The 116,975-nt window shown below is 38.5% G+C and overlaps 1 protein-coding gene across 1 annotated transcript; it reads right to left on the bottom strand.

The window, feature by feature from the left end:
* Nucleotides 1-29,255: 29,255 nt before the first annotated feature.
* On the bottom strand, nt 29,256-113,330 carry EXOC2 (exocyst complex component 2; the record flags this gene model as incomplete). Its single annotated transcript, XM_008054025.1, has 16 exons — nt 29,256-30,863; nt 32,979-33,038; nt 35,065-35,126; nt 41,230-41,352; nt 43,487-43,542; nt 79,157-79,298; nt 86,613-86,729; nt 92,482-92,548; nt 94,724-94,785; nt 95,434-95,493; nt 95,961-96,041; nt 101,246-101,307; nt 102,865-102,986; nt 103,403-103,560; nt 103,733-103,798; nt 113,206-113,330. Coding segments are annotated over 16 exons (1,457 nt in total), but the record flags the coding sequence as incomplete, so codon positions are not given.
* Between the last annotated feature and the right edge of the window lie 3,645 nt (nt 113,331-116,975).

The raw sequence follows: 116,975 nt of genomic DNA on the forward strand, positions 1-116,975 counted from the left end.
GGCCTGACTCAGTGGAAGGAAGTGGTGTGTTTCCACTGCAGAGCTCAAAAACAAGGCGTATGAGGAGTGGCTTGCGTGTCACTGGCATTTCCCTGTCATGTTTATGAGGCGAGGTGGGAATCAAGCCTCAGGGTTACTCTAATCGCATCTTTTACAAGAAGCCCCCATGGAACACAGGCGCAGGACTGAGGTGGCCGGGAGGTGCTGGGGAAACCCAAAGGTGCTGGGCCAGGGAGGGGGCCTGGCCGCCCTGTCCGGCTCTTCAGCACCCCGACGATAGGGATGGAAACCTGGGGTTCTCTGCCCACCTGGTTATTCCCAGCACGTGCCCTGAGCTGCTTCTTTCCCTAGTCTGGTGTGGGTGCAAACAGCAGGCACTTGTGGATGGCACTGAGTGTTCAGGCCAAGGAGGGCATTAGGGCCACGAGAAGGTGTCTCCCAGGTGGACCTACACAACAGGTGTGCTAGCTGCCAGAGCTCCTTGAAGCCACTGACCGCCGTACACCGCGCTGTTCTCCTGAGCTGGTGCCCAAGGGGCTCTCACACTGCCCACTAGAGGTCAGGCTGCAAGTCCCAGCAGGTGGGACCAGCTCTGCAGATTGGCAGCCTGACACAGCACAGGAGGATAATGGTCTGGAGCCAGCTGGGTGGGTCTGCGTGATGGGAAAGTAGGTGGTGTTCCTAGAGGAAGTGACAGTCAGACAGGGACACCAAAGGCCCAGGCCACAGGGTTAGGCTGGCTTTTCTCTCCTTCTCTGGAATCTCCAACCCAAGTGGCCCCAAAGAGGAAGCTGCCCTGAAGTGATATTCCAGAGGCTTGTTTCCAGACTTAAACCACATGAGGGAAAACGCACCAGGGGAAGGTACACCAGGAGCAGAGCATGGAGGAGGCCACAAAGCTCATGAGACCCCTACCCACTCGCCTATTGGGTACCCTGGCAGCAAAGCACCGGGAGGAAAATCCCCACGTGTTCAACAAGAAGGTCACTGGAAAACCTTCTGACAAGGGTTGCAGGTGTGAACACAGAACTTTTGAAACCACCTTCCCACCATCCAAATGTGGTTGTCAGAACTTCCTCTCCCTTGGCTACTGCTGTGGAGGCCTAGGCACCACAACCTCAGGCTCACAAGGTTCCACTCCAGGCTGTGATGTTATTATCTTTTATGGGCTGTGTCCTCCAAATCCCCTTGCTGTGGTTTGAATGTTTGCTCCCTCCAAAACTCATGTTGAAACTCAAGTCCTAGCAGGCAGTATTGAGGGGTGGGCCTTGGAGAGGTTATGGGTTAGGAGGGCTCTGTCCTGACAAATGGATTAACCACTCATGGATTGGTGAATTAGTGGATGAATGGGTTATCATGGGAATGGGACTGGCAGCACTGTGAGAAGAGGAAGAAAGCCCTGAGCTAGCGTAATGGCACACTCAGCCCCCTCCCCATGTGAAGCCTGGCACCCTCTCAAGACTTTCAGAGTCCCCATCAGCAAGAGGACCCTCACCAGATGCAACCCCTTGACCTTGGCCTTCTTAGCCTCCCTAACTGTAAGAAATCAATTCTTTTTCTTTATAAAGTATCTAGTTTCAGGTATTCTGTTATAAGCAACAGAAAATGGACTAAGATACCCCAGTACCTAAGAATGTGTCTGTATTTAGAGACAGGACTTTTAGAGAGGGAATTCAGTTAAAATTAGGTGATTAGAGTGGGCCCTAACCCAAGATGCCTGGTGTCCTTTATCACAAGAGGAGATGAGAACACAGACCCACAACAAAGGGACAGCCACATGAGAACACAGAGAGAAGACACTGTTGCCAAGCCCAGGAGAGAGGCCTCAGGAGAAACCAACCCTGCCGATGCTTTAATCTTAGGCTTCAGCCTCCAGGGCTGTGAGATGAATGTGTGTTGTTTAAACTCCCAGTTTGTGGTACTTATTATGGCAGCCTGAGAGGATTAATATTGCATCTTCTGAGAGATTGCTTAAAGAGCAGAAGCTCAGAAATCATGAAGCCCCTGATCCCATGGCTGAGATAGGAAGGACCCTCTAGATTAGGCCACGCAACTCCACAGCTGTTGACCAAGATCCACTGAGCACCCACAGGCACAGATAGGGCCCCACTGCTAGGGACATGATGCATGCGAGGGGAGAGCTTGGCCACACGGACTTCAGTCTGCTGCAGGGTCAGACAGGTGACCAGCATGGCTATGTGTATTGTCAGTAGGTGGCATGTGGGGGGGTTCTGGTGAGTTCCAGGAGAGGGGGGTAGCCAGGATGCAGGGCGAGGGCAGGAGTTGGCAGAAAGGGAGCCTGGCCAGGCTGTCCATGGGGAGCCATGAGGGTTTTGACCCTGTCACAGTCAGTGGGCCAGGCCAGCAAGTGAGAACTGGGGTGCAAGTGTGAGCGACCCTGGACCCGCAGCAAGGCAGCGTTCATGACAACTGTTAGTGGATGAGTGTGCAGTGAGAGGGAAAGGTTGGGAAGGATCCCAGGAGCTTGGGCCAAGCAATTGCTAGAAGAGGTGGGCCCTAGGACCCCCTGTTGGGTACATGGGCTGCCCAGACCTGCTGTAGACCCTGCCTCTCCCCAAGTTGGTGACAGGAAACATGGGCAGGGTGGGCACAGAGATGGCATCTGTGGCCACAATGGCATGAGACTCCTTGTGTGTGAGAGCTCTGAGGCCCAGGACTGGCCCCGGGCACCAAGGGATGGGGTCAGGGAGAGCAAGAGCCAGCAGGGACCGTGATTCAAGGAGCGAGCACCCAGCAACTCACAGCCAAGATACTGAATGGCACAGGCTGAGCACTGGCCACTGGCACCAGCCCTGTTGCCTTGGCAGGAGCTGTCTGGTGGAGACAGGGTGGAAGCCTGAGTCTAACAGTGTGGGTGGCCAAGACAGGCAGGGTGGGCCACTCAAGGGTTCCGCCATATATAAGAGCAGCAACCAGTGAGGAGGGGGCGCTCAAAGCGAGGCCTGCCTGCATGCCCATGAGAGTGGTGAGCAGGGAAAGTCACCCATGCAGGAGAGAACTGGACATAGGCCAAGATGGAGGAAAAGAGCATGGGGGCTCATCCACACAACGGGCAGCTTCCAAGCCACGGCCACTTCACTGCTCAGAGGACCAGATTCTGTTCACAGTTCAAGAGATCACTCCATGAAGGGGAGTCCCAGGAAGCTGGTGTTCGGTCTGAGCTCAGTCCTCTCACCAGGACACGGCCGTGGCGTGGAGACTGCAGTGGGCTTCTGGAAGAGACTCCTCTCACTCACAGGAAGGGAGGAAAGATGAGAATGTTGCCTTCTTCCTGCCCTTGGGCTACTCCCCTGCTTGCAGCAGCTGTCTTGGGACTTTGCAGGGAAAGAACAAGCCCACCCTGAGTGCAGTGTGCCCCCTGATGTTGCTGGGTCTCAGGTGATGAGTGAAGTAATAATAAATGTCACTTCCCAACATGTCAACAGCTGGGTTCTGACTGACACTTAGAAACAGGCATAGAAATTTTAGGCCCAGCCTACAAAAATCTATGCTGGTCCCATAGTCAGTTTCCAGGCAGCTGTGGGGTAAGCAGGCATGAAAGAGTATGTGTGAGGCCAAGAACTCTGATGTGCACTTGGCGATGGCCAAGTTGTGGCATGTGACAGCCCTGAACCCTGAGAACACAGTGTGCCCACAGCGTGGGGCTGTGTGAGCATCTCCTGGGTCCCTTCAGAACCTGGGGAAAGCTACTTAGATCCTCTGTGCTTTCATTTCCTGAAATGAAAAATGGAGATTACAACAGTACCTTCCTCAAAGGATTAAATGAGCTATGGTCCTCGCTCCCTGAGTGCACCAGGCGTGTGGCCTCCTTGTCCTGCCACGTGGCTGGTCCAGGGAGAATGATCCAGAGCTGCTTTCTCTGCAAAGCTCTGGGGGAGTCCCTTCCCTGGGATGGGCCAACAGGCTGGAGCAAGGAAGTGGAGCAGGATGCCTTGACCTGTCACAGTGAAAGGTCACGCAGGGTCCTGGCCAGATCATGGGACATAGGGCGTAAGGCAAGGGTCGCTGGCGTTCCCAGGCAGCACTTCCTGTGAGTTCAGTGTCCTCATCACCAGGCTGTCAGTTACAACAGACACGTTTACAGTCCAGGTTTCCAGCAACAACTCCCCACACTGGGCACCATTTCTCTGCTCAGAAATCTCCAGGGTTCCCCAGTGCAGCCTTCCATGGGGTTTTGAAACCAGCGAGGCAGCTGCCTCTGCAAGGGCCAGACACACAGCATGCTGCCCTTTGCACAGAGACCTGGGCAGCTGCCCAGGTGTGCTTACCTAGTTTCTGGCTCAGACTTGCTCTGTGAAGCTCCGGGGCCAGCTGGGACACCACTGTGGCTTCCACCCAGGATCCCAGCCCAGCGTGGCCTCAGTGAACCAGTGGGGCAGGGCCACCAATGATGAGCGCCCACCTGCTAGTCTCTCAAGACGTCAATAACTTGTCCTCCCTCCAGTAGCAGGAGGACGGGATGACTACCCAGTCGTCAGATGTAGGAGGGTTACCCAGGGATGGCCACTGTGGCCAAGGCCATACTGGGGGAGCTGGGATCCAATTCCAGAGCCTGTGTGCTCTGCATCTATTAAGATGATCCTATAGCTTTTCTTTTCTGTCTTTTCAGAAGATGAATTACATTGATTAATTTTCAAATGGTAAACCAGCCTTTCAGTTGAGGTAAACTCTGCTTGGTCATGATCTTTTACCCTTTCTGTATCTTGCTGGGTTCCATTCGCCAGCATTGCACGAAGGATTTCATCATCCCTGCCCCCTTACAATGTTGTTGGTACTGGTATTAGGGTAATGCAGAGATGAATTGGGAAGTGTTTGCTCCCATATTCTGAAAGAGTTCAATCTTCTAAAATAATTTAATTATTCTTTAAAAGTGAACCCAGTGAAGACATCTTAGGCCTGAAAGTTTCTGTGTGAGAGAACTTTTAACTATAAATTCAATTTCTTTAATATAGAACTATTTAGGTTGTCTAATTCTTCTTCAGTGAGCATTCACAGTTTATATTCTAAGTTTGTCCATTTCATCCATGATATCAAATTTGTTGGCATAAAGTTGTTCGTAACACTGTCTTATCTTTTTAATGTCTGGTAGGATCAGGAGTAGCATCCCCCTTTCATCCCTGATATTTGTTAATTTGTGCCTTCTCCCTTTTTTCTACATTACTCTGGCTAAAGATTTATCAATTTTGTTGATCTTTATTAAATAACTAGATTTTGGTTTTAATAGATTCTTTTCCTATTGCTTTTCTTGTTTCCAATTTAACTCATTTATGCCCTCATATTATTTCCTCCCTGTGCTTGTTCTGGATTAAATTTGCTGTTCTTCTCCAATTTTCTTAACATGGAAGCTCAGTGTATTGATTGGAGACCTTTCCTGTTTTGATAAAAGCATTTAGTGCCATTCATTTTCCTTTCAGCACTGTTTTAGATGTGTCCCATAAATTTTGGTATATTGTATTTCATTCACTTCAAAATATTAGAAGTGTGCTGTTTAATTTCCAAATATTTGGGGATTTTCCAGAGATCTTTGTTTGTGATCTCTAGTTTAATTCTACTGCGGCCAGAAAACATACTTTAGATGAGTTCACTTCTTTTATATTTGGTAAGGTTTGTTTGCTGGACCAGCACATGTTTTATGGTGTATGTTGGTGAATGTCCATGTGCGTTTGAAAATAATGTGTATTATGCTGTGTGGCAAAGCACCCTGGAGATGTCAATGGCTGGCTAATTTTTTAAAATTTTTTTAGAGGTGGGGTCTCACTATATTACCCAGGCTGGTCTCGAAATCCTGGGCTCAAGTGATCCTCCTACCTCAGCTTTCCCAGTAGGTAGGACTACAGGTACACACCACCACACCTGGCTAATTTTTAAATTTTTTGTAGAGAAGAGGTCTTGCTATATTGCCCAGACCAGTCTTGAATTTTTGAGTTCAAGCGATCTTTCCACCTCGACCTACCAGTGCAGGGATTATAGGTGTGAGACACCACACTCAGCCAGCTAAGGCCAGGTAAGGTGAATAAACTGCATTAACCCAGTTTCTGGTGAACCAGTAAGTGGCGTTGTTTACCGGGGCAGAAGCTCAGTTCTCATCACTGGGGATGGGTGAAGGGGTGTCTTCTGAGGTCTTTACCTGGCCTGTCTCTCATCAAATTTCTTTAAAACTTCTGGATTTGTTTCTAATGTTATGCTTCTTCTCTGACTTTTGTGGCCACAGTGCACCTGAAGCACTTGCTGGAACACAGTTAAATCAATTTTGGACCTAAACAACACTATTCCAGGGTCTGCTGTATCTTTATTGCCCTTCTGTCTATTCTGTCAGTTATTGAGAAGGACGCACTGAAGTGGCCAGCTACAACTGTGGATTTACTTACTTCTCCTTTCGGTTTTACCACTGCTATTTTATATGAGGTATGCCCTTCTGTTGGGTGCAGACACACGGGCTGGCGACACATGAGTTGAACGATATGACTTGTCATGATGAACATTCCCTTTCATCCTAGTAACAGTCCTCATCCTGGGGTTTACTCTGATATTAATATAGCCACTCTCTTTTGATTAGTGTTTGCAAGAGTGTTTTTCATCTGTTTACTTTTAATATATGTCTGTAAAATTAATTTCTTATGCAAAGGATTCAGTGGGATCTTACTTTTATTTTTTTTTAATTTTAAAGATGTGGGGTACAATTCAGGGTTAGGTACACAAACATTGATTATGCAGGTACCCTTGTTGATGAGGTGTGCTCCTCCCTCCCCTAGCAGTTTCCCTCAACTGCCAATCTCATCCCCCTCCCCTGGCAGTTTCCCACTACTGCCAATCCCTTTCTTATAGTACTATGATAATTGTTCAAGGTCCACTTATGAGTGAGAACATATGGTATTCTGTTCTTTGTTTCTGTGATAGATCACTGAGTATGAACGACTTTAAATCTATCCAAGTTGCTGTGAAGTCCATATGCTTGTCCTTCTTTATGGCTGTATAATATTCCATTGTGTATATGTACCACATTTTAAAAAATCCAGTTCAGCACTTTTCTTTCTTTTTTTAAATCCAATCTGCTAATCTCTCCTTTTTAATTGGGGCTTTTACACTTTTTGTAGTCCTGATGAGGCTGGACTTAATCCATCATCTTGCCAGTTGTTTTCTATTTGTTGCTTCTGTTCCTTGTTCATCTTTCCTCTTTTCTCTGCCTTCTTTAGGATTATTTTTTATTATGTCACTAAAGAAAACTTTGTTCTTTTATTTCCATTACTGGCATATTAGTCATGTATCTTTAAAGAGTTCTTTCTCAGTGTGCCTGGGGCTGCCCTGAATACTGCATCATGTCCACATGCACAGAGTCCTGGTGCCAGTCTCCTCTCCATCCCTCATGCTCCTGGCCTACATTTTACTTCTTCATAAGTTATAGACTCTGTAATATTTACTCTTACTTTTGCTTTAGTCTTTTCATGCAACTAAAAAGTGAAGACAAGTCTTTGATATGTATTTTCATTTTTACAATTTTCAGTGCTCTTCAGTGTATGAATGGGTAGATACTAATTTCACTTAGCATCCTATTCCGAGGTAGGGCTGCTGTAAATGGATTCTCTCAGCATCTGTTTGCTGAAAATAAATTGTCACAGGCTTAGTTAATCTAAAGAGATCTATATTTCCCCCTCATTTTTGAAAGAGGGAAAAGGTAGGAGTTCTAGGTAGGAAATTTCTTCTCTCAGTACAGTGGTCCCCTCACCTGCAGAGGATGTTCCAAGACCCCTGGTGAATGCCTGAAGTGGCAAATGAGCCCTACATATACTATTTCCACCATACATAAATACCTGTGATAAAGTTTACTTTATACATTAGGTAGAGTAAGAGATTAATAGCACAGGCTAATATGATGATAAAATAGGACAACTGTGACAATATACTGTAATAAGGTTATGTGAATGTGGCCTCTCAAAATATCTTATGGTGTGATACCCTTCTTTTTCTTGTGATGAAAAAGGGATGGAGTTGAATAGTGTGAGATCTCATTGCACTATTCAAAATGGTGTGTAATTTAAAATTTTATTTCTGGAATTCTCCATTTCATACTTTTGGACCCTGGTTGAGCATGGGTAACTAAAACCACAGAAAATGAAGACACTACTGTACTTAAAGATGTCATTCTATTGTTTCTGGCTTGCATGGCTTTGGATAAAAAATCATCTGTAATTCTATATGAGGTCTGACAAGTTTCTGAACTTGTTACTGTATGCTTATATTGGCAGCACTGTACAAACAACTTGGTAAGGTTTCATAACTTTCATTCATTCATTCATTCATATAACTTTGGTATATTAGTGTCTTATAACAGCTGTGTTCACGTCAACATGTGGCAGTGTCTTGCTGAGTGGTATTCATTGTTGTTTCATATTTTTGTGTGCCATCATGAGAATGTCAGAGCTTGAATTAGAGCAATGAATAAATATTAATTTTTTTTGTTAAACTTGGCAAGAGTGGAAGTGGAATCAGGGACATGTTAGTTCAAGTTTATGGGAATAATGCTATGAAGAAAAAGGCAGCATACAAATGGATTAAATGTTTCTCTGAGGGGAGAGAAAGCATCACTTGATGAAGAGAGATCAGGATGGTCAGTCATGAGCAGAACTAAAGAAAACATTGCAAAAATTTGTCAAATTGTGCATCAAAATCATTGGTTGACTGTGAGAAGCATAGCAGGCCAAATAAACATTGAGAGGGAAAGTTAAGAAAATCTTAACTGAAAATCTTGGCATGAGAAAGGTGTCTGCAAAAATGGTCCCAAAGGAGTTCTTGCACTGACAATCACAGCTCACATAGCACTTTCTGTGAGGCAGTTTTTAGCTCGTAAACAAATAGCTATATTGGAACACCCTCCCTACTCACCTGATCTGGTTCCAATGACTTTTTCTTTACCCAGAGATTAAGAAAATATTGAAAAGAAGAGATTTTTGATGCCATTCAGGACAAGGGTAACACAACCATAGCTCTGATGGCCATTCTAGAAAAAAGTTCCAAAACTGTTTTGGCAGGTAGACTAGGTGCTGGCATCAGTGCATAGCTTCCCAAGGGGAGTACTTTGAAGATGACCACGATGATATTCAGCAATGAGGTATGCAGCACTTTTTCTGGGATGAGTTCATGAACTTAACTGTCAGATCTCGTACATAATGTCTCCTTTTTCTCTAGTTGCCTTAAAGATTTTCTCTATACTTCAGAATTTACTAGTTGGGTCATGTCTAGGGTTGTGTGTGTGTGCATACCTGTGAACGTTTGTGTTTATTCTGCTTGAGGTTCTCAAAGCATCTTGAATCTGTGGTTTGTTGTCTTTCATTAATTTTAGAAATTTTTCAGCTACTATCTCTTCAAATATTTTCACTTCATTTTGCCTTATTCTGGAGGTCCAAGTAAGGATATGTTGGACCATCTGATATTGTCCCATATCTTCTAGATGCTCTGTTCAGTTCCTGCCACCCTCCACACTCCTTTTCTCTTTATTTTCTTTTGAATAATTTCCACTGGCCTCTTTACTGAGTTATGCCCATTCTGCTAAATGCCCATTGAAGGAATTCTTATATCTCCTGTTTTTTTCTGATGTTTCCATTTGATTGTTTCCATCTTTGTGCTGAGTTCCCATCTGTTCATACATGTTGACCATTTTCCCCACTCAAATCTTTCATGATTAGTCATAGTTATTTCAAAGTTCTCTCTGACATTTCCAACACCAGGTCATCTCCATGTTATAGTCTGTTGATTGATTGACTTCTTGAGAATGTTTTCTTCTTCTTAAATCTTTATAGTGTCTCAATTTTGATCGAATGGCAGATATCTTGTGTAGAAGCATATACGGAGGTAAACAGCAAGCACATTTGGAAATAAGCAGCACTTCATCATTGTGGAGGGTAGGGTCAACCTAGTCAACAGTAGAGCTGGGTTAGGGTCTATTTTTGCTCATCACCTTTATTTAGTGCCTGTAAAATCCTCTAATGGGGGATTCTAAACTCCTGGTGCTAGAGTTCCACTCTCAGCTCTCCATAGTCCCTGCAGGCCTATGAGGTAGAGGGGTCTAACTTGTCTTTGTGCCCCTCCCCTGAGGTGGACTCATGTTATTACTTGATGTTAGGCTCAAGTGCCATGACATGACCTTCTGGGCTCAGGCGTTCCTTCTTTCTCAGCCTCCTCAGTAGCTGGGACTACAGATGAGTGCCACCATGCCCAGCTTTTAAAAATTGTTTTGTAATGATGAGGTCTTGCCATGCTGTTCAGGCTGGTCTTGAACTCCTGGGCTCAAGCAATCCTCTGCCCTCAGCCTCCCAAAGTGCTTGGGATTACAGGTGTGAGCCACCACGCCCTGCCAAGACTAGTATCATTGATGTTAGGGGGATTCTCAGTTCTTCAGGTCCAGCCTCAGTCTCAGGCAGGACTGTGCACCTTGAGAGTGGGGTCTTCTGGTATACTTTTGTCTTTCACTGCTGCCCCATTAGCATTCCAGAACTCCTTTTCATTAAGGATTTAGTTACTCCTTAGAATAACATGCTCTCGGAGCCATTTGAATATTTTTTTTTTCAGTTTTAATAAGGTATCATTTAAAATTAAAAATTGTATTCAAAGTGTAAAATGTGATTTTTGATATACATATACATTGTGAAATTTCCACAAAGTAAATAACACATTCATCACCTCACATACTTTTTTGTGTGGCAAGAATACATAAGATATATCCTAATAGTGAATTTTAAGTATACAATATATTATTCTTAACTATAATCACTATACAATGCTGTTCATTAGGTCTCCAGAACTAATTCTTATAACTGCAAATTTGTATTCTTCAACCAACACCTTCCCCCTCCCTCCACCCCACCCATAACCTATGGTAACCTCCCTTCTGCCCTGTTTCTGTGAATGACTTTTTAAGATTCCACATGTGAGATCACAGTATTTGTGTTTCTCTGCTTGTCTTATTTCACTTAGCACAATGCCCCCCAGTTCATCCATGTTGCCACAAATGGCAGGATTTCTTTATTTATGCTGAATCATATTCCATTGTGCAGTTGTACCATAATTTCTTTATTCACTCACCTGTTGATGGACAGTTAAGTTTTTTTCACATCTTGGCTATTGTGAATAATGCTGCAATAAATGTTGGGAGTCCAGATATCTCCTGGAGACAGTGATCTTTTTTCCTTTGGTTAGATACCCATCTGGGGGTTTACTGGAGTACATGGTAGCTCTGTTTTTTGAGGAGCCACCATACTGTATTCAATAATGGCTACTGCAATCTGCATTCCCTCTAACAATCTATAAAGGTTGCTGAAAGGGAACTTTAAGGGCAACTAGTACAACAATTTATCCAAATTATTTAAGCATCTAATTGCCCAGCCCTGTATTCATATCACGCAGAGATACGAAACTCCAGCATTCAGGGCAGGCTGTTCTGTCTCTGGAGAGCTGACTGCCCAGACAATCACATGGACATCCGTCACTTTGTGGGGCAGGCCAAAAGCTGCAACCACATCACATCTCTCTCTCCTTTCTTTCCTGCATTTCCAAAAATTGTGCAAATCCTATAACATAACTGGGAAGCAAGGGTATGTGTGAGGGCTGGCAGCTGGCAGTGGGACTGTGACTTATAACAATTTATTCATAGAAAACAACTAGGATTAATAAAAATATGAAGAAGTTCACTCATCACAAGGTGGTTCTTTAATAAGAAAAAATTGGCAACAACCAACATTTCCAAATGTAGACAAGTCCATACACTGGCATCCAATAAAGCCATTAAAATTAACTTGTCTTTAAGTTTTTGATAAGGAAAGATGATCATATTTTTAAAGTGGTTACTAAATGTTATATATTATTAATTCCTTAACATAGACAATTTAATATATATGCACAGAAGAGTCTTGAAGGCTATACAGTAAAATGTTAATAGTAGTTTTCTGTAAGTAGTAGTACTATGAGTATTTTGGGGAACTTATCTTTATTTTAGCATTATTTTCAACATTTAACAAAACTACTCGGGTAATGAAAAATTATTTGAAGGAGTGATTAGAATATCTTAAAGTCCCATTAGGCAAAATTTGAAAATGTGACTATAACCTGGCAATTTGAAAGCAACTGGCAACCTTAGTTTCATGAGTGCATGGGGTGGAATGCAGATCACAGGGTATTAAGAAGTCAACTATGAGTGATGTAGGAGTGCTGGAGGTGATAATCCTTCTTTTTTTTTTTTGAGTTGGAGTCTCACTCTGTCATCCAGCTTTGACCTGCTGGGCTCCGGCGATCCTTCCACCTCAGTCTTCCGAGTAGCTGGAACTATAGGTGTGCACTATCACGCCCGGCTAATTTTTTGATTTATTGTAGAGATGAGGTCTCGCCAAGTTCCCCAGGCAGATTTCGAACCCGCGGGCTCAGGCATTCCACTCACCTCAGCCTCCTAAAGGCGCGGGATTACAGGCTGAGCCACCAAGCCCAGCTGATAATCCTTCTTAATACAAGTTTAATGGAGGAGAGAAATTCACCAGGCTGGAGCGGTGACCTGCCCTAGTGTCCATGCACACCTACAGGGGCACAGGCTGAGGAAATCACACCCGAGGGCCTGCATTTCTCATATAAAGTGAAGACAAGGTGGCCTGAAAATAAAGATGGGGGTTGAACATGTGGCCTGAAGACAGGTGAAAGCTGCCTTGGTCACCGTGGGGTGGGACAGGAAGCAGGAGGGACAGGGCTGGATGAGACTGGGCATCCAGCTGGGAAAGGACAGGATGCAGGGAGTCCTAGACAGCATCACCCCAGGACCTGGACAGTGTCCACACACTCAGAGAACTCAGTGATGGGTATTAAAGGGGCTATTTACAGAGGCATCAGAGGTGGGTGGAGACACAGAGGTTGTTGCAATGTGCTGGGGCTGCAGCCTGTGGATCCCCTATGCCCAGGAGCCTGAGTGGAGGAGGGCCCGGAGCACAAAGATGCAGAGTAGATGACACTGACAGGACAGGCAGGCTTTGATCAGGGTGCATGGCCACTCTGCCACCTGCCCCTCTCCTATTCTCCTGTTTCTTGCCTGAACTTTCCATTGTCTGAACCCACCCGGAAGCTAGAGTGCAGGGTGCCTGTCGATGGCACCCACTGTGGGTCTCCTAAGGCAGAGAGTGGGGCAGGGAAGCCTTAAGGGACAAACAGAACATGGCCAGCTTCCAGAGCTTAGGACTGGGGACTGAAAAGGGAGTAGGTGATTTGGTGTTGATGAGCCCCAGGAATTCAGAGATTGTGCTGTTTGGTGGGTCTCCAAAGACATTCGAACAGTAGGAACTGGGGTAGAAATGGTGACAGTGACCTGTAGAAATCTACTTCTGATGTCCTCTCAAGTAAGCCAAGTGAGCTGGCATTTATGGAGAAGAGAGAGGTGAGTTTCTGCATGTTTTTGAAAAAGTCACAAGTCAGCTTGCTTCACAGCATATCATGTGTGTTGCAGGCATGGAGCGTGTTCTCTCCAGGGCATACGGCCTGAATCCATGTGCAGCCTTGGGGACGTAGTGGGAGAGCATGGGGCTGAGCCAGCCTGAAGGAGTGTGCAGGATGGCACGTATCCTGGCCTGGCCCAGAGAAGTCCCCTGTGTGAGCTGCACTCTCACCTTCCCTCTGAGGTCAGAATGGAAGGCACCAAGAGCAACCCTGGCACAGCCATAGCAGAAGAAGGGCCTCCCGGGCTGACCCGCTGTGAGCACCGCACTGGGCTCTCATTTGGACATGAAACAACCTTTTGCTGTGTCAAGGCAGCACAAGTTCATGTTCACAGAGCAGTGAGACTATCCTTTAGAATGGTCTTCTTCCTGGGTCAGGTTGAGGAGATGGTAATGGCCAGGTTGACCACAGAAAACCCAGTGCAGAAAGGACGGGAGGACAGGCAACTGGCCAGGGACGAGGAGGGGAGGGCAAGTGACAGAAGGACTGGACAATACCTCAAGCTGAAAGTGGGAATCTCAGAAAGATGCAAGCAACAGGAGGAGAGGAGAGGAAGAAACCCAGGGCTGAAAAGCTTGGCTCTGTGGTTTGAGTACCCACATCTGGCTACCGTGGAGACATCACAAAGCACTTGTAGTCAAAGCGGGAAGAGGCTCATTCAAGGCGCATTTGCTTGCTTCTTGTGGATGATGAGCTCATTGAGGGACAAACGGTTCTCTGAGTCACAGGGAAGTGCCTGTGGTCAGAGGATGGTGGAAAGGAATCAGAGTGACACTTAAGCCCAGGACAACAGTGAGAAACTCACCAGTACTGGAGTGGCCACTTTGCCTGGTTCTGGACAGGAACTTCATTTCTGACTAGCATGAATTTCACACATAGGAGGTACTGAGCAATAGCTATTGAAAAAAATGGATGGAAAAGGAATAGAAGGGCATCCTTCCCCTCAATGGCCTTGAAGGTATCCCTCTGGTGAAACTCGACTTGGCACCACGCTGCTTGTAAGCAGGAAACACATCACCTACTCCATCTGAGGATCTGTCCTGAGTCCACACTCATCTGGAGAGCAAACCAGTGACACAAAGGACAGCGAGGGCCCAGAGTGCAGCCGCAGAGCTGACTGCTGTTGAACCTACAGGGGCCCTTTACAGTGAAGCTCCCAGAGCTGACTGGGGAAAGCACACGCAAGCGCTCAGCTCCATGCCTTATCCAGACGCTTCCAGACTCAAACTGCTCCCTCCCACGGCTCATGAGGTGCCAAGGACAAGCGCTGTCCAGTGCCACTTGAACTTCCAACAGGTTCAGAAAATGGCCCTTAGTTTTTTCCCCTCTACTTATTTTGAAGTAATTCTAGATTTGCAGAAGAGATGCAAAGACGGTGCAGTGTTCACACACCCTTCACTTGGCTTCCCTAAGGCCAACACTCTACATAAACACGGCACAGCTAGAAAAATTATGAAATCAGTATGAAACAGCTATACAGATTTTTACTTGGATCTGAGCGAAACTTTAATGAAAGCAATGATGGTGCCATGTGCAGCCGCTGGCAGGGGTCTGTCCACATACTGCATCTGAGTGCTGCAGCAGTGTTCAGCTTCTCAATTCCAGCTGCAGTCAAGGGGGATGAAAAGAGGGAATGAAGGCCCTGGGTCAACCATGAGAAGCGACCTTTAGGAGCTGGGGAGGAGCAGCTGGGCAGAGTGCCCCCCAGGCTGAGCATGAAGGCACTAGCACCTCAGTTCTACTGCGGGACCTCTGATGGAGAGAATAAATGTGGGGTACTTTACAGTTTACAAACGTTTTCACTGAATGACCAACAGGTGTCCAGGATCTGAGCCTGACGACTACAGTTACTGTCAGAGCTGTGGGGAGCCCTGGGACACCCAGGCCCAGGTCCCCCTGCAGAAGGCGAAACCTGGGCTGGGACTCAGGACAGTAGCTTCTGCCTGTTCTTCTTAGGGGACGCTCTAACTCCAGTGCCCAGAGTGCCCAGTTCAGTAGTATACCAACCCACAAGAGAACAGAAATCAGATGCTCTGCCCTCATCTTTTCTGTGAAGAGCAGAGGGTAGTTCACGTGGGAATCAGAGGCTTTGTTTACAGGTGGCCCAGAGCAGACCGGTACAAAGAAAGGAGGAAACCCTGTTTGGAGCCAAGATGGAAGGGCTAGGATATCCCTGTTTTGGAATGTGGATTTTAACTCCCCCACATTCATCTAAAGTCACATGTTCGAGGTGCTGACTTGGAGAAGTATATAACTCTGGACTTGCTTGGGAAGTTTTCATGCCTAACAATCTTTAGGTCACTCACTGATTTTTTTTTCTGTTCTTTAATGAGTACTCTATCTTCCTGTTTTAAAAATATTATCAGAGCTTCATTTGTGAGGTGAGTTATCAAAGGTATTGCTATTATTATTCCATTACTTAAAGCATTTATGGGATATCCTTATACACAGTGAGAGAACAGTGAGAAAAGAAAAGCCAGTACCTTGTATTAGTAAATCTCTTCCTCCCCTTTAAAAGCTCGCTGCTGGAGGGGTGAGGAGAGGGACAATTCTCTCCCTACACCATGCTTCAGAGTTGGTTAAGTGATTCTGGAGTTTTGAGATGCCTTGGGGGCTCTTTGATCCCAGGAGACACTTCTTGATATGGATGGCAGAAGCTCCCAAGGTCACACACTGCTGGCTGTGTCCCACGACTGGAGGGCTGCACCAAGACTCTGCAGGTCTTGGTTTCCTTTCATCCCTTTCACAAGCTAGTTGGTGATCCTAGGAAGGCACTGCATTACTCTTGGCCTCAATTTTCTCCAGTGTAAAAATATTAATTCTGCTCACTTCACAGGAAGTCAATAATCTGTACATAAAGGTTCTTGGAAAAGCACCATGTGCTATACCCAGGAAAGGTGCTGTTAGGGTTAGAAGCGATGGTTAAATACAGGCACACCTTGCACTTGGCACGTGGGGCAGCACCTAGTCTCCAAGGACATCAGTGTACCTGATCCTATCTCCATTTAGTTTTCTGTACAGATGAATAATGAGCTTGTTGCATAACAGCAAACTGGCATCACATCAGTGGTGTCTCCTGAATGCAACAGTTTTTCTCCCATGAAGTCTAGAAGGTACACTAAAGGGGCCTCAGGTGAAGAAGTGGCTGGTAGGATTTCCTCCTTGCAGTTTCAGTCCTCCACTCAGTTAAATGTTGCATTTGGACACATGTGCGAACAGTCAACTGTGTGAGCCTTTCCTTCTGCACCTGCTCCAGTCTTTGGCCCCAGCTCCCTCCTTGTCTCTGGTCCCCTGACAACCCTGTCTTCTGTGACCTGTCCCTCACACCTGGGCCATGGAACTCTGACCTGGCCTCCTGTCTTCTCAGCCCATGTGACCTCACCCATCCCCCCTATGGCTTCAGTTAACATTCATGTGCCAACTGTGGTTTCCCACTATACTCATAGCTGGGGGTCTCTGAGTGGTGTATCCACCTTCCTCACACCCAGATAGAATCTCAGGGAGCTGGGAAAGTGACCACATACACTGAACCTTCTGATGGCCTGGCTTTTTTTGGCGAAATCGCTTCTTTCCTTTTTTGTGATGACAGAGGTGCCAAGCATGGACCTTTTGGCTCCTTGGTGCTTGTGCCTCTGCTTGGTGGAGTAGCTGGTGCCGTCGTCTCTGTGTTTCTCCGAGGAGCCCCAGCACTCACAGGAGCGGAGCTGAGTACGAGTCAAGGCGAGGGCTGTGTCCTTCTGTTCTGACCCTGTATCCCTTGCCCTGTGACTACTCCTTGAATAGTGGCTCTCCTTTAGGAATTGTCTGCTGTCACAAGACCTGCGCCACCTCCAGACAGTACAGAGGGGTGGTGAACAGGCACTGGAGCCAAGACTGTGCTCAAACCCCAGCTATCTGACCTCTGTGTATGATGGGGACAGCTGTGCAGGACTGAAAAGGCTGTTGTGAAAATAAATGCTCATTCATGTAAATGCAGCACAGTGTCTGACAAGATGTGAGTACTCAGAGTCATTCCAGAGGACACATGATAGAGCCCGGGAAGCACAGATGCTGAAGCCCTCAGCCTTGGAGTACAAACCCTGGGGCATTTCAGAACATCCAGAGAGTCAGCGAGAAATGCGGATGCCTGCTGGCTATTAGTTGACCGTGAGATCAGTGGTCTAACGCCATCTCCTTAGGCAACACACACATTCTTCTCTCTCACACACACAACTGTGAAAAACAAAGCAAGTCACAAGTATCCCTTTCCTCCTCCATCCTCTACATCAACTTAAATCCATGGAGGAGTCGGCCTGAGGGCTGGCAGCACGGGGTGCAGGTAAGGTGTGGACACAGGGCTCTGGTTGATGTGGCCTCATCCACCCTTTTTCAAGGCTTCGGTTAACAGCCCTTTAATATGCGCTCTGCTGGGGACACCATCCTTGTGTCAGTAACCATGGGAAGGCAGTCATGTTATTCTTAAACACAGTGGTATTTTTCAAAGGTTCTGATTAGGAACCTGCATTTTAAAACCTATTTGTCATTCAAAATGTCAGCCTATACATAATGAGATTTCATGTTGTGACTTGGTACTGTCAAACCCAGGATAATAAACCTTTAAAAAGTCCTATACGCTAGTTTTCTCATTCTCAAAAGAATGTCTTTTCTGATGGGGAATCTGTTTCAAGTGCTGTGTGAAGTGACTGACAAGACTGAGATAAGTGGTGGAGGTTGGGCTTTCCGCGTGGTAGCATCAAAGGAGTGCAGAGTGCTAGCGAAGGCTCCAGGGTGTCTTACTAGACACCTCACTTCTGCCCAGCCTCGACTGAGGTCCCGGGCCTCAGACTGTGGGGTTCAGGGACTCTTTGATCATAGAAATACTTGAAAAAGTGAGTGTATGTTTCCCTATCATGCCTAATTTTTGTGCTGTATCCCTTCTGTTTTTCACTTTGGTCAGCCGGGTCAGTTTTCTCCTTTGACATGTTCTCAAAGAACCAGCTATTGCCTTGTGGATTTGGTCACCTCCATTGCATCTTTGGTTTCTATTTATTTCATTCCTGGCTTTCATTTCTTTCTCTCCACTTTCTTTGACTCATTCTTTTTATTAAAAAGCAAACAGACTTTTTATGCATAGCTCACGTTCAATCGCTTTTCCTCTTTAACACGCACTGAAAGCTCTACATTTACCTTATTCTTTTAAAAAAAAAACTTTTTTTATTTTAAAGATGTGGAGCACAATTCAGGGTTAGGTATACAAATGCTCATTATGCAGGTGCCCTCGTTGATGAGGTGTGTCCCTCCTCCACTCCTCTGGCAGTTTCCCATAACTGCCAATTCTGTTCCACCTCTCCCCTGGCAGTTTCCCGCTACTGCCAATCCCTTTCTTATAGTATGATAATTGTTCAAGGTCCACTTATGAGTGAGAACATGTGGTGCTCAGCTCTTTGTTTCTGTGAAAGATCACAGCATTACAGACTCTAAGTTCATCCAAGTTGCTGTGAAGTTCATAAATGTGTCCTTCTTTATGGCTGTGTAATATTCCATCATGTACATGTACCATTTTTAAAAATCCAGTCCTCTTTTGATGGGCAGCACAATTGGTTCCATGTTTTTGCTATTGTGAATAATGCTGCAATAAACATGCGTGTGCAGGTATATTTTTCATAGAATGATTTGAGTTCCTCCAGGTATATTCCCGGGGTCATATGGAAGGTTGACTTTTAGGTCTTTTAGGAATTGCCAAACTGTTTTCCACAGAGGTTGTACTAGTTTACACTCCCACCAACAATGTAGAAGTGTTCCCTTTTCCCCATATCCTTTCCAGCATCTGTCATTTTTTGAGTTATTGATGATAGCTATCCTGACTGGAGTTAGGTGGTATCTCAATATGATTTAAATTTGAATTTCTTTATGACTAGTGAGGAAATATTGCATGCTCATGGACTGGAAGAATCAACATTGTTAAAATGTTCATCCTACCCTAGGCAATCTACAGATTTAATACAATACTCATTAAATTACCAGCATCATTCTTCTCAGACCTGGAAACATTACAGAAATTCATATGGAAACATAAATGACCACAAATAGCCAGGACAATCCTCAGCAAACAAACAAAAAACCCAACAAAACAACAACAAAAAACAAAGTGGGAGGCATCACACTCTCAGACTTTAAACTTTAGTACAAGGCTACAATAATCAAAACAGCCTGGTATTGGTACAAGAACAGGCAAATATACCAATGAACAGGATAGAGATTCCAAAAGCAAAACCTCAATTTCTTAACCAACTCATCTTCAACAAAGCCTCCACCATCAATCACTGGGGAGAGGAGAACCTATTTAGTAAATGGTGCTGGGAAAACTAGCTGACCACATGCACATTAAAAAAAGACCCCCTACATATCACCATACACAAAAACCAACTCTAAATGGATTAAAGACCTAAACATAAAACCTCAAACTATAAGAACCTTATAAAATGCAGGAGACATGTAAATCCGGAAACTATAAGAACCTTATAAAGTGCAGGATGGAGATTGGAACTGGCAACCAATTCCTGATCAAAATCCCAAGTGTCCATGTCATAAGAGATAAGATAGATAAGTGGGACCTCAAACTGACAAGCTTCTGCAAAGCCAAAGAAACCATCAAGAGAGCAGGGAGACAGCCCACAGACTGGGAAAAAAGTATTTGCCAACTGTATAACTGACAAAGGCCTAACATCTAGGATTTACAAGGAACTCAGATGTGCCAAAAAGAAAAAAAACAAGCAGCCTCATTACAAACTGGGCAAAAGATATGAATAGACACTTTTCAAAGAAGACATATGAGCAGCCAACAGACACATGAAAAAACGCTCAGCCTCACTAAGGCATTTCTTCATATAATTATCTTGAAGTATTTCTCTGGCTGCATCCCACATTTTGAGTGAAATTTTTCACTACTGGACAACTCTCCATTTTTCTAATTTTTTGTGATGGTTTCTTTTTTGACCAATGTGTTATTCAGAAGTATGTTTTAAAATTTCCAAATGTATGCAAGGTTATCTTTAAAAGTTATCTTCTTGTTACTAATTTCTAATGCTTTTTTTTTGTAACCAGAGAACTCAAAACTGATTCACTGTCATTTCTTGAGATTTGCTTTGTGGAAAGAATGTGGGCGCTTCTCTAAGGTTGTAGACTACAAATTTCTGCCAGAGTAAGCTTGTTAATTGTGCTTTCAAATTTTCTTTAAATTTGATAAATATTTTGCCAGCTATACTCAGAAAAGTGTATTAAAAATCTACCAATATGATCATGGGTTATAAATTCCAGTAATTTTTACATTATAGATCTTGAAGCTATATTATAAATTATACCTAAATTTAGAATCATTTTATCTTCTTAGAAAATTATCATTTTATTACACAGTACCCTTTATTCCTAAATATATTTTGCTTTCAAATGTATTATGTAAGATATCTACTTGACACTTTTAGCTTTCTTTTCATGAATATTTTCCTGGCATACTTTTTCTGATGGTGGTAGGGATTAGCATTATTTTTCTTTCAATCTTTATGAGGCTTTATATTTTAGGATCCAGAAAAAGATAGATATTTAGAATTACTACATGGATGAATATTTGGGGTGAAGTCTATTCTGAGGATCTATTTTATCGTAACAGTTCACTGACATTATTGTGCTAATTCATTTAAAAATATTTTTAACCTTAGTCTGCATTTTCTATTTACTCTCCTTTCTTGGTGCTTTATTAATGTCCCCATATATTCTATTAGTTTGTTTCCTCTTTTAGTTTCCCACAAACATCATTTTTCATTTAAAAATAGTTTAGACACAAAAAGTTTCAAAAATAGGATAAAGAATCCCCATATTCCTTCCCCTTACCCAGCGTTCTCCAGATATTATCTCACATAGCCACAGCACAATGATCAAAAGCAGGAAACTAATAACCATACACTATTATGAACTAATCCACAGATTTTATTCAAATTTCACCAGTTGTCTCAATGATGTTCTTTTTCTGGTTCAAGATCTAATCCAGGATCACACGTTGCATTTAACTGTCATATCTTTAATCTGGGATAGTTCCTCAAGTCTTCATTTGTCTTCCATGATCTTGACACTTCTGAAGAGTTCTGGTCAGGGAGAATGTCCCACAATTGTGTTTAACATTTCTTTGTGATTAGATTCAAGTTATGAGTGTCACTTCTCTGGTATTTTTGCCATAAGTGAATTAATGCAGTTGCCTGTTCTAGAAGAGTGAAATATCAGCTAACTGGAGATGTCCAAGTTCCAATCAGCTTTCTCCTCCAGATATTAAGCTTGCCACATAATGTTTTTCTATCGCAAACCTCCTACTTCATAGGCAGGAGAAGACTTAGTGCAAGAGGCCTCCTGGCTTCAAGAGGCAGTTGGGGCCACGATGGCCACAAGACAAGAGAAGATCCCTGATGGTTGAGTTCAGCTGAGTGTGAAGACCCTTGGAACTGGTCTGGGCACATATAATTGATACTACGCCCAACACTACCTAAAGGGAATAGTAGCTTCATTATTTTCTTTCAAGTCTAGGATTTTAGTGATGTGTTCTTTTTGGACCTTAAAACCATATTTTTAATTGTCTTTTTAAGAATCCAAATAACTTTAAGAAAGAAACCTAATTTAATGACAACTAAGGGGCAAATCAAAGATGCTCCTTTGTAGCAGAAAAGGAACTTACCAGAACTTATTTTGTGGCAGAAAACAATTTGGTTTTGCTGAGTGTCTGATTAAACATTAAAAATAATGCGGACAACTCATTTGGGAAAACAGATACACAGAACAAAGACAATGATTATCCAAAGGCCTCAGTGGCAAGTCAAGCAGATGTCCAGCTCAGGACCTCTGCCCTCAGGTCTGCAGTCACCTGAGTCTCTCGCCTGATGTAGATTAGCACTGTCTTTATGAGTTGTGTCTATGTCCATGGTATATATTTCTTGAGCATTAAAACAGAATATAAATCAATCAGTGTTACAGACTGTGAAAATCAATATTTGAGAAGTACTCATATCTTTCCTGAGGCTGCATTTACTCAGCATATTACCGAGCAGCTGCTGGCACAGGCTTATTTTAAACATTTCATAGCTCTTGTTCTTCTGCATCTGCAGCACCCATTTAGAGCACTTTATGTACCACTTGAATCCAACCATCCTTGCTATACGGATGAGTAAACAGATGCCGCAGAAGGCCAAGCGACTTTGCCAGTGTCGTGCAGTGTTGCCACGAGCAGCCAGCTCAGTGCCCTTTCATTTCCTCTCCTCTACCCTTCCCTTGATTATTCCTTCTTCTCCATACTTGGGGGTGGGGTTTAATTTGCTCTTCTTTGTTAACTTAAGATGGAACTTGAAATCATTAATTTTAGATTTTTTTTGCTAACATAAGCATGCAATGTTACAAATTTTCCCTTTAAGTACCTTTTAGCTGTATGCCTCAAATTTTGATGTTTTATTTTACTTTTCATTCAGTTCACATATTTTCTAATTTCTTTGGTGTTTTCTCTTTAATTCATGGGTTATTTAGAAGTGTGTTGTTTAACTTTCAAATACTTAGGGTTTTTCTAGATACTTTTTTGTTATTGATTTCTAATTTAATTCCACTGTGGACAGAGTGCAAACTCTGTATGATCTGAATTTTTTCTACCTGTTTCATGGCATAACATATGGTCTTTAAAAAAAATGCACATTTCTCAGTTGTTGAGTATAGTGCTGTATAAATATCAACTATTATTCAAAGATCTTCCTTCTTTGCTAATTTTTCATCTAGTTGTTCTATTAATTGCTGAAAGGCATATACAACTCTTCCAAAACTGAGAATGATGAAACTGCCTATTTCTTCCTTTACCCTGTCAATTTTGCCTCATGTATTTGAATATTCTGCATGCTCTATTCTCAGGCCAGACACAGGAATGATTTCTCTCTTTCTCAGTGATCATTTTATAATTATGAAAAGTCCTTCCTTATCTGCTATGATATGTTGTCTTAATATCTATTTTACCTCCTACTAATACAGCTACTTTTTCCAGCCTTCTCCATGCTTACTGGTTGTATGATGTTTTTCCATCCAGTTACTTTCAACTTGCCTGTGCCTTTAAATATTCTGAGGTTCATCTCTTCTAGAGAGAGTATATAGTTAAGCCATGCTTTTTCATTCATTCTGACAACCACTGTCTTATAATTAAAATGTTTAATACATTGATGTTTAATGAAATTATTGCTATGGTTGTGTTTGGGTATATCATTCTTTTGTTATCTATTTTCTGTTCTTCTTTTTCTGCCTTTTAAAAATTATATATTTTAGAAACTCATTATATTTTCCTGTTGGCTTTTTAGTTGTACTTCTCTGCATTACTGTTTTTGTAATTGTTCTGGGGATTACAACACATATCCTTAACTTTTCACAGTCCATTTATAGTTAATATTTTACCACTTCATGTAAAATGTAGAAATCTTGCAACAATATAGTCTGTTTCCCCTTTCCCTCATGTTACATCCACATAGGTCATAAGCCCACAAGAAAATGCAATAATATTTACTCTAAATAGTCATATATAACAACTTTAAGAGAAAAAAATAAAACATTCTGTATTTACCCAGCTATTGTCCATCTCTGATGTTTTTCATTGCTTTTTGAGGATGTGAGCTTCCATCAGATGTAATTTCCTTTCAGTTAGAAGAAGCTCCTTTGCCCTTTCTTACAGTGCAGTCTGGTGGCACTAGATTCTCTTGGTTTTCTTCTATCTGAAAATGTCTTCATTTGGCTGAAAGAATATCTTCATTTGCTATAGAATTCTAGATTGACAGCTCTTTTTCTTCTACCCCTTTAAAGATGGCCATTTCCCTCTCTTTTGCCTCCACAGTTCCAGATGTTAACCTTTGTACGTAATATGTAGTTTTATTACTGATGCTGACTAGATTTGCTTTTTAGCTTTGGCTTCAACAGTCTGCCTCAGTGTGACATTCTTTGTGATTATCCATTCTGCTATTTGTTGAACATCATGAAGCTGTAGATTTGTGTCTGCCATTAAATTTGGGAAACTGTCAGCCATTCAAATATTTTTTTTCCTGCCTGATTCTCTTTTTGCTCTCCTTCTAGGACTCCAGTTACATGTTTGATCTTGATTTTATATATATAAATATGCATATATATATATATATATTTTTGAGTTGGAGTCTCATTCTGTTGCCCAGACGGAAGTGCAGTGGCATGCTCCCAACCACCGCAGCCAGTGATCCTTCCGCCTCAGCCTTCCAAAGTATATGTTCACTTGTGCCCAAACATTTCCCTCTCTACTCTTCACACTGGATAATGTCCACTGATCCATCTTCAAGTTCCATTTCCTGTTCCTCACTGTGCTATTTAAGTCCATACAGTAATTTTTTTTTATTTCAGAAACTGCATTTTGGAGTTCTAAACTTTTCATTTTTTAAACATTGTTTCTAGTCTCTGCTAAGATTTCCTATTAATTTGTGGCTAACATATACTCTTTTACTTCATCGTGGGTAGTTATAACAGGTGCATTAAAACTCGTCTGCTCATTTCAACATTTGGATTATCTCAGGGTTGCTCTCAGTAGATTTTCTATTCTTTAAAAATGTGTTGCATTTCCCTTTTTCTTTACGTCATATAATTTTGGATTTTATCCTTAACATTATGATTGACAAATTTTGGATAATCTAGATCCTGTTTTGTTTTTTTTTTTTCCTTTGATTTAGCAGGTAATTTTCTTGCTTGGACTTGAACTGCAAACTCAGTTTCTCAAATGTTTCATGAGTAGTATCTTTATTCTTTGTCTCAGTTGAACTGTTCTCAGTCTGCTTCATGCTGGTGTTGTTCAAGGGTCAGTGAGTGATTTGGATAGAATTTTGGGATCTCTTCTCTTGTTCTTGTTTTTCTAAAATTTTCCCTCTCTCTGGTAGCTGCAATTTCCTAGAGACAATCTTTTGATTCCCAAGAGGAGAGGACAGAAAGAGATCAGATAAATAATTCAAGGACAGTCCCTGGAATCTAAAGATACTAGATTTATCACTAAGGATAAAAGGGTATTATAACCAGAACAACCTTACTAACTTTCAAAATCTAGGAAAAGGAGAAGATTCCTGAGAGGGAGAGGGTGAGGGAGGTGGGGGAGAGAAAGAGAGAGGGAAGGGAGGGGGAGAGAGAGAGAGAGAGAGACAGAGAGAGAGAGAGAGAGAGAGAGAGAGAGAGAGAGAGAGAAAGAGAGAGAAACAGAAACAGAGAGAGACAGAGGGATACCGGAGGACAGCAGTGTAAAGCCTTCAAAATTCTTAGGAAAAACGATTTCTAACCCATAATTCTATACCTAACCAAGCAACCAATAAAGATTTTCAAAGTCTCAAAATACTTACCTTCAATACACTCTTTTCTCAAGAAATTACCTGAGGCTGAGTTCTACCATGTGAGGGAGAAAACAAGACATGGGTTACACAAGTGGCTGATTCAATAGAGAAGCAAAAAGACTTCCAGGTTGATGATTACAAAGAATAAGTATGAGGTCAACCCAGCAGGCACCAAGTCCAGACTGGAGTGAGCTAGAAATCTGTGGGGAAGCTGCTCAAGAAGGTAAATTGGATAAAGTTTCTGTGTGTTTGAATATATTGCAAGGACACTTGCAGAACTTGGATAGAGGGAGTTTTGGGATGAGCTAAAACAACACAGAAAACATAGGAAAAAAAGCACAGTAGGAAAAGAATCTCAGTCTATGACTTCCTTAGGACTGAACGGTATCTACACAGGGCTAATAACAAGGGCAATGAGCATTGAGGTAAACAGAATGAACATGCTGGGAGGAGGAATTAAGGGAGTGTGTCTGTGGCACAGGCCATGGGAGAAAAGAGAGCTGAATTCTCCTGTTCTGTTGTAGGAAGACTACATGCCCAAAATGAAATAATCAAGAAGTAGCAATATAAACCTGTTAAGGGAGGAACGAGTTTAGCAAGGTAAATACTAAAGAAGCAGGTCAGCTAGACGAATTGAAAGTGGATGGCTTTTAGGGACCAAGCAAAGGACGGGGCTCATTTCACAACCAGTTCTATGAAACCATTTGCTTCTTTATGTATTTAATTAAAGCATACAAAAAGACAATCTGACACATTTGCTAACGTGATTTCATCAATAATACTCAATAATATTTCCTAAGGGGTTATTTTGGTATCAGTTTCTGGGCTAGGATCCACAGTCCCCATACCAAGACTTCCCATGGCCATGGCTACAGCTCATGGAACTCCTTTTTGCGGTCCACAGAATAGGGGCTTCACGGTGTTTCAGGTCTTTGAGTTGAGGGCAGGGGAAGGAAAACATGGCAGTGCAAAAAACAACTCCAAAGTCACCTGACATCTGTACCTATCCAGGTAAGGTCTGGTTCCAGAAGCACGTCATCTACGTAGAGGAAATTCCATAAGCATTTGGAGAAAACAAAGGGCTAGGCATAAATATCTGTAAGACATTCCAGTAGACAAAGAAGCTGAGGCAGTAGGAATTGGTCAGACACCCAAGAAAGGTAATTTAAGAAGAGAATGAAGCTGAGGAAAGATCTTTAAAGAATAGTTTCACTCTGTCCTTGAGGCCAGGATATTCTATGATCTTCAAGGAAGAGGCAGTATTCTTTAGAGGCCCTACTATGAGTTAAGAGAATGGCTCCACAGTATTAAATTTCTCTGATTGTTTCCTTACCATTCTTTACCTGGTCATTTATGGCTTTCTAAATGCCAAGTTTAGTAACCACTTCTTGGTACTCACCCTTTTGACATCTTACACCATTTGACTTTGCAGACGTTCTATTTATTCTTACTGTAAAACTTGCCCTTCCTTTGACTTCTGTGTCTCCTCTGACCCCATTCTTTCCTGGTTTTCCTACTACCTCTATTGGGGAATCCTTGGGGGTTACTTTGGCAGTTTGAATTTAGGCAGTGGTCTTAGTTTTCAGGGATCTTTGCCTAGCCAGAAAGTTTATAGGCAGGTGGGGCAGAAATAATATTTTAATGTGAAGAGATAATAAAGATGACAATCTCAACATTGACAACAACAAAGGCAGTGGGATCCCAGTGATGGTTAAAATGCTGATGTAGACAAATGACTAGGTTAAGTACATGTCTTGGATAGGAGTTGATGTCTCTACACAGGAGAAAGACACTCAGACATCCTAACTGCCTCTTAAAGACCCAGGTCCTGTTCATAAGATGTTTATTGTTAGGTATATCAAACTTGGCCAGGTACAAAAAAGAATTTCCAGTGATGCATACGATAGAACAATAAAAAATGTGGGTGAACAGAAATGAACTGAGATCAACACCCAAAATGCATGATTGCCCCAATGCAGAACCACATGCAATTGCATTTAAATCAACGTTAGAATCATTATAGCTGCTGCCCTAATTGAAGTATATGAAATATTCTATATATCTTTCAGATTTTCACTTCCCATAAATCCATATAAAAATCTTTAAGAGTGCCAATAGACAAACATTTAGTGACAACAAGATATGCAAGCTTAGTTTACAGTAATGTATAATTATTTTATACATATTAAGTAAAATATATTTGACTTTATTTTAGAAACCCAACTTTGTTTTAAAAACCAGCTGAAATTTATAACTTTTCAGAAAACATATTACAACACTCTTATGTAACTGATAGCAGAATATCGTGATCAAAACAGAAACACATACCACCACCTTGTACCAAATCCAGAATAAAACAATATTTTCTATTTATTCCCTTAATAAAAACTATGCAAGGATGACAGAGGCAGCAGAATGAGTCAGTGAGCTGGGTCTATGGCAATGATGTTTGTTTTGCAATGCCCAAATCATTTCTAGAACATGCTACTTTCATGGTGCACTGATATAGAAAGTCTTAGTAAAACCAAGTTATTTCTAATAGCTCTTTAGTATTTCAAGTGAGGCCAACTGAGGTAACTCACATGAAGTCATGCTGACTCACACAGACCACGCTAAAACCAGAATGCTACCTGAGCATGAAATTAGGGACTCCTTAATTTTTTTTCTAAGCTGCCTCTTTGTTAAAACTTCTCTAAGTTCTGGTTTATCTCTCAGCTTTCTTCTAACTTAAGTCATATTCATCTATCTCCTCTTAACCACTAAGTTAATCTTCTGTAACTCAAGTCACTCTTGAAATCCCCCTTTCTCCTAAGAAGTCCCCCTTGACTTGTTGGAACAGTAGTCCTTGAACTACCTCATTTGGGTATGGGGTTTTTATACCTTTACCCTCTACTCTGAGCCATAAGAGCACTTACATGTTTCTATGTTGTTAAAGTTTATTAGCAGCTGACTGAAAAGCTGTCCCTGAGCTGGGTCCCTGGTGGGAAGATGTAAGAAAGCATGTTCTGGAAGGAAGCACTGGGCAATGGTGAAGCCAGAGTGTGAACTGTGAGTGTGAGTATGAGTCCCGCTACCAACCAGCCTTGTGGTCTTGGAGAAGTCACCAAGCTCTCTCCAAGCCCGGATTCCCTTATCTGCTAAATGGACATGGGGATAACTAACCTATGGGTGTCATTAAGCTGTTGTGAAGACTAGACGAGGCACTTCCATGCCATGCCTAGCATATGGCAAGTCCTCAATAGGCAGAATTAGCAGGGCTTGATAAATGCTCTCTGACAATAAATTGACAAATATAGGGTTAACTAGAATTCAAGTATTTATTTGGAATGTCAAAACTAGACATATAAAAAGTTATATTGCTAATAAAAATGTTGAAATAAAGACACGCATGGAAAAATGTCAACTAAACTATATCTTACATTGAAGACAGATTCTTTATTGGATGAATGCACTGTACTAGATACTTAAAATAACAAACATACAGAATGACAGTTTTGTAATTTAGTTTGTAGTCATGTTAGGTACAATGGTTAATACATCTAGGAACGATAATATTCTGCATATTTAACAGATTTATCAAGCACATTTGAAAAAAATTAAACTTTAACTTCCAGTTACTATGACTTCTTCCATACACCAAATGAACAAACATATTTATTTATTTCAAATAATCGATACTGTATATGGCTATACTGTGCTCTAAAATTACTTGTATTAATAAAGACATTTATTTCAGTAATTAAAACAGGGGATTCTACAATAACCCTGACAAGTTGACTACAAACAGAGAATTACTCAGTTTTTAGACATAAACAGTATAATGGAGTTGAAGTTGACTTTAAAAGAGGCCACCATGACTTGAACCTGTTCCAGTAAACCTAGTCAGCAGTGGGACAAATGTACGTGGCTAAGCTACAACTCTCCCTGCCTGGTGACCAAGGAGCATCTCGAAGCCTCAGAAACAAAGACTTTGCCAGAGCAGTATTTTTTCAGCTACTGAGCAAGATACTTCAATGAGGAAGAAGTGGCAGAGAGAAAGGCAACTGCTGGAAGGAAGGAGTGGACAGCAGCTGGCGGGAGCTCCCCATCCCCATGGGGCCTGGGGATCCTGGAAGGCTGTGGGTGAACACAGCACCTGGTAGTCACACTCCACCAAAGGGAGCACACAGGGCTTCAAGGACTGCAACACACTAAGGTGACGTAACATACATCAAACTGAGTGAATGAGAACAAAAACGGTGAGTGCTTAGCACTGAGAAAAATAAAAATCAGACAGTGAAATGCAAAGTTAACTCATGGATATCTGGACCACAAATAATCTATTCCAATTACAACATTTAAAAAATGCAGACCACACGTTTTTCCAAGAACCCACTTGAATGAGGAGACACAGGGCTGTTTGTATGAAGTTAGGTTTTTAAGCAGAACTGTACAGTTTAGAACAGTCAATGTTCTGGAGAGGCCCAAGTGTCACCTTCCAGATCTCCTCTTTCAGGCCCTCCACAGGTCTTGAGAGCTGCCTGCACTGATGTTCAGTGAATGCGGCACTGAGAAACTCTTCGTTTGGCACCAGCCCGTCTCACAACACACCCTGAAGAAGCCACTCTGCCTGCAGCACTCACCATGAAACATTTAGCTTTTTAGCAAATACTTTTTAAAAGATATCTTCAACAGTTATATAGGATCTAATCTAATAAGAATGGCAAAACAAATATCACTGTGGCATTTCAAATAAGGTCATTTTGTTTGAAATAAAACATATACCAACATCTTCCTAAGTTACCATGCTGGAAAAAGGAGAAAGGAGGAGGAATTGCAAACCCAATACATTATGTACCGAATACCTCTGTGGTGTTTGCGCAAGTGAGTCTTACTGCTTGCCATCTTTCTGGACTGCCCTCCTTGGCAGGCATTTATGTTTTCATCATGGTTGGAGAAACTGCTTGGAAACAGGTGAGCTGCAAGTGCATGCTGCTTTTGAACTTGTTCAGAAGCTCTTCCAGTAACCTGCAGGGAGGAAATGCTGTTTTACAGTCATAAAGATGGGTGGTCTGGCAACAGGAGAAAATACCAGAAAGCCAGCAGCCAGCCTGCCTGCGCTTGCTGCTTTTAGGAGGTAGCTGAGAGTTCTATTGACAGATCCTTAACTCAGTAACAGAAATCAGTTGATCAAAGATGTTGGTCAAAGGGGCCATAAAACATACCTATTTATGTTTGTATATAAAAGTCTCTTTCCTATTCCCCTCCCAGGTTAATTAGACTTCTAAAACAGACTGATATTTGGGCCTATTCTTTTGAAAAACTTCACTAAATTTACAAACACTAAAATTCATTCTTCTGGTTAAAAGTTCCACGAATGTAGACAAACTCAATCAGGACTGTAAAACAGTGCTGTCACCCCACACTCTCCCATGAGGCCCTCTTCTTCACCAGCTCTTCCCAACCCCAGCCCAACAACTGCTGGCTATCCTCCATTCCTCTACTTCTGCATTTTGTCTTTAGCCAATGTTGGACAGTAGGGAGTGAAAGTGGTGAGTCAATCATCAAGGAAAGCTGGGTTCATGCTCATTCCATTGGGCAAATCATTCTGCTACTTGCTATCAATCTGTTTCCCCAACTGGTTTGATATAGTCATATAATTTAAAAGCTATAAGGGATCTCAGAGTTCACCTGGTTCAGACGAAGCAACCAAGAACAGGGTTTAATGGTATTGAGGTCAAGAGATTACTTCATGGTTTAATAACATTCAGTATTAGAACTCTATACCCATAGTAAATCTAAGATATAGTCCTATCCTGACCTGTGGCTATTTCAGGGTGTCTATTGTTCCTGACTCCCAAATGTACTATCTTTTGAGCTTTGTTTCATATATTAAAAGTAACAGTGATTGTTTTAATATTTCATCTTATTTTATTTTAAAGAAATAAACAGGGTTTGAAACTGATTTAATAGAAGAGGAAAGTTAGTGAGAAAAGAATAATGAAGGATGTATGGCAACTGTCCACACTAGCACCGCCTATGCAACACCATCTGCGAGGGTACTGTCTATGTGACACTGTCTGTGTGACACTGTCTGCGTGGTACCATCTGTGTGGCACCGTCCACATGGGCACTGTCTGTGTAACACCATCTGTGTGATACCATCCATGTAGGCACCAACCATGTGGGTACCATCTATGCCACACTGTCCATATGATGCCATCCATGTGGCACCATTCATGTGGGCACCGTCTGCGCAAGCACCATCTGTGTGGCATCATCTGTGCATGCACCATCTGCATGGCTGCCACACATGCACGTAGGGATGTGCTCTGCTAGGATCACTTTGGTGGAAGGGCTGGCCTGTTGCCCATCTCTAAGCCAGGTCCATGCCTCAGTGCCATGTGGTAGCTTCCCCTGTCACCCTGCCCATGTACTCTCTGCCTTCCGAGTCTACAGTGTGACTAGTGCCTGACTGTTTCATCTGTGGAACCCTCAGTCACATGCAGAGGGCTGGTGAAGGAGTGAAGACCAGTAGTGTTTCCATTGCCTTAGCTGAGGAAGGGCTGGGCATTTATGAAATATATACCTGGCCTAGATTTACCCTCAGGTCAGAGTTTCCTGTTGTGTAAATAATAAAGTTTAAAGTCATGCTGAGATCATTAATGTAGCATAATGGAATATATATAACTTTATTATGACATATGTACACATCTACCCTTTCTTAATACTTTATGTTTTATAGAGCACAAATATCACTGAACTACTCAAAGAGAAAAAAAAAATCACTGAATCTTATGTTTTACTACCCTGTCCTCTTTTACATTATCTTCTTAAATAAATAAGCTAATACATAGTTAACTGAATTAAGTCATAATAAGATTTCTTATGACATCTTCGTAAGTACCAGCTACCTGAAACAAGAAAAGAGCTAACTTCCATATTATTTTAAAACCCAAAGAATGGTTTTCCCTTATTTTGTCATTTGGAAGACATGCAAAGTACAGGTGACATGAGCTACCTGTTAAGGGCTATTAAGGACTGCTCTTAAATCAAATCATCATAATTTTTTAAAGGTACATTAGATAGCAAAACCTTGTTCAACATATTTGATGGCTCCTGAGGACAGCAAGTAGAACTTACTTTTTATCTGCTCCACTTGAAAGTTGAGGCAGGGCTTCCAAAGCCTGTTTGAAACTAGACCTGGAACATAAAGAGCAGCACGCAGGCTGAAACATTTCATAGTTCCAAGGGGAATTACAAGGATCATTAAACAATTCTTAAGCACATCTTACCTATTAAGAAACCAGTGTATGCCAGTAAAAGAAGTATAAATATGAGAAAAAGTAAAAGTGAAAAACAACAAAAAAAGTAAAAGTGAGGGTATAGTTCCCAGGCAGAGACTTTGTAGGAGGAGGGTCAGACAAACTCAACTAGGAAACGAAATGCAACTTGAAAAGCTAAAGAAAAACTGATTATAAAGAACAAAAGGATGCTACTCATGACAAATGACAGCTAAATGTGGGCATGTTTAATTTAAAAGCAGTTTTTTAAAACCCAAACTGAACGGTAGATAAAGCAACTGGTAAGATGAAAGGAAACTAAGTCGAAAGAGGAATGATCTTTTGAAAGATTACACAAATAGGGATGTTTACAGTATTGGCATGTATAAGGCCTGAATGAAAGCCAATGTCTTATGATACTTTAATAAGGTCCTTATAGGATTTAGCTACTATATTTAAAGTGTGTAGGAAAATGGAGAGTTATATATATATATGTACTTTAAAAATTCAATATAAATTCTTTAGATGAAAAAGGTAAAAAAAAAAAAAAGAATTAAAAAAACACCTATTTGGGGTGTTTAATGTTTACAAGTAGAAAGTATAAGAAAAATTACTTAATTAAATGAAAGGCATCACAAGGGAGCTTATTTGATAATAACCTGCACTATTCACTAAGGAACAGTTCTTAAATTTGTATCTCTTCTTTTATGATTGACTGAGGTGAAGAAATAAATGCAACTGCTTTTGACTTCCGGGTGGTCTTTGACTTTGTAACTATAAAAACAACCTCCTTAATCTATCAGAAAATACATTTTTGAGCACTGTTCCTATACCTCAAACTAGGGGCAAGTGTCACAACAACATATAGAGAGACTGAGAAGTCCCAGTAGTCATAAAAACTGGCACTGGGCATCTTCACTGCTCCTGGGAGGGCAGGGTGGAATGTGGGACAGGTAGCTTACTGGCACACTTAGGCCCCGTCCCACATTCGATGGCTCACCCTCTCCTGATATGGAGGGATGCCATCGCTGTTGCTCTACCATCTTCTTATTTCTTAAACCTTTTGTCCATTCATTGAAAAACAATAGTGATGCTATTGTTCTTTATTTTGACATAATGATAATAATGATGACAAAGACTATACTACCTATTATATAAAGAACACAAGAGCCCTCTAGACATGGCTTCTGAAAAGCCCTGACAAACAGGAATGAGAGAACAACTTTATTGTTAGGATAAAGTCTAAAACATCTTTTCAGCTGCAGTGATGACAGTAAGAATGATGGCGGTTATCAGATGCTGAACATGAATGAATAAGCGTAGTACACAGGGTCCTAGACATTTGATTTGCATACTGCTTGGCTTCTCAGGCACATGAGTATGTCCTAGGTAATACTGCCAGTGTAGTCAATAATTTTGCATAGGTAGATAGTAGTTCTGTTTCACTTCATCTACTAGTAGGAAATCCTGACTTTCATTCAAAACATCTAAAACGTATCACATTTCCACTACAAAATTTTGCAGAGAAACCACAATGCTTCCTCTCACACTGATATTTACAACACTGGAAATGGCCTTCATAGTCTGCTATGAATAGATTAAGACTCAATTCTTATTTTCTTCCTTTTTAAGAAGTCTGTGATGCTCTGCTATATTATTTATAAGACTGAGGTTTATCAGTAGTGAATGAAAAACACAATTATATTAAACCTGATTTCTTTATATTGTGCTGCAAAGAAGTGGCCTTGAGAGTTGCTGGCTTGTTGTAGGTTTATGCTTTTTAGCTAAAAAATTAGCCAAAGATAAACCTTATCACATCACAAATTCATGATCATTTACTCTGATCAGTTACTCTGATCAGTTATCTTTACCAAAGATATAATACGCTAGTAAAATAACCTTTATTTTTAATAAAGCAGTGAGAACTAAAGAACACTGCATCTTACCTGCTTTCCGGTGTCAGGTAAACAGCCACAGTATCCCTCAAAGCACAGATTTCAAGTCTTGCCTAAAGTTAAGAAGATGACAAAGTGACAACAGGAAAATATGTCAGTTATCAAATATAAGCAAGTACTGAAGGGAACAATCTCCAGCCTGCTTATCGCAGGACAGGAGTGGTATAATACCACCACGGTGACTATTAGTCATTAATAGACTTTCTAAAGCAGTTCAAAGAAATAGCTATAGCAGAATTCCCTTTTACTGAAAATTAGCTTGCAGTCACAGATGACTGTGTGAAGGCAGGGAGCTAAATATCTCACTATGAAAAGTACACGCAGTGCAATGGTTTTTCAGAAATCTGTATTTACTCTTGCCAGTCATTTTTCTTTTAGTCTTGTTGTGAAAGGAAAGAATCTCTGAAACACTGCCCCTGAAAGGCCCCTTGCCCCACAGAGTTAAGGACATGGTTTAGCTTGCTTCCTGATACCAATGTCCTTCCAGGTACACTGCCTTAATCTCACAAACTACACTATGCCCAACAGTTTCAATATAATCTCTATTAAAATCATAGCTACTTATCTTTTAAAAATGAAAACTGAAAAGTTGATTCTAAAATTCATATAAAAATGTAAGGAACTCAGAATAGCCAGGACAATCTTAAAAAATAGTTAACACATTTAGAGGGCTCACACTTTCTAATTTCAAACATATTATAAGGCAATAATAGTCAATATAGTGTGGTACTGGCATATGTATAGCCATATAGACAAATAGAACAGGATTGAAATAAACCTTTACATTTACAATCAACTGACATTTAACAAGTTGCTAAGACCATTCAATGGGGAAAAATAGTCTCTTTAACAAATGGTGGTGGGACAACTGGATATCCATGGGCAGAAGAATGAAGCTGGATCCTTTCCTTAACATAAAAATTAAACTCAGTATGGATAGTTAAAGGTAAGAGATAAAACCATGAAATTTTCAGAAGAAAACAGGAGAAAATCCTCATGACCCTGGGTTGGGCATGTCTTCTTAGAAATAATGTCAAATGTATAAGCAACAATAATAAAATGAGATGCACTAGACTTCATTAAAATTTAAACTTTCTATGCTACAAAGGAGCCATCCAGAAAGTGAAATGACAACTCACAGAATGAGACACCGCTTCACACCCACCAGGAGGACTATAATCAGCAAGACACACAATAACAAGTGTATTGGTGAGGATGTGAAGATATTGGAACACATATAAACAGCTGATGGGAATGTAAAATGATATAGTATTTTGGAAAACAATCTGGCAGTTCCTCAGATTAAATGTAGAGTACCCATATGACCTACTCCTTGGTGAACATCCAAAAGACAAGAAAACATATGTTCACACAAAAACTTGCACATGAATATTTATAGAAGCACTCTTTCTAATAGTCAAAAAGTAGAAAAAAATCCACAAATGTCCATCAACTAATAAATGGACAAATAAAATGTAGCCTATTTAGTCAACAGAATATTATTTATTCATGAAAAGGAACGAAGTTCTGGTCCATGCTACAACATGGAAGAACCTTGAAACATTATGCTAAGTGAAAGAAGACAGTCACAAAAGGCCACATTTGTGTGATTCCATTTATACAAAATATTCAGAGTAGACAAGTCATAGAGATAGAAAGCCAACTGGTGGTTGCCTGTAGCAGGGAAGGAGGTGTGGTAAAAAAATGGTCAATGGTACTGCCAATGAGCTTAAGGGTGATGAAATGTTCTAAAATAGATTATGGTAATGATTTGATAGCTCTGAATATATATTTAAAACCTCTGAATATATTAAAAATCACTCTTTTATTTCAGAGGTAAATTATATGGCTTATGAAATCTATCTGTACAAAACTTTAAAGGAACAAAGCTAACTTAAGCTTTCACTTCCATGTAAGCATGAAGAATTGCAATCTGACATGTAAGTCATATTTCCTGGAGCCTAGCAGAGCCTCTGATGTTGAGGCATTCACGTAGACAACTCAGTTCTTAGAGGTAGGTGCCCACAGGGAGTTTGATGCTCAGGAGGAAACAGCTCTTACTCTCAAGGAGTGGTCAAAATGCCAAACAATGACAAAAGACAAAGTAGTTCTTTACAGTGCATCGAAAATTCTGCGTGTAATTTAGATAAAAGTTGATTTATATCAGATACAGTATATTGAGTTCCTTTTTTCTGTTTAGGAAGTAAATGTTTGATTTTATTTTTTTCAGTGCTTTAGAAGCTTGAAAAATAGATTGTAACTAGAAAGTTACATATGCTAGAAAGTATGACAATTTCTGTCTCTATTTTGCTTAAATTCTAGTACAGGTAAAAACAGATAAAAAAGGAAAATAATCAAATAAAAAAGTAAGGTAGTTTTTTTTTGTTTGTTTGTTTTTATTAAAGAAAGTAGGATTTATTGAGAGGACAGAAAAGCTCCCACAGCGGGAGGGGACCCAAGGGGGTGGCCCATAAGGTAGAATTTTTAGCTGAATAATTTAGGAGAAAGATTAAATCACTGAAAAACCAATCTGGTTCAAATTTTATTCACTCAAAGTGATAAAGTGTTTTAATTAACCTATGAATTATGTCAATTATAAATGCTGTGGGTATTTATGTAGTACATATAAAATTCAAATCCAGGAAATGTCATGCTAAAATATCAGCCAAAATCATCAAACTATCATTCTTCTCTTCTCTAAACTTGCTCTCAGGAAGATTCTGGAGATTGGCAGGCAGCTTATGCAAATGATTATCAAAGATAAATGTTCAATCTCTCTCGAGAGTTACTTGCTCCAAGGGAAGGGAGTTCTCAAAGTCACTCTCCATGGAAGCATGAGGGCGGGAGTTCAGACTCACTTGAACTTTTTCAAACTATAAATGCCTGCCCAGCTCCTAGTAGGTGTCAGATATTGGAGGCTGGAACAGTTTGGAGGCCAGTAGTTTCTGCACATGTGTATGCTGAAGAGTTTTCCAGCTGATTCTGAGATCTCTTCCCAACCTCTCCCTGCTAGCTTTGAGAGTGATTTAGCCCTCAGATGAATGCATTACAGAGGTAATTTGAAGAAAGGGTAGACTTTTGTTACAAATCCAGGAGTGCTGAGGCCGGCTGTAGCTACTGAAACTTCCTTTTAACTCATTTTCAGTGTTACACAATTTATGCTATTGATCATCTGTGGTAAAATTATTATAATAAACATGAGTTTTCAAGTTAAAGTATAATATCAGAGGTCTGACCAATCAAATTTCTAGAGAACACTGGTAGCAAATGGAAATGTAGCAGAAGTTTTTGTTTTGTTTTTTTTTTGAGTTGGAGTCTCACTCTGTCGCCCAGACTGGAGTGCAGTGGCCACTCCCGGCCACCCCAGCCTCGACCTGCTGGGCTCCGGCGATCCTTCCTCCTCAGCTTTCCGAGTAGCCAGAATTACAGGCGCGTGCTACCACACCCGGCTAATTTTTTGATTTATTATAGAGATGAGGTCTCGCCTGCCCAGGCGGGTCTAGAACCCGCGGGCTCAGGCAATCCACTCACCTCAGCCTCCCAAAGGCGCGGGATTACAGGCTGAGCCACCGAGACCAGCTAAGCAGAAGTTTTTATAATGGATTTCCTCCTAGCCAAATTAACAAGTGCTTGCCATTCCTTTTTTCCCAATAAGTATTTCATTGTGATAATGTTCAAATATACAGAGACTCTAAAAGAATTTCCCAGTGAATACCTGCATGCCCACAGCCTCTTTCCATCAATATTTACTTGCATCATCACATACCTATCCATCAATTCATTCTATTGCTTTGATATACTCCAGCATGCATATTATTAACTAGAGTAGACTATTTGTGCTAGGGTTTTTTTCTGGGTTAAAATTTATACATTGCACAATGGACAAATTCCAAAATGCATCTGATGAGTTTTGACAGATGTGCACACGGTGTAATGGAAACCCACATCAAGGTACAGAACTACCACCTGTAAAGCCCCCCACAAGCTCTTCCACAATTAATCCCAACCACTCAAAGGAAACCAGTGTTCTGAGTTTTTCCACCACTGATTAGTTTTACCTGTTCTAGAGCTTCATGTAAATGAGACCTGTGCTATGTTTTTGTGTGTAAGTCTTCTTTCATTCAGTATAATGCTCCCCAGATTCACCATGTTGAATAGGTACTTTGTCCCCTTTAATGCTGAATAGTATTTGGTTGTGTGAACATATTATCCTTTGTTTATTCTATTGATGGACATCTGGGCTGTTCCCAGTTTTTGGCTATTATACATAAAACTGCTGTGAGCATTCTTATAAAAAATGCTTTTGTGAACATGTTTTCAGTTCTTTTGATTAAGTAAGTAGCACTGGAATGACTGAGCCATTGGGTATGTGTATGTTGAGTTATAAAAGAAACTGCAAGAGCATTTCCCAAAGTAGTTATACTACTTTACATTACCAACAGTGTGTGAGCACTCCAGTTCCTCCATACCCTTGCCAACGGTTGATATTGTCAGCCTTTAATTTTCTTTATTCTGATGAATGTGTAATGGTATTGTATTGTAGTGTTAATTTTAATTTACTGCTAACTAATGATATTGACCATTCTTATGTATTATCGGCCATTCTTACTCTATCAGAAATCTAATTACATGAATGCTAGGCCTTCTGGTCCTAAGAGTCCCTGGAGCTCTGTTTATTTATTTTTTCCTCATTATTCTTTTCTCTGTTCTTCATACTGAATACTTTCTATTGGTTTACAAGTTAACTTTTTCCTTTGTCCTCTCTATTCTGCTGTTATTACTATCTATTAGAGTCTTGAAAAACTCTACTATACTGTATTTCTCCATTCCAGAATTTCCATTAGTTCCTTTTTTAGGGTTTCTATTTCTCTGTTGAGATTTTCCACCTATTGATTCATTAAGAGCATATTCCCCCTTACATCACTAAAACAAGGCTGTGTTAAAATCCTTGTCTGCTAATTCTAACAACTTGCTCATCAAAGTTGGTCTCAGTTGATATCTTTTCTATTAGTAATGAGTCATATCTTGTTTTGTTTGTACATTTCAATTTCAGTTCAATAAATTTGTATCCTGGACATTGTGAATATTATGTTTGGACACTCTGGCTTCTGTAATATGCCTCTAAGGACTGTAGCAATTAATTTATCAGACTCAAACTAAAAAGTTCAATTCTTACTTCAGTTCTTCTAGCCTTAGCTGGGCTGACTGGAATGGAGTTTGGCCATGCACATGCTTTACGAGGTCAACCAAAGACTATGCGGTGTATACACGGCATCTATGCCTTCTGTGTCTACTCTCTGGGAGGCCTCCTTCCCTTTCCTATAGCTGTGGCTTCCCAAAGACTGTTCTTTAAGCTATAAAGGCAGTTGGTTTTGTATTAGAGTTTTAGGTACCTGCCTTCAGGTGAAAACACATAATAAGTGAGACATTCACATGTACCATTTCTTCCAGAATCTGCACACTCATGGCTGTTCTCCAGTATCTTCAGGTGTTTTGTTTTGTTTTTTAAATTAAACAGTGTTTTATTTTTAGATGTTACTCAAGTTTACAGTTGTTATCAATGGAAGGCTGGTCTGATAGGAACTTCCTTGGCCATTATTGGACCATTGCTCTTTAAAACACATATGCAATGCTGCCAGCACATGAAAAGTTCCCAAGCAAGAGTTCACGCTCCTCTACACATGCAAGCTTCAGATCCTCCAGCTGGCTGATCTGCATGCCAAGAATTGATTGGTTATTACTGCAGTTCTACTTGCTGTTGTTTAAACAAAAGAGACAGTTATCTGTTGTTTCTATGCAAACTGCACTGTATGCTATGGGAACACTTATTAAAAGTAAGTTGTTAAAAATTTCCTATGGAATTGAAGTAATAAAACAATTGTAAAATAAAAATTAAAATCACAAAACTTTTGAAGGGATCTATTCAGATTGTTTCACAAGTCTTTAAGTTTTTGCTCTACTGTGAATAGACAGAAACTCTGGAACTTGCAAATGATGCATCATGGGGATGGCTACTGCAAGAAAGAATACATACATCTCCAGTCAGTAGACCCATTAAAAACCATATTGGTATATCATAAGACCAATGATTAAAAAGACATTGATATTCTTTAAATAAAAACAAAGCTTCAATATGAAAATGAATGGCTCTGGTACCTGCAATGCTCCATTTTTGCTGAAGGATGAGACACACTGCATCAGTCTACTTAGCTCCTCAGAAACTGCTTCCACCACTTTGGATAACACCCGAGGCACTAAATCTTTAGAAACAGTGAACACCTGATGGAAGGTCAACATAAGAAACATTGCATTATGGTGACTTTCAGTGACTTAAATTTGTTAAAAACAAAGTACCACTCAGAACAAAAAAATCCTTAGGTTTTTAAGGCATGTTTCTAAAAGTCAAAGTTATTAATGAAAGGAAGATACAGTCTTACACTTAAATTGTATTAACTGATTGTGACAAAAAATATTTCTCTTAAAAAATTGACAAATAAAATTTTGAAAGGTACTGTTGATGTCGACAAAATAAAAACTGCTTTGAAGATTTCTTCTTTTTCTTGCTCCTTTCACAGGAAAGTAACATGATTTCTAAAGAAAAAAATTATAGAAATAGAAATATACTGGGTCAGTATTTTACCCAATTAAAAAAAATACTGGATCAGACTCTCTTTAGGACATGGCAAACGCCATTTCAAGCAGGGTACACTATTCTGTATTGAACAACAAGCTCCCAAATTTACTAAATGCTTGACTAAATGTATACTTCCTTTCATCTGACTTGCAACATTGTTTTCAGACTTTAAAGTCGGACACTTCCAAACTGAGAGGTACTTAAATATGGAGATCTGGTAAAACATTTTACTCTCTTGATTTACAAATTAAAGTAAATCATATTTTCTTTTTAAGCCTCTCCTTTTTTTCCAGATTGAGTCACTAGTATTAAATACATGGGTCAATCCAAATGCAACATGAATGTCCAAGAACATTTTTGGCAATTTCACATCATGTGGTAAATACTAGATATTATAAATACAATTCTACTTGCAGTCCTTAGGCTAAATCAAAAGAGGGATTGAAAAGCCTAATCTTTACAAATATTCTCACAGTGACCAACCATGAACACTATGAAAGCTGCCTCCACGGCAACAGCATCATCACTCACAATTCCCACAGTTGTGCCGCTATTCTACACACCCACCACAGAAATGCTCCCACCAACTGAAGGTTTCATACTTAGGTTCCAATTTCAAAGGAAGCTAACACAAAACAAGAATAAAGTGTTTGTGTTTTTGATAAAATTAGTTAAAAACATGACTGCTCATTATAAGAAAAAACTGTGATAAATTCCTGCCTGAGTTAAATCCTGTAAAAATTTTCTTTTCATGGAGGAATGTATATACTTGCCTTTTACTAAGATCTATAGTTTTCTTTCTGCTCTAGGTGTTTCAAATTTAGAGTCAAATTCAGGAACCAGGTGGCATTACCTTTGTTTCCTTTGGTCACTCTACAGTTTTGGTCTTAATTCTGCATGTTTTGTCAGTTTATGTCAATGGCCTCAGATACTTTCAGATGCAGGAGGTGGCATAAACCAAGAAACACCTCTGTGGGATACATATAGCTTGAGAGGCACTAAGGCAACAGGGGATAAGCTAACCTAGTCTCTTCGCTTTGCCCATTTAATATTGTCAGCCATCAGTCTGTGAGCCAAGCCACCTCAAAAGTGTTGGCAAAGCAGTAAGCAATTCCTAAATGTGAAATTCCTAAATGAAAACAGGTAGTTGTAGTGGTGATTATGGTGGCAGCTGGTCTCTTCTTTCAGTGTTCCTCAAAAGAGTCCTCCTACCAAATGATGTTAATACACAGTGTAAGATGATAATGCTTTAAGAGGGCAAGTTTTTGCATGAACCAGAAGCAACAACACATGTGAACCTCAGTCAGCCACTGACAGGAAACCATGTGTCTGATTCCCAGCATCAGTCTGCCCTTGAGTCTCTCTTCTAATTAGCTCCCACCTTTCTGGAATACAAACCACTGTGTGACACCACACTGCAATGTGAATCAGAAACCAGTGCTTATTTGTTTACTGGCTAAAAAGAGGCTAATGAATTTTCTAAGATTTGACATTCTTTAAAGGAAAAACATTCTTTCAACTGATTTTTCTCTTTACCTTTCAAATATTATAAATTTAGCCTTAAAAATCAGAGAAAATATAAAATTTCAGAAGACTCATAGTTACACACACACACGAGAGAGAGCGAGAGAGAAAGGTGAGAGAGAGAAGGCTGAACTGTGTTTTATTTACACAAAAAACACATTCTGAAGGGAAAAAAAGAGTACCATAAAAATAATCAAATCTGAGTCTTTTTTCCCAGTTACCCATATCTCTTAGAAACATCTAATGATAGCTTACCTCTGCATGCACAGCAATTATATTCACTAGTGCTTCTTTTAAATAGTTTCTGACACCTGAAATCAAGATGGGGAACAAAAAGAAGGCATTGAGTGAAAACACAGCCCCCACCTGTGCTGGCACTGCTGTGTACTGCCTTAGAGTTTTCTGGGGAGAAAAAGAAAGTAACACCATCACTACTGATTTCCTTTTGAGAACCAATGGTGAAAGGACTATTTTCATACAGGTCAGAAAAAAAAAAAAAAAAAAAAGTTAAATTAGTTAGGAGTTGTCCTTCACTGTTTTTCATTTCTGCCACTGTTTTTGCTCTCTGTAACTGGTAATCAGTCTCAAAATGAAAATTTTAAAATACTCTTCAATTTCTTCATATACATACTGTATAAAAACAGACAAAATGCAGAGAACAGAAGGGGGATGTTTAACAATGCTTATAAAATGCATGCAAAATATCTTATTGCCAATGGCAAAAGTCAAGTTATTATGCAGAATGACTATTTTGATCTCCAGGAATCACTTTAAGGAGAAACTTCTCATAAAACCACATGAATCTGATTCTGAAAAGTAAGTTAAAGACTAGACAAAAAAGACTGGAGAGTTTAGGTACAGGATTAATGAACACTACTTTGTTCAAAACCTGGCACACAGAAGACTTAAGTGTGGGTTGTGAGGTCAGACAATTTGGGATCAAACTCCATTTTTAACATCTATTAGCCATGACTTTTGGCAGAAGACCATGGGTCACCATCTTCTTCTCTCTCAAATAAGTATAATAATTGAACCTATCTTGCAATGCTGTAGTGAGGATTAAGGGGGATACTGCATGCAACAGTCCAGGTGTTCACTGTATTCATTAAGACCTTTCCTATCATTTTTCTGCAAGGAAAAACATATTAAAACAAAATGCCGCTTTACCATAACTCCAAAACAATGACTTTCACTTGGATAGCAATAATTCAGAATGCCTCTTAGAACCAACTGCACATAGAGAACACTTTCTGTGTTGAACAGAGAACATTCTGTATAGTAATAGCATAGATGTTAATAACACTGGTTAAGGATAATCTCCCAGAATCTCATCCACACTACTGATTATTTAGAAAAATTGAGACAGAGACCAAGAACTCTAATCAACTTTTAGAACTGGTACTAGCACATTCTAATATATAATTAGTTTCAGATTCTGTCACATATTATGATGTATAAATAAGCACACTGCTTTTCTTCTGAGGAGGCATATTCCGTTTTGCTGGATAGCTGAGGACGCGGAATGAAGAGTAATTAAACAGAACTCAGAAATGAACTGATTCCTCATGAAAACAAGGGGAAGGGCAAGGCAAGAAGTCTGATCTGGGAGTAGGAGAGCACAGAGGAGCCTGTTGTAAGTGAAAGTGAAATAAACTAGCTTGTGTGGAGATCAGAGAAGGTTCTTCCTGCAGGAGAAGAGCCATACACACAGCATCCCATGGACAGCTCCTGCTGTAGGCAGGGCACATGGAGCCTGGCTTCCTCTGTCAGGGGCCCTCTAAGCTCCCTAGTGTGCAGGGGCAGGGGCGTACATGGTCACTGCACTCAGGTCTGCAAACTGCAGCCTCATGGATGGCCAGCTCATGGAGAAACTGGGCTGCCGGATGGAGTTACTGAGAACACAAGCACAGCATTAGGCTTCTATTTTTAACATTCTAAGGAACTAAGAGTAAAACATTTGACAGCCTCTGCCCTCAGTGAGAATTAGGATCCTGGCAATACTGCTACAAGAACAAGTGTTGGGATTGGTTTCTATCTAACAGTACTCTAGCAATGGTGATTGGAAATGGGGGGGGGCAGTTGTAAACTTTTAAAATTCCTCAATATAAAAGAGACAGTGGGAACACTCTTCTCTTTAGCACTGACTAAAAAGCAGAAAATTACACTCAGAATGAAGTGAGGCAGGGTCACATGCTCTGCAACAGCCTGCTATAAACTCGACTCCCACTCTGAACACTTCCTGGCAAGAACCCACCAGCTTTAGCATTACTAATAAGACACCTGTAAAAAAGACACATCTACCCAATGCGTTCTAAAGACAGAGCTGTGAATAGTGAGAAGAAAGCACAGAATACTTTCAGCTAAAAGAACCTTATTTTTGTTGACAGGAAGTTTTAACAAACAGCAAGCTTTCTAGATTCACCACAGGTGTCATGTGGATACATATTGTAAGGATCTCGTAGATTTAACCTTGAACAAGGTAAAAAAATTTGCATTTCTTGGAGACTTTATCTTATAAACAGAATAAAGGAAATAATTACTTCCTCCCCACCCCCACAAAACAGCAAATAATTGCTTTATGTCAATAACTGGTAGTGTTGGAAAAAAAGAAGGAAAAAACTTGTGGTCCTGGGATGGACAGACAGTGCTCCTGGTCAAACCATATGTCAGTCCAGTAAGGTTAAGAGACAGCTTGGACAGGACACATCTGAAAGACGTTATTGTGAGTGGAGCACAATGATGGACTGTTACAATTCCTCGACGCAATGCATATGCTGGAGTTATCACAACGAGAAAAGTTTCAAAAATATAAAAATAAATACATCATTGATTGCCTCTCTCCAAAAGGCTACCCATTGAGTTACATCAAGAAGCTTTTTAAAAAAAAATTACCTATTGGGCTAAAATTGTTGCTAGTTCTAAGGGAATGGCTCAAAGTTCTCATTCATTCATTTAGCATCAATTTGTTGTGATTCCACTATATGGCAGATACCACAAGGCACACATCAGAGGTAGTCAGGCATCAGTTCTTTTGAGGAGAATATATGTTTGTCTCTAGTGCGTATATGGCCCCAAAGTGCTTAGTCATTAAAAATCTGACCTACCAATATGTGCAGAATGGTCATATAACAAAATTTTATGTTGTAAAAAAGTCTTTGTGCTCCAACTTAAAATAATATGGGAAATGTTCAGTTGCTCTCTTTATTTTGTGAAGTTCTTCACTGGGTAACGCAAGTATATGGACAGGGTGGAGAAAGTTGGGGCACGGGGCCTAGAGACTAGACTGTCTGTGTCTCAGAAACGAATAAGATCTCTGTTACAAATTTCACTTCCTCTCTCTCCTCACCATGTCCACAGCCAGCATCAGCCTGGGAGAGACCAGCCGAGCAGCACACCTGCTCCCTCACCTGCTTGCCCAGCTGTCCTGAGGACACTTGGTCCACGACAAGACCTCCAGACACATCCTTCAAACACCACACTTGATAAACCTCTTGGTTCTAACTGCCTGTTTACTTTCCTGTTTTAAAACGCTGCTCAAAATCCAACTATGGAAGGATGTTAGCTCTCTTGAGCATCTGTACCCAAAGAAGCCAGGGATGGCACAGGGCAGGTGCTGGTTCCCAGTGGGCCACACTGCTGGCACGCAGCTACCATGTGCTTTTCCAGTTGGAAGAGGGTTGGACACCACACACTTAGGGCTGACTGAAACCAGGCAGGGCTGGGAATGTGAGGGGAGCTCACCTGTGGCCTCACAGTCCTTCCTACAATGGTAGGGCAAGATGAAGAAGGCAAGACAGAGGCCATAAGAATGATGAGAAAGACATCCCAAGAAGGACCTGGAGCTGTCAGAGGACAGCTGTGAGTGCATCTGTCATCACAGTAGCTGATGCCTTATAGTGGGTGGCAGAACCAAGCATGGAATGAGTTTCAAAAGACCTTGGTCATGGCACACAGGGACAGGACCAGAATTCGATTTTTGGTTACAGCACTATTTTCAAAAAAATCCATGACTATGACAAAGGGACCATATTGCAGTTAACTTTGGTAGTCTATGTTCTCTTTCCATTTATTTTTATTAAAATACAGTTTATTCTAATTTTACTTGATTAACATTCATTTTAAATTCATTTAGGCAACAGAAAGAACACTTGGTATCTAAATTCTGGCTTATCTATATACTAACCATATAACCATACACAACTCAGTTCACCTTTCAGACAACTGCCAATCTGTGAAATGTAGAGATCACAATGACTGTTTTGCTAACAAAGCTGCTATGAAAATGCCACATATGTGTATTACCTCATTCTTCCAACATGCATTGTATATCTATCATGTGCTGGGTACCAAGGTGGACCCACCCCACTATAACAGAGCTTACAGTTTAGTGGGAAGGAGCGTTTTGTCAATTTGAAAGCAGTACACATAGCTCTGGTATTATTTGTTTAATTAAAGACATAACAGTTGACTAACAGTCATGATGAATAGAAAAAACACACTAATTTCTCTTTCATAGTATATAAGTTTGAACACTACAGTCCTGTAATGGATGTCACCCAGTTGCAGCAGACCTTGATTGTAGGTTAATTCTTTTGAGTGGTATAAGGAGTAGCTTAATAGGTGAATTTGCACATAAGAACAAGACAACAGCAAAAAACACAGAAACAAGATAAAATGTAACTGTGATATGCTATCACTGGAAATATTTGTCTTTGACAGTAGTCTTATTTTGCTAGTTTCACTAAGAGTTCTCAGAAATTGGAATTTTAGTGGAACTCTTCTGTCATACTTTGGTTTTGAAAAGAATGGCTGAATGTTACATACCAGTGTTGGCTACGGTAGACCTTGCTCCAGTGGTGATGTCTGCGTGAAGAGGTCCAGGGGACCACAGGCAGAATTAGACTGCGACCTCAAACACTCATGTTACTTACTAAGCAGTCACCTTGGAGCAAGCTTCTGAACTGTTCTGATTTGTACCCTTCTCCTTTATAAAACACAGGTAACATTTATTAAATGAAATGTTTTTAAGAGGCTAGAAGTACATCTGCAAAACAAAGGGCATCAACAGACGGGAAGTGTCAGGACCAGTCCCGCCCCCAGCCTTGCCCTGCATTCCCAGGTGCTGCACCTGAGTCACCACCAGTCACGTGCTTTGAGTGCTGCATCACTGGTTCTACTGTAGCAGCTCCACAGTTATTTGTGAGACTCCTCAGTTAATACTTGTACACTAACAAGTGCAGGGATCATCTGTCACTATCCCTATCATTGTATCCTCAGCATCCATTACAGAGGCTGGCATAGCAGATGTTCAAAAAATATTCATAAATGAAGAAATAAAAGAAGGCAAAGACCATGTCCGTCTTGCTTACTACTAAGGTCTTCGGACATGACCATCTAAATACGTTAATAAGTGAAAGAAGGAGTGAAAATATACCTCAGAGAAAAACCTAAACATATGCAGGATGCTACAACATCCACATCAAAAGACACTTGAGACATCCACTAAAAATGGAATTGTGTGTCTCAGTTTACGCAAGAAGGTATTATCTGGTAAAGTGTGCAATCTCTCATTTCTCATTGGATTTGGGGGGGGAAGACAGCCTTTTTGAGATTAAGCTTCAGGATTCATTTGAAAAACACAATTTGAATAAAGAAAATATAGCAGAATAGAATATTGCTGAGGCTAAATCTATTTGCTTTCCAAATATGCTTTATTTTTCTAGCTATATACTTAAGCTAATAGCTTATTCCAAATAATAAACCATAAAGTGTTTGCTGGATGATATGTGCTAGATACTTAGGAAGACACCCAGACATATCAGATATCTCAACACGCTTAGCAAGTGTGTTGAGAGACTTGAGCTTTAGTCTGTCCTCCAACAGTGGTGGGCTATAAAATGTCCCATTTATGGTACGCACACTATGAGGAAAGAAATCCTCAATGTGGATGATGTGCACAGGAAAAATGAGGCACGCTGACTTGCTCATGAAGTTACAGATAAATGATACATTATGATAATGTAGTAATAAGTATTGTTTTTTCAAAAGGTCCCCTTCAGTAACCCCCCACAACTTTCCATGTTGTTTAAGTGAGGGAATGAGAAACAGCTTCTGAGCACTTACAGTGTGCATCTCCTCCAGTGTCTGAATATGAAATTAGAATGTGTCATTATACTTGACAAAAAGTGTCCCCACCTACACAGTATCAACCGAGACTATCACTTAGCCATTAATCTAGCAGCCTGGCGTGGAAACTCCCCATGGAGAAAACCACACCCGTCTCTCCTCTGAGTGAGGACCTGCCCCGTGGGCTTCCTGTAAGTCAGCTGCACAGCTTCGAGTCTTTCCAGCAGTGAGGATCAACACATAAAGGAAGCCTTCTTTCTTGGTATATTTGTCAGTTTCTTCTTTCGGTCAAGTAGGGAGGCCACTTGATTTTTTAATAGGCACACTCTGAAACATACTTATTGAGTGTCTACTCTTCTTACATGCCCAATACTATTCCAGGTGCTGGGAAGACAGTAGTGACTAAATACACACACACAAGTTCCTCTGCTCATAGAGCTTACAGAGTTAATGGGGATATACTCAGATTTAATAAAACAAATGGCTATCTTGCAAATGGAAGAAAATAATCGTATACTGTCTTAAAATGGCACAAGAAAACAATTGCATGAAATAAAATCATTTAGGCAAAGAAAAATAAAACATCCAGGGGGAGGCTTCTGATTGAGGAGCACCCTCAACACTACTGTGAGAAAACGGTCCCTTTACATGTTGAAAGGGTATCAGTGTTCCTTCTGGGCTGATATCATGGGACTAATGCCTAGCAATAACTTAGATAATATGCAGTTGCATACTGGAAAGACTTGATTTTAAATCTTGGCTGGAAAATCAGTTAGTTAATTTGAGCTTCTGATTTTTTTTTTTTTTTTTTTTTAATGTATGGAAAAATGCTTTGTAAATTAAAAAGCGTTAGATTTGATTTTTCTGATTATTAATAACTCAGAGAAATTTCAATAGAGAATGTTGAGGATAGACTATTGAGCATTTTTGATTGTTCAAATCTTTGTTCTTAATTTTTTATTTAGAAAAGAAAAAAGAAATCAATGCTTAATGAAAAAAATAAAATAACACAGAAGTTTACATAATAATAAAAGTCCAATAAACTTCCCTTTCATTCTTCTCCCCAGGAATAACTACTATTGACGATTTGGCATATATTCTTTCAGATCTTTTCCTATGACTATAACATTTTTTCCTAAAAAAATGAGATTATATTACACATCTTCTTCTTGAAACTTGCTTATTTCATTCTGTAATGTATCACAATCTTTTAAAATAGACTTTATTTTATAGAGCAGTTTTAGGTTCACAGAAAAGCTGTGCAGAAGGTGCAGAGAGTTTCCACATACTCCCTGACCCACACATGCAGCCTCCCCCACTGTCAACATCTCCCACTAGAGTATATCTTTGCTACAATTGATGAACAGTTGCAACTGCATCTGCAATTTTATTTCATGCAATTGCTTTCTTGTACCATTTCAAGACAGTGTAAGATTCTTTTCTTCCACGAGCATTTGCATTGACATGTCATTACCACCAGCGCCCATGGTTTACATTAGGATTCACTCTTGATGTTGTACATGCTATGTATAGGTTTGAACAAATGTTTAATGACAGGTATCCAACATTATAGTATCATACACAGAGTATTTTCACTGCTCTAAAAATCCTCTGTTCTGCCTCTCCCCCAATTCCTGACACCCATTGAATCTTTTTAGTTTCTCCAGTTTTGCTTCTTCCAGAATGTCATACATATGGTTGAAAGCATACAATATGCAGTCTTTTCAAATTATTTTATTTCACTTAGTACACAGGGTTCCGCCATGTCTTTTCATAGTTTGATAGCTCATTTTAATTTGCAATTCTGTAATAACACAAGATGTTGAACAACTTTTCATATGCTTATTTTCCATCTGCATATTTACTTTGGTGATGTGTCTGTTAAGGTCTTTCTTTGGCTCACTTTCTAAGCAAGTTGTTATTTCTTCTATGCATACATATCTACCTTATCATTCTCAATGGCTGTCTAGTATTCTACAGTACAAATGTACCATAATCAACTTAACCATTCTCTCCTAGAGAACACTCATGTTGCCTTTCAGTATTTACTACTATACATGATGCTGCAATAAGTATAGATTCCTGTATTCTAACAGAATAATTTATGTACGGTGTCTTCCTTGAGGTGGAATTGCTGGGTGGAAAGGTTTCAGTTTTGATGGATTCTGCCAAGCTATCATTCAAAAGACCATAAAAAATTATACTACTTCTTCATGTCTTTTATTTTCTTTTCTTAACTTGGATTCTCTTCTTACTATAATTAACAGTATCCCTAGTATATATACCTTCTCAACTAAGAAAATTCACTTTAAAGAATGCTTTAAACAGTTATTTGACAAAACTTTTCATCGAAACAATAACATTTTAAGCAAAACAGGAAGGTCAAAGGAAACCTACTAAAAGTAACACAAAACTTAATTTGATTACTTACAGAGTGTATGAAAAAGAGCTGGAGAGGAAGAATACAGTGTAATGACAGAAAACAACTGCTATATCGTCTGAACCTAAGAATGCAAAATTTTCCATGAAGCATTTCCTGTCATAATTGGAAAGACAACTCCTGTAAACACAGACTGATTTCAAGGTACTTAGCCTACTGTTGTTTTGAAACATGACACTCTTCAGACAATACTAAAAGAAATCAAACTCTGGAAACTCAGGAGATATTACCTACTGTATAAACCACATTTCCTGTTTTTAACCCCTTTGCCCTAAATCAGTTATCACTCCCAGTCTGATAAAAATAGATTGAAAAATACTAAAAATATCCCACAATGTACTTTTTAAATTGTCAAACTGAAACACTACATAAAAGTACTTTGGTATACATTTTTTAAAGTAAATAACCTATTCAATTATACTCTGAAGGCACATTAGCAAAATTACTGCCTAATAGAAAAAGGTAACCTGAAACTGTTTCAATATTGGAAGAACAGATAGAAAAGCCTAAATAGTATGCAACAAAATGAACTTTTGTTGGAATAAAGAAAGGGTTGTGAGTTCCAGGTCTTCTTCATGTTTCAGTGCACTCATTCCTAAATTGATAAATTTCGTTTGCCATACAATGGGTTTTTAAAATGACTATTTGAAGGAAGGATACTTCATACGAAGTATATGAATGAATAATCTCAGCCTCTACAGCCTTCTATTTTCTATCTCAGAATTTTTTCTTTTGTCCATATAATTTCCTATTGATCAATATGATCTGAATAGGAAAACATTTTGTGAAAACAGAAAACATGGCCAGCAGTGAAAATAACTGAAATAATTTGATGGCTTATTTTTTCATCTGTAAGAAAGGATTTACACAAGAGTATAGCATTCATAAACTTCAGAGACAAATAGCAATCAAGGTGCAAATACAGATGAGGAAAAAAAATCAATCTCTCTTCCCATTTCAAAATTTGAAGTCTGATGTGTAAAATAAAGCATGAATTATATAAATATAAAATGTTGCAGAACATGTTATACATTTAGCATAGAATATCAGTTTTATTTTTCATTAACTTGATACACTGTTTTCAGACTTATTGGTAGAAAATTAATTTAAATAAACAGACAAATTAAACTCATTTGTTTAAATTCAGTTTTTTGTCAGAAAAATGTCTTTCATTAAAGGCAACTTCAATTAGAAAAGTAAAAATGATAAGAAAATGGATTCATTCTACATACACAAATGAATATATTTGCTTTACACTGTGAGGCATTATGTCTGGACACAATATTTTATAGACAGGTTTGGAGTAACTGTTCAATTTCACAATCTCAATGTATTTTTTTTTTTTCAGTATGACTTCAATGAAATGAAACCAGTTAGTGCTCAAGTGAGACACAGGCTTGTGGCAGGCTGGGGTCCTCGCCCCATGATCTACCTTTGTGGTCTCTATGATTGAATGAGTGGATGCTGCAAAGATCTTCTGCCATCTCCAGGCACTCTGGATGGTACAATGTCAGCTTGTACCATTATTAGTGCTTAGCAGCTACTGTATCCCTACTATTGGACTCACTACTGTGGAGCCCAGGAACAAAGTCATAAAGTATAGTTCCTATTTTCAATATATGGTTTCAAATGCAATTTAATAAACAATATCTAATCATTATATACTTTAGCCATCAAACCTTCTAAAAAGGAAAGACCTTGAAATTAAAAATGATTTTGGGTAATAATAAAATTGAAGGCAGAGAAAAATAAGAAAAGTCAGTCTCCAACTGGGAGTTTAAAGTGTCACTTACATAGTATAAAATCTAGGTAGAAATATATATCCTTTTGAAGACTTATTTTTGAACATGCCACTTATCTGTTTAGACTATGAAAACCACAAAACACTGTGCTTGCGCCCCTTAAGATTTATGTCACTGAAGTAAGAGGCCAAGAGTAAAGGGCTGGACAGGACATTTGGGCTGAGTCCCCTCTCCCAATCACCGCGTGGTCTTGGGCAAGCTGTCCCGTGCAGGAGCCTGCACTTCCAAAGCTGCAAGGCAGTTTCCTAGTGTGTCCCTAGGACTACTTCCCCAAGGTATGGCTCACAGCAGCAAGGGCAGGAGGAGGAGAGCAGGAACAACGCCTCATTTCACTGATAGGATTTTGTTTCTCTGATTCTTTTTTTAAAAAAACTTTTAATTTTAAAGATGTGGGATACAATTTAGGGTTAGGTATACAAATGTTCATTATGCAGATACCCTTGTTGATGAGAGGTGCCTCCCTCCTCCCCTGGCAGATTCCCTCTACAGTAGTGGAATCCTCTGATTCTTTTGTAAGAAAAACTTCATTCAAATATTGAATTCTACATCGCTTGTTGTTTCTCTTGAATATTTTATTAACAGCTACTCAGTTGCTCTTATATCTTCATTATTAGGGATGCTTATCACTCGACCCCATTTGTTGTTTAGTACTTTGGTATACTTTTATCCAAATTCTTTATCTGAAAACAAATGCAAAATGAAAATAGAAAACATTGCTCTTCGCAGGATCTTCACTGTTCATTTACAACTTACCATCCTTGTAAATGATCAGTCATAAGGTATTATTTGTCAGAAGTCGGGGCAAGCTGAATACGAGGGGGGATCCAAAAGAACTGGAATTATTTTTTAGAGGGCAGGTACAGGCTTCTCCCGCCAGGTTAAGTGCTCTAGAACACCTCAGCCTCAGTGTACTAGCTAGCATTGTTACGAGAGGTTGCGTTTGGCTTCAGTGAATTTTTTTTGGAGATTATTTCAACACGTTTGCCCATTTCAAGATGAGTGATTTACAAGTATACCTGCCCACATGGTCCTGAGAGTGATTCCCAGATTCAGTAGTTTTTGACCAAACACAGCATGACTCCCCCCATGCCCTACCCTCCCTATTCAGCTGACCTAACCTGAGCAACCTTTTTTTGTTTTCCTGGATGAAAAAAGTCCTCAAAGGGAAATATTTTGCTGATGTAGAAGAGGTGAACAAAAAATGGCAAAAGCACTAGAGGTGAACAAAAAATGGCAAAAGCACTAGAAGGTATCAAAATTGATGAGCCAAAAAACTGTTTTGAGTAGTGGAAAGATCATCTCGATAGACATATTGCATCAAACAGACAGTACTTTGAAGGTGGCTGAAGTTTAACCATGTAAGAAAAAATACATTCTTTTTTTATAAATAAATTCCGGGGTTTTTGGGATCCCCTGTCATATAATTAACACACTGTCTTTTCTATGGAGCAAAGCCACTACTTTTGTCAGCTGCGATGAGTCACTATACATACTACAGTCCTTGAGCCCCTTCTCAGCTCTGCTAGACTTGCTCAGACAGAGGAAGGTCCAGTGTTCTTTGCAAATTCAACCATAGTTGGTCCTTGAACATGGGCTTGAATTGCATGAGTCCACTTACACAGAAATTTTTTTCAGTAACAGTTACACCAAGCATCTGCCTCTCCCACCTCCCTTTCTACCTTCTCTACCTCTTCTGCTTCTGCCACCCTGAGACAGTGAGACCAATTCCGCCTCTTCCTCCTCCTCCTCAGTCTATTCCATGTAAAGATGACAAGCACAATCCTTTACGATAATCCACTTTCACTTAATAAATAGTAAATATATTTTCTATTCTTTGTGATTCTCTTATTAACCTTTTTTCTAGACTACTCTATGTAAGAATACAGTGTATAATACATATGACATACACAATATACGCTGATTGACTATTTTAACAGTAAGGCTTCTGATCAACAGCAGGCTTTTGTTGTTTCATTTTTGGGAAGTCAAAAGTTATAGGAAGATTTTGACTGCACAGGAAGTCAGCAACTGTAATCTCCCATTAATCAAGGGTCAACTGTATTTATAAAATATTAGGATGCAAAAATTACACCATGTTGTTGCCCCTACAGTCTGACTCATTTACTATATCCTATACATGTCTCCTGGTAAGAACAATGAAATGAGAATTTGGAGACAGAAGAATTAGGCCTAGTTCTGTTACTTGAACAAGACACAGTATTTCCTGGTTCTCCAAATTTTAAAAATTTGCCACATGAGGAAAATAATATCATACCCCAACAGGGTATTGTGAAGATAAAATACAATAATGTATGTGAAAATACAAACTATAAAATATTTTCATTTTAAAACAGACCAAATGAATACCTTAATAAATTTATCAGGCTTTCAATATGAACCAAAGTAAAACGATGGTTGGTACTTTACTTTCAACACTACATGCCTAGAAACCACAAAACAGGCCAACTTTACACCTCTGAGTTTCCACTTACAGTGTCATGACTTGCATGGTTCTCTCTCACTCACTCCTTCTAAAGCAGTGTGTACCCAGGATGTCAGCTACAATTGTAGAGATCCTGGAGACATGAATGCCACCTGCACAGAATGTGTCTTCATCAGAGAAAACGTGAACACTGAGAGTGATTCCCAGATTGGAAAACTATTCATTCTTTTGCTCAAGCATTCATTTGTTCAAACATACGCTGAGAACCCAATAACTGAAAGGACTCTGACCATAGGAGCCCCAAGGATGATGAAGTACGCTGCCTGCTACCACGAGGCAGGGAGAAGGAGAGGAGTCTTGTGCAAGTCATAGTAAAAGGATTTTGAGCCCTCTTGATATATGTATATTTCCATATAAATACACATGATTATACATATAAACATGTAACCTCTAATGTGTACATATATGCCCCTCAATGTTAATACATTTTGTACATTATAAAAATGTGTCATATATAAATTTATAAAACATATAACATAAATATTTATGTACATTAAAAAATCCATGTGCTATAAATTAGAAAAGGAAGAGATAAAGAGAAAACAATGATTTTATTAGTCTGTATAAGCTAGGTTATGCTAAAGTTAGAAAGAATCAGTAGTTTAAGACAATAGCCAATATACTTCTTGCTCATGTGATATACCTAGCCAGTTCATGGGGAGTCTGGTCACGTAGGCACTCAGAGGTCTAGGTTCATGGAGGGAGCCACCCCTACAGTTTCCCCAGGGACAGATCTGCCTTTAAAGGGAAGGGCAGCAGAACCTCCTCCCAGGAAGAAAAAGACTGCAGTAAACGGCAATATAATTTGTGACAATTATTAGTAGTAGAGTTTTATATTTAACAATATAGAAAGTGTCTGAGAATTGAAATTAAAATTATTTGAAGATCTGACTAATTTTATTTTATTTTGATGCTTGGATTTAACAGCTTCATAGCTGAGACTGTTACGCAGAGGCATGCAATGAATTTGGAAGAAGTGTGTAATGGGTTGCACTTACTAAATTATGATCACTATTGCCAAGATTTTTACATTTACAGAATCTGTTTTTCCCTCTCTTTTAAAATTATGTATAACTGACATACTGTAAAGTATATATACATCTTATGTGTCCAACTAGATGATTTTTTACATTTGTATATGAACGTGACGCCATTCAGATACGGATATAGAATGTCTGTTTCTAGCACAAGATGTCGTCACTGTTCTGACAGCCTCCACAGATCGGCTGTGCTTGCTGTCCTACACATGGAACAATGAAATTAAATGAGGCAAGCAGCATGCATTCTTTTTTTTAAATAAGGACCTCACTGTGTTGTCTGTATGCATTCTTTTCTATCTGGCTTCATCCTCTCAACATTGTGTCTGGGAGAAGTGTTCAGGTTCTTGCACATAGGAGAGTTTGGTCCCCTCAGTGTTGTAGAGAATTTTATTCTATGACCATACCACACTTTACTTATCTATTCCATGGCTGATGGACATTTGTTTCCAGTTTTTAGATACTTCAAGTTGGGATGTTAAGAACATAGCTGTTCATGTCCTTGGTGGGCTCATTTCTCTTGGGTAATTTACTAAAAGGGAATCAAGTCACCACATATATGCGCATTTACCTTCAGTGCACACTGCCAGTATCCCCACTGAGGAGAAGAGGACTGCACGCCCTACCAAAAGCACTTAGGTCACCACTCCATATGGTGGACTGTGTGTCCACAAGCAGCACAAGCATAAAAAGTATCTGCCATACCTATTTTCCTCAGCAGAATAAAAAAAAGTAAGCCATAGCACAAACCAAGAAAGAAAAAAAGAGGAAAGAATAAGTCTAAGAACATACATCAATTTTTCTTTTCATTAATACAAGCCAACCGTAGAGTATAAGAACATTAATTTCTTTCATATCCATCATATTTAAAGTCTGTAAAGGTGGCTTTTGTGATTTTATAAAACCTCTTATTAAATTCCTTCAATACACAAACTTGCTAAAAGTGATATGTGTCCTACATATAACGCTTAAAGTCCTTGTTATTGTAATCACAGGCTGTCACATTATATGCAACCAAAAATGACAGTAACTTCAAAAAAAGAAAAATGGGTTTTCAAATATATTATATTTATGAATTTACTTTGGTTGTCATTCAAACATTTTGATTATTAGTATGAGATATCATCAGAAAATTGAAGTAAATTGATCCAAAAAGGAATTCATATCCAAAGTAAATATCCTATGCAATATAAGATTTTATTAACATTGTCATTAATTTGCTCCCATAGACATAAAGTACTTTGTTGATGTCTCCTGCTCCATACACTTAAAATGTAGCCAAAAACTGAGTTTTTTTTCCAATTGTACTATTTTTGGACTGTTTATACAATGCAGTGTTTGGGTATATTAATGAGATTGTGGATAAATAATATATTTTTGGGAAGTGATCAGGAGGCAGAGAGAGAAGTCCCAGTTTTGTGAAACCAATGCTACTCTGTGACCTCGGACACCATTTTATCAGACTTTAGTTTTCCCAACTATAAGAGGAAGGAACATATTCAAATCCTGAGCCCCTTTCAGACTTGGAAAGAACCCTTTCATTGTAGACTCTTAGGAAATGTTTAATATTTTATTTTTAAAATACTGAAAATGTTTCCATCTTGATGGTTAAGATAAATAGCAATCAAAATTGCTAACTATTATACTGTCCTAAAAGTATTTTGGGATTGGCTTTTGCTGCTTATTAACTCAAAAAATATTCACCAATTATGTTTTATCTCTAAGGTTTTACCGGGGTTTTGAGAGAGACATAGAGATGGCATTTCTGATCTCAGAGTAGAAAACATGGGATATAAGAAGACTTGCTCTACAGGATTCATTTTCTACTAAAGAGAATGAATCCATGTGCATGCCTTATCACCTGATCATGTGGTTTGAGTACCTGTCTGCACTGGGATTTTCTTAAGGAGCTGTAGGAGGAGGCTGTTACAACTTTCCCAGGTCCCAGGAGGCCCAGGGACAGAAGGGGGAGGAGACCGAAGTTGAGACTGAAAGCCAGAGAAGTGCCCTGGGCCAGCTCCTGTGCTGTCCAAAGAGGGAGAGCAGGAGGCAGGGTGGGCAAAGTGGAGTCCATGGAGGTGTTCTGAATAAAGTGACAGGGGCCAGAACCCGGTTTGTGCACACCACCATCTTGAGACTGCCTGGCCCAGCGGCTTTGCTATAGAATAACAGCTCTCAAAACTCTTCTCTTTCAGTTTTTGCCACAATAAAACCTCTGAATTATGCTGCTTTGGATGAAGTTATAAAGGTATAGACTTGTACAGAATGTCATGCCAGAAACAAATGTATAACATTGTTATGATACAAAGCCAAGAACCCTCGGAATACACATTTTCCAGCTCAGCTATCAGAGTTGATTTTCCCTTGCCCAAAGTTACCAACTAGGGACTATAATTTATTTCTACTCACCCCATTGCAGAAACACAAAGAAAAAGGACATTTTAAAACAAACAAACCAGGAAGGCAGGTTAGGAAATGTGGGCCTTAGAAGTGAACGAAAAATACGAATAAAAATTTTGTCTCTTAATATTCTCTGACCTTTCCACACAGTCTTTTTTCTATCTGTTCCTGTTCTCTTGTCAATCATTAGAAAGGCAGTACCACAGCTTGGCCAAGGTCACCCCAAGAGTGGTCACCCTGACAGCCCAGCACCAGCCACCATTTCAGAGCTGAAGTGTGCCAACATGACTCTAGGTGTGCTGGAGGGACAGGATTTATCACAGTCCTGGGGATGGAACACACAATAATGGCAGTAATTATATGATGAGTTCCAATTAAAAAAGGAGATTATATACACACACAGCCTTCAGGTATCTGCAGGGAACACCAAGTTCCTTCAGGGATTTCTTTTAGACAATATGCCTGTCCTTAGTTTCACCATTTTTATTTAATCCCTGAGGTTTTATTAACCAGTGACTAAACTATCAAAGCACATGATGACTTCAAATTTGTTAGAAGTCCAACTATAACATTTGGAAATCATCTGAACATCAGCTTTCTATTGTGATGCATGTTATAAATAACTGGGAAAGCACAACATTTTTCACAGTTTTCCAGTTCAAAGTAATAATTTGGAATTGTCTATATTACTAGACTAGTCCAATGCACTCCACCCAATCAAATATGAAGACAATCCTAAAAGTGTTTCATTAAGTCTCACTCACCTTTAATGCAGAGTGCTGAGATATTAAAATTAACCAAATACTTTTGTTATAGTAGGCCATCTTCATTATTAATGCTAGGAGAATAGAAATCCCTAAATACGAACCAAGGCTTTTGTTTCATGGGGGTATCTGGGTGGAGATACGGTAACTGCTAGGCTAAACATATATGAAAACTATGACCCAAGTTTTAGCATTTGCAGGAAGTTTTCAACATTCCCAAACCCAGAGCTTAGACTTCCCCAGCCAACAGAACTCTCTCTGTCACCACTAATGGAGGAACCAGAGATGCCCCAAGCTCTTCCAGGCATGCCTTATACAAAGACACCAAAACACAGGCCCGCCAATGCCCTTCCAGTTTTCAGACAGAACTGTTTAAGACAAATACTTACTAAACTCAGGGCTAAAAAATTAACACCAAATGTAGACAAGGTCACAAGGCAATAATAAGAGATGGTGGAGAAAAGAATGCCAAAATGGTGAAACATACACAAGTCTCTGTTACTTACTAGCTGGGTGGGTATGTACTACAATGCACACAGCCATAATGTGTACACATGAGTTTTGGAAGTCTTTTGGATATATAATTAGACAAACAAAATGAGGTAAAGTGAGGGGGGGGGAAAAGTCCCTAATGCTTCCCGTAGCACTAGAGAAGCATAAGTTCCCCAGATTCATAACACAGATATAAAATAATGGCAGAACACACATGCACACTGTCTCCAATGCCCTCTTGGAGGGAAGAGACCACTGGGGAGGGCAGTGGTCATCCCCAGTCTGGCAGGAAAAGTGCCATTCAGGAACAGGCTTCGCTAGCACTGACATCCAAACAGAGGTGATGGTGTTACTGGAATCAGAGAAACACCAGGCAATACAGCCCATTCAACTGCAGAACAGACTTGGATGAGATTTAACGAGAGTCAAGGGGCAAGAAAAAGCCAGACAGAGAAGACAGAAAAATGGTATGAAAAGACAGAAGAGAGCTGAGAAAGGAGAAGGTGTTCATGTTCTCTCATTCCCTCCCACTGGCTGACTCCACTAAAGCAGGAGGCCATGGTGAGCATGGGACACAGGGCCAAACCTTGATACTTGTACATTTAAGACCTGGGTCCACTCAACAAGACTTCCCCAACCAATGGGCACAGCTGCATTTTTTTATTAAAAAAAAAAAAACAATTACTACAATGAATTGAAATTCATCAAATATGTCCACACCATGACCTCATAAAGATAATTTCAAAAAATAAAAAGTATCTCATTGACGACATTTGAAAAATGTTAGGAAAAACCAACTCACTCTGAAAATGGCTAAATAAAGAATATTTAGTGTATCAACTGTACTTCAGAACATCCAAATAGTTGATGAAAATTCTTAAAATTTATTTAGTGTTCCAGAGAACAACCAATATTTCACAATCCCTTCAATCATGAAGGGACCAAGGTGATAACACTTAAATTCAATTTCTAGTCTTAACACCACAAGCAAGGATCACTAAATACAATAAACCTCCTGGTAGAAGTAAACAACATAAAACAACCTGAAACTGATAAAACTTCTTTATTGACTACAATTAACAGGAAACAGAAGAGACAGAGGAACATATTAAATGATACCATGAGGAAGAAACTAGAAAAATCAAGAATGAGAAAATGCACAAAGAACCTGATTTATTCAACAAGAAAATGGAAGAGAGGACCCTAAAAGAGTTAAAAAAAAAAAAAAAATTAAGAGAATAGTAACCAAAGCAACACATGAGCCTTGACTGAATCTTGATTTCAAGTAACTGTCTAGAAAGCTTCTATGAGATTTTGAATACTGATTGGTCATTTAATGAAAGAAATAAATTATTGTTAATTTTTTCCAGATCTGAGGATGGTATTATAGTTATGTTTCTTAAAAAAAAATCAGTCCTTATTTGTTTCTGGATGAAATGATCTAATATCTGGGATTTACTTCAAAATAACAGCTCCCAGAAGCAGTGGGGAGTCCAGGGGCAAAGATAAGACAAGGTTGGCCATGAGCTGATAGTTGCTGATTTTAGGCAATTGGTCCATCCGGATTTGTCATGATGTTCTATCTAGATATATGTCTGGAAATTACTAATAACAAAAAGTTTTTTGAATGACTTAGATTGTTTATTTATACAACAGTATGTTAGTTTACCCTGATGCCAAATAGCATAGTTTATAGCTATCAATTTAATACATAATAAAATAAATACTTCAGCAGATAAGACAGGCAATGAAGAAAATATGTAGGCCACAGGTCATCTCAAGGTTAATACATTTCACATTTAAGACCATTAGAGCCAAAATTTAGCTTTATTGAAAAATGCTTGGCAAAGAAATCACAACCAAATGTCCAAAGCACTGTACAAGTAATTTCACAGCACTGACTCTAATATATAAATAAAGAAAAAGAAAAGTTCTGGAAAAAAAGTGAGCTTATTGAAACTGTAATTTTTTTAAAAAAGTGACCAGCTAGAATTATCCTAAAAGAAAATGCAGAATTGCTTTTTGCTTATAAATAGAACAAATGTGACTATCAGCATCTACTTCACAAAAGTTTTTAAATGTAATTACGAACAGTTCCAGGAATTAAAGCTTTTCCTTCAGAATTCAGTAAAGATTATGGACTTAGACTTCTCTCTTCGAAGATGTAGTCCACTTAGTTGGCATTTGTCTTGATCAAAAGCAGAAGTCATTGAGTGCCAACCTACTCAATGACACAGGAACTGCTTGAGAGATGAGAAGGGAACAGGAAACAACTGCTTCTCTGAGCATGAACACTCATCATCCACTAAAAGAAAAACACTTTGAAAAGTGTACCAAATTACAGCACCAAGAATATGAAATTAATAATGGTACCCTTTAATATCCTGTGAGGCTCAGAGAGTCTTCAGGATAACTGTAGAAAGGTAAAACTATATTAAGGAGCTCTTTGGTGTTAACAAATATTTTAGAATATCCTACTTCTTTCTAAATGAGTAGTATCGTTAGCTTGAGTCACCTTTCCCAAGGTGTATCTCATTAACTAATTACTGAATAAATCCATCAACAAGTGCTTGGCTACAAGCCAGGTACCACATTGGCTATGAATGCAGAGAGGAGAAGCAGCACAGGAGAGAGTAGTCAGACAAGTAGCCCAGCAGGACAGTGCATGGTGGCACTCAGAGAGGACTCCTAGGCCAGGCACGGAGAGGCTGACATGCAGTAGCATGTCTCAGGCCTCAACCAGGTCTTCAAGGACGACTGTGAGGGTCAGGTGCAGGGAGAAATATGGCGAGAATATCTGGGACAGAGGTTGCCACATGGCCAGATGGACTGAGTAAAGACCATCAGGGACAGCTGGTATTAAGAGGTCAGAGAGTTAAGCATGACCAGTACTAAAACTGTTTCCCCCTGAAGACTAGGGGGAGCCACTGAATGATTCTGAGGAGAAGAGGAAGCGGCACAAAAATGAATTTTAGAAAAAATATGTCAGCAAGATTTGAAGGAATGAGACTGGAGAGGAAGAGATTAGATAGGGAAACAATCAGAGAGGTAATATCCGAACATCTAAATCTGACAGGTGAAGGATGAACTGGAGCTAGTTAGAAAGTGGTATTCACAGTCCTTGGTGGCCCAGTGGACGCTCACCAGAAGATGGGGAGGGTGGGGACTGGCGTGGCAGCACATACGGCACAGGACAGACGTGGAGCAGGGCAGGCATGAGAATGAAGACGCTAGCTAGAAGCTGCTCACAGGAGGTGAGCAGCAGGCGGAGAAATCCTCCTTGCATCTAGAATGAGCAGAGGGCTAAAGGCGGATGCAGGGCACACCAACACCTAAGGGAAGTATTGAGCACATGGTGCTAGAGGCTGGAGAAGCGCTTCAGGGGCACAGGCAGCAGGCTACAGTGGCGTAGAGGGATGACAGACACTGGGAGGGGGTGGTGGCAGGGCTGGCAAGGGGAGCAAGGCCAAGGGAGGAAAGGGGCGCCAGAGGCAACACCATCAAGGTGGAAGGGAAATCTAGACAGCAGCAGTAGATACATACGTGTGTGTGCGCGCGCGCGCGTGCGCGCGTGTGTGTGCTATTAAAGATACTTCAGTGAATTTCAATGCTGATAAGAAAAAGGTTGGAAAGAAGATGTCCAAGGCCTGGAGAAAGAGGAGAGAAAGAACAGGATGAGTTTCCAAGGGAGTGCAGGATGGGATCCGCAAGCAGGTACAATTGGCCTCTAAGGCACTGGATGGCAGGGTGGGAAGGAACACTCGCAGTTAAAACACTTGCCGCGTTCGGTGGCTCAGCCTGTAATCCCGTGCCTTTGGGAGGCTGAGGTGAGTGGATTACCTGAGCCCGCGGGTTCGAGACCCGCCTGGGCAGCGAGACCTCATCTCTACAATAAATCAAAAAATCAGTCAGGTGTGGTAGCACATGCCTGTAATTCTGGCTACTTGGAAGGCTGAGGCGGAAGGATCACTGGAGCCCAGCAGGTCGAGGCTGCGTTGGCCGGGAGCAGCCACTGCACTCCAGTCTGGGCGACAGAGTGAGACTCCAACTCAAAAAAAAAAAAAAAAAAAAAAAAAGTGACATACAGAAAAGATAGGAACAGAAAGGGAGGGAGGTATTGACTGCTGGATATGCCATCCAGTAAACCAGGAGTTGGATGTAGAGAGAAAAACAGAGTCAGTTTATAGCTTTACAAATTATTAGGACCGCTGATTTTTAACTGCCAGTCGAGATATTTGAAATGTAATAAGAATTAATACTGAAATAATTAATTCTGAAATAATTCTACTTTCTTTTTTTTATATCCTTGGAATACCAAAGTTTTTTATTTTGTGAGATCAGCTCATATTTTTGCCTGTTTATCTAGTGCTATCTCTTGCTGTAAGTATATATTAGTCATATTATATTAATAACTCATTAATTATATTGTCAATAATTATAATTAATAGAATCTAGTATATCATTAATCATAATTAATACCAACTGATGTTAATACTATATGAAAAGGAAGAGAGCAAGTAAGAAAAGGACCTTTCTTACTTGCTCTCTTCCTTTTCATATAGTATTAATATGTATTCCAAGGACATAAAATGATGACTATTTGAAACAAAATAATCTAAAAAACCCAAAACAAAAATAAACATGGCAAGAAAGTTGTGTTTCACATTTATTTCCCATACAATTCACTAGGTTTTAAATTTAAAGGGGGGGGAGAAGGACATCTCAAGTGCTCCAAGAAAACATAATATTAAAAAATGGATATAAAATTATTTGACTTTTTGCCACCGAATACTATTTTTCACCAAAGTACTTGCCTTCTACACACACACACACACACACACACACCATTAACAACCAATCAATAACAAATACACGAACCAATAAAAAGAGAAGCACCTAGCCGGGCTCGGTGGCTCAGCCTGTAATCCCACACCTAGGGAGGCTGAGACGAGTGGACTGCCTGAGCCCACGGGTTCGAGACTCGCCTGGGCAACTGGGCAACCTCATCTCTACAATAAATAAATTAAAAAAAAATTAGCCGGGCGTGGTAGCGTGCGCCTGTAGTTCCAGCTACTTGGAAGGATCGCAGGAGCCCAGCAGGTGGAGGCTGCAGTGGCCGGGAGCGGCTACTGCACTCCAGTCTGGGTGACAGAGTGAGACTCCAACTCAAAAAAAAAAAAAAAAAAAAGAGAGAGAGAGAGAAGCATCCAATACAGATACAAATACTACCAAAACGAAGAAACAGTTTCACTTATTGTAAGGGTACTCCAGAATGAGGCTTACTCCCAAGGTTACCAGTCTACTTTAAGGATGCTGAAGGAGAAGACAAGTGCTGACCAACTCACCTAAGAACCAACGCCTCCATCTCGCATACAGTACCACCAGTCTCTATTTAAAAGACTGGAACTGCTACCCTGAACAACTTAGAAAACTTATTTGAGTGCCTCAGATAGAATACAGTTGGTAATATTTGATGAATCTGTGAATGAAAAGCAAATGTATTTTTAACTGCACAGAAGGTGAATATTTTACAGATTTTGCACCCACAGATTAACAGACTGACTTCATTTTATTCTGGCCTTGCTCTTCCAAATATGTATATTGTCAGATCTATGAATTCACCTTAGACTAAGATGAAGAAGGGCAACAAACTTATAGTTTTCTTGGCCAGTAGTCAAAGTATAATTAGGTCTTTAATATCTTACTGGTGAAATCACTGACTCAGGATTGAAATGCAGCTTTTATTCCTTTAAAAGCTGTACTATTGAGAACAGAAAACAACTTCTATTTTCCACTGAATAAATATGCTGAACAAAGTGTTGTTATTCAAAGGTAAGGTTTGGGGTAATGTGTATGTGGGGGTACAAAACTGAACAGAACTAAGACACTGCATAAAAGTTTATATAAATGCTTTAACCTGACATGAAAAAGATGCTAGAGAAAGAGAACTTGAAGTTTAATTAGATTAACAGAGGGGACAACTTTATGAATTTATTTATCATTGAAAAAGTAAATGCAATGTATTCTCAGTGAAAAGAAACATGTCTTTTAATCCTTATTCTGTCGTTCACTAGGACATTTATGTTTAGGGAGAAAATGGTCAGATTAAGTGGTGACACATTATGCAGGGTATCATCATGTAAAAAGGAAATGTGGCTCCTGCCTTGTGCTCAGTCAGCAGAATCAATCAGGACTCTCAACGCAGGTCTTACTAGTCGACTTACAGGCCAGAGGGAGCATTTGCTTTCTTAGTTTCATTGACAGGCAATGTCTCTAATATACATCACTGAGCAGGGATGGACACTGAAAAAAGTGAACTGACATAATTGATGTTTTCCCTTTAATTTCCAAAGATATAAGAGACTTAATTCTTACTCTGAAAAGCAGCTTTATATACTTAATTTTAAATGTAATTATTTCTTCTAGTGAAAACTGTTAGATACAGTGCTAAATGAAATGCAAAAATGTTTGAGTTTTTCCCCTAGTTGTAAATATGTCTTACTATATTTAATCATGTAACCAACCTACATTTCATCAAAAAGAAAATCTCATTTAGTTTTTTCCTCTGACTCCACCCAATTCCACAATCCACTAACTTACTCTATAACTAACTGAATAGCCTCCTCACTGGTCTCCTTGTGAGCAGAATTATCAAAGCCACCTATGTATCTTAATCCACAGCCAGTCCATATTCTTCAAGTATCACTTCAATTACATTCGTTGTTTTTGAAACCTCTAGGAGTTTGGAAAGTTCTACCATTCTAATTTTAGGGAAGTTTCCCAAATCCTACTTGTTCCCTGAGACATCTACCATAGGATATCAAGTTGGATCATCCCAGCTATAAGTACCAGACTCAGGATTTGCTAGTCTATGGAGGTCGTTCAAATCAACCAAGAGTCCCTGGTAATGATATATCTGGTTGCGAGCAGGTTAGCATCAATATGAATACTGACAGTCACAGAAATATATTTCTTATAAGACTGACCATTTTCTGAAAATTCTAAGTACATCTGCTATCTATTTGTAATTCTGCTGTTTGCAGCTATGTAGAACTTCTTTAAAAAAACAAAGACAGATATTTGAAATTAGCTATTATATGCACCCTTAATCTTTTCTCCAGAAAAGTCTTTTCTGACAATCATTTTCTCCTAGGGTCTGGTTTTAAAACCAGACGTGATGACTCCAGAACAAACAAAGGAACTTCCTTGGACACCACACTTTTATAACTCCAACTGCCATTTCATTGGCTACTTTGAAGCAGTCATGTCACAGAGCACTTAGTGACTTGCAAGTGACCTCCAGCCTTTAGAATTTATGCATTAGCCCTAATTAAACTGTGCCTCCTCACTCCTGTCATTAAATTTTGTCATCCCTACAACTGTTCTTCTGCAATTTACATGTGTGACTTTTTTAGTTTTTATGTTTACAATTAGACCTTTTTACTTTTGTATGCTTTTTTTCTAGTATTCTATTTTTATTATACGACTTTAACATTTGTTTCTAGTTGAATTTTTTTTAGGTAAAATTTGCATACAGTAAATGCATAGATCTTAAGTACACATCTGATGGGATTTGATAAAAGTGTGTGACCATACCAAGATGCGAAACATCTGCTCTGCCCCTAACATTCCCTCCTGCCACCTCTAGATCGGTCCCCACCTCCCTCCCACAGCCAGTCATTACAGATTAGTCAGCCTGTTCTTGAATCTCACTTAGATGGATTTCTGAAGTATGCACTCTTTGGTATTTGACGTTTTCTGCTTAAATGTGATGTTTTTGAAATCCACCCACTTACTAGGTATTGACAAGGATGAGTAGTGCCTCACTATATGGAGACTGTTGCACCATATGAATATATCTCAATCTGACACATTCTCTTCCTGATGGCCCTTTCTAGTTTTTGAATATTAGGAACAAATCTGCCATAACCATACTGTATAAGTCTACCACGCACATATTTTTATTTATTTTGGGAAAATATCTAGAAGTAGAATTGGTGGGTTAAGGGTATTTTTGTTTAACTTTACAGGAAACTATTTCCAAAGTGGTTGTGCCAATTTACAGGCTCGCCAGCAACATATGAAGACTTCCAGTTGCTCCATATTATTTGCTAACATATAGTATGTCAGTCTCTCAATTACAACTGTTCTCATGGGTCTCAGGGAATATCTCAAGTGGTTTTATTTGCATTTCCCTGATGATGGATAACGTTTCACACCTTGCAGTTGTTACTGGACATTTGTGTATTTTTTATGAAATGCGTACTCACATATTTATTTACTTGTTCCAACACATGTGATAAGAAGACTTCCCTTCACCATGGACATGTCTTGGTGCCTTTATCCAAAATTAGCAGACTATGCATAGGTCTATTCTGTTCCACTGACTCATGTGCCTATCCTTGTGCAAATGATATACTATATACAGTAACTTTTAAAAGTCTTTAAATCAAGTAGTGTGAGTACGCCAACTTTCCTTTTCTTCATCAAGATTGGTTGGGCTATGCAAAGTCTTTCACTTCTCCAAGTAAGTTTTAGAGTCACTTTGTGATTTCTACAAAAGAAAAAAAAGAAAAAAAAAAGCCTATTGAGTTTTTGACTGGGAATGTACCACATCTATAGATTGATTTGGGAGAACAGACTTCCTAACAATATTAAGAATCCCAGTACAGAAACAGTGTATCTCCTCAATTATTTTGGTTTTCTTTAATTTCATATAGCAGTGATGTCCAGTTTTCAGTGAAGAGGCTTTTAATGTCTTTTGTTCAACTCATTTCTTAATTGTTATGTTTTGATGCTATTATAAATGGAAGTTTAAAAAGTATATTCTCTATTTCTATATATTATTGTGTGTTAAATACAACCGATTTTTGTATATTGATCCTGCATCCTAAGATGCATTCTTAATAAAAGTATTTGCCAACACCAGGTCAGACAAAGGCTTAATCTTTGATCTACAAGGAACTCAAACATGCTGAAAAGAAAAAAACAAACAACCCCATTATAAAATGGGCAAAAGACATGAACAGACACTTCACAAAGGAAGACATCCGAGCAGCCAACAGACACATGAAGAAATGCTCAACTTCACTAATCATCAGGGAGATGTAAATCAAAACCACACTGAGATACCACCTAACTCCAGTCAGAATGGCAATTATCAACAACTCAAAAAATAACAGCTGCTGGAGAGGGTGTGGAGAAAAGGGAACACTTCTACACTGTTGGTGGGAGTGTAAACTAGTGCAACCTCTGTGGAAAGCAGTGTGGCGATTCCTAAAAGCTCTAAATATCTACCTCCCATATGACCCCGCAATCCCCCTACTGGGAATATATCCGGAAGAACACAAATCACTCTACAAAAAAGACACTTGCACACGTATGTTTATCGCAGCATTGTTCACAATAGCAAGAACCTGGAAGCAACCATGCTGCCCATCAAAAGACGACTGGATTAGAAAAATGTGGTACATATACACGATGGAATACTACGCAGCCATAAAAAAGAACAAAATCATGAATTTTGCAGCAACCTGGATAGAACTAAAGTCTATAATACTGAGAGACCTCTCATAGAAACAAAGGTCCGAGTATCACATGTTTTCACTCATATAATGGACCTTGAACATACAATCTAATACTATAAGAAAATGACTGACAGTAGTGGGAAACTATGGGGGGGAGGGAGATGGGATTAATGAGCAAATATCTGTCTGGGGATGGGGAAGCACCTCTAATCAAAAGGGTGCCTGAATGAAACGTATTTGTATACCTAACCCTTATCTGTACCCCACAACATCATAATAAAAAAATATTGATTATTGGGGAAAAAAATTCATTTATTATAGCAATTTTGTTGATTCCCTAGAATTTTCTACAAACATAATGATATTGTCCACACTTTTGCTTTTTGTGCCCAAATCTTATTTCTTTTCGTTGCATTATGACAATAAGTTCCAGTAACAAAATGAGAAGTAGGGAGAGTAGATATCCTTGTCTCCTTCCTAATCCTAGAGGAAAGCGATCCATATTTCATCATTATACAGTCATAAGATTTTTGAGGATTCTTTTAATTGGGCTTAATAAGTTTCCTTCTATTTCTAGTTCGCTGAGAATTTTTATAGTGAATGGATGTTGAATTTCGTTAAGGGTTTTTTTACATCTACTGAGGTGACTATATGGCTTTTTTTCCTTAGGATACTGACATAATGAGTAATTTTCAATGTTGCACTAACCTTACATGCCTGAAATAGACTCTATTAGGTCATAATGTATGAATTATATTGCTTTGTTTTACTAAAAATAATTGTCAAATTTTCCTTTTCCAATGTTCACAAGAGATACTATCTGCAATCTTCTTTCCTTGTAATGTTCTTGTCAGATTTTTGGTTTGGAGTTATGCAGGCATAAAATGGAACTGAATATGCTTCCTCCTATTTTCTGGTAAATTTTACACACACAAAAATCATATTATAGTATTTATTCCTTAAAAGTTTCATATAATCTATCAGTAAAACCATTTGGACTTGAAATTTTCTACAAAGAAAAAATTTTTATTGTCAATTCAATAATAAATATAGAAGTTTTTCTTGCACCAAACAATTGTTTTTATAAAAAACTTACAACCCAAAAAACAAAGTCTGCCTTTTATATTTACTGACATGTCAACCATTCTGTGCTTTTTATTCCCCCCCTAGATTCAGGTTTCCACCAGTGCTCCTCATCCACAGGCCTGTGGCTTTCTGAGGGCATGCCGAATACCTGGTGCTGCAGCCCAGAAGGCCCACAGGGAGTTGTGGGAAGACAGCTTTAGCCAGTGCAGTTTCTCTGGTCAAGGGTGAGGTACACTCTCCTGTCTGTCTGCTCTGACGGCTCTCCAATGCTTCTCACAGTGGTTTTCTACATTCTGGGCAGAGTTTGTCATTTGTAACTATGGAAGAGTTAGTCTTGTAAGAACTTCTTCCTTTATTACTGAAACCAGAACTTCTCTGAACTTATATTTTTGATTCTGTGGTAGTATTAACTGAGAAAGAATGCTACATTTTGCCATTGGTTTTAGGATACTTCTATCACAGGCTTACATAAAAATACTATAGAAACTCTCTAAGTATAATTTAAGTGGAAGATAGTGCCACATAAGTTAACTTTACAAGGTTTTCCTCCATTTTCAAATATTTAATAAAATGTTAAAAGTCGTTAAAATAAATCTTCTTGCAATGACAAGAAGCTTCCCCCTAGACTGACATGAACATATTGGCTATAAGCTAGTAACTATGATTCCAAAAGAATATCAGGAAAGACTACCAAGCAACTTGCTGAAACCTAAATTCACCATGAATGTATTTCTCTATCAAAACAAGGGTATATCTATGAAGAAAACAAGTTAGTATTACATGTGCCTTTTCTTTATGCGTATGCTGTCACCAGGAATAGATTTTCTTCATTTTCTTAAATACAGGAATTTCTTTCTTGAAATAAAAATATAAGTTCCTACCAAATATTTAAAACACAAAACTTTAAAGTAGAACATTAAGATTTTCTATGATTCTATTTTTCACTGCCTTTCAAGATATACTTGTACATGACAAACTGTACACATGAAATTGATATTGTGTTGTTAAAATAAAAATGAGAGAATACTGAATGCATGTTTTCTTTACCTACATTTTCTACCACTATATGGACAATCTCCCCCCATCTATCTACATCTATATATACGTATGCATTTATCCATTCATCCATCTCATCCATGATAAAGGATAAATAATATTTGCTTGGAATATACCACAATTTATTTAAACAATGCATTACTGATAGGTTGCTTCTCAAATTCTTATATTAAAAAATGCTTCAATAAATATCATATAGTTCTTTATGTGTTTGTCTGATACTTTCCTTAAAATAAAGTCTTAGAAATAGAATTCCTAAGTAAATGGCATACATATCATACATATATATGTGCACATTCATATATGTGAACACATGTAGGTGTCTGTGGTTAGCTGGGCCAATTTACACTTCTAGAAGGATGATGGGATAATTTGCTTTTCTGTACCTTTGCTGAAAAGCAGGTATTATCAAACATTTCGATACTTGTCAATCCAGAGACTTTAAGAAAATGATACCCTTATGCTATCTTAATGTGCACTCTTTGAGAATAGATTAGTTTAATTATACTTTTATGTTTACTGGCCATATTTATTCTTAGTTCTTCTGTCTTTGCTTCCATAGATTTTAATGGAAGTCATTAGCCCTTTGTCTAGTATCACAGTATAGTGCCTTAAAGTAGGGACTGCCTGCTCTGAACCCCTACCCCACCACTTCCTAACTATGTAAGTTGCTTACCCACTTTGTGCTCAGTAGTTTCATCTATAAATGAGGATAAAAATACTGCTTACTTCTTAAGGTGCTGTTATGAGGATTGAATCAGATAATCTATCTCAAGTCCTCTGCCTGGCACATGGCATACATGAAGCAAATGCTAGTTGCATTGCTGTGCATGTATATACAGCAAAAAGTGTGCATATACATGTATATAAGTAATATATATGCATGTGCATAAACTCACGTATACTTACTATATTATAAGAGGCCACAAACCTTTTAATGAGCCATTTTCTCAAAGAGTAACATCAAGCTTTGAGGTTTGTCTATAGTTTTCCATTTTTTGAAAATCAAATAAAAAACTCTACTTTTTCCTTATCTCCAAACTTCTAACATCTTTCTTATTCTCTAGAAACACTAAACTGGGCCTGAGCTCTGTATGATTTAAGTCACAATAGAGGTCACCTACATGTGCAATGTCTCTTACAGAATTCAGTGAAAACATCTGCAAGACAGATTTTAAAAAGTAGAGATCTTAAAATAAAACTGAAATTCTCTTGGGTAAAAAAGACTTAAGAAGAGCAGTGCCTCTGTTTCAGTCTCCATAATCAGACATACCTCTTTTTCTCAACCTGTATACATACACCGTTTCACACACCGCTTTGACAACAGGCATTCAATGAATCTGGCTCACTGAGGAAACTGGGCACCATGGGGTCTAGGATCTGACATAGCACTCAAGTATGGGAAATTATTCTGCTCTGGGTTATATGTATCATACACATAAGCAATCAATTATGCTACCATTTTAGAATGGTACTAGACATACTCTATGTCATGAATTACATAATTATAATTTCAACTATTACAATTAATATAAAATAATTTAAATTAAAAATCATTCGTTTCTTTACCTATATAAAAATAGTTAAGCTTAAACTCACTTATAAAACATCTTTCTTAAATGTGTATAAATTTAACTTTTTATGTTTTGGGGGTAAAAAATAGCTAAAAACCAATATTTAAGATAAAATTTAAAGAAAATATTTTCTTATTTAGTATGTTGGAAAGATGTGAACTTCCATGTATATTGTAAATGGAGACCAACAATATTTTTAATTTAATTAAAAGTTTTTAGAATTCAAATACTCAGAGTTCTTAATAATCAGGGATAACAGAACAATTAAAACCTTAAGAACAGTTATTTTTGTGACTCAAAACTAACCAGAATAATCTTTACTGACATATACACAAATAAATAGGTGACAATTTAAATATGTCAGTTTTAAAAAAACATAGCTATGGCTTTAACGGATATCTCTTCTTGAATCATGAAATTAATCAACTAGATTTTTTTTAATCACAGTATTAGAAACTAAATTTATTGCTAACTACAGCAATAAGTAATCAGTTACCTAAATGATTTGCAAAATTCTGTTTTTAGACATGAAAACTCTAAAGATAATTCTAAAGTTGTTCATTGAAATTATTTTGGAAAAGTAATAGTCAAACTATTTTTGGTTGTCACTTTATGAGAAGTCTCAACTTAAGTTAACTTTAAACAAACTAAAAATCACTATATGACTATGTAAGGCTGAGGTTCAGTTAGTAATCATGAAGCCAAAACTACACAAAGAACAGAACTAAATATAGTTTATAAAAGTGAAACAAACACCAAAAACTTTTAAGTGCTTTAAGAATCTGAGAAAAAAGCTGGGCTCGGTGGCTCAGCCTGTAATCCCGTGCTTTGGAAGGCTAAGGTGAGTGGATTGCCTAAGCCCATGGGTTTGAGACCCGTCTGGGCAACTTGGTGAGACTTCATCTCTACAATAAATCAAAAAATTAGCCGGGCGTGGTAGCATGCACCTGTAGTTCCGGCTACTTAAAAGGCTGAGGTGGAAGGATCGCCGGAACCCAGCAAGTTGAGGCTGCGGTGGCCGGGAGCGGCCACTGCACTCCAGTCTGGGTGACAGAGTGAGACTCCAATCAAAAAAAAAAAAAAAAGAATCTGAGAAAGAGTATATAAATTGCAGGCATTATGGTGCCATGTATCATTTGCTTGTGAAAGAAAGTTTATCTTAAGAAAAAACAAAAACAAAAAAATGAACTATGTTTTTTTTTTTTTTTTAAAAACCACTTAATGTTATGCGGCCAGTAAAATTTTAATTTTGTTTAAAAAAATCATCTGAGGTGACAAAATATTATTTTTTTTTCCAGGATCACCTTGCAAGAAGAGATAAACTACTATTAAGATCAATCTTGTGATTATTTATAGGTTCTAATCATAATTCACATCAGAGACATACTAGTTCAGTATCATGGCTATAAAAATATGAAGATACTAGAGAAAGAACTCTGACACCTTAAATAAATATTCCAGTGAAGGACTTGAAAATTCCAAGTCATCACCATCTGATTGGACACAGTAAAAACCCTAGTCTGGCACTGCCATTCATACCTACTGTCCTGTTGTCACAACTCCCTGAAGTGCTGCCACAGGATCCACAGACATGTAACAATGCGTGGCAGTCAGTGCACTTGAATTAATGTGACCTAACAGTACCCTTCAGGAAACACAGGCCTTCATAGATGTCTCTTTTCCAGAGAACCCCTTAAGAGGTGGACAGATGAGAAAGAAGACTTGCCTTCCACCCAACAGGAGTGCTTTTCTGCTGCTGCTGGTGTCCAGCGTGCACCAATACAGCCTCACTGTTTGTGAAGGGTCCTGCTCAGGATCAAGTGAATCCTGTTTCTCAGTAATAACTGGAAATTTCAATGAAGTCAGACATGAACCACTGTTTGTGGAGACTGAAACTCATTGGCCAACTCTAATTTGTTATTCTAATTTGCACTGAAGTATAGGAAACATGGAATGACTGTCAAGATTTTTCCTATTCTCACAGAAACATCACAAATAATTTAATAACGTTGAATACAAATAAAATAAGAATGATTTCGGCCAGGCTCGGTGGCTCAGCCTGTAATCCCGCGCCTTTGGGAGGCTGAGGTGAGTGGATTGCCTGAGCCCGCGGGTTCGAGACCCGCCTGGGCAACGAGACCTCATCTCTACAATAAATAAAAAAATCAGCCAGGCGTGGTAGTGCATGCCTGTAATTCCGGCTATTTGGAAGGCTGAGGCAGAAGGATCGCCGGAGCCTAGCAGGTTGAGGCCGGAAGCAGCCACTGCACTCCAGTCTGGGCGACAGAGTGAGACTCCAACTCAAAAAAAAAAAGAATTATTTCAGTTTTCAGTGCTAATGGTTAATATCCTTACATGCTAATCATTGAGGAGAATAGGAATTTTAATTTTAACAAAATTCCATTAAACTATCACTGAAAAATGTATCATTTTTTGCATAGTGATGCCACATAGAATTGCTGATGTGTTAGATATACTTAATAGTTAATATATAATATTAATATGTAAAAGTTAATAGGTATACTTAATAATTAATTAAAATTGCATTTTAACTGAAATGCAATTGCTCAAATTTAGAGAGTGCACACAGTTACTATATGAGAATTTACAGAAGACAAGTAAAAGGCCGCTAACATACTTATTTTAATTCAAACAGATATTACCCATTGTGTACTCTTTATTAAAATGTTAATGAGAAGATAAACATAAACTAGAACATGGCACGAGATACTTTTCTATTGAAAAAATTTTTGAGAAAATTATTACAAGATCATATAACAAACACCTGGAAGTTTTAGAAAAATATTAAATTAATAAACTGCCAATCTTCATTCACCCAGCACACATACACAGAGCATCTTCTCTGTGTCAGGACTATACCAGGAAACACTGGAAATGCAGACACCAAAGGCATGACCTCTGTAGGGTGGCTGTCCAGCAAGAAGGTAGACAGTGACAGAACACTTGAATACTTTCTATGTACACAGGGATGAAGGTTTGTCGACCTGACCTGAAGGCATGTAGAAGAAGCAGGGAGAACTACTAGAGGACACAGGGCCTGGGAGGGCAGAAGTGGGATGGGAAAACAGGTGGGGCCAGAGGAAGTGAGCACAAGGCTCACCATACCAGGTACCCAGTCTGCTGCTGTCTGGAGGAAATACTTGAAGTCAAGGTGACTCACAGCAGTATAGGGAGTACAGTCCACCCTATCTGCCCATGGGTTCGAACAACCAAAAATGGAAAATATTTAGGGGAAAAAATGGGTGGTTGTGTCTGTACTGAATGTGTGCAGACTTGTTTCTTGTCATTATTTCCCCTAAGCAATACATTAAAACATCTATTTACATAGTATTTACACAGTAGTAGTATAAGCAATCTAGAGAAGATTTAAAGTACACAGGAGATTGTGCAAGGTTATATGCAAATATTACACCAATTTATATAAGTAATTTGAGCATCCGTGGATTTTGGTATCTGCAGGAATCCTGAAACCAATTCACAATGGACACTAAGGGACAACTGTATAAGTCATAGCACAAAGAAGTCCAGGGTCAGTCTGAAGGAGAATGAGTCACCCTGAAGGGTTTTCAGCAGGGGACTAACAGGATCCAGTTCATATTTTGGAAGAATGAGCTTTTACAAAGACAGGGTGGGCTGGGTAGAGTGGCTCATGCCTGCAATCCCAGCACTTTGGGAGGAAGGTTGGGGGCAGCTTGAGGCCAGGAGTTTGAGACCAGCCTGGGGAACACCACAAAACACTGTTTCTAAAAGAAAAAAAGAAAAGAAAAAGCAGAGGAGGAGTACAGTAGAAGAGAGGCTGCTGTGTGGGCTAGGGGCAGTATGTGGGGCGAGCCATGGGGCTGAGGACTGCCACAGCACAGCTTCCCAGATGTTACCATGATAGGAAGATACTAAAAGAATTTTAATCAAGATACTGGTAGAATCTGATTTGGACTTTAAAAAAAGATACTTGGGGTATGAGCTGTAATCAAATTTGGTCACAGTCAATCAAGTATTATATAGAAAAGTAATGGAGTTGAAGGGAAGAAAGTCAATTATGGCCAGCTGGAAGAAAAGACCTCATATGACTACAATGACTGTGATTTCAGAAAACTAAATAATTGTGGTCACATTAAGTAACTGTGGTGAATTTAATGATTCTTGTTTTTAGTTTAGACTTTTGGCATCACTATATATGAATATTATACAATAAAAATCAAAGGCATCTAAATAGTAAACAATCTTATCATCACCTAATAAAAGCACTACACAATAAAAACAAAAGGCGATTAAAGTGATTGGTTAAAAGAATGACGATTAAGCCAAATCTGTAAACAAGTCCTGGGACATCTACATATATACATTCTTTAAAAACCTATGTCTAATATGAGCATGACCATTTCTATGTAAGACCATTTCCAGATAAAAACAAACAGCTTGGTTTTATGTATTCCACACTATTTTATAAAAAAAAAAAAAAAGCTATTTTGTCAATCAAAAAATGTATTTGATTCAGAAAGCAATAGTTTTTAAAATATATATTTTGAAGTGATTTAAGTGACTTTCATTTGCTATCACAAAGATAATACCAGAACTGTGTCAGTCATTCTTCTGTGGCTCAATTTTCTTTGCTAAATTGCTATAATAATCTTACTCCTACACATTTTCCTTCTATCCTTCACCTTTTCAGCATTAGTAATTAGGTTTTACATAGAAGTGAACAGGTTTTTTAAATAAAATTTTTGATGATGATCACAAGGTCATTGCATAAAACTCACACGTGGTCACTCTATTATATTTATGCAAAAAGGATAAGAAGTATGTGTTTCTAAATGATCAATTATTCTAAGGTATGATTAATTATTCCTGAAATTTAAGAACAACTTTAAGCCACTGAGTATTGACAATAAAAAGTATATTAAATTACAAACTATCCAAGAAATAAGCTTAAGTTGTAATAAAAAGTTAAAATCAAGCTAATTCCCCACCCTCAGTAGGTATAAAAAACTTAAACAGAAAAGCATTTTCAGCATACATTAATTGATAAAAGCACACCACACCTATCATCTAGATACATTAGATTACTCTCAGAAAAATTCAGTGACTTTATTTCCTTACCTGTTGGAGACAGGCAGTCCTTCCAATCAAAATAGCCTGCATAAATTCCAGGTTCTAAGGAGCCAACGATGGGATCTGCCTTTAGCTCAATGTAACTTTCAAAGAGTCTTTGGTCTAGTTCTTTCAGTGAGGTCATGCTAACCTATAAACACATATGAAAGAGTATGAGATGTCTATTAGAGGGATATGGAAAAAGTAAGACAATGTTAATAAATACTTCAATGTATTTTAAAAGCACTTCTAAATTTTTCTACAAACCACATGATGTTTATTTTACCTATATTCAGTAATAAAGACAACTTTTGGCATAGTTATTTTGCAGATAAAAAATAATCCCTATATATGAACTACAGCTCATCTTTGAGAACACTAAGCTTTCATATCTGTAAGGAGAGCAAAAGGCAGTATGAATACTAAATTGTAATAGGCGGTAAACGACAACAAAAAGGGAGTCATTTAAAATAATACAATTGTGTTTTTCCATATTAATTACTCCATTTGAAAAGTATCATTGATAGAAAATAAACCTGTTCTGACACTCTAGCAACACAAATGGAGTTTCTGTGACTTCTTCTTGCAGTCGTAACTCGGCCTGCATGCATTGGGATGGGCCAAATGCTGATGAGGCCCTAGGTTCTAAGGCAGCTCCATGGAGAGATCAGGCACAGGTCACTCTCTAATGGGCAGAAGACACTCAAAACCTCTAGTAGAGTCCTGATGTAAGGAATATAAAGTGGCAGGTCCTTGGTACAGCTCAGCTCACATGGACTGTGGGTTTCTGAGGGAAGAGGCGGCTAGCATTAGCCCTGCGTGGGTATGCCTGGTACTACTGGCACCCAGGAGGCCAGATGTGGTAGAAGAGTGGGTAGAATCCCAAGTATTGGGGAACTAAGATTCTATAGGCCCAGACGCCTCTGCAGTGGATGCTTCTGAATTTTGGTCTGAGGGTCACAGGTTTTTTCTCTCCAACACCAGGCCTGAACTTCAACAAGCTGACAAGGAAAACTAAGACATCTCAGGGTGTCAGCTGCTATATACAGGAACATACATTAAGGAGTGAGATTTAGTTGCAGGGCCAGGTACGGTGGCTCATGCCTATACTCCCAGCACTTTGGGAGGTGAGGTGGATGAACTGTTTGAGCTCAGGAGCTCAAAACCAGCCTGGGCAACATAGCAAGATCTTATATCCACAAAAAGTAAAAATATTAACCATGGTGGAATGCGCCTATAGTCCCAGCTACTCAGGGCTGGGGCAGAAGGCTGAGCTCAGGAATTTGAGGCTGCGATGAGCCATGGTCATGCCACCACTGCCCTCCAGCTTGGATGACAGGGTGAGACAAAAGCAACAACTTGAACAGGAAAAATCATGAAAACCCTGAACGGGATTAAAGTTCAACATGAAGCAAGATTTTATGGAGCTAAAACACAATTTCCAAAGCGAACAACTGTGTAGATTAACTTAAGGAACTACGAGTTACTAATCAGACTGAATTGAAATGCAAGATCTACTTCAGAGCACAGAGAAAAAGTGTAAAGAGATAGAAATTAAGAAAGATGAGACTTAAAGATGCATCCAAGAGCTCTAATATGCCCAAAACAGAAATTCAAGAAGAGAAAAATGAGTAGTTACAAAAAAGGTAAAAAATAGATTTTTTATGTTCTCAACAAAAAAGAAATGGTAAGTTGATGGATATGTCAATTAGATTGACTGACTCTTTCTACAATGTATATATAAGAGACATCATACTGTATCCCAGAAATATACACAGTTATTATTTTTTAAAAATAAATAATACAACAGAAAAGAAAGAATAAGTCCCATGTCTGGCTTACTGGCTTGCTGACTCAGTGACTATAAACTAAGGCAGGAAACACATAAGAGAGAAGGTGGTCTAAAGGAGAAAGATAACTTTGCTTTGACAGGTTGATTTGAAATCCCAATGGAAACTTCTAGTGAAGATGTTTGTAGAAAGTGGATCTAAGGTCTAGGAATGACATGCAAGTTGGAGATAAAGAATATGGAAATCCTGGGATCAGTGACGGATGAGGTTGTGGAGGTAGATAACGGTAGATAAAAAAACTGTACCAAGTAAGGACACAGCAAATCATATGCCCAGAAGGCAGAAATATTGAGGGAATGCTGAGAGAGAAACATTTATGTGGACTGCATCTTATCTGCTAGAACTTAGAGTTTTCAGTGTAGGAACCCCACACCCTACCCAAGTGGAAAACTGGTCGTTTTACACTCTACTTCCTGCAATTCTCACCTCTCAGGAGAGACACAGAGTCCCTTCTCAACTCTCGAAACAGCATCTAGTATGTGATGCCTTATACCCTTTCCTGCTTGCGGAAGTTTTTCTACATTACTTTCTGTGTTGGGGAAGCAATACTTTATACATTACTAGGATCTTGAGTCCTTCCTACTGTACATCTATGCATATTTGATTCTTTTTTCTCTTCCCATTTGTACAAGGAACTTGAAGCAGCTAAAGGGGGTTAAAAAAAAACCAAACCCAGTGTTTATTAGACAGGGACACATCTGATCAACTTACAATTTGTCTGTAAGATCTTAAATTCTAAAACAGATTAATTTACAAATAATTTATTATGTAAAAAATTTATAAACAAAATTTAGCCAATTCAGACTTACAAAGTGATGAGAAAAAGAAACAAACATATATATACAGATAAACCACAGGAAGGATATAAACTGTACTCATTTGCATCTATGAATTCAAATGGCTTACAAGTTGAAATTAAAGAATTATATCTGATTAAGCAAAAAATAATCAAATATGTAAAATATAGTATATATACTTCAAGCAATGAAAAGTCTTTTAAAAAGGATCTCTTCCCTGGACTTATAAAACAAAGGAGCCACCCTCTCCATACCTCCCATGTTAGTATTTCTATAAGAGATTTAGAGGCCTAAAATAAAACTTCAATCAAAAAATGTAATGCCAGACTTAAATATATTCCCTGGTCAGGAGAAATTCTGCAATTATAAAAAACTTCAAATTAGATATTTGTTTTCTTAAAGACGAGAATAGGTTATAATAGAATTGTATATATTTTTAAAAATTTCCTGGAATTATATAATTATAGCTAGCAAAAGTTTAAGCACACAGCTCTGGTTTCCTTTCTCAAAGGTACTGAAAAATTTGACTTGTGATAGATTTGGTTTGCATTCTTAAAATGCAAAACTCTGTATTTCTTAACTAAGTGCCTTCAAAATTAGTTTTTACAATATATGAACAGTCAATAAACAGAAGAAAAGGTGCTAACTTCCTAAAAAGGGAAAGCCATGAAAATTAAAATACAATGAAAGAATATTTTTACCTATCAAATTCAAAATTGTATAGGAAAATGATGGCAAAAATGCTGAGGTCAGTTTCCGAAAAGCAACCTGGCCATATTTATCATATGTATTTAGAGCTACGAGTCTACTTCTAGGAGTCTATTGTGAGGAATTAATTAGACATATGATCAAAGATTATCTTCATCTCTCAGAAACATCAAGAAAAATCGAAAATAACTTTAAGGTTGCTAGTAGAAGAAAAGCTAAAAAAAAAAAAAAAAAGACACATTCACACTAAATATTACAAAGCCATTAAACTCATATTTTACAAAAATATTTAATGAAAGTGGAAAAGTGTTCACAACAGAATATTCAATAGAAAAAACAATGTCAATTGAATTCAGAAAAGTGTTTCACATTTTTATAACATAAATGTATAGAATTTATGAAATACTGTTTACTATTAATACTAAAATAGTAGTGTTTATCTTTGGTTGGTGCATTACAGATAATTATGTTTTTAGACTTCTGATAGATAATTTTTATTGACTGATTTATTTTTAGACCTCTGAGTATTTTTCATTTTTAAAAATAATAGTTAAATCATACATTCATAAAGAGAAAAAAACGCATGGCTGGAAAAAAAAATTTCAAGGACTTGAGAAAAGGTTAAACGGCACTGACTGTATACACAGAAATGAAATGTATGCATGATAGGATGCTTGTTGCTGGCACCTGTTAGGATCCAAACAGCACCAAGTCCACTGAAGGCTTATAATATGGCTATTTTAAAGAAGGAAGCTCACAGAACAGGATGATTTGGGTACCCAGATCTTATGAATTACCACTCAATGTTGTTTCATAAAGGCCAAAACAATATAATCAACCAGCTCCAGATCCTATTATCATCTGTTTGGTATACAACTTTGGATTACACAGGTCCACTCAAACATGGATTTTCTTCCACCTGTGCCACCCGACGAGGATGAAGATTTCTTGAATAATCCACTTTCACTTAACAAATAGTAAATACATTTTCTCTTTCTTACGTTTTAAGTAACATTTTCTTTTCTCTAGCTTACTTTATTAAGAATAGGGTATACAATATATGTAACATACAAAATATGTGTCAATCGACTATGTTATTGGTAAGGTTTCTGGTAAAGAGTAGGCTATTAGTAGTTACGTTTTTGGAAGTCAAAAGTTATACTTGGATTTTCAACTGTGTGGGGATTCAGTGCCCTTAATCCCCAGGGTTGTTCAAGAATCAACTGTATTTTCTTTTTTTTGAGTTGGAGTCTCACTCTATCGCCCAGACTGGAATGCAGTGGCTGCTCCTGGCCACTGCAGCCTCGACATGCTGGGCTCCGGCGATCCTTCGCCTCAACCTTCCAAGTAGCTGGAATTACAGGTGTGTGCTACCATGCCCGGGTAATTTTTTGATTTATTGTAGAGATGAGGTCTCTCCAAGTTACCCAGGTGGGTCTCGAACCTGCGGGCTCAGGCAATCCACTCACCTCAGCCTCCCAAGGCGCGGAATTAAAGGCTGAGCCACCGAGCCCAACTCGACTGTATTTTCTTTTTTTTTATTTTTTGAGTTGAGTCTCACTCGGTCGCCCAGACTGGAGTGCAGTGGCCGCTCCTGGCCACCGCAGCCTCGCCTGCTGGGCTCCAGTGATCCTTCCACCTCAGCCTTCCGAGTAGCCGAATTACAGGCATGCGCTACCACACCCGGCTGATTTTTTTTATTTTTATTGTAGAGATGAGGTCTCGCTGCCCAGGCGGGTCTCGAACCCACGGTCTCAGGCAATCCACTCCCCTCAGCCTCCCAAAGGCGCGGGATTACACCGAGCCCGGCTTCAACTGTATTTTCATGAGAACACTTTTATTTATTTTAAGATGCATAGTGCTGGATCAGAAATCATTCTGAATTTAGAATAAGAAAACTTAATTTTGAGTCCTGCCTTACTCTGTTACTTGCAGGTCAAGTCCTTGACCTCTTTTGAGTATCTCTTCCTATGAAGAATATGAGGCTAGTAATACCACCCTTAGTTATTTCTCAGGATTATTTGCATCCAATAAAACTGTGCATATGAAATCAATCTACCCTTAAGTGGCACTGATCATTAAATCTTAATAAACTACAAAACACATGGTTATTTGTATACTATTCTTATATTAATTCAATTTTACTTTTGAAGGTGAGGAATAAGGTAAAGGGAATTAAAAAGTGGTCCTTTTCGTGCTTCTGCTGGGAGACGTACCAAGAAAGAAAGAGAAAATATACCTGGAAAAAGCCTTCTGGCTCATTCTAAAGGAGGTCTGAGAAAAGGTCTGGTGACCAGTGATACCATGTGAAGAGCCCACAATGGAACATCATCTCCAGGAGCAGAAACAGAGAGAAAACAAATAAACTATCCACTGGGATCTCTATGCTTTGTGATTTTTCTGGAATCTATGCATCTAGAGTTCTTTCATTTGAAAGGGGAACTATAAGAAATAATGGCAGCCAGGAGTCTTTTTCCTTTAATGACAGAAATATATCTGACTTGGCTGACATCATAAAATTAAGAGACTTACACAATAGACTCAAAAGTTAATAAAATCATTGCAAATGTTATAGTCTAAATCTAGCATTGTCTTTCATTTTACAAACAATTGAATAATTTCAAAATATTCAAGATGGTCAATTACAAAAAAAAAAAAAAAATTCTAGGTGGGAATATAGTCCATAATTTATTCTAAGTTGTACTCTCAGACTCCCAGATCTTTCATATTATTTTGGATCCAAATGATCTGGACAAACAGCAGGAAGGATATCAAAAAACCTTTTTTTAAATGTCAACTTCATTTTACTTCTTAATGAAGTCGTAAATAGTTCCTACTTATTGCTAAACAAAAACCGAGACCAAACTTATTGCTTCTCCTACATGCAATTCCTAATCAGTTAACATATTTTAAAATGATAAATAAAATTTCTCCAGTGAATATACTCATGTCATTACTGTTGTTGCAGTATAAAAACAAAGTATCCACATTCTGTAAATAGTAATGTTTTACTGCAAGATAGCACTTTGCAATTCTCAACACAAAAATTTCTGGAAATAAACTAGACATTTGGCCCTAAAGCCTTAAGTCACAGCATTTCTCATCAGGATGATTAATCTTTACGAAAAGGCAGGAAAACAAGACAGAGCCGCCCACTTTGACATTTTCATTCTTTGAAAAAAAAAAAAAAATCCCAATCTAGTTCATGAACTGGAACTATCATTTGAAAAAAGTCGATAATCCATCAAGAGTACATGTTGATGATAAGATTAACAAGATCACTATCTTTCTTATTCTTTGCATTGAGAAAACTGTACTGACATTATAAAGTGGTTCTAGCAGAGTTTTTACTCAGAAATCTGATAAACCTTTGCCCAGCAACCAACCAACCTTTAATAGCAAGGTTACCTCATATTTTCCTTTTATGCTTACTTGAAAAAAAGATAAACAACAAAGTATAACATTAAAACACTACATTAATTTCTACAGGACTCATTTTTGTCCAACTTTTCTACACCCAGCTATTAGAGAGTTGGGAGTATGAATTTTTCAGATAAAATGCTAACTACCTTACAGTGGCTATAAGCTGGGCACATATACGCATGCACCTGCAAGTGTGTGTACACATGTAAGAAAGTAGAGCAAAAGCATCCTTGTGGTGACATGGAAAGGGAGAGAGTGAGAAGAGTGTGATTAAGCAGGAAGAGGTTGTCTGCAGGCTCAGGGAGTGTGTTGTTGGCAGTCTCTAAAAACTTTCATATAAAAGGAGCCAAATCTTAGATAATTCTTGAAGATTTGGGTTTGCTGCCTTTCTATCCTTATTTACTTCCCTCACTTTTAAACAATTTAGGTGGGAGTAAGCCAACTCTCACCTTGAGAGATCTTAGCTCTAGAGAGGAGGAGGAAATCTTAAATTAAACCCAAGGTGCATCCTGAGAAGTAAGGGAGTCAGAAGACAGTGTAGGTGAGGGTGAGAAGGGAGCATGGGTATAAGAAGGGCAAGTGGAGGGAGTAAGCACAGGTAAGCAAAGTAAAACAGGCCTGACAAAATAGTTGGGAAACTAAGGTGCTAAAACAACCAACTTATCCATTTAAAATTAGCCTACTTACCTGTGTTATTTTTTCTATTCCCTGGAAGTTGTGCTTTTCAAAATGTTCCGCTATATTTAGGAAGGTGTGACGTTCTAGATAGCAGCAGTTACTTAGAACTATCAAAAGTCGCTGTTCCTAAAAGCAGAACAAAATTTGACAAAACTACATTGATAGTAACAAATTGAGAGTTTAACAGATAACACTTATCATTTATTAAGTTTAATTATAAGCTCTTGCTATTTCATATCAATATTCTATGCTTTGCTTTTCTTGGCTGTGTCTTTCTCAATATAATAAAAAGAGAAAAATAATACAATTCTACAACTCTACTACTTGCTCACTATTACACAATACACTAAACAGTCAAATAATATTTCCTTTACAACTTAATAGCAGTATGGAAAAATAGATTGATAAAATCCAATCTATCAGCAGTTTTTCTAATGAAAGGAGTTCTAACTTTATTGTTTAATTTACTTAATATTTTGTGTATACAAAAGGCTACAGGAATATTTGTAATACAAATTTCCTTAAAATGCAAAAGCTATTAGAGAATAGTTTTTAAATTTTTCATGACCTGGAGGAGAATTACATGGTCATACATCTATACAATGGGCTCCTTCGAAAAGAGAGGCCTTTAAGACTTCTTTGTAAATGCAGGAGGAAGACTAGGAACAATCTCCCTCTAATAGTCATATTGGTCACCAAGGTCAGAAGGCTCCTCCACAGGAAATGGTCACTGTAGCCATGGGGAGGGGGTAGAACCCACTTACTGCTATATTCTTCAGGATTCTGTCCACTGAAAGTAATTTCTTACAAAAAATCGCCAGACCCAAATGCTGATGAATACTATATCCTTTTACAGTTCAGAATAACTATTTTTGTCAAAAAGATTCCAGGAGTGGCCCATGTGCTGCTGGTGTGGTTCACCAAGAGTCCTGTCCAGTGCTCCCGCAGGCTGGAACAGCTGTGTCTAATAAGGGGCTTTGACTTAGATCCCTTGACAAAAACTATGGCAAAAGTCACTTTCTAGGAGAAGTTCTCACCCACAGTTTGCCGACTCTTTCTGTATATAATCAGAATAACTTACACTGAAATAATTCAATGGTCAATGTGTAAACAAACAGGTTTCTCTTCTTTGAAGTATGTGGACCAAAAATGAACAACTAGTCTTTCAATCCAACTGTCATGCATATCTTGTATCTCCCAAGAATTTCTTTTAGCTAAATTAAATTTCCAAAAACTTTCTAGATTTCTTCATTTAAAATATCCTTCTTTATTTCTGGCAGAATGTGGCCCATTCATTGCCTTATTTGACCATCAATATAAGCAAAAGGCTGAGAAATTACTAAAAGACCTTCACACAAGTCAAAGGTTGTTAATGACCCTAAATTAATCTATGGATGGGAAATGGAATATAAAACAAGGTAAATAATCCTTCCCACATTTTGTGCATAAATAGCAAGAGGGAAATTAGAAAGAGGCCAGATGTAGTGGAGGCCCACACCTATAATCTCAGCATTTTGGGAGGCTGAGGAGGGAGGAAAGCTTGAGCCCAGGGGTTCAAAACAGGCCTAGGAAACACAGCAAAACCTCTTATCTACAAGAAATCAAAAAATTAGCCAGCCATGGTGGTGCACCCTGTAGTCCCAGCTATTAGGGAGACTGAGAAGGAAAGACTGACTAAGCCGAGGCTGCAGTGAGCCATGGTCATGTCACTGAGTGAAACCCAATTCAAAAAAAAGAGGGAGGGAGGGAGGGAGAAAGGGAAGGGCTGGGCAAAGGGAGCCTAGGTCCCTTTACAGGTTTAAAAAAAAAAAAAAAAAACCTAGAAAGAAGTGACCAAGCACTGGAAATGTGCATAGGAGAGGCTGGGGATGGTGAGGCCATACGACTCCCTCTCACCCCAAGGCTGGACATACCATTGTATAGTCCTTGTAAAGACAAGGCATCAAGTACACAAGATTTTCATCAGCCACTCAAAACTGCTTCTCAGTTTTAAAATCAATCCTTAAGTACTTTTCCTTCAAGAGCCAAACCTCCTTATCTAGCAGACCTGAACCTGTCACATCCTCTCTGCCCCACTAATTAATTCTCATTACTTGATTTCTCCCATTGTACTATAAGCACGGTTGTTCAAAAGTAGAAAAAGCATTTGAGTGATTTAAGGTCCTACTCAATGAGTGTATCTGCTTCTTAGATCTAATCAATTAAATGAAATAAAAGTGGGAGGAACAACTGAATAAAACAATCAAATGCTTAAACTGGATGACTAATCAAAAGATCTTTAAAAACTTAAGTAAAGGAATATGGTCTTATGCATCATGTCAGTCATTCCTCACAGCCTCTCTGCAACACTAGCATCACCACCAGTTTGGTTCAGAACACTGGACCTGGATGCCCCTCAGAATGTCACTACTAAGGAGCACGCCAAGATGTGAACCAATGTTTTCTGACTCTGAACCTAGGTCTCATTCTTACCGTAAGACTCTAAGATCTTAATAATTGGAGAGGATAAGTCAAATCTAATGAGATCCTCCAATGGGAAAAAGAGAGGAACTGGGTCAGATTCAAAGGAACACTGTTTAGAGAGTAAAATGGGAGATAGGAGGTCCTTTGACCAACAGAAGAATATGAGAAATGCTGAGGGGAGGGTTGGTGGAGAGCTGGTTCAATGTGAGTCAGCAGAGCCGCAGCCTCGGGCACTCGCAGGAGCCCAGGTAGATTTTGTGCTCCCCTGAAGAGATATAGGAGCAGACTCAGAGGGCCACCACACGTCAAGGGGCATGCACACACCAGCAGTCTGAGGTGTTATCCAGGAGAAGGACTAGGAACACACAGCTGTGCTCTCCAACACTGAAGAGGTAAGGACACAGAAATCAGGCTTCTCTGAAAGACCCAGAAGAACACACGGTGGCCGGACAGCTGGGCAGGCCTCTCCTCATCCTGGAGGCTCCTCCTTTAGTCCTCGCTCTCTGCAGGCCACCATCTTCTTTCTTGGCAGCCCCTCCGAGGAAGCGCTCCTGCTGCCCACCCACCAGATGTGTGTGTTCACCATCCCAAGCTCCTCAGCCTTCACACTGTGAATTCTACTTGTGCTTAAATGTTCTTTCCCATAAGTCTTGGGAATACTGCTCTATTGGGATCTCCTATCACTTTGATCATTCCTCTTCAGGCATGCTGAAGCCCTGTTTCTAGGTACCTCTTAAATACTGGCATCCCAGTATTACTTGCCTCTATTTGGTCTTTCTCACACCCTACCAGTATAGGGCCCACCAGCTCCCCTCATTTTCTTTCTGTATCCTGACTGAGGGGCACAAAGTGCCATGGCTGCTTTGTGATCTAGCCAACTGCCTGCTTTCTCTGGCAGGCTTGTGCCTACGCCAGGCCTCAAACATTCTCAGGCACTAATAAAGCTCTTTGAGCTGTTGCCTGAAAACACAGAAACCTCAAGCATGCTAAATAGGTAGGAATGAGCCCTATCCTGAACCAGATGCCTGAAGCCCTCATAGGAGCTTGTTGCTTACGCACTCGAGCAGAATATCTCCTCTTGCTTCCCCTGAGAGCAGACGCTGCAGCCCCCACTGTGTGCAAGCTCCCCTGATGCCCTGAAAGAATCACTCTGGTGTTCAGTGCTTCTTTCTCTGGAATCCCATCTGACTCCATCTCTGGACAGTTTGGGGCAGTCCCTTGCAGGAACCCCCCAACCCCTCTGCCACCACTTTTAGGGCAATTCCAGCTGAGAGTCTGGACAAAACAACAGTATTTTACTTGGTATTCTTATCTACCCAAGCTTCATATTGTTTATGTACTGCTGATTCATAAATATTAGGGGTTCCAAAAAATGTATACATATTTTAAGAGATGTTATCTAAGTATTCCTTTTAGAAGTTGAATTGAATTATGGTAGCAATGTGTAGTATGATGTTCACTCAAAAGACGGCATTAATCAAATGAATGCTAGCATCACTAAGCAACAGGTAGGACAGTCAAAGAAAATGGCATTCAAGGAGCACAAGACCATTTTGAAGTGGTATTTGAAATTCGAGAACATTGCAGAAGTGCAACGACAATAGAGCCAAGTATGCAACAGAACCTTCAACATACCTAACAACTGCACACATTTGTAGTAAGTTTGAAACTCATGGTACTGTGTGTGATATGCACAAGGGAAGATCCAGGAGGCCTCACACAGCAACAAGTCCTGTGGTAGGCTGCCATAATCAGAAGTGTCTGGACACTGATGGTAACCATTTTGAGTACCTCTTGAAATAGTAGAAGTCAAACATGACTTGTATTCATCTTTTGTTACAACTTTTTAATAGTTTTTTCCTTTCTTAAAATGTGTATACATTTTTTCGGGCACCCTCTGCATGTATCCTGGCATCCAGATAAGTGTATCCGATCACCCACTAGATATTTCTACCTGAATGCCACCCATTTAACAAGCCTGGTCCCAAACTGATGTTTTAATCCCTAAAACTTGCTTTTTCCCTGCATTCTTTATCTCATTGAACAGTAACATTCTCTATCCAAGCAGCCAAATAATTAAACCGAATTTTAAAAATTACTTTGACTAAACTATACTTTTCCTAGTATACTAAATCTCTTATTCAGAAATTCATACTTGCAAATACAATAACTGAGGAAATGACATAGGGTAGGAGGTTCAGACCATTTATTTCTTGAGCTACACACACACACCCTTCAAGTTTATGACAAACCAGAGAAGGTTGTTTTATGTACAATAACTGGAGCTTAAATTTCAACAGTTGAATTCATACAAGTGACAACGTATGCAAGTGAGTCCTCCCTAAATACATATATATGTTTTAAAAAACTGTGTGTGTGTGTGTGTGTGTGTGTGTGTGTGTGTGTGTGTGTAAAATGTATAAATGCAGTGTACATATGTATATGTTTATTAGGGGGACCCAATAAAATCCAAAATTATTTTTTAGAGGGCAGGTCCCTTGTAGTAGAGGCTTCCCCTGCTAGGTAAGTGTTCCAGGAACTCACCGGCATTAGCTAGCGTTGTTGTGAGAGGCTGAATTTGGTTTCCATGAATTTTTTTTTTTTTTTTTTTGAGATTCTTTTAACACATTTGCCCATTTCATGATGGGTAATTTACAGGAACAACCTGGCCACACCATACTGTTTTTGACCAGGAATGGCATGACCCCCATGTCCCACCCGCCCTATTCACCCAATCTTACCCCAAGTAGTTTTTTTTTTTTGTTTCCCTGGATGAAAAAAGCCCTCAAAGGAAAACATTTTACTGCGGCAGAAGCACTAAAAGGCATCAAAATTGATGAGATAAAAAACACTTTTGAACAGTGGAAAAAGCATCGAGATTGGCCTGTTGTTTCCAACACAGAGTACTTTAAAGGTGGCTGAAGTATGAACACATAAGAATAAATACACAATTTTTTATAAACAAGTTCTGAGATCTTTGGGGGTCCCCCCTGGTATACACATATTTTTTGAACCTGTGTTCAAATAAAATGCTATTAGGGAACTTACGGAAATAAAACAGAGGCAAGTAGAGCTTCTCAATTTGAAAAGGCAAAAGATGTGAGGGAAATGGACACTGAATACTCTACCTTCTTCCTCCCCAATCCATTATGGCAACTCTCTAGCACCAATAACTGCACACATGCAGACAGCATCTGAAACTACTTAAGTTGCAACACTAGTTAAAAAGTTTTAAGTGTGAATCCACATATATTACACTTTTCTAAAATGTTCACATAGCTTCAAAGTACAGAGCAGTGTCCTATATAACACATGCTACAATGCAGTAGTAACATTTGAAGCAATTAGACTAATTTATGAATTAGTCATTAAATAGCTTTAAAATGTTTAACTTTCTATTTACCATCTTACTTACGGAAGTCAAACTGAGGTCTTCATGGATACTTCCAAATAAATCAGGAGAAGAAACATCAATAGAAAGACTGAATACAGAATCAAGTAAGAGAATAGTTACAATTGAAGCACTACAATTGGAAAATGCAATGAACTATATAATTTAAAATGTTTTGGTTAAAAAAAGCATAACGTTGCACAAGTTTTTTTCTTTTTAAGTATTTGACAATTAACAGCTCAAAGAAGAGATAGGCACTATGATCTATCTAGTAACAAGGGCCATATGAAATTTGATTTTGGGTCTTCTCAAAATATTGAGAATTTGACTTAATTAAATTTAAAAACAACTCATCAAGGGGGACAATGTCAAATAATTCTAATTATCCTAAGAATAAACTCACTTAATTAGAATATTTCTGCCTATTGCAATCTTCAGCTCTCCTTCATTCTACCACTTATAGGTGTGAGTTAGGAAATTAGTTATAACTCACATGTGACTAGACATATAAAATTGGGGGAAGGGAAAATATCATAAACCTGTTGATTACTTTATAGATATAACAGAATCATAATAAACATCTCTGCATGATTCATTTCCTTAAAACTTGACCAACTGATGTCAGAATTTATATGGATAACTAAAACAATGAAAATATCAAATACATCAAAATAGAGAGGTAATAAAATTCTACCAATATGGAAAACATTAAAACATAAACTAGTGATAATTAGAACAGTACCAACTAATATAAAACATATTTGAATTTAAGATAAAGTTCAAAATACATTGCACTATATATCAAAATTAGACATAAGAGAGAGAAATTGTAAGAAAACAATAAGGAAAGACTGATTTAAATAATAACATCAGGTATATTATACTCTACTCTGACTAAGAATACAAATTCCTGGTAGAATAATTAACTAAAACAAATAAAGGAAAAACTAGAAGAATTAAAAATGTATAGGTCCCTAGAGAGGTGATAGTTTTATATACTGAAAAGCATAAACCAATACCAGTAAATAGGCAAACATGGATAAGTTCCCAAACTGTCAATTTAAGAGGCATTTATTTCAGTAATATATGTATCAAAGCATAAATCTTAGGTGCACAGAAGTTACATTCAGAAGTACAATTCAGAAAAAATAGATTTATTTTATTTTATTTATTTATTTATTTTTTGAGTTGGAGTCTCACTCTGTCACCCAGACTGGAGTGCAGTGGCCGGAAGCAGCCACTGCAGCCTCAACCTGCTAGGCTCCGGCAATCCTTCCGCCTCAGCAAAAACAAGTAGCTGGAACTACAGGCATGCGCTACCACGCCTGGTTAATTTTTGATTTATTGTAGAGATGAGGTCTTGTCAAGTTGCCCAGGTGGGTCTCAAACCCACAGGCTCAGGCAATCCACTCACCTCAGCCTCCCAAAGTGCGGTATTACAGGCTGAGCCACCAAGCCCGGCTAGATTTATTTTAAAAACAGCATTTTATCATGCTGTCCTTCAGAACAGCAGTATTTAAAAAATACCACATAAATTTATAAACATAAAGAATTAAGATGTGTCCTCTGATGCTCAAATAACTAGACTTGACTCAGACTTAATTTCATCAACATGCTTAATCTCTAACAAGAGTACAGGTGTGCTCCCCTAATGCCAGAATTGTTAAATATAATCAACTAGGCCGGGCTCAGTGACTCAGCCTGTAATCCCAGCACTTTGGGAGGCTGAGGTGAGTGGATTGCCTGAGCCCACAGGTTCAAGACCAGCTTGGGCAACTGGTGAGACCTCACCTCTACAATAAATAGAAAATTAGCCGGGTGTGGTAGTGCACACCTGTAGTTCCGGCTACTTGGAAGGCTGAAGTGGAAGGATCACTGGAGCCTAGTGGGTTGATGCTGGGGTGGCCGTGAGCGTGCCACTGCACTCCAGCCTGGGCAATGGAGTGGGACTCCAATTCAAAAAAAAAAAAAATCAATTAGGAGTTATATATGCAAATTTTTGACTTTATTGCTTATAAAATCTGTTCTTTTGGATTGGTAAATTAGTCGTGTGTTCAATTTACTTACTATGTTTCTAAAAAGGCAAAGATAAGTTCAGAAGGCAAAGAAATTATAGCAAAGAATATAGGTCAAATATATAAAACTATAACTTTAATATGAAAACTCTCTTTAACTGAAAGTTGTAAGACAAGACCAAATATAAAATATTAGTCTAAATTTTTAGTTTTCCTAAATGCATTAACGGGGTTATTTCATTTTTACTTACTGTGTAGTATCTATATCTGCATCAGATTTGGTGCTCAATTGTTCAAGACAGTATATAAAAACCTAAGTAAAAAACAATAAGCTTCAGAACTCTCAGAGGAATGAATTCTCAGATATTAGTCTACTTGGACACTAAAAATAATTTTACATAAGGTAGAATTTTATATTGCATAAACGGTGTGGTAGTATGTGCATATGTGTATATATTATATACATCTCCTTAATGATAGGAATACACAGCCTATCAATACATAACACATTATTAACAGAAGCTTAAAAGCACCCATGTTTTCATGAATTATTAAGCTCCTAAATATATTTTAGGAAAAAGACCTTTTTTCTTTCAGTCACTCACTTACATGCTCAACTTTTTCAATATGCTTACAAAGCATCGTCCAAACAAAAAACTTTACATTCTGGATGCAAAGTAAATGACTATCATTTAATTTATTCTGTGCTCTAATAGAAATAAAGTACCAAGATAATATAAAAAAGGGGCGCATATATAAATGAACTATTAGAGTATTGCTAAAACAAGTTATAATCAATCTACATTAAACTTTATTTTGTTACCCTATTCGCCCTAAACTATTATGTACAGACAAGATGAAAAAAGAATATACATTTAATATATACACATATTATAAAAAGAAGGTTGATTAATAGCTTGCATTATTTTAGGCTTTGGCCATGACTGCTCTCAAATATTACCTGCATGATATTGATGCTCAGTTGGCAAACCTCTTCCTGTGTTTTAGGCTGTTGAAAGACCTATGAGGAAGAATTGTGATTAACATTTACAGACTTTGCTAAGAAAACAGAACTTTTTGCTTATAAAGTTAGATATGAACAGTCAATATATGAAAAGCTGCTTCAAGAGCAAGTGTCCTCACTCTGACAAGGGACATGAGTGAAGAGTTGAACTACAGGAGGCTCTCCTGGCTTGAGAAGATGATGAAGTGCTAGACTGATTGATAACAGCCACAGCAATCATCTATTCTGTCCACAATGTGTTACCACTACAGATGCTGTATTAGAGCCCCACACTCACATTTTCACTGATATCAGCTGTCTTGAGACCAGAAATCAGCTTGCCTATGTAGTTAAAACAAATGAAACAAGCAAGCAATGAGGGAGAAAAGTTCTTGTGCTGTAATGACTCAAACATTTATAGCTGTGATTCCCCCAGGGCTCCCTAGGAAATTCTGAGGCAGAGGTGGATTAGACAGAAAACTCACACTGGCCTCTCCGGGCTTGCATTCGAGAACATCCTTCAGCGACTGCAGGGAATGCACGATGCACTGTTCAAACTGACAGGGCTGAGGAGAAAAATGCTGTATCTTAGTATCTGAAAATTCAAAAACAAGCACTGGCTATGAAGATAAATTTAACAGAGTGAATATGATAAATTTAACAGCGTGAATATGGCTACAAATCTAAATCTTCCAGATTAATGGAAAGGAGCAGAGACACAAATAGTCTGACAGGGAACCTGCTAGTCATTGAATTTTAGTTTTGGCATATGTTTTGCACTTAATATTTTAAATTGGGTAAATCTGGAGAATCTATGTACATACAATTCCACTAGAATAGAACTCAGGTATAACTAAAATTTTTATTCAAAATTCTATCCTCTGAGAGGCAAATGACATGATAAGGAGAAGATGTAATGAGTTTATATTTTGCAAGCTACTTCCAGATATATTCTGGGGTAAACTCCGTCTCTTATAAGAACAATCTGGAGGATGTACAAGATCTTTAAATCACATAAGTAATTATAATCATTTTCTGTATACATTAAGTCAGAAAATGAAACTCAAAATTATATCCAAACAATTACATTTCAAGGTAAATCTTGAATGAATCCTAATGTCTCAGCTTTTAAGAGTATCTAAGGTTTTACTATGCACCAGAAAATACTCTGTGATGGACACAACAGTGAGACAGAGTTCTCATTACATGTTTACTCTAGATAGGAGATATTGCAATGAAATGTTAAAAAAAAAAAAATATATATATATATATATATATATACACATATATATAAATAACTGCAATTGTAAACTTTAATAAGTATCATGAATAAAACAAGCAGAATCCATGAAAATTGAGACAAACTGTGATGGAGGGATCTGCTCTAAACAGGACAGTCCAAGAAGGACCCCGAACAGTGAGAAACTGAAGCTGAGACCTGAAGGGCAAGAGGACCAACCCCATGAAAGAACAGAGGAGGAGAGCGAGTTCCTGGAGAAGAAGTGGCACATGCAGGTCCTCAGGTAGGAAAGGCACCGCTAGGTCAAGGGACCATATGAAGAGCAGTGTGCCACACCACCACCACTGAGTGGGAGCATAGGTCTTGAGGGTGAAGCTGGGGGCTGGGCTTCATTCAAGTGGCAGCAAGCATCAAAAGGCCCCATTCTTAAGCAAACAATTCGTTCAAAAAATCTGACATGAAACCCTCTCTTCAACACATGCATTGATTTTTAAAAAGGGTTTGGGAAAATTGAACAGAAGAAAGGAGGAAATACATATATACATAAAAGACAAGTTTATTCCTTACAAAAAGAACTCAGACTTAATGAAAAGCAAAAATAGTGCCTCAGCCTTAATGTCATTTTATTATTTCACTTTGAAACCACCAGAGGGCACCATGAAAAGTGCGTAAAAGTAAAAGTACAAAAAATAATTAAAATAAGGAATATAGGTTGCAATACCAACTGCACAGAAAGAATTTAAAGAGGCAAAATATTTGTTAGATGACTGAATTTATTCACCTGACCTACTCCCTCCCTCAAAGGTATGAAAATTTAAGACGTTAAAATAATATTACTATAATATTATTGTATATTATATTTGTTATTATAAAAGTATACTATAACACTACTATAATAATATTGAGAATTAAATCCAAAATTCAACTGTGAATAATTAACTGCTAACATTCATGGGTGGTTACTTAGATTGTTTTGTATTAAAATTTAAACTAGGCTTTCTTAATTTTTTTTTTGAGTCAAGTTGGGTTCTTACTCTGTCATCCAGGCTTGGGGGCAGTGGCATAATCACGGCTCACTTCAACCTTGACCTCCTGGGCTCAGACAATCCTCCTGCCTCAGCTTCCTAAGTTGCAGGGTTTATAGGCGTGCCCCACCACACTCAGCTAATTTTTTTATTTTTTGTGGAGACAAGGTCTTGCTGTGTTGCCTACACTGGGTCTCTAACACCTGGGCTCAAGCAATCCTCCTACCTTAGCCTCTCCAAGTGCTGGAATTATAGGCATGAGCCACCACACTCGAACTCTTGATTTTTTACTATCTGTACTAATATAAGTGGATAGAGAATACTAGAAAGCTCAATGAGCAGTTTCAGTTAAACTGGGAGTAAGTTACTGTCTAAACATTCACTATTTTTTTCTTGTATCTCTGTGTATTGTCAGCAAATTGTCCAATTTAGCTGACTACACAAAGTTATCACAAATCATTCCAGTTCCACTGAAAGAAGAAAATTCTCAGAATTATCCAAATTGAAAAAGGCAGAAACTATTTTCAACATGAGAAGAAAACAGGATGCTTTCAAATGAGCTATTTCAGGGCACAGAAGTTCTAATTAAAGATAATACTTCAGCTGAAAGAACAGTCATAATGAGGCAAAGCTTACTGTTCATTTCTTTAATGCAATAAGCAACATTTTCCTATCATAGTCACAGAGAAAGAAAAATAGTATTCTCATCTCAAACAAATGGGATTAGTACAATGAAAATGTGAAGAAAGTATAAATTAAAGGTATGTGATAAACTTTGATACGATTTAAGTCATTGTTCAAAGCCTAAGAATTTTACACACCACATGTTAGGTTAAAATACTAATACTCAAAGCTGGAATCTAGACTTATGCTCTATGTGTTAATTCACCTTTCCTCTTAAGATAGGTCCATCTTGAATAGCTAAAAAACTGCCTCAGTGGTATCAACTCATTTATATTAGCATATATCTTTGATGACATTTGACTAGAACATGACTTGACCAACTCCAGATGTGCTACTTCCTGTGGCTCTTTCATCCACAGGGGGCACTGGGGTTCATTCTTTCCTCCCTGGCTTACATGTGTGTGAGATCAAACATGAAGTCAGTTATTTCATGATTACAATTGCACTAGTATAGTTAAGCTTCAAAAATAAACCACAAACAAGCTTCTGCATGACCATCCAGAGCATTTTCACAGGGACTAATGCACCACAGTCAGGCAACGGGCTCTGAGGTCTGGCAGCCACAGAGACACACACACACTGGCTGACCACATGTGCAAGAAGCACTGACCTGAAGAAGGATCTAAAGCTATTACCTATTTTATGGCTCAGAGTTATTGAATTTATGTCAGTTTTTAAAAAGGAAACAGACAACCTTGACCACAGAGACTCTATTTTCTCATACTGTACATATAATCTTTTGCCTTTGCACAAGACCAAGTTGAGGCAGGTATCATGGACCAGGCATCGATGTGATGTGACATCTAACCTGCCTGCATCTACTTCATCTTGGGCAAGTGATTCAGTAGATGATGGACCATCCTTTGGACTTGCTATGATAATTTAGAATTAAAAATTATAAATTATTATATGAACAAGCATTGAAAATAATAAGGGGTAATGTAACTAAAGCATTATTATCATAGTGGCCCCAGTTATTACAAGTACTAATTTAACAAATAAAGAAATCCTTTAAGTTTGGCCAAAACTTTGCAGATTACCAAGTGCTTTGGTCCACAGTATCACACTTCATCCTAACCCACATTACTGTGAAGAAGTACCTGCTCCCTCTTTACAAATTAAGACATGATGCATAAGAGATAAGATACACAAGTGGTACCTTATCAAACTGAAAAGCTTCTGCAAAGCAAAAGAAACCATCAAGAGTGTGGGGAGACAGTCCACAGAATGACAAAATGGAGAGTGAACATCTACCCACCACTTTCTTTCTCTAAAAATTTATTGTGAGGAAGAATCAATTACAAACTAGTTTGTATTTGAATACAAATAATTGTGACAAATAGAATAAACCCAATCAACTAAATATTTTTATTTAAAAAATCCTTTAAGATTGACTTATTAAAAATAATAATCTTCTCTAACTCATTTCTAGCACGATTTAATTTGCAAAAAATTGTTAGTAAGCATTGCTTTTCTAAACCACAGTTACATAAAATAAGGTAAAATTGCATATATTTATATTAAGATATTTTTAGAAGAATAGAACGAGTCAAAAAATCCCCACCCCTACAAGAAGACTGTTCTTAGGAAGTAAAGTCAGTCCTTCATAGCCTTGAGTTCCGCATCTGCGAATCCAATCAAGTGGAACCAGTTGGATGCAGAACCTACAAATACCAAGAGCTCGAGGGGCTTGAGCATCCTTGGATTTTGGTATCATGAGGGGGTCCTAGAACAAATCTTCCTTGGATGCTGAACAATGATTGTAGAGAAATTCAAGAAAATGAAGAAATTTTATGTAGGGCAATTTTATGTAGGCTTCTCAACAGTCTGGCTCATCACTGGTTTGTAAATTTGGGCAAGTCAAGACCATTTTGTGTTAGTTTCCTTATCAAAGTCAGATACTCTTAGTTGCCTCCATAGGATTTATTTTCTCCTTTTTTTCTTAATAAGGTAATACAAAATTTATTGGGAGCATCCATGTGCTCTACGGAAAAACCCCATTTTCTCAGCCCCTGTTGCTGATGGGTGGGCATGTGAATGCATTCTGGCCAGTCAGACATGAAGAGGTGTCAGGTGTGTCTCCTGGGATAGCAGTGAGACCAGTAGTGACCACGAGGCCATCCTGAGTAGAAGCCAGTGTAAGGGGTTACAGGGAAGATGGATAGAGGGGATTCTTGGGCACTGACTCCATGCCCAGGCTACCAGGCCAGTATGAGAAATAGGAAGTCCCTGCTTTGTTTCAGCAGCTGGCAAGTCTTCGTAACTGGCACACCCACTTAGAGGACAGCGAAAACAGATAAATCATAAAAAAGATTTTCAAAGATATTTTGAAACCTAAAAATCCGATCAGAAAAGATGATGATTCCAGAATGAACAGATTATAGTTGCCTGCCCGACCTCTGAATATACCTGGAGAGGTTTGTGGTGGTTGTTTCTGTTCATCTGTTTGGTTAGCTTTGGCTTGGAAGCCAGTGATAGTTTGTTTTTGTATCCTGCTTTTCTTTAAAATTCAAATTGTTGGGTAACTAAGAACTAAGCATATTCTATTTTTTAAAAAATGTAATGCAAACAAAAATAGTAAGTTATACAGGATGAAGAAGAATCACTCCAAAAGCAGCCTGTTTTCATTAATTTTGTAATATTTCTAGTTAATGTTAAGCAAAAATGACTCTGAGAAGGAAAACTCCAAGAAGTTTATATTTTTATTTCTAGAAATTATTTAGAGTTGCAATGTAGAGAACATATGCTCTTTATTAATAAATCATTTACTTTTAATATAATATACAATAATGACTAATAATTTAAAAGAACTTAAACTTACTAGAGAAGTGAGTCCTTCATTATCAACAATCCAGTCTTCCTTTTCAGCTAATCTCTTTATTTCTACATGGAAAACAAGCACACAAATACTTTTAATATATTTATCTCACTGAACTTTATGGAGGAAAAAAATCTATTTTAATTGTTTCATAGAGATTTGTTAAAACTTGGTGAAACTAAAAAAATATATAATTTTGGTAGACTTGAGAATTTTAAATATGTATTATTCATTGGATTTCTAAAAATAAAACATTAATGTAAACAAATTTTCCCCTGCATAGCCCAATTTGAAGAATTCTAGAATAGGCATAATGACAAACCGAGACAGTAAATGCATTACTTATTCAGTTCTCCTGATAATGCCAGACATGTACAAAGTAAGTTGTAAAACACTGCTTTTCATAAAACTTCTGGTGAATAATTTTGCTTCTGGTTGAATCCTATACTTTCCTGATAATGGCAGTATGATTTTCATATTGGCAAAAGGAATGCCACCTGTTCAAACCTTCATTGTTGCAGGCTAGCTCAGGTTTCCAGGGCAGGGGAAGAGGATGAATTAAGAGAGGAATGTTTAGTTTCTCATCTGGATTCAACTTGCTCTACATTTACACAGGTTATTAGCCACCAATCTGTGGAGACATAAACTTCCTACCTAAGAAGACTGGTGGTAGATAGTAATGGCATACATCATTTACAGCAATGTTCTCGATTGTTTCTCAAAATATGTGATATCTAAAGGTTGCTTTGTAAAAATAACCTTTATTGCTTTTTATGATTTTATGTAGAGAACCCTGAAAAATTTAAAATATATACAGAAACTAAGAATCATCTATAATTTCTAGAATCCAGAGAATTCAAGTTTGAGCAGTCAGTCAAACTATGGAATCTATGGGACCAAGGAATAATTAGCAATTATTGATAATTGCTGCTAATAATCTTCCTTCCAATTACACATTGATTTTTCTAAATTAAATTTTAAAAATATACACATATATATTTTCAAAACTGGGATCACATTTTATATACATTTTCTATCCTTCATTTTCTAATTAACATTTAACAAAGGGTATTCTTATATCCTTAAATACTTTCTTTTTTTTGAATTGGAGTCTCACTCTGTCACCCAGACTGGAGTGCAGTGGCCACTCCCGGCCACCGCAGCCTCGACCTGCTGAGCTCCGGCGATCCTTCGGCCTCAGCCTTCCAAGTAGCCGGAATTACAGGCATCCACTACCACGCCCGGCTGATTTTTTGATTTATTGTAGAGATGAGGTCTCGCTGCCCAGGTGGGTCTCAAACCCGCAGGCTCAGGCAATCCACTCACCTCAGCCTCCCAAAGGCGCAGGATTACAGGCTGAGCCACCGAGCCCGGCTTCCTTAAATATTTTCAAGTGTATCCACCTTAATTTCTATATGGTCTTGCTTCTCAACTAAACTGATTTGAAAAGAAATTTCTTTAAAAAGGGAAAAAAATTATATTGAGCAGCCAGAAATAAGATGAACTTATATATTTAAATTTCCATTAGAATAATAGTGTCTTATTTTCAAGTATCTGGAAACTGAAAGGACGTGGCATATTCAAATTTGTCCAGTCAATGTCATCAATCTTTCTAAACACACCTTCTGCTGTGTGTTGCAATGTGACCATTACACAACGTACTCGGAGATCCAAGATGAGATCCTGGATCGTCTGCAACATGTCATTAGGAATTTCAAGAGCTGTCAATGATTCATAAGTAAGCCTGCCAAACAAACACAACAAAACAAAAGTAAGTAGATGGGCATCCCAAAGCACTTCCTGCTATCACTTTGGTCATCCAATAACTCGCTCCTCATGAAGCTTATGAGCTATAGCATCAGTTCGTAAACCGAGAAAGACAGACCACAGCAAGGACTGTCGTACAACAGGCATAAACAATAAAGATTCACAAGTGGTATGCGTCCTCATCCAACATAAACACCAGGAGTGTTTAAGGCTTTGTTTTGATGACAAATGGGAAACGATGGAGGCAAAAGGTTAGAGAGAAAGAAAAGTAAAATTTCTTCTTTGTTGAATACATTAAAAGTCTTATCCCATACTGAGTTTTTTTTTTTTCCCCAGAAAGCAAAAATAAAAAAACAAAATAACTCATTTGTATGAGAATCTGTCCATATTTACCTCATGGTCTGAATGACATGCGCTAGCCACTGTCCAGACAACTCAGACTTCACCTCCCAGCCTCCGAACTGCCGAGAGTCCCCATCCCGGATGCTGAGTGGAAGCAAGGCCCCACGAATCAGCTTCACAAGGGAGTGCATTACTTCCTGAATCATTTTCTGGAAAAACACAAACAAGCAAAATTACATTAAAATGTCTTTACCTGGTTAAATTAACTAAAAGATTGTGCCTAGTAATAATGAGTATCTTGAATATAAAGTCTCCTAGTAACAACTCTGGATGAGAAAGCCCTACCTTGTGAAAAAGTGTACATACTTATCCTTAACTTACCTTAAAATCATTTTGTCTTTGCCTTACATTCTTTGATCTTTCAATCTGGCCTGACTTCTCGGCCGTCTTAAAAATTAAAAAACAAAATAAAACATATTAGAAATAATTTATAAAAATAAAAAGTGCCTTAGCTTTTGTATATAGAGAATAAAATATGGTTACAACCTGATTAAAAGGAATGCTCAAGACATATTCTAAGTTTCCGATTAAAGGATTATTAATTAGAAAACTTCTTTTATTCCAACAGGAAGTTATTTATCTTTCTAAAACCTTTAGGTACAATTCCCATAAATAAACCTAAAAATTAAGTTGAAACTACTGATTTTATAGGTGAATTTCATATGTCATTTTCATCAACAATTTCATATGATTAAACCATAAAGTATCATACCCATGATAACATTCTCAACATCATTTCTCATTAGCTAGTACAGAAATAAAAGAAAGAGTAAACTCTAAATTAATATATAGTAATCTTAGGGCATCCAGTTCATTCCCTTGGTAAATATTTATGAATACAAACATTATATCCACCATTTTATTTTTAAAATCACATGAATCATTGCGCTTCTTGCAGAGATTTTATAGTATCACTTAGGAAAAAATAATCTTTCTAGATTTAATTTTTTCTTCATTTACTGATGTAACTCATGTTATCATCTGATATTTCTCTTTCTTCTTAAAGTAACATCTGGAAAACTATATTGGTTAAAAGAAAAATATGTTCAATTCTTTTTTACTTAACTTTTTATTAACAATTTTTTTAGTAACTAAATATCATTATACAAAATGCCCTAGAAAGACAAGCCTAAGAAACTTTCCAAATAAACAAGCAATAAAAAAATTATAAAATGTAAAAGAATTCTGACCGCTGATATAATGCAAAAAGATAAAACTCTCATGTATTATTACATGACATGTAATACATTACATTACATGTTAATACATGACATATCAAGTGGTCTTTCAGTTAATAACAGAAGCATTATAAATGATTATAATATTGGCTTTAAATTAATTTTAGAATACAAGTAAGTATTATATATGTGTAGGCATATACATATATATGCATTTAGGTATAAGCTAGAGAAACTGCATGTAGAGTTTGTTTATAAAATGAACACACTGACACACTAATTAAAAGAAGGGCTAATTAGGATTGTTGGACATATTGAACAAAAATATTAACCATGCCTGATAAAAAATAGTGAGTACACACATAGATATATAACCTTCAAACTAGAATTTACAATTAGTTTTAAATTTTGTATTAAAAGGTGCCATCTTTATCTTTTTTTTTCTCTGTAGAAACACACTTTTGTTTTGAAAGAATTAAAGGCATATATAAAAAACTAAGTCCAACCACCTTTATTCAACAGAGTACTAGAAGTCCTAGCCAGAGCAATATGGCAGGAAAAAGAAATAAATGACATCCAAATTACCAAGGAGGAAGTCAAACTATCTCAGTTCACAGATAACCTGATTCTGTATCTAGAAAATCTTAAAGACTTCTTTAAGAGACTCTTAGACCCGATAACTGGCTCAGTAAAGTTTTGGGATACAGAATCAGGATACAAAAATCAGTGGTATATCTATACATCAATAATGCTTAAATCAAGAACCAAATCAAGAGCTCAGTCCCATTTACAATAGCCATTAAAAAAAAAACCCTAGGAATATATTTAACCAAGGAGGTGAAAGATATATACAAGGAGAATTATAGAACATACACAAAAAAAGAAATTGTAGATGACACAAATGGAAAAACATTCCATGCTCATGGATCAGAAGAATTAACATTGTTAAAATGACCATATTGCCCAAAGCAATCTACAGATTCAATGCAATCCCTATTAAAATAGGAACATCTTTTTCACAGAACTAGAAAAAACAATTCTAAAGTTTATATGGAAGCAAAAAAAAGAGCTCAAATAGCCAAAGCAATCCTAAGTAAAAAGAATAAATATGGAGGTACCACATTGACAGACTTCAAATTATACTACAAGGCTACAGTAACTAAAACAGTATGGTACTGTACAAAAACAGACAGATCAATAGAACAGAACAGAGAACGCAGACACAAAAACCCATACATACCTAAAACCAACTGACCTTCAACAAACTGACAAAAATAAACAATGGGAAAAGGACACTATATTCAATAAATGGCACTGAAAAAACTGGCTAACAATACAGAAGAATGAAACTAGATCTTTCTAGCTCTCATTGTATACAAACATTAACTCAAGATGGATTAAAGACTTAAATGTAAGAGCTGAAACTATAAAAATATGAAAAGAAAACCTAGAAAAAAAACTCTTCTGGACATTGCCCCAGGCATAGACTTTACGACCAAGACTCCAAAAGCAAATGCAACAAAAACAAAATAGACAAATGGGACTTAAATTAAAATGCTTCTGCCAGCAAAATAAATAATCAACAGAGTGAAGAGAAAGCTACAAAACAGGAGAAACTATCTGCACATTATGCCTCAAAGGACCAGAATCTACAAGGAACTCAAACAACTCAACATAAAAAAAAGAATCAAAAAGTGAGCAAAGAACAAGAACAGACATTTCTCAAAAAAACACATACAGTGGCCAACAGACATATGAAAAAATGCTCAGCATCACTAATCATCACAGAAATGTAAATTAAAATCACAATGCAATATTATCTTGAATAATCTTGAATGGTTATTAAAAAGGCAAAGAACAGACGTTGGCAGAGATGTGAAGAAAAGGGCACACTCATACACTGTTGGAGGGATTGTAAACTAGTTCAACCTCTATGGAAAACAGTATGGAGATTTCTCAAGAACTATAAAAAGAATTACCATTCCACCCAGAAATCCCACTACTGGGTATCTACTCAAAGGAAAAGAAATCATTATATAAAAAGATACTTGCACTCATATATAGTCATTGTAGCACTACTCACAAATAGCAAAAATCATAGAATCAACCCAAGTGCCCACTGACAATTGACTGGATAAAGAAAATGTGGTATATATACACCATGAATACTACGTAGTCATAAAAAAGAATAAAATCATGTCCTTTGCAGCAACATGGATGGAGCTGGAGAACATCATCCTAAGTGAACTAACTCAGAAACAGAAAACCGAAAACTACATGTTCTCACTTGGGTGGGAAAGCTAAATGAACATAAAGATGAAAATAACAGACACTGGGGACTAAAAGGGGGAAGGCAGGAAGGGAAATGAGGGTTCTGAAGCTACCAATTGGGTACACTGTTCACTATTTGGAAAATGGGGACAGCTCAGGTCCAGTTCCTACCAGTATGCAATACACCCTTGTAACAAACATGCCTTTGTATCCCCTGAATCTGAAATTTTAAATTTAATAAATACAAAAATTCTCCTCTACATAAAAAAAAAAACTAAACTCAGAATTCACTTAAATAATCATTCAAAAAGCTAACTTCTGAGTTCACTGGTCACTGACACAAAATTCTTTGCATACCAGGATTTAACTAAAAATTGATTTTTCCTTTATTTTGAAGACAAATGGGAATTCAAGTGTTTTTAAGAAGCAGAGTGATGTGATTAGGCTAAAGTAAGAAATGAAAAGAGGGAGCAGTGTGGGCGTGTGACCAGCCAGCAGATGCTGCAGTTGTCCAGGTGAGCATGGCTGCAGTCTAGACAACAGGAGGTAGGGAGATGAGCCCAGGTGATTGGCTTTAGACATGGCCACAAGAGGGAGACTGACTGCTCTGGGTTTTTCTATGAGGGAGTAGTCATGCCCACTCAGGAAAGTCCATTGCTTTGTGTTTTTGTCCAGCACAATGGTCAGAACAAAGAACACCGTTGGTGATATGGGCCCAAGGTGTAGAAGAACAAATGAATGCCCTGCTCACTGAGGTGATAAATGGCTATTCACTAAATGTGGTTTGTCAGGTCTTGGTCTTGGACACCTTCTTCTCTCTTTTCTCTCTATACTTTCCAATTTGTTCCCATGGCTTCAAATGTCATTTCTAACTAATGTCTCCCAAATGTTATCTCCAGCCCAAATATTTCCCCTGAGACGAGACCCAGATATGAATCTCAAATTGCCCACTCAATGTCTCCTCTTGAATAACCAATGGGAATCTCAAATCCAACACATCAGAAATATAAGACTGATCTTTCCTCCAAGCATGTTCTTCCTCAAGGCTTTCTGACTTTGTAAATGGCAAACCTTCTCATGCAGGAGCCCATTTGGAAGCTACATTTGAATCCCTGTCCTCCTCTTCTTCATCTGATCCATCATTAGGAACCATCAACACTATCTCCAAAATACAAATCAAACCTCTCAATTGCTGTCCAATTCCATTGACAGAACTTTCATCCAAACCACCAGTTTCCTGCCCGGAGAGCCTCAATGGCTTCCCCACTCATTATGTAAGCAGCCAAAGTAGTCTTTTTACAACCAGAAAGCTGGTCATTCACCCCTGTCTGTGGTCTGTGATGAAGTACTCTGCCAGCAGACTGTCCCTCCTGATACCCTTGCCATTACTCAGCATGCTCCGCTCCTTGCAGCTTTTTCCCCATTTCTCAGAGATGCCAAGCTCCCTTCTTGGCACTGCGGTTGTCATTCTTACTGTCTTGGTACGTGCTTCCCTGATCCTTGGCGTGGCTTTTTCCTGCTCATGTGACAAGTGTCAGCTTAAATGTCATCTCTACAAAGACAGCATCCCCGACCTCCACCCCACTAATATTTTTTTTAAGGACTCTATTTCTTTCTTCCATAGCTATTATCAGAACTTATGATAATTTTTCTAAAAATTATTATGTTTCTCTCTCTCTCTAGAAGGGAAAGGTAATGCTTATCTTGATCACTGTTTTATTTATGGTATATACATGATTTAAAATTTATGTGTGTGTGTCTATATATAGCATGTACATGTATATATACACATGTATGTATATATTACATTTATGTGTATGTAATGTCTATGTGTCTATTGTGTATACCTGCATGTATATAGATGAATGTGCACATGTGCATACACATGTATATTTTGTGCATACATGTGTAATGTGTGTGTGCATGTATATGCATGCACATGTGTAGCAGTACCTGGTAATTGGCAAATAAGTGATCACTTAGGGTTAGGGTTCTGCAGGACTTTCTTGGACATATTTAAGAAAGCATGCTTGCCCTGAACACTTGGGGTCTCAACAAGACAGATAGGCTCTTGGAGGTAGATCTGCCGGACATAATTCTATGATTACGGCCAACACATTCAGTTCTTCTGGAGTTGTAAGACGTCAGCAAAAGAGACGGACAGAGGTTTGAGAGTTTTTTGTGAAGATTGGGGGTTGGGAAGACTGTGTCAAGTGTTGAATTCAGATGCTGTTGAGGAGCCTAGCCCTACTGGAATGTCGGAGCTAAGTCTTGGTTAAGGGCCTTGTGATGGTTAATTGTCAACCTTCAGATGTGTCAACTTTACTGGGCTGCAGGGAGCCCAGACATTCGGTCAAATGTTATACAGGATGTGTCTGTGAAGGCATTTCTGTAAGATTACATTTAACTCAGTATACTAGATAAAGCACATTGCCCTCCCTAATGTGAGTGGGTCTCATACAAACAGTTGAAGGCCTAAACAGACTGAAAGGGTTGACCCTCCTACAAGTAAGCAAGCATATGTCCAGTTTGATTACCTTCAAGCTGAGACAGTGTGAGCTTTTCCTGCCTTCATAACTGAACTGAAACATCTGCTCTTCTTAGAGCAGAAGGCAAATGAACTAGAACATACAGCAGTGGAGTTCCTCGGTCCCCAGCTTGCCAACTCACCCTGCAGACCTTGGGACCTGTCAACCTTGAGAATGACACATGCCAGTTCCATAAGTCTCTTTATGTATGAGTGTGTGTGTGTGTGTATGCACATTATATGTATACACATCCTACTGGTTCTGTTTGTCTGGAAAACCCTGACACATACAGACATAGTCTGCTGTGCTGCACAGAAAGGGACATGCTGTATAAAATCATGTCTTGATTGTCAGATGGCATCTCCTCTACTTGTATCCTCTATAGTACCTAACACTGAACCTTTGTACGTAATAGGACTGTTCAATGGGAAGATTACTTAATAGTCATGTGTTCTGTTATATATTTTTTAAATAAAAGAAAAGTGTGAAAATCTATTGTTAAAAAGCATCATTATAAAATTAAGGCTAAATTTGTCAGAACAATTTTGCTCACCAAACAGGTGCTCATGAATATATGGTGACATCTACTAGATAATAATTTGGTAACATTCAAGGATTTGTCTCCAAATACATATAAAGAAGAGGGGTGTAAGGCAGGCCCTTTTCAATTGTTAATAAAACAACAGCTACTTATTGTTTTAATTTAATACAGAATCATCACCAACATAATGAATTATATAAAGTTTGCCCTATTTTTAAAATAAAATATAATTTTGTAGCACACAGTAAATTTTAATTTATAATACTTTGAGCTATGTGCCTTTTAAAAATGCTAACTCCTAGTATTTAATAATTATTATGTTTTAAAGATTGAATTATGCTTGAAAATTTTTATCCAAAAATAATATACTTAAAATATATCTAAAGGTGAGATCTTAACCTACTACCAACCATTTCGTTAACTAGAAACCTTAACTCTTTCCTGCACACACAGACCAAAACTACTTTGTGGTGAGAGCAACGGCTAGATTTCACTGTTTTGATTCACCTTACTTCATATGGGCTTCACTGACTTGAAGAACTGACTATTTTGTAAACTGTTGAAAACTTCATCTAAATCTTTAACAGATAGGCTCCTTGTTATAAAACAAAGTAGTTCTATAACAAGAAAAGAACATTCAAAAAACTAGTGTTTAAATATAAGAAAGCTTTCTTATATTAAATTAAATATCAGCTATCAAAAGTCCCAGAACCTGTCCCAACATTACTCATTGAGGTTCTGGATTTCACTCCCATGCTAACAAGAGTGCACAAGTTCCACCAAGCCTCCCTACTTCCCAGCTTCCCAGCAGAGGATAAATAGTGTAAAAGCATGCCTAAATCTCTAAAGTAACTTATACTTCATTAATAATTATTGCAATAATATCTTAAACTTATAAACATAAATAGGTAGAATATCATAGGTATATGCAACTCAGTACAACTCATTAAAATCATTTCCTCAGTCCAATATTATTGTTGTTCATGAGTTCTGAAGTAGGACCACCAAATATTTCATTTATATTTTTATCATAAGTAGGTATAACCTGTAAGAAAGGAAAATAAATTCCCTTTCTCAGATAAAAAGTTCTTAGGAATTTTACAACTCTAACGACTTAAGGTAGGGCAACCACTGTCCACATGTGGCAGGCTACTGGTAGGAACTGATGCAAAAGAAAATAACACTTAGTTAGAAACAAATAATATGGTACTAAATGACGAATTCTTTGGTGAGCTAATCCATTTTAACATCATTCAATTCTATGCTAGTAGCACATCAGCCCAGTGTTTTTAATGTTACTAAAGTTTGTTCACTAAATACCTATTATATGCCAAGCCACGGAAATTTCAAACACTGGAATAAATTTTATTCCAAATAATAAAAGCAAATTCTTATTTATCTTATTTATCTGCCAGATGGTATTATAAACACTTCACTGAATTCTGAAGCCAGCCCTATGGAAGCAGGCACAGAGAAATAACATGACTAAGGTCACAGCTAGTGAGTGACCCACGCAGGATGTTTCAGTGAGAAAACCTACGAATGCCATCTGTCCACAGGCAGCATCTAGTCTTTCCCATTCACATAAGCAATATGGTTTAGAGATGGAACAGACACAGAGAGGAAGCTGGTGCCCATGGTCCTCTGTTCTACATAGTACAGGGGGCAAGACACCCTACACCCATCCTCAGCACAGCAAGCACACAAATCTCACCCAGCTGAGATTCACAGACACAAACCAACGTATGACATGTACAAAAGCAGAGCCCCAGACATGCTTTCTTCAGGACAAAACTGAAATTAAAGCATTTCTCTCATAAGCCAGCAATAAGCAACTCTACATTTATAAAAACCAGCCAAACCTGTTATTTGTTTTATGGAAGGAAAACTTCTTCTGCATAGTTAACTTTTCAATAGAGTTTTGGCATAACTGAGAGATACAAAAAGAAAAGAAAGTTGTTTACTGTTTTAATATTAGAATGTTCACTTGTGATCAATACACTACTGAAATTAAAGAAAGAAAAAAAACTGCATCAGTGAGCCATGCTTAAGAGACTGGTTTTTCTGCACTGAGGAGTTTGCTCTCGTCACTACTGTTTTTCTGTTTTCATAAACTAAAAAACATTTTATGGATTAGATAACCAACCATTTATATGCACAAAGGTCTAGGGAACTGATAGGTTTAAAAGAGATAGTGGGCACATAGAATTTAAGTAAAACAAAGGAAAACAAAATCTCCAGAGTATAACCCTATTCCTTTAATATTAGAATGAATTTATGTCCATGGTCAAATAAGATATGAAGGAACCCTGACTGAGGAAGAGGGTTTTAAACCACAAAGGCTGTGTCTTTGTGCAAAAAATTAAAAATGATTTCAGCCTTTGTCCACATCCATTTTCTGTGTTGTCAAATCCAAAAGAAGCAGGAAGTTAGTCTTTATCCCCAGGAAGATCCTTTCCTCTCCCAGCTCTCCCAGGGTTTTAAAGAGCTCTCCCCTGGAGGCCAAGAACAGAGCTGTCTTCTCAGTCTGAGAAGCGGGGTACCCTTAGCAGCTTAAGGCAAGGGACACTATAATCTACATTCCAGGAACTGGAGTTCTTTAATGGCACTTAACATGAGATTATAAAGTGATGAGTCTGGTTTCCATGTGCTACACACAGGTCAGTCATTGCTTCATGTTAATGCTTTCTGTACCACCAATTATATCTTGATTAGACACTAAGTAAATGTGTGACTCATGAAGATGCAAATACTTATAAAAACTTCTATAGGCTGATAACAATGGGGCTGCATTACATGCTCTTTAATTCTTTCCAAATAGAAAATTTTATAATTATATTAATTATTCTGGACCTATGTGAAACCTGCAAATGTTATCCTTTTTTCATCATTTGTTCACAGTCTCAGACACATAATTGCGCCCATAATTTTGCATGACTGGCATTATTCTCGATTCTGAATCCTAGAAAATAGTTAAAGTTTTCTTTTTTCTTTGATTATCTCATTTAATCCTTACAGTCACCTGTTGAGATAGATACGCTTACCATTCTCTTTTTAGAAATGATGAAAAATTGAGTCCCAGAACAATCAAGCAACTTGTTCAAGGTCATATGGCTACTAAGTGTCAGGGCTGTATAATGCTTTTAAGTAATCCTAAAATATACGACAATATACATGTTGAGCTTCTGTGTTTTAAAAACTCACTTCAGAATCTAACATGTTTAAATCTAGAAAATCACAACTTAGCTCCACCTATAGTAAAATTTGTATACATACCTCACTGAAAAGGCTTCCATTAACATATGAAATCCACAGTTTCCAGAAGTTAGGCAGCTGGCTTAAGACAAGCTTGGTCAATTTTTCAACAAATGCCACCCTGTGGGGAGTTTTGTATCTCCATGCTAAAGAGGGAAAAAATACTATAAATATACTTTTAAATAGAGAATAAAAACCTATTTGAACATATTGCTATCACTCCACCTAAAAATCAAACATAGAGTAGAAGTAGTCTAATTTGCTGTGGACACTTTGGCTACAGAGATTTAAGGTACTGATATCAAAGCATTTCCTCCTTCCCATCAGATTATGATGCCCAGCAGCTACTGGAGCACAGTGGCACCCATAACCAGAGGGCCCTGCTTTTCTTTTTCCCCCCTCAGGTAAGAATGAGCACCTTCTAAAGCATCCCCACTGACTAGCGGTCCAGGGCAATGGGCCAGGTGGCCATAGCCTCGGAAGCGGGGAGGGCTTCCAACAGGAGGATTATTTGGCTTTTCAACAATGTCTGAGGAATGATATATGTCTCTTCAAAAAGTCATGCCTTCAAACAGCAGACTAAAAACAAAGGCAGGGGGTGCTCTACAGGTAATAGTGAAATTCTAGGATAATAACAATGGGCTGGGAAATGCCACTATACAACATAGTTGGTGAAAAATTCAGTAAGGAATCCAGCTGTCATAAAGGAAATATTCAAGTGCAATCACATAAGTAATAACTCCTCCTATAATACAGAAATTTAAGAAAAATTCAAATAATGGAAACTTTTTGGTTACACATCATTTAATACAGCTATTGCAGTAAGTGGGAAATAAGGACTTGGATTTCTTATGGGAAGAATAAGTTCATGGGAATAGAAACAAGGGTGGAAATTCAGGGTCCACTGACCATCTCCTAACTCTCCCGCTCCTTTATCCTATGTGCCATGGCCCAGCAGACTCCCTCCTGCCCTGCCTCCTGGTCCCCACTTACTGGGGAGCTACAGCCAGGTCAAAGTCTAACTACTACTCAGCAACTTCAAAGACAGGTGGCCTCAGAGGACGTTTTCATTATTTCCCTCCCCAGCCATGAGCTTCCTTTAAAAATACTCCTGGGGCCAGGCTCTGTGACTCAGTCTGTAATCCCAACAGTTTGGGAGGCCGAGGTGAGTGGATTGCCTGAGCTCACAGGTTCGAGACCAGTTCAGGCAACTTGGCAAGACCTCGTCTCTACAATGAGATAAAATAAAAAGTAGCCAGGCGTGGTAGCACGCACCTATAGTTCTAGCTACTTGGAAGGCTGAGGCAGAAGGATCACAGGAGCCAAGCAGGTCAACACTGATGTAGCCATGAGTGTGCCACTGCACGCCAGCCTGGGCGCCAGAATGAGACTCCAACTCAAAAACACAAAAACAAAAAAATTCTCCTAGGCAAAAGGTTTTGTTGTTGTTGTTCCAGTGAGGGAGAGATAAATTAATTTTTAAATGTTTAATAATTTCCTAGCCGGGCTCGGTGGCTCAGCCTGCAATCCCGCGTCCTGGGAGGCTGAGGTGAGGAGACTGCCTGAGACCGCGGGTTCGAGACCCGCCTGGGCAACTTGATGAGACCTCATCTCGACAATAAATCAAAAATTAGCCGGGCATGGTAGTGGGTGCCTGTAGTTCCGGCAACTTGGAAGGCTGAGGCGGAAGGATCACCGAAGCCTAGCAGGTTGAGGCTGAGGGAGCCGGGAGCATGCCACTGCACTCCAGTCTGGGCGACAGAGTGAGACTCCAACTCAAAAAAAAAAAAAAAAAGAAAGATTTCTGACTAGATAATACATGGTCAGAAAATAACAAGGTATACAGTGAACATCTACCACCTGCCACCCACATGTGCACAGTTCCCAGCCCCAGGACTGTTTACTAACTTCTTGTTATTCTTTCTGAAATGTTTTTTATATAAACAAGCAAATATAAACGTGCTTTCTTCCCCATCCCAAATGTTCTTTGTTCTTACACACTGAAAGCGCAGAGCTCATGCCCTGAGCTGTCTGACTCCGCTGCAGTTGATCCAGAGTCCCCCATATTCACACAAGCAATGCTCCCTCTCTTTCTCCCTACAGTCACACAGTCTTGCACATTTTTGGCCGTATCCTCATTTAACAAGTTATCTTCTAATGGACAAGACTGTTTCCAGTCATTTGCAGGTAAAATTAATGTTTCAACCAGTAACTGTACACCTACATCGTTTAGCACACGTTTAAGTGTTGAATACATTCCCAGGATGAGAATTGCTGGGTCAAAGAGCACATATTGCTGGAATTTTGATAGGTATTACTGAATTGCCCTCTCAAGGGGTTATTTACACTGCCACTTGCAACACACAAAAGTAGCAGCTTTGTTATAACCTTACCAGTGAACCAAACACACAAAACCCAAACAGAACAATCACCACTTGAGGGTTTTGCCAAATGGGTTTCTTACTGTAGTGTTATTGTGCCTTTTTCACGACTATCATGAGTGAGATTGACATGCTATTCACATGCTTATGAAACACTGAGACTTCCTTTCTGCAGCCCACAGGGCATCTTCATTAATTAAGCATATTAGCCCTTTGTCTATGCTATGAGTTGTGGGGAAAAGTTTTACATGCATTTCCACATGTGTGAAAGGCACGGTTCTTTAAGGGCACATTATAAACTTTATTTGTTCATTCAGCCAATATTTATAGCATATCAACTGTGTGCTTATCATGTGGCTATCCCTGTATCTAAATTGTTCACACTAATGCTGAACAAGGTAGGTTTCTGCCTTCACAGAGCTTATAATCTAACAGAATAGCCAATTAGCCAATGAAATGTATCAAAATGATAATATGAGACAAGAAGTCTTCATTTGGAAACAGAACTTTTAAAGACTTTTTCCTAATAGTAGTTGATGATTGTTTTACAAATGGCAGGCAGCATGCCAGAGCATAAGCCAAGCCATGTACGTCCTGGGTTCAATGACAAGGTAAAAAATGGGACAAGAAAATCTAAAAATGGAAGCACTGAAAAATTTGCTTTATATGGTAGCAAATGAATTCTTACATGATATGTTCCCTGAAAATAATGTTTCAAAAACGATCTCAGCTCCTCTGTGTAACTCTACTGAAAATTATTTTGTTATTACTATGACTGTGAGAAACTCATCTGCATCCTTACCTCACAGTTCATTCGCAGAGCTTGTTTGCTGGGAAATTAAAGTGAATATCTTGGTGTCAAACCTGAACACGTACTTTGTGTGGTCTGCTCTGGCTTATTATAGAGCCACATACAGTCATGTGCTGATTGAGGAAAGGGATATGTTCTGAGAAATGTGTCCTCAGGCAATTTTGTCATTGTGCGAACATCACAGAGTGACTTACACAAACCTGGATAACATAGCCTACTGTACACCTGGGCTGTATGGTGTAGCCAACTGCTCCTAGGCTACAAGCCTGCACAGCGTGTGGTTGTACTGAATACTGTAAGCAATTCTAACACAATGTTAAGTATCTCTGCATATCTAAATATGGAAAAGATACAGTAAAAATCTGATATAAAAGATTAAAAAAAGGTACACCTATAGGGTACTTACCATGAATGGAGCTTGCAGGACAAGAGGTTGTTCTGGGTGAGTCAGTGAGTAAGTGGTGAGTGAATGTGAAGGCCTAGACATTACTGTGCACTATCGTAGACATTATAAATACTGTACACTTAGACAATACTAAATTTATTTTTAAAATAAACTGTGTTAAGACATTAAGATGGTTACTATGTCACTAGATGAT

Source organism: Carlito syrichta, unplaced genomic scaffold (genome assembly GCF_000164805.1).
Source record: "Carlito syrichta isolate Samal-C Ts95f unplaced genomic scaffold, Tarsius_syrichta-2.0.1 Scaffold288962, whole genome shotgun sequence".
Lineage (NCBI taxonomy): Eukaryota > Metazoa > Chordata > Mammalia > Primates > Tarsiidae > Carlito > Carlito syrichta.